The sequence below is a fragment of the Phyllobates terribilis genome, unplaced genomic scaffold (genome assembly GCF_046119375.1).
Source record: "Phyllobates terribilis strain yellow unplaced genomic scaffold, ASM4611937v1 Scaffold_11__3_contigs__length_659146591, whole genome shotgun sequence".
Lineage (NCBI taxonomy): Eukaryota > Metazoa > Chordata > Amphibia > Anura > Dendrobatidae > Phyllobates > Phyllobates terribilis.
The window spans coordinates 617,126,070-617,270,248 of record NW_027362771.1 but is presented as its reverse complement, the minus strand read 5'-3'; the positions used below and the strand labels follow the sequence as shown (position 1 = coordinate 617,270,248).

The window sequence follows — 144,179 nt, the reverse complement described above, 5'->3', positions numbered from 1 at the left end:
CGTAACCTGGTGGCGGCTCTGAGGCGAGGTGAGATCACACACGTACCATGCCTGGCTCATGTGCTTAACCTCGTGGTTCAGCGGTTTCTTAAATCGTACCCCGAGTTGCCAGATCTGCTCGTGAAAGTACGCCGCCTGTCAGCTCATTTTCGCAAGTCGGCTACAGCTTCCGCCGCCCTTGCTGTGTTGCAGCAGCGTTTGCAGCTTCCGGCACACCGACTGGTGTGTGATGTCCCCACACGTTGGAACTCTACCCTCCACATGTTGCAAAGGATTTGTGAGCAGAAGAGAGCAGTTGTGGAGTAGCAGCTGCAACAAGGCCGTCGATATTCAGGTCAGACTCCACACATAAGACCTCAGGAGTGGACCTGGATGTCTGACATATGTACCATCCTGACAAACTTTGAGGAGGCCGCCAAGATGGTGAGTGGCGATGACGCCATCATTAGTGTCAGCATCCCACTTGTCTGTCTATTGCAACACTCTCTGCAGAGAATTAAAGAGGAGGCATTGCAGCCAGAGTATGATGAGATGGATCAAGAAGCCGTAGCGGGCGATTACACACAGCCCAGCCTCATCTCATCCCAACGTGCATTGGGGGACAATGAGGGATAGGAGGAGAAGGAGGAAGAACAGGAGCTGCTATCATGCGTTGTAGACGGTAGTACCTGTACAAGTGTCATACCTTCGGTTCAGCGTGGGTGGCCTGAGGACAGGGGGGAGGAGGAAGAGGAGGAGGAGAGCATGGTCAGTCGTCATCTTGGTGAGGACACGGAAATCTTGCCCGTTACCAGTCTGGCACGCATGGCTGACTTTATGTTACGCTGCCTTAACCGTGACCCTCGCGTTGTCAAAATGTTGGGTGACAGTCATTACTGGTTGGTGACACTTGTAGACCCCCGCTACAAGGAGAACTTTCACTCGCTTATTCCTGAGGTGGAGAGGTCTACAAAAATGGGGCAATACCAGAAGGCCCTTGCTGCAGAACTCTTAAAAAAATTCCCATCTGAACACGCTAGCGGCAGAGGTCACAGTTCGTTGCCCAACCAAGGCGTACAGGCGAGAGAGATGCAACTCCAATCCAGCAGAGGCAGGTGAACACTGTCAACGTTCTGGGACAGTTTTCTGACACCCGCCCAGTTTACAGGCCCTGAGGCGCGGGGTACTCTCACAAGGAGTGGAAAGTTTCAAAAGATGGTGAGGGAGTATCTTGCCGATCGTACCAGCGTCCTCCGTGATTCCTCTGTGCCTATTAATTATTGGGTATCCAAGCTGGACACTTGGAATGAACTCGCTCTGTACGCCTTGGAGGTCCTGGCCTGCCCTGCCGCTAGCGTGTTATCGGAGCATGTTTTTAGTGCCGCTGGGGGAATTATAACTGATAAGCGCACTCGCCTGTCAACTGACAATGCTGACAAGCTGACCCTTATCAAAATGAACAAGGGCTGGATTGGGCCAGACTTCTCATCACCACCAAATGACAGCAGAGTAACATAAAGTCAAATCCACTGTGTTATTTCGTGAGGTGTATTCACATGCACCGCTTCACACCCACACATGGGTATACGCTTCCTCGTTTCCGCTGTTTAATCTTCTTCTCCTTATCCTCAGCCTCCACCACCACTATACCACCAGGGTGCCAGCATTGCAAGTTGCTCCGTCCTAATTTTTGGCAGCTTTTGCTGGGAAAGCATAAGCAAATACCATGGGACACCCACTCCCCAATAATGAGACTTATGTTTGTAATATGCTGTACTGCATGGCTCTTGTAAGGGGCATTGCAAGTTGCTCCGTCCTAATTTTTGGCAGCTTTTGCTGGGAAAGCATAAGCAAATACTATGGGAGACCAACTCCCCAATAATGGGACTTATGTTTGTAATATGCTGTACTGCATGGCTCTTGTAAGGGGCATTGCAAGTTGCTCCGTCCTAATTTTCGGCAGCTTTTGCTGGGAAAGCATAAGCAAATACTATGGGAGACCCACTCCCCAATAATGGGACTTATGTTTGTAATATGCTGTACTGCATGGCTCTTGTAAGGGGCATTGCAAGTTGCTCCGTCCTAATTTTTGGCAGCTTTTGCTGAGAAAGCATAAGCAAATACTATGGGAGACCCACTCCCCAATAATGGGACTTATGTTTGTAATATGCTGTACTGCATGGCTCTTGTAAGGGGCATTGCAAGTTGCTCCATCCTAATTTTTGGCAGCTTTTGCTGGGAAAGCATAAGCAAATACTATGGGACACCCACTCCCCAATAATGGGACTTATGTTTGTAATATGCTGTACTGCATGTGACGCGCCCCCTGGGCCGTGTGTACACGTATGTGGGATACCCGGTGCCGGGTCTCTGGGGTCTGTAGTCTCCGTGGCGGTGACCCGGTCCCGTGGCTCAGGCTGGTCAAACCAGTGGCAATCATTCTTAGGTTTTGAGGTTAATTGTCCGACTGCGCCACCCGTGGATTGCGGTCAGGGAGTACCACCGCTGCGAGGCAGACCGCTGAGGCTGGTGTTGTGTGCGCAGCATAAAATGGGATAACTCCCCTCGGGAGGAGTATAGCCTCAGGGCAGTGAGTGTGGATGATGGGGGTGATGGTGTACGAGCGCAGCAGGAATGACTCAGAGTCTTTGCAGTGCAGTTCAGGGTCTTTACTGATGATTATAAGGTAGACCCTCCCGGGAGTACTGGCTAGCATAAGAGGCCTGGTCAGTCTGTAAGCAAGCAGGAGTTCCCCTGGCCAGGTGGAGTTGTAGGCCTCCCCGTCTGTCTGCACTCTTCCTGGCTACCTTGCTGTAAGCGGGTAGAATTAGCCCACGTCCCTGAGTGTACCGTGTAGTGCTCACCCATATGGCTGGTGACTTGGGGCCTTCTGTTAGCCTCCGCTCCACGACGGCGGGGCTGGTCCCTTGCTTGTGACTGAGCCTCCGGGCTTCTATGGCCAGAGGACCTGAAATCCCCTGCCAGCTGGTTTTTGCTGCTGGATATATAAGTCCTCACAGCTTCGGACTCCTGTGTCCGGTTCCTATTGTCTTCTACCAGGGCGAGCTCTGCTCAGCTTCCAGCCCCTGGTCTTTAGCTCCTAGCTCCTACAGAGCTCCTTGCTGTTACTTTCCCTTGCTCTCACTCTGACTCTGACTGTTCTCTGTTCTCTGACTCACTCAACCCCACCCCAGATCCAGTTTATAAGGGCAGAATTCTCCCCTCCCAGGACTGGGGCAGGAGGATGTTGCATGTTTAAGGGATCCTGACCAGGAAACCTCCCACTTGCTCTCCGACGTAATCTCTATTACTGTGGTGACCAGACCCCTGGGGTGGCACACATGGCTCTTGTAAGGGGCATTGCAGTACCTCATAATTTTTGGAAAGCATTCCATTCACTGCTTAGGCCAACAGTGCACAGGAGACCCAGTTGCTATAAATGGAAAAAAAGGTTTAGTTAACGCCCTCTGACCTCCAAGTCATTTCCAAGGGGCATTGGAGTGCCTCGAAATTTTTGGTAGGCATTGCACTCACTGTATGCCCTATAACTGTGTAGCCGAACCGCTCCTTTTGTTACAGAAACATATCCTACAAGACATATCTGGTTGACTGGCCTGATATTGATGTGAATGGTCCCTGTTCCTCCTGCTCTTTCTCCTTTGCCACTACCTCATCCATCATTTATTACCTGAAGCTTTGTTTTAACGGGAGTCATAGAACTTGGATAGTAGCAGGAAAACATCCAGCAATCCTCGGAGGAGGGAGGATATGCGCCAAAACGCTGACCTCCTCAGGCCTAGCCGCTACTACATACATGCGCTTGCATTACAACAAAACAAAGCAGATGCTAACTTCTATCATCCTCATCATGCTCCTCACCTTGGCACTCTCAACTCCCCTGATGGAGAAGCCAGGGCCCACCGGAGGAGTCTGATAGTCCAGTGGGCTCGGCCAATGCTGCCCTAAAGCAGGCCAGGCTAAGAAAAGTGTGGGAAAGGTTACCGGTACAAATAGGGGTGGCTGGGGACCGAGTATGGACACCCGGCCACCCCCTGGAGGCTGGGGAGCAAGCGGGGACACCCGGCCACCAGGCGGCTGGGGACTGAGTATGGATACCAGGCCGCCGACACAGCCATGGCGTGGTGGCCAGATTCCGCCTCCACATGCCTAAAAGGCCCAATTTAAAGTGCAAGCAAGCAAGCAGTATGGTATTGCAGCCTGGGGGTGGGTGGGTGGCAGGCTGCATACTTGCGCTTGCATTGCAAAGAATGGGAGAGGTACAATTGAACACTGCCCTGAGACAAGGACTTGAATGGGGATAGTTGCAAGTCTGCAACGACAGGTGCAAGGTGGGAGGCATCTTCGCATGTACCATGAACAGGGGTTTGGCATGCACACACTACAGCGGAATAGGCTCTCCTTCCCACTAAATGCACTGGGGAGGGCACAGGTAATGTTTTGGTATACGCGCTTAATCTTATGTATAAGGCACACCAGGACAAATAGGGGCGGCTGGGGACTGAGTATGGATACCTCGCTGCCGAAGCAGCCATGAGGTAGTGGCCAGCTTCGGCCTCCTCTAAACTAAAAGGCCCCATTTCAAGTGCAAGCTAGCAGTATGAATTGCAGTCTGGGGGTGAGTGGGTGGCAGGCTGCTCACTTACACTTGCATTAAAAGAAAACATAGCAGATGCTAACTTCTGTCATCATCATCATGCTCCTCACCTTGGCACTCTCAACTCCACCGATGGAGAAGTCAGGGCCCACCGGAGGAGTCTGGTTCTCTGGTGGGCTCGTCCAATGCTGCCTAAAGCAGGCCGGGCTAAGAAAAGTGTGTGGGGGGATGTTCCAAGGAGAAATGGGGGCGGCTGGGGACCGTTTATGGACACCCGACTGCCCCCAGGCGGCTGGGGACCGTGTGGACACTCGGCCGCGGGGCGGCTGGGGACTGAGTATGGACACCCGGCCGCCGGGCGGCTGGGGATTGAGTATGGATTCCAGGCCGCCAACACAGCCATGACGTGGTGGCCAGATTCCGCCTCCACATGCCTAAAAGGCCCAATTTCAAGTTCAAGCAAGCAAGCAGTATGGTATTGCAGCCTGGGCGTGGGTGGGTGGCAGGCTGCATACTTGCACTTGTATTGCAAGGAATGGGGGAGGTACAATTGAACTTTGCCCTGGGACTAGAACTTGCATGGGGATAGTTGCAAGTCTGCATCTTCTGATGCGGCAAGGATCACTTATGATGGGCACGCTTTTAGACCTGGGAGTCAGAGATGCTTCCAGGGGTCTTCCCCATGCTGTTCCCATGTCTTTTCAGCACTTTATGCATGTGTCACACAGCACATGGCCAGATAAGGTTGTAAAATGTTAAAATGACATTTCCCGGTGAATGCATTTGTCTTAGTTGAAAGCAATACAAAAGTGCAAAAACGCATGAAAAATGCTACTTGTAAACATAGCCGAAGGTGTGGAGGAGTATCTTTGTTTTTGGTCATTTATTTTAACTTATACACAAGTCTTTTCCCTGGAAAGGATGTTCCTTAACATATTTCACAGGAAAAAAGTTTCACTTTCGTTTTATTGTGAGCCTGTAAAAGTGGCTTAATACCTCTGACCACGTTGTTGACAGCAGTGATCTGGGGGTCAGAAATGCTTCCTGAGGCGATCCCCATGCTGTCCCCATGTCATTTGAGCACTGTCACTATCGTTTTGGGCACTTGTTAGGCTTTTAAAAGACTGCCGGAGGTGCCACCGCAAAAATGCTCTGGTCTCCCATAGACTAACATTGGGCTCGTTGCTCGGGTCGAGCACCCGAGTATCACGGCGAGCTCGGCCCGAGCTTCGAGCACCCGAGCATTTTAGTGCTCGCTCAACACTAGTACCAACCTTTTATGTGGCCCTGTATTAAACACCTTCAAAAAGTCCATATTGACAACATCCACAGCATTACCCTGCTCCAATCTGGAATTTATCTCCTCGTAGAAACTGATAAGATTAGTCTGATAGGACCGATCTACCATCTACTCATGTTGATGCTGGGTCATGTGGTTATTCTTATTGAGATACTCCAGGATAGCGTCTCTTAGAAGACCTTCAAGGATTTTACCCACAGTAGAGGTTACACTTAATGGCCTATAATTTTAAGGCTCAAATTTTGTCCCCTTTTTGAATATTGGCGCTACATTTGCTATACACCTGTCGTATGGTAGAGACCCTGTTATTACAGAATCTGTGTATATTAGAAATAATGCTCTGCCTATCCCGGTATTAATTCCTGCAGTACTCGGGGCTGTCTACCATCCGGGCCCTGGGATTTGTCTACTTTAGTAATTTTGAGGTGGCGCCGTACGTCTTCTGGGTTAAGCAGATGACGTAGAGAATTTCTGCTGTCCCTGATCATGTCGTCTGTCATGGGATATTTTTGTGTAAATACTGTAGAGGTTAAAGTGTTTAGTAGATTGGCCTTTCCCTCATCCTCCAACACCTGTTCCCCGTGATTATTTTTGAGGTGTTCAACACTATTTTTGGACTATTTTAATTTTCTTGGTAATGAGTCTCTTGTCTCAATTTTTGCTGCCTTGATTAATTTTTTACACAATTTACTTTTTTCTCTATAATTATTTAATGCCTCGTCACTGCCCTTTTGTATTATTTCTTTGTTTCCTCCCTCTTGTATATTTCCTTGTCTCCGCCCTCTTATATTATTTCTTCATCTCCCCCCTCTTGTATTATTTCATCTTCTCTTTCTTGTATTAATTCCTTGTCTCCTCCCTCTTGTATTATTTCCTTTTCTCTTCATTCTTGCGTTATTTCCTCATCATTTCTCTTGAGTGATCAGCCTTGTTTTTTTACTCAAAACATAGCATTTAAGCTATTAGAGGACATTTCATCAGTTGGAGCATAGTAAACTGGCCACACCATGGAATAGTGGCTGCAGAGCTGAATAAAAGGTAGTTTTTATTTTTTCATTTCTACCTTCCCATTGTGGAGACATTAGCTTGTAAAGTTTAGGTTCTAAGTTATGATAAGGCCAAGAGAGATTTATCACTAGGAGCCGTGTGCTTCATCCCCTGTATGAGATTGTCCAATCATAAACAGACAGAAATATACAGGGGAAAAAATAACACACCTTTGATACAGAATAGAACAGGTATTCTCCTGTGGGAGACATGTAATGACAAACAATCTGTTCTCCTCTCTGATCTCACTGCAGAGTGATTACAAGTTGGGGGGTGGGAGAGAGATGAAAGTGATTACAAACACATTTCAGCTTTCATCTCACATCAGTCAGTGTGCACAATGAGAGGAGAGCAACTATTGTAGTGTTGTTTGTAATGAGTCAAAGCTCTGCTTTATGGCCCCTCTCCCCACAGTGACTTCTGTGAAATAGAAGCTGTATAAGTATTAAAGGGAATGTGTCACCCCCTGGGCGATATAAGGCCTCTACTATGGGCATACAGGGTATAGAAAAGTAAATCTATACATACCTCTATGGCCCATAGCAGAGGTCTGATTGCAGAGAAAAGCACTTTAATCAATTCTTTTTTCCATAGGCTTGGCGTCCAGGGGACGCCAAGCAATCCCCGCCTATCTGCTTATTATTCCCCTAAATCCCCGCCTCTCTGCTTAATTATCATATCCCCCTTCCCCTGTGACTTGCCCTGTGACGTGCACTGTGCTCCCTGACTTCCGGGCATGTGCACAGCGCAGCTAACATAAAGCGCTTTGCTTCATCCCGGCCCCGTCTCTCTGTGCACTGCGCCGCAAGTTTCTATTACGCAGGCGCCAGGGGGGTCACTGTCACTTTCCGGCGCTTTCGCAATAGAAATCTGCGGCGCAGTGCACGGAGAGACGGGGTCGGGATGAAGCAAAGCGCACTCTATGTGAGCTCTATGTGAGCGCCGCTTTGCGCATGCCCGGAAGTCAGGGAGCACAGTGCACATCAAAGGGAGGGGGGAATATGATAATTAAGCAGAGAGGCTGGGATTTAAGGGAATAATAAGCAGATAGGCAGGGATTGCTTGGCGTCCCCCGTCAAGCCTGTGGAAAAAAGAATTGATTAAAGTGTTTTTCTCTGCAATCAGACCTCTGCTATGGGCCATACAGGTATGTATATATTTACTGTATGGCCATAGTAGAGGTCTGATATCGCCCAGGGGGGTGACAGAATCCCTTTAATAACCACACTCCTCTACACTCTTCTCCCAGCACTTTGTAATCACACAGAGATCTGCAGGAAGATCAGTAAAGAGAGCAGACTGACTGTCATTACATGTCTCACTCAGGAGAAAGCCTGTTCTAAGCTATTATGTGGGCATGTTATTTTTTCTCCTGTATGTTGCTGTCTGCTTATGTCACGGGTGTGTCGCCACGAAGATCGTCACGATTACACAGCCTGACTTCTCGCAGCTGACTTTTTGGTGCTTTGTGTTTTTCGGCAGTGAGGGAGTTAATTCTCTCTCTCTCTGTGCTAGACGAGGTCCAGCCTCGCCCAGCTGCAATCAATGCTGCTGTAGTGAGACTCCTTCAAATGCCTGCTGGTCTGTTAGGGAAGTGTCGGTGAAAGCATTTCATGCAGACTAACAGAGCGGATCGTGGTATTTGGAGTTTCAGAGATAAGTGTATTCGGAGAGTTTTTTCCCTTCCTCGCTTTATCATTTATCTCCTTTCCCGTTGGTGTTCCCTCTGTTGTAGTTGTGTAGTTTTTGTATGCAAGGTGGTTTTGGTTTTTCCCTTGTACTGTCTCGTTCGTCTAAGTACTGTGTGTGGGCATATTATTACTTGTCCCCTTTTGTTGTGATCGGGGTCCTTCTCAGGACTAGATTACTTAGGTGCAGGGATCCTCAGGAGGTAGGGGTTACGCTGGCGGCCTGGACCTCTGTACCTTTAACAGTACCTCCAGGTTGAGGGATTAGTCAGGGCCCCAGCTTAGGGTCAACTTAGGCCCCCTACCTCCAGTATACAGAGACAGCGTGACATTTTCATCGACCACTTAGTTTTTCTCCAGCTACCATGGATCCAGTAGCCGGTCTAGCTCGGCAGTTGCAGAGTTTGTCCATGGAGCTGGCGGACGTTAGGTCCAAGGTTTTGTATCCTCAGGAGCAAGCCGGACCAGAACCTAGAGTAGCTCTCCCTGACAGGTTCACTGGGGGGCGGGACAAGTTTTTTGTTTTCCGGGAGGCATGCAAGTTGTACTTTCGGCTGCGGCCTCGGTCTTCGGGGAGTGAAGAACAAAGGGTGGGAATTGTCATCTCGCTCCTACAAGGGGACCCACAATCTTGGGCGTTCTCTCTTCCCCCGGGCTCCCCGGCTCTCCAGTCAGTGGATAGGTTTTTCGCTGCTCTGGGACTCGTATATGATGACCCAGATCGGATCTCCCTTGCTGAGTCTAAGTTACGTAGGATTCAGCAGGGAGATCGTCCGGCGGAGGAATTCTGTTCGGAGTTCCGTAGGTGGGCCACGGACACCCAGTGGAATGACCCGGCTCTTAGGAGCCAGTTTTGTCAAGGTTTATCCGACAAATTACAGGATGTGTTGGCACAGTATGACTCTCCCGCGTTACTGGAAGCCGCTATGGCCCTTGCTATTCGCGTTGACAGACGGCTTCGGGAGAGGTGCGGGATAACTCTACCCCCTGTGATGACTCCACCTCCTACAAGGTCCCCTCATATGGTGGTTCCCCTGGTCAGTCCAGAGGAGCCTATGCAATTAGGAGGGACATCATTTCGGGGGAGGGGACCGGTGGTGCGCCATAAGACAGAAAGGTGTTTCTTCTGCGGGAGAAAGGGACATTTTATTGGGGGGTGTCCATCCCGTCCCTTGCAGAGTGAAGAGTCGTCGGAAAACTGTTGATCCCAGGTTGTGTGGTGGACGGCAATCTGGGAGTAGGTATTTCGTCCCTAGGTTCGTCTCAGTTTCTCGTACCGGCGGAGGTGGTGGTGGGTACGAGAACTGAGAGGATATCTATTCTTCTGGATAGTGGGGCCGGGGCTAATCTGGTTGATGCTCGGTTTGCCCGGGTTCAAGGTATGCGATTGAGTGAGTTGGCTAAACCCATCCCCATATTCTCGATCGATGCCAGGCCTCTCGGTCAGGGAAGTTTTTTGCAAGCTGTGCATGACGTAAAACTTCAAGTGGGGGCGATACATAAAGAACTGTTGTCTTGCTACGTGTTGGAGGGTCTTCCCACTCCTATAGTGTTGGGCCTTCCTTGGTTAACTAAGCATAACCCGGTTATTAATTGGCAAACCAGAGAGATAAGCCAATGGAGTAAATTCTGTAATAAAAACTGCATGAACACGGTCATCGGTGCGGTTACTCCTTGGGTCTTACCTCCATTTCTGGCGGACTTTGAGGATGTATTCTCGGAGAAAGGGTGTCAGGAACTACCTCCTCATCGCGAGTATGACTGTTCTGTAAAACTGCTCCCTGAGGCCAAGTTACCTAAAGCTAGGTTGTATAACCTTTCTGGTCCTGAGAGGCAGGCCATGAAGGATTATATTTCAGAAAGTCTGGCTAAGGGGCATATTAGACCTTCATCTTCACCGGTGGCTGCGGGGTTCTTCTTTGTTAAGAAGAAAGATGGAGGCCTACGCCCTTGCCTGGATTTCCGTGAACTTAATCGGATTACGGTCCGAGATCCGTATCCGCACCCACTTATTCCCGATCTCTTTAATCAGATCGTGGGCGCCAAATGGTTCTCTAAGTTGGATCTCAGGGGGGCGTACAATCTGATTAGGATGAAGGAGGGGGATGAGTGGAAGACGGCGTTTAACACTCCGGAGGGGCATTATGAGAACCTTGTCATGCCATTCGGTCTGACTAATGCCCCGGCGGTGTTCCAACACTTTGTTATTGACATTTTTCGCCGCCTGGTGGGACAGTTTGTTGTCATATATCTGGATGATATCTTAATTTACTCGCCGGATCTGGTGTCTCATCAGGAGCACGTTAGGCAGGTGTTACAGATCTTGCGGGATAATAAACTGTATGCCAAATGGGAAAAGTGTGTGTTCGCCGTACAGGAACTCCAGTTTTTAGGCTTCCTGGTTTCAGCGTCCGGTTTTCGTATGGACCCTGGGAAAGTGCGGGCAGTTCTTGAGTGGGATCGGCCAGAGAATCTTAAGGCACTACAACGTTTCCTGGGGTTTGCTAATTATTACCGGAAGTTCATTCGTAATTTCTCGTCCATGGTTAAGCCTCTCACAGACATGACTAAAAAGGGGACGGATTTTTCTAGGTGGTCTGACAAGGCTTGTCAAGCATTCTCCTCCTTGAAAAAATGTTTTGCCTCGGCACCCATACTCATTCAACCTGATGCGTCACAGCCATTCATTGTAGAGGTAGACGCTTCCGAGGTAGGGGTGGGAGCAGTATTGTCACAAGGTTCGTCCCCTGGTAAGTGGCATCCGTGCGCCTTTTTCTCTAAAAAATTGTCGTCCGCTGAGAGGAATTACGATGTCGGCAATAGGGAACTCTTGGCCATTAAGTTAGCTTTTGAGGAGTGGCGCCATTTTTTGGAGGGGGCAGTCCATCCGGTCACCGTTATCACCGATCACAAGAACCTGCTATATCTGGAGTCCGCGAAACGTCTGAATCCCAGACAAGCTAGGTGGTCATTGTTTTTCACCAGGTTTAATTTTGTCGTTACATATCGTCCTGGGTCAAAAAATGTAAAGGCGGATGCCTTATCTCGTAGTTTCCCTGGGGCCGGGAATACGGACGACCCGATTCCTATCCTTCAGGAGGGGGTGGTGGTTTCGGCAGTATGCTCTGAGCTGGAGGAGGAGGTATTGGAGGCTCAGGGGGACGCCCCTGTTGGACCTCCGGGGAGACTGTTTGTTCCAGATCAGTTGCGACAAAAGGTGATCGAGGCACACCATAACTCAGTTTTTGCAGGACACCCGGGGAGTAAAGCAACTGTGGATCTCCTCTCGCGTCGGTTTTGGTGGCCTAACTTACATAAGGAGGTGGTAACTTTTGTCGCGTCCTGTGGGGTTTGTGCGCGCTCTAAGACCACACATACCCGTCCGTCTGGGGCCCTCTTACCTTTGAAGATCCCGGAGCGTCCTTGGACTCATCTGTCTATGGACTTTATTACGGACCTCCCTCCGTCTTCGGGTAAAACGGTCATACTTGTTGTAGTGGACAGGTTCAGCAAGATGGCACATTTTATCGCTCTTCCTGCTCTCCCTAATGCTAAAACTCTTGCGCAGGTGTTCATTGGGGAGATTGTGAGGCTTCACGGGGTACCCTCCGAGGTGGTGTCTGATCGGGGGTCTCAGTTTGTGTCCAAGTTCTGGAAGGCGTTTTGTGCACGGCGGGGGATGCATTTGTCGTTCTCATCGGCTTTTCATCCTCAGACCAATGGTCAGACGGAACGAATGAACCAGAGCTTGGAGACATATGTCCGGTGTTTTGTGTCAGAGAACCAGGAGGACTGGGCTTCTTTCTTACCTCTGACAGAGTTTGCTCTTAATAATAGGCGGAGCGAGTCCACTGGTAAGTCCCCGTTTTTTGGGGCATATGGTTTTCACCCCCAGTTTTGTACTTTCAGTAGGGGGGGCTCTTCGGGGGTTCCTGAGGAGGAACGATTTTCCTCATCACTCGCTTCAGTATGGAGAGGGGTGCTGAAGAATCTGAATACTATGGGGAACCGATACAAACGTATGGCTGATAGGAGGAGAGTGTCTGGTCCGGACCTAAGTGTGAACGATCGGGTATGGTTGTCTACCAGGAATATAAAACTTAAGGTTCCCTCCTGGAAACTGGGTCCCAGGTTCATCGGGCCGTACAGAATCAGTTCTATAATTAATCCGGTGGCATTCCATCTTGACCTCCCCCCTACGTTTAAAATTCACAACGTGTTCCACAGATCGTTGCTTAAGAGGTATGTGGCGCCGGTGGTACCGTCACCTTTACCTCCCCCTCCAGTGGTGGTCAATGGTAACTTGGAGTTCCAGGTATCAAGGGTCATCGATTCACGCTTTAATCGCCGGTCCCTTCAGTACCTGGTTCATTGGAAAGGGTATGGTCCTGAGGAGAGGATGTGGGTTCCTGCGTCGGATATTAACGCAGACCGATTAGTTCGGGCCTTCCACACGACTCACCCGGATAAACCTGGCCCTGAGGGTCCGGAGGCCCCTCGTAGAAGGGGGGGTACTGTCACGGGTGTGTCGCCACGAAGATCGTCACGATTACACAGCCTGACTTCTCGCAGCTGACTTTTTGGTGCTTTGTGTTTTTCGGCAGTGAGGGAGTTAATTCTCTCTCTCTCTGTGCTAGACGAGGTCCAGCCTCGCCCAGCTGCAATCAATGCTGCTGTAGTGAGACTCCTTCAAATGCCTGCTGGTCTGTTAGGGAAATGTCGGTGAAAGCATTTCATGCAGACTAACAGAGCGGATCGTGGTATTTGGAGTTTCAGAGATAAGTGTATTCGGAGAGTTTTTTCCCTTCCTCGCTTTATCATTTATCTCCTTTCCCGTTGGTGTTCCCTCTGTTGTAGTTGTGTAGTTTTTGTATGCAAGGTGGTTTTGGTTTTTCCCTTGTACTGTCTCGTTCGTCTAAGTACTGTGTGTGGGCATATTATTACTTGTCCCCTTTTGTTGTGATCGGGGTCCTTCTCAGGACTAGATTACTTAGGTGCAGGGATCCTCAGGAGGTAGGGGTTACGCTGGCGGCCTGGACCTCTGTACCTTTAACAGTACCTCCAGGTTGAGGGATTAGTCAGGGCCCCAGCTTAGGGTCAACTTAGGCCCCCTACCTCCAGTATACAGAGACAGCGTGACAGCTTATGATTGGTTAATGTCATACAGAGGAAGAAGTACACACCCTCAGAGAATAATCTCTGTAAATGCCCCCTTGGACTTATCATAAGTTATAACCTAAACTTTACAAACTAATATCTCCACAATGGAGGGGAGAAGTTAAAAAATAAAATAAATATTTTTTTACTAAGCTGTGCAACCACTATCCCATGATGTGACCAGTTTAACTGGTGCAAAGTCCTCTTCAAAATATACCAAAGCTTCTACATTCTACAGGGAAGAGCCAATTCCCAAGACATTGCTATGGAATCCGAATACCTACACCATGGATTGCATTCACCTAAATGTATCAAAAATGTCATATAAGACTGATTGGATGTTAATTGGGTTGGTTCCAACATTTGCATGATGTCAATGAGTGCTGCCACAGGGCGATCGCTATATATGATGCAAATGGTGACATAACGGCTAAAGATAATTTGTAGCTTTGGTGTTAACCAAAGAGTTTCCCGTAATGTTTTTTTTGGGCCAATGAGAAACCGTCTAAATCAAACTTTACAATATTTACAAAGCGAGAATGTGATCTGGTCGATTACACGGCACCAAGTCTCTCTGAGCAGAAGTCACTCGTCTTCCTTATTTTCTGTTCTTATGTTGTGAAATATATTCAACATAGACTAAAAATGCCTCAAGACAAGAGAAGTGATTATCAGGTCATAGTGAAAGTAGGTGTCAACAATTATGTCTTAATTACCTGAAGGTCATAATGAGCCAAAGGCGAAGATTCATTGCATAGTCTGTAGCTGTATCTCCGATTAGATCTGTGCTTACCTGGCTTTTGGGAGACAGAAGTGAAAAAAAAAACACCCAGGAGCAGAAGTTTGTGCTCCAAAGCTGTCCTTCATGCGGTAAAGCTATTTCTCCCCACTGCCCCAATAAATCTGTTCTCAATAAGTAATGGTGAGAAAACCTCAGCCATGCTCCACCGGCAGCAGCTTATCTTCTTAAAATAAAAGGATCCAGCCATATCCTTATCTCCCCCAATATCATCTTTTGGGGACAGTCAGTAGGCAATAACAATAATAAAAGCTATCAAGCCTAAAACTATTGCAGGTTGTGTTGCTGTTATACCTTAGAGGTCCTTGAATCATTCATAACCAAAAGGACAAGAAAAGACTTGGCTTTCCCTTGTCTTTATTCTTTGTGAAGTTGATGGCATACAGTTACTTTCAGAGGAGGATTTTTTTACTCTAAGACCCATATAGGCAAATAATTGGGGAACAAATGTTCCTTGGAATGCTCGATCCCAACTATCGGCCCATCTAAATTCTTACCTGTCCATGTATCCCTGGCTCTGCTTCCTTCATCATGATCCATTGCTCTCTGTTGTGCTCCACGTCAGGTTGTGTAGGTTTCCTGGCATGGCTCATCCCCCTAATCCTATTTAAGGCCCACTAAACAAACACCTGTGTCTTAGGATTTAGACTCCAGAGTCCTATGTTTGGTGTGCTCCACCTTCTCAGATTTTTGTGCTTTAACTTCCATTCATCTCTACTGTATTCCGCTCCATCTGTCCTACTGCTTCTGTGGTTGATGTCTGTCCAAGTCTTCACGGTTCCACTTGTCCTTGAAGACGCTGGACTAACATCTGGGGTCTGTGAACTCATGGGGATCAGAGGCTTAGTGGATCTACCTCACCAGGTGACCCTTACGTAAATAGGCTGGTAATCACCCAAATGAGCACAACATTGGTTCATCAGGTGCGATGAGTGTTAAGCTGCTTAAAACGTGCTCATCATCCTGCATAAATAGGGGCTGTGTCCCTGATAATGATGATATTCTATGTGCACATGGTATTAAAGTCCATTCTGTGTACATAGGATTGAGGTCAGCCATGTCTGAACAAGTCATTAAATGACCACCCAAGACTTAACTATAGCCGATCGGTGGTCATTCAACGGCACATATCTGCCATGTAACTCACCATTACTACCCATTCCTGTTTCAGATTATGGATGACTCAAGAAATCACAGAATGTATATGAATTGTTAGTAGCCCCTTTAAGTTCTGTACTTAGGGGTTTGCTTGTAGTTTTGCCTTTGGGTATGTTTGTTTTCTCACTAGGGCACTCCGCACGAGCAGAACAATCTGTGCTGACACCATTATGTGATAACGTCCATGTCTTTAAATTTTTTTCATAGTGTATAGACAATCAAGCATGCGAACAATTCCAAGACTCTACCGATGTCTGACATTTGGAGTATATTTATGAGCAGGTTCTCCTCCTGCTGCGCCGTGTGCATGCCTCTGTCATGAGCGAGCGTCTACCCATCTTTCCATCTAAAAAAGATTGTCTTTCAGAACAGAGGCGCAGCAGTATTCAGGACATCGATGGAGGGTCCATCTCCGGGCCACCAAGTTAGAAAGCAGATTTTGATGGAGAAAGCTGAAACCAGAAGCTACAGGGAAAATACAATAACCATGCAATAAATGTACGGTTGAGTGCGCCACAACGGGACCCTCTTGTATGATGCCAACATGGTCTAAAAGGGCAGGAAGACAAGGGTGGCCATCATGTGAGAGCCCCTTGATATAATGAGGTCAGTGACCATCACCAGCACATTAAGTCTTGATTTTGCTAAATTCTTATATCGGTTCAATAATGGGCGCCATTACAATGGGGCCGTAACCAGGTAGTTTTGGGCTCCTGAGTAGCAAATCTGTGTAGTTATGCAGTAGTACATCTCCCACTACCAGCATTGCTGCATAACTAGATGTATCATCCATTGGAGAATCCACCCTATGTCACATCCTGTGTGGGAGATTTCATTGTATCTGGTGATGAGCAAATCTTTGGAAATTCAAATTCTCCAAATTTGCTGAATTTTGCCGGGAAATTCGACTTACAGAGAATTGATTCGCTGTTAATCAAAAATCCTCAAATTGACCTAAAAAGATGATTGGAACACTCTGAGGTCTCCTAGGACTGTAATGAAACCCGTTCAAGCTCTTAAGGCAAACACAGCCTTAATGTAATGTCAAAGTGACCGCAATATACTGTACATGGCTATGGGTTAACAGATGGTAACTGCTGTGATGTTACACACACTTCTGTACAATGTTTTATGTTTTCTCTCCCTCATTCTATTACTAAGCTGTGAGCTGAGACGTTCTCTCATTATGTAGATTCACTCTCAAATGGCTGCTTTATTCCCTGCCTTGGCTTTTATACAGGCTCTTATAGTCTCTCCTGATTGCCTGTGCTATACGATGTGATGCGATAGCTGCCAGGCATTATGGGGAAGTCATGCCCAAGGTCATGTGATCGTTCTCTAGCTGATGAAGTTTTCTACAACGTGGATAAAGCTGGCGGGAAGCACATTGTTCAAATTCACCAGCTTCAGCAAAGTCCTAAAAATTCAGCATAAATTCAATTTGCATCAAATTGATTTACTCAACTATGCATAAGGGAACCTGTCACCTTGGAAAATGCTATTTATCTGCAGATATAGGGTTTGCCTACAGGTAATAATCATTACAATGCTACCCGGCCACCTTAGTGAAAGTGTGGCTTCCTTCCAGGAGCCACTGGCTTTCAGTTATGGGGACACGCACAGAGCAACTGCAGACATTGCTCATTATACTGTGAGCGGCGACAGTAAGCACACCCAAGCACTTTGAGTAACAGCCAGCTCTGTGGCACATCGGTGTGCCGCGAGCTGTCAGTGAAAGTGCAGGGGCGTGCTCTGTGCACCGCCTCCATGACTGAAAGCAGGCGGCACCAGGGAGGAAATAATTTCATATTCTGCCAGTAGCCACACTTTCAGCAAGTTGGCCCAACAGCGTTGTATATGTTTATAAGCTCAGGAATGCAAAATATATTTGTGGCTAAAAAAAGGACAGCACTTGGACCGATGTAATTCAATAGAGATTACCTTTTTTTTCATTGACCGAATCTGCCCTTGAAAAAAATTGCAGCGTGCACAATTCTTGTCCTTATTTTGGATGAGAAATCTACGGGTGGGCAAAAAAAAATCAGATAGTCTATATAGCATCCGATTTTTACATATACATAGGAAACTGTATGTGGTCTTATAAATTCTAATGATGCTGATGTATAGAAAAACAATGGATGGAATACGGATGAAAATTTGTCCTTTTTTTACGCTTATGTTTTATACGCTTGTGTGAACTCAGCTTTTCCTTATGTTTTAATTGGTTTACCTTTTTATTCTATTTGTCGCTGCTTAAAGAGGACCTAAGGTAGGCCAACCCTAGGAGGAAATGGATTAGAAAGGTCCTTATTTCTTTAATAACTTCACACCGTTGCTGCTAATTTTCCAGGAGCTCTTTTATTCTTGAAGCCCCTGGTCCCTCTTCTGTTTTCCATCCTCAGTATCTTCCTGGAACCTATATTTAGAATTCATGATTACTTGGGTGGAGATCGCGCCACTTAAGATGTAAATGAGGCACTTCTGATGGTGGAGAGCACTTTTTCGGTTCAGCTTTGTTTGCCTTACGTAAACTTTCTACAAAATGTCCAAGTCCTGAGTCAATAATATTATCACCCAAGTTAAGTATTGGTCACACATCTAGAAGACATTACTAACAATGACACAAGCGATGGTAACTCGTGATGTATGGGGACCCGTCACACGCACTCGCTCAGAATGTTTATGTCGGGAATTCAAACTTAAAAAGTAAAAAATTTGCTCTGAAATAATTCTTAAGTTTTAGCTGTAGGATAATGTACGACGCTTACATCTATGACCAACTGATATCAATAAATCTATACGAGTATATATATGAGCAGATGAAAGATGCTGACTGCTCTAAGACAACCCTGATTGCACTAAGGCAAAGTACTGTGCAGAAGTTTTATGCAGGACTGTAAAAAATGCTGCAGAGTAAGAAGCTTTTGCAAATTAATAGTTTGTTTTTATCAATTAACATAATGCAAAGTTACTGAGCAAAACTACTCTAAATCCCATCAGTATTTGGTGTGACTGCTGGAGGAGAGCTGATCTGGTAAAATTTGATTTTGCCTGTTCACGCAGATTTTCCTGGGAAATTTGATTTGCAGAGAAGTTACAGTTCGTAAATGTAATGTCCTTTATTAGACTCTGTGGTCTCTCCAGACTGCAGGGTATAATAACTGTAATATGAAAAACAAATCCTTATACTCGCCTCACCGCTCACCTCTCTGGCCTCTTCGGTCCTCACTGTCACCTCTCCGGCCTCTCTGGTCCTCATTGCCACCTCTCCGGTCCTCACTGTCACCTCTCCGGCCTCTCCAGTCCTCACTGTCACCTCTCTGGCCTCTTCGGTCCTCACTGTCACCTCTCCGGCCTCTCTGGTCCTCATTGACACCTCTCCGGTCCTCACTGTCAACTCTCCGGCCTCTCCGGTCCTCACTGTCACCTCTCCGGCCCTCACTGTCACCTCTCCGGCCTCTCTGGTCCTCAATGCCACCTCCGGCCTCTCCTGTTCTCACTGTCACATCTCCGACCTCTCCGGTCCTTACTGCCACCTTTTCGGTCCTCACAGCCACCTCTCCGGCCTCTCCGGTCTTCACTGTCACCTCTCCGGCCTCTCTGGTCCTTACTGCGACCTCTCCGGCCTCTCCAATTCTTAATGTCACCTCTCTTTCCTCTCTGGTCCTCACTGTCACCTCTCCGGCCTCTCTGGTCCTCACTGTCACCTCTCCAGCCTCTCCAGTCCTCATTGCCACCTCTCCAGCCTCTCTGGTCCTCACTGCCACCTCTCCAGCCTCTCCGGTCCTCATTGTCACCCCTCCGGTCTTCACTGTCAGCTTTCCAGTCTCTCCGGTCCTCACTGCCACCTCTCCAGCCTCTCCGGTCCTCACTGTCACCCCTCCGGTCCTCACTGTCAGCTTTCCAGTCTCTCCGGTCCTCACTGTCACCTCTCCAGCCTCTCCGGTCCTCACTGTCACCCCTCCGGTCCTCACTGTCAGCTTTCCAGTCTCTCCGGTCCTCACTGTCACCTCTGCAAATGTATCTAGAAGAAGTACTAATATTCATTTTTATAATTATAATAATTTTTATTTATATATCGCCAATATATTCCACAGCACTTTATAATTAAGCGGGGACATGTACAGACAATAACTTCAATACAAGGTGAGACAGTTTAAACAGTTACATCAGGAGTGAGGTCCCTGCTCACAAGTTTACATCTACAAGGAAATAGGGGGGGTGTGCGATCACCAGATACTGATGATGGAGGAGACGGTCGGTCACCAGATACTGATGATGGAGGCGATGTGTGGTCACCAAGTACTGATGATGAATGAAGGTGATGTGCAGTCACCAGATACTGATGATGGAGGTGACGGGCGGTCACTAGATACTGATGATGGAGGTGATGGGCGGTCACTAGATACTGATGATGGAGGCGACGGGCGGTCACTAGATACTGATGATGGAGGCGACGGGCGGTCACCAGATACTGATGATGGAGGCGATGTGTGGTCACCAAGTACTGATGATGAATGAAGGTGATGGGCAGTCACCAGATACTGATGATGGAGGTGACGGGCGGTCACTAGATACTGATGATGGAGGTGACGGGCGGTCACTAGATACTGATGATGGAGGTGACGGGCGGTCACTAGATACTGATGATGGAGGCGGCGGGCGGTCACCAGATACTGATGATGAATGAAGGTGATGGGCAGTCACCAGATACTGATGATGGAGGAGACGGGCGGTCACCAGATACTGATGATGGAGGTGACGTGCGGTCACCAGATACTGATGATGAATGAAGGTGATGGGCAGTCACCAGATACTGATGATGGAGGCGACGGGCGGTCACCAGATACTGATGATGGAGGTGACGGGCGGTCACCAGATACTGATGATGAAGTTGACGGGCGGTCACTTGATACTGATGATGGAGGTGACGGGCGGTCACCAGATACTGATGATGAATGAAGGTGATTGGAAGTCACCAGATACTGATGATGGAGGTGACGGTCAGTCACTAGATGCTGATGATGGAGGTGAAGGGCGGTGACCAGATACTAATGATGGAGACGATGGGTGATCACCAAATACTGATGATGGAGATGACAGGCAGTCACCAGATACTGATGGGATTTACATTTCTCTTTTGTAGAATAGGTGATATATATCTATAATATAACCGGGGATGCGTGTCTCTGTCTGAAGCCTTTATGGACTGTGCAAGCGCGACACACCTGCACAGTCTGGCTCCAGACAAAAGAACGCATGGAGCCGTTACAGGTAAGAGGAGTGTATGGAGCCGGACATTACGGTATGCGGTATGGACACGTGCGTACTCCGGCACCACACTCCTCCCCCGGACTCCGGCAGAAGAGGACACAGCAGTGCTGGAGCACAGGGAAGAAAGGTGAGTATAAGTGTTTACTTTTTGTATGTGTGTGCAGCGTGTAAGGTATTAGGGGTGCCATACATACCAGGATTGGGGGGTGAGGGGTACCATACATACCAGGATTGAGGGGTACCATACATAGCAGGATTGGGAGATGAGGGGACCATGCATACCAGGATTCGGGGGTGAGGGGACCATGCATACCAGGATTGGGGGATGAGGGGTACCATGCATACCAGGATTGGGGGATGAGGGTTGCCATGCATACCAGGATAGGGGGGTGAGGGGTGCCATGCATACCAGCATTGGGGATGAGGGGTGCCATGCATACCAGGATTGGGGGTGAGGGGTGCCATGCATACCAGCATTGGGGATGAGGGGTGCCATGCATTCCAGGATTGGGGGTGGTGAGGGGTGCCATGCATTCCAGGATTGGGGGCGAAGGGTGCCATGCATACCAGGATTGGGGGTGAAGGGTGCCATGCATATCAGGATTGGGGGAGAGGGGTGCCATGCATTCCAGGATTGGGGGTGAGGGGTGCCATGCATACCAGAATTGGGGGTGAGGGGTGCCATGCATACCAGGATTGGGGGTGAAGGGTGCCATGCATAACAGAATGGGGATGAGGGGGTCCATGCATACCAGAATTGGGGGTGAGGGGTGCCATGCATACCAGGATGGGGATGAGGGGTGCCATGCATACCAGGATAGGGATGAGGAGTGCCATGCATACCAGGATAGGGGATGAGGCGTGCCATGCATACCAAGATAGGATGGTGGGGACAGGATGGGGGCAGCACAAATACCAGGATGGGGGCAGCACATACCAGCATGGGAGACCATATACCAATAAAAATGCTCGCCACCCGGGCGTAGAACGGGCTCAATAGCTAGTATATATATATATGTAGCTGAGTGGATGCTGTATTATTATTAACCTAAATGTATAATAAATGTGCAGTATCTCCCTCTTGTGGAAGCTGCAGACAGCCAGAATTTTTTCATGTAACGCTTATTTGGCTTGTTTGGAGCATACAATTAATAAAACGGAGCTCTATGAGGATGTATGAAATACATCAACGTTGGATCACTTTTGATTCGATATCAAAACAGAAAAAATCCTTTAAATGTTGCTCTGCATGATTGCCTAGGGGAGCTGAGGTTTGGATCTCTTAAATTGATGGTACTGAAAGGATTCCCTCTGCCAGGATGAAGTACAGTATGTCAGTCCTCCGGCTTATATATTATGTCAGAATCTTGACAGGATCAGTTTGAGTTCCTACCATAGTGGCGATCTCCGTACAGTGCTCTATAAGCAATGACAAAAACTAGATAAAAGGAAGAAAGAATTTCTCTAAACTATTATTTACATAGATATGTTATAGAGGACTTATCAACTGCTGAAAAAAACGGAGATAAAAAACCTTATAAAAATCCCCCAGCTCTCCTGGTTCTGTTGCTCTATTCCATTTTGTGCTGCGTCGCTCAACTACAGAGATATTCACATTTGTTGCTTTTGGAGCTCAGCATAAGAAATCTCTACTTTCAGACCAATGGGGTGTTTCTTCAGAATCCATCTCGGCACAGATACATCCTCCTGTTGCAGGAGTCTCCACCTGGCTATAGGGAGGCCCGGACAGACTCTGCAGGAATTTAAATACACTGTGTCCTGCACAGTTTGGCTTCCCTGGCCTATCCTCTGCCAGCAGGGGATATATTAGGCAGCTCCTCCCTCCACACCTTACCTGGGCTTAGGTCCTAGTTGTAGTTTGTCATTAGTTCCCTGTCAAGGTGCTTTATTGTTCAGTCTCTCCTGTTACCAACCCAGCTTATTCACTTGTTTTGTCTGACCTCTCTGCTCCTGACCCTGGCTTCTTATTCTGAACCTGTGCTGCTCACCCTGACCTCGGACTTCCTGACCACGTTTCTGTCTTAGTTCTTAATGCCTTGTATTTTGCATTTGACCCGTTAGGTGCTGCAGGTCCATGGACTGCCCAGTAGTGGCATTTGGTGACTACCGTAACGGCCCAAGGCTATCCTCACTATCAGTGCCTCTAGTGAAGACCAGGTAGTCACCTAATTACGCCCCTCCAGGGTAAATCCAGCCAGTGGCGCAGTGGGTTCACAATCCACCACCGTCACAACGTCACAATTAGCAGCATCTGGGAGGAAGGAGTGAAAATGCATGCCTCCAGAGAAGACTCTGTAGAAATGTCCAGTTGGTCTTCAAGCGGTGATTTCACATACTGCGCTCGAAGATCAACAAATGTGAAGATATCTGAAATGGAATGACGCAGCTAAAAACGGAAAAGAATGGCAGAATCAGGGGAAGGCAAGGATTTTTTTAAAAGGTATGTGACATGCAGAAGTAGTGCTGTTGCAGAGTGTGACATGCAGAAGTAGTTATGTTGCTCTAAAAGCATTCAGCAACTATTAGAAGTAACATAAGCACATGAGACAGGAAGTGTTGTGCTCCAGAAGCATCCAGCAACTAGAGGGGTTAACCCTGTCACAGGAGAAGGGGACTGCTTTAGCAGAGCCCCTGGGGGATTGTGGGGAAGTTGTTTACTGTCTGGCTGGAGCCAAAGAGAAAGGTGGTGTGTGTGTTCTGTATCTCTGTAGCGCTGGCGTCCCTGCCCTCTGCTAGGCAGGGACGCTGCTCCCCTCACCGCTCTGCTGTCAGCGCGCGCTCCGTCCCGGCGTCCTCTCCCCGCTCTGCTGTCAGCGCGCGCTCCGTCCCGGCGTCCTCCTCCTGCTCTGCTCTCAGCGCGCGCTCCTTCCTGGCCCCTGTGCTTAGGGCGCGCGCGCGCTTCCCTCCTCTTAAAGGGGCCGCGCGCGCCGCCCTAAAGAGTCCCCGGCCAATGGCCGGAGGACTTCATCATATATAAGGCACCTCCTCCAAAATGGAGGTGCCCGAGCAATGTTGTTTGCACCTGTGTCTCACCTGTGCTTCAGCCCTCAGGTCCCGTTGCCAGTTACCTGCCAGTTTCCTGCTAGTTACCTGCCAGTTACCTGCCTGATTCCTGCCTGAATACTTGTTACCTGTCTGCCAGTCTGAGGTCCGACGGTCTGCCTTACTACTCCTGTCAGTCTGTCTAAAGGACCAGCCTGCCCGCTCACCTGGGAGCGCATATCAGCTACCTGCCTGCTTGCCTGAGGTCCGACGGTCTGCCTTACTACTCCGGTCAGTCTGTCTATGGACCAGCTTGCCCGCTCACCTGGGAGCGCTTCTCCGTTATCTGCCTGCTTGCCAGCCCGGAGGCTCCGTTGTCACGTGCTGTGACCACCAGCTATCTCAGAGACTCTTGCCCGCTCACCTGGGAGCGCATCTCCGTTACCTGCCTGCTTGCCAGCCCGGAGGTCCCGTTGTCACGTGCGGTGACCACCAGCTATTCCAGAGACTCTTGCCCGCTCACCTGGGAGCGCTTCTCCGTTACCTACCTGCCTGCCAGCCCGGAGGTTCCGCCGTCACGTGCCGTGACCACCTGCTATTCCAGAGACTCTCGCTTGCTCACCTGGGAGCACACATCTACCATCTGCCTGCTAGCCTACCCGGAGGCTCTGCCATCACAGGTCGTACCTACCCCTAACCCAGAGACTGCCCTGATCACTTGCCGTAACTCCCTGTCCGTTCACCCAGAGACTGCCACCCGCTCCCTTACAAGGGCCGCCCCCTTGTATAGTAGCTCAGAGGTTCCGCCTCCCGGACCCGTTACAGTTTGCTCGGGCCACAGAACCCGGTGGCACCCAAGCTCCCTCGCTCTCGGACCTCTGTCTTGAACTGTCCCGTCAGAAGTCCCAACAGGAGGCCATCCTGGGTCATCTGCGGAATGTTAATACTCGCCTGAACACCCTGTCTGATCCTGCAACTACGGCCAGTACCATGGTATCCTTTTCCGGACCCCGGCTCTCTGCACCTCCTCGCTTCGGAGGCGACTCCGTCCTGGCTCGGGGCTTCATAAATCAATGCACCCTGCATTTTGAACTATTGTCCCACCAGTTTAACTCCGACCGAGCCAAAATTGCATTCATCATGTCCCATCTCACCGGGGAGGCTCTGGCCTGGCTAAATCCTCTATGGGAGAGAGGAGACCCCCTGGTGTCCGACTTGCCTGCCTTTCTCACGGCTTTCCGGAAAGCCTTCGACGAACCCGGACGGAGGACCTCATCCGCATCATCTCTGCTACGCCTCCGTCAGGGAAGCCTCACCGTGGGTCAATATGCCATACGGTTCCGTACCCTTGCCTCGGAGCTGGCCTGGGATAACGAAGCTCTGGTATCCGTCTTCTGGGAGGGTCTGTCCGGCCGTATTAAAGATGAACTTGCTGGTCAGGACATTCCTACCACTCTCGATGACCTAATAACTCTTGCCACCCGGATTGACCTACGGTTCCAGGAACGTGCCAAAGAGGTCACCCGTGAAAAGGGGCTTCCACGTCTGGTTCCTACTTTTCTGAAACCCGTCACTCCTTCCGTTTCTCCCCAGGTACACTCTCCTGAGCCTATGCAGGTCGACCAGACCAAGATGGTCAAATCCCGTCAGGACTTTCGCCGTGCCGAGGGGAGCTGCTTCTACTGTGGCAGTAAGGAGCATCGGATCCGTGCCTGCCCGGAGAGGTCGGGAGAACGCCTGTGTCTAGGTTCGCTCAGAGGACTTGATCTAGACAAAAATAAATCCTCTCCATCCCTGCTGCTGTCTGTCTCAATCATCTGCGGGGAGAATCGTTATTCCGAACTAGCCCAACTTGACTCTGGAGCAGCCGGAAATCTTATTTCACTGTCCCTGGTGGAGAAATACCGCATCCCCACCAAACCTCTGGCTGTACCCTTGTCTGTTGTTGCCGTGGATGGGGGCCTCTTATCTCGCCCCATCCAATTCATCACCGAATCCATTACTCTGCAAGTGGGTATGCTGCATTCAGAGAGTATCTCCCTTCACGTTCTGCCTGGACTCTCTCACGCCCTCTTGCTAGGTCTGCCTTGGCTCCAGAGACATGCACCCGTGCTTGACTGGCAAACCGGAGAAGTCCTTCGCTGGGGACAAGACTGTCATAAAACCTGTCTGGTTCCCGTCCATTCCGTCCGTCCCTCTCCTATCCCAGCTAATCTACCTGGACTTTCGATTCCTTATTGGTCTTGTGTTGATGTCTTTGATATGGAGGAGGCAGAGACATTACCACCTCATAGACCATGTGACTGCCCCATCGATCCCGCCAGAGTAATGCAGGTGGCCCCCGTGAGTCTAAATTGTCTCCCTCCTGGTAAGACGTTCGTATCGGTACCTGATCGGGAGAGGATCCTACACTGGGGTCATTCGTCTAAACTAGCTGGCCACGCCGGTCAGAAAAAGACCCTCCAGCTTATTACCCGGCACTACTGGTGGCCTAACCTGCACAAGGATGTTATGGACTTTGTTTCTGCCTGTGTGTCCTGCGCCCGCAACAAGGTTCCGAGACACCTGTCGGCCGGTCGCCTTCTTCCTCTGCCAGCACCTGCTGCCCCCTGGCAGCATATAGCGATGGACTTCGTAACTGATCTGCCCGTCTCTGCCGGTTGTACGGTCATTTGGGTGGTCGCTGACCGCTTTTCCAAGATGGCTCACTTCATTCCCCTGCCAGGTCTTCCGTCTGCACCCGAGCTGGCTAGAGTCTTTATCCGCCACATCTTCCGTCTTCATGGCCTGCCCCGTCACATCGTGTCGGATCGAGGAGTACAGTTCACTTCTCGTTTCTGGAGAGCCACTTGTAAATTGCTAGACGTTACTCTGGACTTCTCCTCCGCTTACCACCCACAGTCTAATGGTCAAGTGGAGCGGATCAATCAGAACCTGACCAGTTACCTCCGGCACTTCGTTAATGCTCACCATTCTGACTGGGTGGATCTCCTGCCATGGGCCGAATTCTCGTACAACAATCACAAGAGCGAGTCTGCCTCCATATGGGAGAGTACCCGGTCCGCACTCCTTCTGTCATCCGAGCGTATGAAAAGGCACGCTGACAAAGGACGTCTGGATCCTCCTCAATTCCGTCCTGGGGATAAAGTCTGGCTCTCGTCCAAATATGTCCGGCTCAAGATCCCTTCCTATAAGTTGGGGCCTCGGTTCATCGGCCCACTGGAGGTTATCAGTCAGATCAACCCGGTGGCCTATAAATTGAAACTCCCGGCCAACTTACGGATCCCTAACTCCTTCCATGTATCTCTCCTCAAACCTGTGGTACTTAACTCTTTTTCTAAGTCTACAGGTACGCCTCTTGCTCCGGTTTCTGCTGAGGACGAGTTTGAGGTAGAGAACATTCTTGCCACCAAAAGGGTAAGAGGAAAGACCTTTTTCTTGGTAGATTGGAGGGGGTTTGGTCCTGAGGAGAGAACGTGGGAGCCCCGGGAGAATATCCATGCCCCTCTCATCCTAGCTAAATTTCTGTCTGGCCTAAAAAAGGGGGGGCCTAAAGGGGGGGGTACTGTAGCGCTGGCGTCCCTGCCCTCTGCTAGGCAGGGACGCTGCTCCCCTCACCGCTCTGCTGTCAGCGCGCGCTCCGTCCCGGCGTCCTCTCCCCGCTCTGCTGTCAGCGCGCGCTCCGTCCCGGCGTCCTCCTCCTGCTCTGCTCTCAGCGCGCGCTCCTTCCCGGCCCCTGTGCTTAGGGCGCGCGCGCGCGCTTCCTCTTAAAGGGGCCGCGCGCGCCGCCCTAAAGAGTGCCTGGCCAATGGCCGGAGGACTTCATCATATATAAGGCACCTCCTCCAAAATGGAGGTGCCCGAGCAATGTTGTTTGCACCTGTGTCTCACCTGTGCTTCAGCCCTCAGGTCCCGTTGCCAGTTACCTGCCAGTTTCCTGCTAGTTACCTGCCAGTTACCTGCCTGATTCCTGCCTGAATACTTGTTACCTGTCTGCCAGTCTGAGGTCCGACGGTCTGCCTTACTACTCCTGTCAGTCTGTCTAAAGGACCAGCCTGCCCGCTCACCTGGGAGCGCATATCAGCTACCTGCCTGCTTGCCTGAGGTCCGACGGTCTGCCTTACTACTCCGGTCAGTCTGTCTATGGACCAGCTTGCCCGCTCACCTGGGAGCGCTTCTCCGTTATCTGCCTGCTTGCCAGCCCGGAGGCTCCGTTGTCACGTGCTGTGACCACCAGCTATCTCAGAGACTCTTGCCCGCTCACCTGGGAGCGCATCTCCGTTACCTGCCTGCTTGCCAGCCCGGAGGTCCCGTTGTCACGTGCGGTGACCACCAGCTATTCCAGAGACTCTTGCCCGCTCACCTGGGAGCGCTTCTCCGTTACCTACCTGCCTGCCAGCCCGGAGGTTCCGCCGTCACGTGCCGTGACCACCTGCTATTCCAGAGACTCTCGCTTGCTCGCCTGGGAGCACACATCTACCATCTGCCTGCTAGCCTACCCGGAGGCTCTGCCATCACAGGTCGTACCTACCCCTTACCCAGAGACTGCCCTGATCACTTGCCGTAACTCCCTGTCCGTTCACCCAGAGACTGCCACCCGCTCCCTTACAAGGGCCGCCCCCTTGTATAGTAGCTCAGAGGTTCCGCCTCCCGGACCCGTTACAATCTCACAGTGAAGCTAAGCACAGGTCAAGTAGAGTTCCTGAACTAGCAGTGCAGAGTATTGTCAAGCAGAAAGATAAGGACTGTAAGAAATGGTGTCACAGGGATCATCTCCCTCAGCAACCCCCCCCCCTCCATCTCACTGTGCTGTAAAGAATGCTGTGTTCATTAATGTGCCTTTTCATTAGAACTGTGCTGTCCTGTACTACTGGGAAGACTGTGAACTGCTGTGCTGCTAAGGAAACTGTACTGTTTGTCACTGGAGCCTGTTGCTCATAAGACTTAACTTGCACTGGCTGTGCGGCTTCTTATTAAATGCTACTGTTCTACCGTTTATGAGGACTCTTGTCAAGTGTGTCTGGTCAGCAAGTGAAACAACCTACGTGTCTGTGCCTGAGGGTCAATACCCCTGTGTGCCTGAGAGAAGCTGCAGCACATGGTCTATGGTCACCCTGAGTAACGGTTCCCCCAGGATTCCAAAGAATTCATGTAACCTGTCTCGCCCCTATCTGAACCTAGCGGCGTGCGGGTAACAGATGCTCCAACTCAATTGTAACAAAGCTTTCCTTCTTCCCTAGGTCACGCCCAACTCTTTTGGCAGAAAAGGTTTCCTTACATACTCACAGCCTACTGCAGGTACCATGACTGTTCCTAACCAATCGATATGTGCTCTCTATCAATCAAAGACTCCCCCAATGTTGTATGGATCAGAAACAGCCATCACACAAGAAGAACCATCCAGGCCCACAGACAATAAACAATTCTTTAGAGAAAGCACAGTGCCTCCACCTTGTAGCCCTCACATTCGGAACTTGCAACATGGAAGATAACTCACAGATCAACAGAAATCCAGTCTTACCGGAGAGCTGCTCACTTTATTGCTGGCCTTCCTCTGAAAGAATGAACTATAAGATCGGGAGAATACCAGTTGAAGGCACTTTAGATGTAGTTTTGTTTTACAGGTGAGTTTTGTGCTTATTTTTCCTTGCTTTATTTGAAGGTTTTCCTGTTTCCTGGTGATTTTCTTCTTAAAATCAAAATTCAAATTATGATGCAATAAAATTAATATTATTCATAGAAAACTCAAAAAAAAAAATTGCCATTGAAGCCTCTCAGATACTTTTGGTTGATTTGAAGAATCCTCCAGTGCCACCACATTTCTTCAATATCGTATTGCAATACCATGCAGTTCAGCCGCCAGTGTGCACAGGTGATGATGGCGGCACATCAAAGTAGCTATTAAATTGTGTTACGATGTTAAATAAATATCTCCATTTTCCGCCAGTTTGTCCCGTGAGACTCTGACCCAGGTCATGGAATCGGTTAAGGGTTTGTTTTACTTTCACAGGATTGTTTGCACATATGATGCCAGGATTTGGCAGAGCCGCATGTGCTCACCCTTTGTGAATTATGTCTTAATTAACTCGTAAAGCAAATTTTTTTTTTCATCTAAGTATGGAAGAAATTCAAGGAGTAAAAAGTGGAAAGGATTACTAATAATAAAGAATTTAGAGCCAAAAAAAGCATCCTCCGATATGGCAGAGGTGCAATTGGCATGTCCTCCATTATTGTGGAAGGGCAATTGATTGAGTCAAAAATACGATGGCTGAGCGTACAATGGAGCCGAAGGATTTCTGAATGACCTGTAACTAGTTTATTAATGAACAAGCTGCGGATTCAGGAGTTCTAGCTCCAATTTTTGGATTTCCGACTGGTGGTTTCTTAGGAAGGGTTCAGTTTCTTTTCTTTCTCTCGGTTCCATTCCTGGTTTCAAAATTTGATCCAACATTTGGTTTCCTAATTCAAATTCTGAGAATTGGTTTTTATCCCAGAGATATTTTTTCCAGGGTTCCTTGCACTTAAGTCATTATCATAAACTATTAATATCATTCCAGATTTAGCTATGTTGTCCCTAAATTTTTGGCAACTCTTTACTGAGATTGTCATCACTCACATAGGTCCCTGTCCTAATTGGAGGTCCACATCTGATTTTATTTTTATTCTATAGAGATTGGCCATTACTTTTTCATTGATGGCCAATCATTAGGATAGGAAATCAATATCTGATTGGTGGGGATGTGACACCCGACACCCTGGTCGGTCAGCTGCTACCGGCATTGGAGGTGGCCATAAGTTCTTTGATGCTGCCTGAACACAGCAGCTCCATCAAAACTATAGTGGCCACATCTGGATACTGTAAATCCACCCCTTATTTGACCATGGGCACTTTAAAAATGATGGAGATGCTGTCTTCTGGCAGCATCCAAGAATTTCCGGTCACCGCTGGTAGTAGCTGATTGTCAGGAGAGTCAAGTGCTGCACCCCCCACTGATCAGATATTGATGGCCTACCTTAAAGATAGCCATCAACAAAAAAAAGTAGTGGCCAATCCCTTTAAGTAAAAACTGGTATAGTCAGAGGGAACTAGCTGTTCCAAAGGGAGAATATGCAAACTACAAATTCATGGTTGGATTGAAAACAGGACTCCAGGGCTATAAAGGAAAATTAGTGCTATCGACTGATGCCTTGGTCTACAGAAGCTGTGCCAGGCTCGTGATGACATTGTCTTCCTCCATTGTTCCAGCTAGCTCTGTTCTTTGGTGCAGACTATTTTTATCATCAACATTCTCCGAGACATTGATTTGATCAATGTTGACTGGAGACTAGTTACCATGACTCATAATTTCGCGCTCTCCAAGTCTTGGCCGGTTTGTGACCAGACGCAATGCTTCCTTCCACCTGCGACAACAGCTGCTCTAGAATTAAGCTACAAATCTCTTGACATTGTGAAAGAGACAAATATTTCTTAAACTTCTATTCATAGCTTAAATTACCAGCTGTTCCTGGAACAATAGGTAAGAAGATTAATGTTGACATCTATAAGTACCGAAGGTCCCATTGTCTAACCCATTATTTGGATTTTGTAAAATTGCTTTAAGAATACAGCTAAGAAAAAAAGTTGGTCCTACCAGTGTTGGCTGAACATTTTTTTTTATAATAAGATGATTAGGCAGCTTTGGCACAATACACTACAATACAATCTCCTTGTCCATAAATTAATCTCAAACTGTGGTATCATGAACCACGACTAAAGAAGAAAAAAAATCCCGACAGCCAAGTCCAGGCCAACCAAGGTCAATCGAGGCGATGGGTTGTGCTACCAAGACGAATTGAGGGAAAAATCAAGATTTTGGGGCAGAAACATAGAATAAAAAGGATTAGGACCAAACCCAGGATTATTATGGACTTCACTGTGTACCCCTAAAGATCCCCATACACATTAGACTAAAATTGGCAGAACCCGCCAATAACGACAGCTTTGGACAAAGTCTAATACGTATGGGAGCCTTGGACAATATATTTTTGGGAGAGATATCGATTCAGCATGTCCAATTTTGGACTGCCAATTCATTGGCTCTCCTGGAGATAAACCACCACCAGACATGTTTCTCTCATAATACAGGAGTGCTCGGCTGAACGGGAGACCCAGGCGTGATAACTGCAGGCCGAGCGTCATTCAGCCAACAGCCATCTTATGATTATGGTGGGCTTAAGTCTCATTGATTCCACTCAACTAACTAAGCCTACAGTTTAAACCTTACAGCCACACAGATGTGTCCTCTCCTTCCTTAGAACGGCCATACATATTAGATGGCTATCTACCAAATGGTACTTCAGCAGATCATGTGGCTAACAGCCAACTAAACCATCTCTACCACAGTAGCACTCGCGCCTATGTTCTCTATGATTGATATGTCGGCCGCCAGCTTATCACCGGAAGAACAATGCGATTGGCTCAGCCTGCTACGCTCACCACAATTGTCCAATTTGCTAATTTTGACTGTAAGGAAATTCCAACAATTTAGGTCCAAAATACAAAACCATAAACAAAGTCCAACAAATCCAGGACAGTAACCAGGTCCACCCTCTCATTAACCAATGATGACTTGGGTCGATGTTTAAGTACCTTGATCATGTGTCCGACAAACACTTTGTCATCATTGACCTCTTCAGAGCACACGTTTGGGTTGATTTATGGACTATAAGATAAACAAATGGTAAATATCATCCATGTAATGGGCCATTAAATGGAAGAAATCTTTAAGAGACCCGAATACGCCCTGGGCTTTTCTTTACGTTGTTTTTGAACCATACTAGAAGGTTATCTTTTCTGCATATTCCTGGTCAATAATTGAGTGCTCCCTAGAAGTGTTCAGATATATGATCACACTAAAGACATCCCACACCTTGCCTCATCAGCCCTGCATACATAGATAAACTTCTGAGTAATCTGATTATTCCTCCTAGGACTTTGCACTATGATGGTATAGCAGGCATTGTTTTGTCTTAGGTTGTATTGATTTTTATCTCAGGTTCTTTTCATTTTATGTTGGACTTTTTTTTATTGACGGAGTTAGGGTGCTAGAGTGTCCGTACACACTGGATAGCTTTCAGATGACTCAAGTGAGCGTGCAAAAGTAGAGGAGATTGAGCTGTTGCCGCACTCCTTTGGAGGAGTTGGCACACTCATACATTAGATGGTTGGATTTCCTCACCAAAATTGTTGGGTTCAGGCAACAATCATCAAATGTGTACTGGCAAAAGTGATCCATCTCTCACATCTGATTCACGAACCTAAAAAAGAATATCCTGAAGTAGTTTGATGGTGGATGGAGAGCATATCCTAAGACGTGTAGTCAATAAGGTCCTAGATTTCTGGACCCCTCCATAGATTTTCACGTTCAGCCAAGCATGTAGTCTTAGTATGAAGAGGGCCGTAATCCGCTGCCGAACAATCTGACAACGGCTCATGTCCTCTAGAATGAATTGGATGGGCACGGGAAGATGAAGGAGGCCCCAATGCACATTAGATGATCACCTGGTCAAAGGTGATCCCAGAGGTCAGACTAGCACCGATCATAAAGTGAAGCCATATCCTTTTCTAGATACTGTTCTGTGTTGTGACAATGACTTTGACCCAGATATTCACCTTTGTCTGATTATGGTTTTTTATTATGTCTTGCGTCATCTAGCACTTTGCACCTCCTGGTTTTCTCCTGGTTTTGACCATTTGATTATCTTCTGTCTGAGTCTTGCCTACTACCCTGTCTTCAGGCATATTTATCTGCTTTCCTGATGTCGGCTTCTGGTTTTGTCTGAATTCTACATCTGCTCTATATATGTCTACAGGGTAACTACCACCAGTGAATGCCAACCCCAGAGACAGCAACCTTGAGTTTTATACCAAAAAAAGACCATACCCTAATTGATAGCTCTAAGGCTAAGTGCATAGTGATTCCTCTGACTCAGCACCTTAGTTTTGCCAATGACAAAAAATAATAACCCAAGAAACTTCTTTTCTGTTGAGAACCGTGACAACCAAAACAGCTCATCTTGGCCGTACAAGTTGGCATTTTTTTCTAATCTATGATCCACTCCGAAAGTTTTGAAAATCTTTACTTTCTTGCCTTCTGACATGGAAGAGGGCCAAGACTTTTTTGAACACGATGAGTAAAATGTTGACTGATTTGTGAAATTCTTCATCATCAATAACGTCTAGTTCTCTTACCATCCTACGAAGGGTTGTTGACCATCTCTTACCTCTGACTTTTCTGCTTGAGTTTCATCCTACCGGTCTCCCTAACATAGGGGTTAATGTAAGGATATTCTAAAATTGCTTATTCTCCATTATGTATTCTTTACAAAGGAGAACATTTGTATTTTTTTTTCCAGCAATCATTTACCAAATCATGTGCTGCATGACTGTGACTAGCATTGCAACTGGAACTCAACCCAAAAAAGATGTTGAGTCTTTCTTTTTTTATTGCAATTACCAAGCTTCAGTCTGGGGCTCCTTCTGAATCTCTTTGGCTCCTAAGGACCACATCAGTTTTGTAGCTTTTGCCTTTCCACATTCTGAAGGTCTTAACTAGAGATGAGCGAATACATTCTCTGGAGCCTGGTCAAGTGGCAAGGTCATCACTCTGCGGCTGCTGGATGGAAGCCCTGTAAATAGCCTTTTACCTGGCCACATCCCCAGCTACTCTTTTGACTAGCCGGCCTGGCACAATGTTAGATGTGCTTTAGGCCACAACAATACCACATTATGCCAGGATGGCTAATTAAAAGAGGAGTATGGGATGCTGACAGGTAGGAGGTGAATCACAGGGCTCCCATCCAGCTGCCATGGAGTACTGACTTGGCCATTGGACCAGGGTCTCTCGAATCGATTTGCTCATCTCTAGTCCAAACTATCCGTTTTTGTATAGAAATCACCTATATAATGAAGATAAGAATATACTGAAACCTCATAGATCAGGGACTTATCCACCAGGTAATAGAAGCTTGTGTCTCCTCATAGATCAGGGACTTCCCAACCAGGTCATAGAGGCTTGTGTCTCCTCATAGATCAGGGACAAGTCCACCCGAACATAGAGGCTTCTGTCTCCTCATAGATCAGGAACTTATCCACCAGTACATAGAGGCTTGCGTCTCTTCATAGATCATGGACTTATCCACCAGGACATAGTGGCTTGTGTCTCCTCATAGATCAGCGACTTGTCCACCCGGAAATAGAGGCTTGTGACTCCTCATAGATCAGGGACTTATCCACCAGGACATAGTGGCTTGTGTCTCCTCATAGATCAGGGACTTATCCACCAGGTCATAAAGGCTTGTGTCTCCTCATAGATCAGGGACTTATCCACCAGGTCATAGAAGCTTGTGGCTCCTCATAGATCAGGGACTTATCCACCAGGTCATAGAAGCTTGTGGTGTTATGATCTGCTACAGAAACTAAGGAAAGAGAGGAGATCTGTCCCTACAATAGAACTATACTAGATCCCTACGATGTAACGGGGAACCTGATCCTGCGATCAGACCCGCTAAAGTCCTAGGCTAGTCTGAACGAAGACCTATAGATGTGAGGGAGGGATCCCTACAAGAACTAGGGACTGGGATAAGTTGGACACCTCCTAGCAGAAATCGTAGCAGTCAAAGACAAACACACAACAAAAAGCATAGAGGTCAGAAGACCTAGAAAAACTAAAAGAGAACGGCAACAGAGCACCAAGCTAGCTCAACAGTAGTAAATACAATGAAGTCCAGCAATGCCAGGAGGGCGGAGCCGGATTAAATAGGCAAAACTGGTCATGTGACCAGCAAACTAAAAAAAAACTAACAGGAGAGTTGTAACATGTGGCTCCTCATAGATCAGGGACTTGTCCCCCCGGATATAGAGGCTTGTGTCTCCTCGTAGATCAGTAACTTATCCACCAGGTCATAGAGGCTTGTGACTCCTCATAGATCAGGAACTTATCCACCAGGACACAGAGGCTTGTGTCTCCTCGTAGATCAGTAACTTACCCACCAGGTCATTGAGGCTTCTGTCTCCTCATAAATCAGAGACTTATCCACCAGGTCATAGAGGCTTGTGTCTCCTCGTAGATCAGTAACTTACCCACCAGGTCATTGAGGCTTCTGTCTCCTCATAAATCAGAGACTTATCCACCAGGTCATAGAGGCTTGTGTCTCCTCGTAGATCAGTGACTTATCCACCAGGTCAAAAAGGCTTGTGACGCCTAATAGCAGGGCCTCAATCAGGGCATTAATTCCCTTACTGGCGTATGAGGCCCGGTGAGCACTGGGCCCCAGCAAACTGAACTTATGTCCTCGGACGCAGGTTCACTTTAAATCTATTGCCGTGTGGGAGTCTTCCCTCATGGCAATAGTTAACAGCTGCAAGCCAATCACAGGCTGGAAGCTGACATCGACGCGCGGCCGGCGTATGACGTCACTGCTGGCCTGTGACTGGCTGGCATCCTCGCCTCAGATGATTAAGGAGAGTCACTGCTGAAGCGGCGGCATTTTTTTTTACTTTTTTGTGAAGCGGAGACATGAGTGCAGAATGGTGAGAGGAGACATGAGGGCAGAATGATGAGAGGAGAGATGGGGGCAGAATGGTGAGAGGAAACATGGGGCAGAATGGGGAGGAGACTTGGGGCAGAATGATGAGAAGAGACGTGGAGCAGAATGATGAGAGGAGACATGGGGGGCAGAATGGTGATAGGAGACATGAGGGCAGAATGGGGAGGAGACATGAGGGCAGAATGGTGAGGAGACATGCGGCAGAATGATGAGAGGAGACATGGGGGGCAGAATGGGGAGGAGACATGGGGGCAGAATGGTGAGAGGAGACATGGGGGCAGAATGGTGATAGGAGACATGAGGGCAGAATGGTGAGAGGAGACATGAGGGCAGAATGGTGAGAGGAGACATGGGGGGCAGAATGGGGAGGAGACATGGGGGCAATATGGTGAGAGGAGACATGGGGGCAGAATGGTGAGGAGACATGGGGCAGAATGATGAGAAGAAACATGGGGGCAGAATGATGAGAGATGACACAGGTCAGAATGGTGAGGAGACATGGGGGCAGAATGGTGAGAGGAAACATGGGGGCAGAATGATGAGAGATGACACAGGTCAGAATGGTGAGGAGACATGGGGGCAGAACGATGAGAGGAAACATGGGGCAGAATGATGAGAGGAGACATGGGGGCAGAATGATGAGAGGAAACATGGGGCAGAATGATGAGAGGAGACATGGGGCAGAATGATGAGAAGAGACGTGGGGCAGAATGATGAGAGGAGACATGGGGCAGAATGATGAGAAGAGACGTGGGGCAGAATGATGAGAGGAAACATGGGGCAGAATGATGAGAGGAGACATGGGGCAGAATGATGAGAAGAGACGTGGGGCAGAATGATGAGAGGAGACGTGGGGCAGAACGATGAGAGGAGACATGGGGCAGAATGATGAGAGGAGAGATGGGGGCAGAATGATGAGAGGAGACGTGGGGCAGAATGGTGAGGAGACATGGGGGCAGAATGATGAGAGGAGACATGGGGACAGAATGATGAGAAGAGACGTGGGGCAGAATGATGAGAGGAGACATGGGGCAGAATGATGAGAAGAAGCGTGGGGCAGAATGATGAGAGGAGACGTGGGGCAGAACGATGAGATGAGACATGGGGCAGAACGATGAGAGGAGATGTGTCACTCCAGGCCTTGATGCCACAAATAGTTAAGGCTGTGTCTGAGAGCAGGAGGGAGGTTCTATGGTCAGGGACCATTAGCATGCAGCACCTCCTGTCCCAGGCCAGTAGGGGAGCAGGCTGCCCCTATAAAAGCTGGAACTGAGGGCAGGGTTAGAGAGACCAGGACCCACTTCTGAAGCATCCAGAAGGGCTCCCAGAGGAGAGGGACAGGTCAGCCGCAGCTGAGGAGTCCAGGAGGCGAAGGAGGAACAGCAAGCCAGGGACAGAGGCGAGGAGAGCCGGTCCTGGCTGAGAGAGAACTGCTTAACCGGACACTGGAGTCCGAGGCTGTCAGGGTTGCAAGTCCTGCAGCAGATCATCTACCTGCAAGGGATTTTAGGTCCCTTGGCCAAAGAAGCCTGGAGGTTCCGCCACACAGAGGGACTGGTACAGAACAGAGTAGCTACAGGTACCTAAGGCCCGAGTCGCAAGCCATACAGGCGTAGTACACGGCCAGCTCAGGGACGTGGGCTATTACACCACGAAGAGGGGGATAGTCAGAAAAGAGCATAGAGAGAGAACGGTAGGCCTACACACTCACCCTGACCAGTGGGGCTCGCCCGAATGCTCTCAGACACCCAGGCCCATTCCTACCCGGTACTCCTGGTGGGTCTGTGATAAGATCTGCAGTAAAAGACCCTGGACTGCATTATTGGACTCTGCGTGATTTCTGCTGCGCCTGCACCATCAACCCCAGCATCCTATTACACTGCCCTGAGGCTACACTCTTCCCGTGGGGAGTTATCTTATCCCTGTGCTACACATCTACATCAGCCTCAGCGGTCTGCCCTGCAGCGGCGGTCATCCCTGACCGCAATCCACAGGTGGCGTAGTCGGACTTTCAAAACCTATAAATACACTGCCACAACATTTGGTCTGACCACCCTGAGCCACGGGATCGGGTCGCCACTACTACTCCCAGCATTGCCCTGAAGCCCGGTTCCGAGTGCCCCAGGGGGCGAGTCAGAGACATGGGGCAGAATGATGAGAGGAGACATGGGGGCAGAATGGTGAGGAAACATGGGGCTGAATGATGAGAGGAGACATGGGGGCAGAATGGTGAGGAGACATGGGGCAGAATGATGAGAGGAGACATGGGGGCAGAATGGTGAGGAAACATGGGGGCAGAATGGTGAGGAGACATGGGGGCAGAATGGTGAGGAGACATGGGGCAGAATGGTGAGGAGACATGGGGGCAGAATGGTGAGGAGACATGGGGCAGAATGATGAGAGGAGACATGGGGGCAGAATGGTGAGGAAACATGGGGGCAGAATGGTGAGGAGACATGGGGGCAGAATGGTGAGGAGACATGGGGCAGAATGGTGAGGAGACATGGGGGCAGAATGGTGAGGAGACATGGGGGCAGAATGGTGAGGAGACATGGGGGCAGAATGGTGAGGAAACATGGGGCAGAATGGTGAAGAAACATGGGGCAGAATGGTGAGGAGACATGGCGCAGAATGGTGAGGAGACATGGGGCAGAATGGTGAGGAGACATGGGGGCAGAATGGTGAGGAGACATTGGGGAAGAATGGTGAGGAGACATGGGGGCAGAATGGTGAGGAGACATTGGGGAAGAATGGTGAGGAGACATGGGGGCAGAATGGTGAGGAAACATGGGGGCAGAATGGTGAGGAGACATGGGGCAGAATGGTGAGGAAACATGGGGCAGAATGGTGAGGAGACATGGGGCAGAATGGTGAGGAGACATGGGGGCAGAATGGTGAGGAGACATGGGGCAGAATGGTGAGGAGACATGGGGGCAGAATGGTGAGGAGACATGGGGCAGAATGGTGAGGAGACATGGGGGCAGAATGGTGAGGAGACATGGGGGCAGAATGGTGAGGAGACATGGGGGCAGAATGGTGAGGAAACATGGGGCAGAATGGTGAAGAAACATGGGGCAGAATGGTGAGGAGACATGGCGCAGAATGGTGAGGAGACATGGGGCAGAATGGTGAGGAGACATGGGGGCAGAATGGTGAGGAGACATGGGGGCAGAATGGTGAGGAGACATTGGGGAATAATGGTGAGGAGACATGGGGGCAGAATGGTGAGGAGACATTGGGGAAGAATGGTGAGGAGACATGGGGGCAGAATGGTGAGGAAACATGGGGGCAGAATGGTGAGGAGACATGGGGCAGAATGGTGAGGAAACATGGGGCAGAATGGTGAGGAGACATGGGGCAGAATGGTGAGGAGACATTGGGGAAGAATGGTGAAGAGACATGGGGGCAGAATGGTGAGGAGACATGGGGGCAGAATGGAGAGGAGACATGGGGCAGAATGGTGAGGAAACATGGGGCAGAATGGTGAGGAGACATGGGGGCAGAATGGTGAGGAGACATGGGGGCAGAATGGTGAGGAGACATGGGGGCAGAATGGTGAGGAGACATGGGGCAGAATGGTGAGGAGACATGGGGCAGAATGGTGAGGAAACATGGGGCAGAATGGTGAGGAGACATGGGGGCAGAATGGTGAGGAGACATGGCGGCAGTATAGTGTAGAAGTTGGGGAAAAATTGGGAAATGTGCTCTTGAAACTGCTCTGAATAACTGTGTGTTATTTTCTGCAGAGACGAGTCCTGGCTGGAAGAAGTGATGGCGGTCCGCACTGGATGAAGAAGAAAAGTGAAGATGAAGGACTTCAACTAGAGATGTCACCGGGGAGTCGGTGCGTTACCTGTACACTGACACTATACACTAAGAAACAATTACAGAGGACGAGCAGATGATATATATTTGAACTTATATATCGTCTTAATGGTAGGAATCACCTACATAATGAAAATGTATATCTGCTGGCTGAATTGGATAGACCAATCGGAAACAAACAACACCCAATAGATAAATCCGAAAAGGAGAGACCTTTATTATAACAAATAGGGTACATGGTGGCAGAGAAAAGAGCACGCACACATGATAATGCAATATTAAAGATAAAAATGAAAGATAAAAATTATTATATACATAAAGTGCAGAGAGGACACCAGAGATCGATAACAGCAGCTAAGCTATAGTTATAGATGCAATATAAATGCCAATAATACATCCAAGCCAATGCAATGGCAAAAATATCAATCCCAGATTGCAAAAGAGTGTCAGATTAAGGCCAGGTATAGAAAAGATGGTGACCGTAAGTATATGCACATATCCATAGGCCAATTACAATTAATCCAAGATTTGAAAATCAATTATTATCTATAATTTTTATTTTAATATTGCATTATCATGTGTGCGTGCTCTCTCACCATGTACCCTATTTGTTATAATAAAGGTCTTTTTATTGAACACATTTGACCTCCTTTTCAGATTTATCTATTGGGTGTTGACACTATACACTGTATACTATACACAGAGCTCCTGTGTATAATGTCACTAGTGATCCCTGTATTACCAGTACACTATATACAGCTCTTCTGTGTATAATGTCACTGGTGATCACTGTATTACCTGTACACTATATACAGAGCTCCTGTGTATGTCACTGGTGATCCCGGTATTACCTGTACACTATATACAAAGCTCCTGTGTATAATGTCACTGGTGATCCCTGTATTACCTGTACACTGACACTATATACAGAGCTCCTGTGTATAATGTCACTGGTGATCACTATATTACCTGTACACACACACTGACACTATATACAGAGCTCCTGTGTATAATGTCACTGGTGATCCCTGTATTACCTGTACACTATACACTATATACAGAGCTCCTGTGTATAAGGTCACTGGTGATCCCTGTATTACCTGTACACTGACACTATATACAGAGCTCCTGTGTATAATGTCACTGGTGATCCCTGTATTACCTGTACACTGACACTATATACAGAGCTCCTGTGTATAATGTCACTGGTGATCCCTGTATTACCTGTACACTGACACTATGTACAGAGCTCCTGTGTATAGTGTCACTGATGATCACTGTATTACTTGTAAACTGACACAATATACAGAGCTCCTGTGTATAATGTCACTGATGATCCCTGTACACTTACACTATACACTGTATACTATGTACAGAGCTCCTGTGTATAGTGGCACTTATGGTAATATTAGTATTGTGCTTTTTTTTTATTAATGATCAGTATTGTAGTACTCAGTCACTACGTGATGGTAACACGTGGTCCAACCATGATGTGGCAGTATTTGTTCCTTGTATGTGGTATTATTTGGTCACTAAGTGGTGGTAATATGTGGTCTAGTCATGGTGTGGCGTTAATTGTTCCTTGTATGTGATATTATTCGGTCACTATGTGGTGGTAATATGTGGTCTTGTCATTGTGTGGTGGTGTTTGTACCTTGTATGTGGTATTATTGGTCATTTTTAAAAAATGTATGTGACACATTCCCTTAAAGAAAAATATATCAAAAAAGAGTATTGGGTATTTGAAGAAATGTTTAATAGGTTAGAGTAGAGTAAGGCCCGGCCAGAAGAGTCTACCACCACGTGGTGGCGGTTTAAAAAATCTTTTGGCTAAATCAAAAGCTGCTGGCTTGGCGGAGTCTCAAGCGGGCCCAAAAATTTTGCCCATATGGGGCCCTGAAATTCCTGGTGGCAGCCCTGCCTAATAGTTCAGGGACTTATCCACCAGGTCATAGAGGCTTGTGTCTCCTCATAGATCAGGGACTTATCCAACAGGACATTGAGGCTTGTGTCTCCTCATAGATCAGGGGCTTGTTCACCCGGATATTGAGGCTTATGTCTCCTCATAGATCAGGGGCTTGTCCACCCAGACATAGAGGCTTGTGTCTCCTCATAGATCAGGGGCTTGTCCACCCAGACATAGTGGCTTGTGTCTCCTCATAGATCAGGGGCTTGTCCACCCGGATATTGAGGCTTGTGTCTCCTCATAGATCAGGGGCTTGTCCACCCGGACATAGAGGCTTGTGTCTCCTCATAGATCAGAGACTTATCCACCAGGTCATAGAAGCTTGTGTCTCTTTATAGATCAGGGACTTATCCACCAGGACACAGAGGTTTGTGTCTCCTCGTAGATCAGGAAAATATAGTGTCATCATTGTCCGGCACTAATAGAGGTTCAGTGTCTAGGGGCGTACACCACATTTGTGCAACCTTTTGCAGCCACATATGGGCCCAATCTTATCCTGACTCCCCAACTCTTCATGGTCATGGAACCAGACCCTTGTAGCATCCCTGAACTTGCTGGACCACAAGGATTGCAGATAGTCATAGACCCAGCGCTCTTGGGGACCATGTAATTTTCCATTTACTACATGGATCTGACTTGAGTATGTGGTCGATCCTTATAACCTCACCCACGGTGGAAGACTGTAAATGCAATAACATTTATTACAGATGATTGACAGATTAATTTCCTCACTGAACTTTTGACATTTTTTTCTTGACTGTTGATACTCAGTAGCAATACATTATCCATCCGAGCATTCACATGCTCAGGTGAAACTGTACTATCTCTCAAATACTATTAATAGAAGTAGACCCGGCTGTATATGCAGTAAAGCTATAGACTTTGGACGCCCGGAGATCCGAGGCTGCACATTCAATATTTGCAGAACAGCCTGGATGTTCAGTTCTACCCCAGAGGGTGAAGCAGTCCTAATTTTCTGATGCAAAGTCATCACAGATTACAGTAGTGAATGTGGTAAAATCTGTTCTTTAGGTAGAGTTCCGAAGGAGAACCATCCGTCTGGCTGAGTCCACCCTCTAACAAGAGGGTCATGTGCTCAGAAGCCCACTGTTCCTGGTCAGTCATGCCCATACTCAACCCAACACCCAATGTAATTGGTTTCCTCAATGTGACCTCCATGGTTGAACACAGGCATCTTCAAGATGGTCCCGTTATCCACTTAGAAGAGCTAAGATGGGTTACATGACATCGCTTCCTGCATCTACAAGGTGTAAGGAGTATGATCAGCTCCTCTCTTTGGGTCGGCACTGTCGGTTATCTCAATATCACCGCATCTAGGATCCAGTCTTTTTTTGCTAGTGACCTGGTTTAGATAAAATCTCAACTACTGGATCAGTCCACCTAACAGCAAAATTGAATGTATCTTGACACTAAGCTAGACTTGACCATTCCAATAGTAGGTAGCACAGATGAGCGGATTTGGCAAAATTTTAATTCACCGGCTCACACGGAAATTCCATTTGCGTAGAAGTTACTCTCCGCAAATTGAATGTAATAAACATATGTAAAAAATTTTGAAAAACACTTTTACTCACCTCACCGCTCACCTCTCTGGCCCCTCCGCTCTTCACCATCACTCATCCGGTCCTCGCCCCATCTTCTAACCACTACCGTGAGCGAGGGGTCCTCGGGCCTCTGACGTTAGGCTGGGACTTCTCGCTCTGATAAGCTCATGGACATTTCTGCACTATAAACTTGTGAGCGCATGCGTGGAATAATCCTGGACCTCATCAGATCCAGAAGTCCCAGAGATTCAACAACGAGGACCAGACGAGGGACAATGGGGAGCGGAGGGTTTATAGAGATGAGTATAAATAGTTTTTTTTTATTTTTTTCACCTTTTGGTTGCCCTTTACACTGACGGAAGCAAATTATGAAATATCCGCATTTTGGCGAATACGAGTAGAGTTCAATCCGAGAAAATCCGGTCCGATTACTCCAATCAGTTTTTTTTGGACAAAAAGTTTCTCCACCTTCTCCGGTTCCGTCAGTCCGTGAAAATCGTACCATAGACTTGCATTGCTGATTTTGATCAAATTTGGACACGTCTCCGATTTTTTTTATGCAGACCGCTCGGTCCGAGGAGAAAATCGGACGTGTGAACGGCCCCATGGAATGTCATATATACAAGTGCAATCGGCGAAAACCTCGGCCAGAACTCGTAGGAGAATATCAGTCATGTGCACGAGCCCTTGATGGGCTAAGGTAGTAATAATGGAGGAGGGTGTCAGGTAGCGATGGGGACAGAATTGCTAAATGAAGGTGTATTGGTACAGAGACGCCGGAGGGAAGAGGAAGCACGAGGAATGTGCAGAAGTGTGAGACATTCTATCAGCCGTGTGCTGCAGAGGTACAATATATCAGTGCCCTGCAGAGTGGAGGATCAGCCATAGGTGTGGTGTAACAGAATGCGAGGAGGAGCTGCGGGGTTACACACCTCACATAGCTGATCTCTGAGTGTAGCATAGCTAGGAACATCAGAACATCTCTGCTGGCTCCTCACCACAGCAGATCTCCACTGGCTCCGCACCACAGCAGATCATTTGGGGAGTCCATGAATTTGGGGCTTTGAGGGAGAGAAGAACAAGGGGGCGAAGCAAAAAAAGGAGCGAAAGGGCAAAAAAGGGTCAGTGTTCCCGAAGTGAGAGGAAGAGGTCAGAGGAGCAGAGAACAGATCGATAGTGGTCAGAGCCAAGAGCAGAAGTGGTCATCATCTGGAAGCTTGGACAGTGGAGCCCACGAAGCGACACCACCAGTAAAACAATCCCTCGCCATCTCCTTCTCTATCACCACCCATCGCGATGTCCGCCGTCGTGGAGACAGTGGGATTCTTCTTCGGGGTATCAGGCTCGCTCATGTTGGGGATCACTCTCTTCAATGCCAACTGGCGGGTGTCGACGGTGGACGGGAACGTCATCACCACGTCCACCTTGTTCGAGAACCTGTGGATGAGCTGCGCCACCGACTCCACCGGAGTGTACAACTGTCGTGACTTCCCCTCCTTGCTGGCGCTCTCTGGTGAGTTGTTGTGGGGTGTGGGGGGTCAGGGCGCAGGGGGTTGGCTGGGGTGTAGGAGACGATTATTGATGGAGCGTTTCATGGACACTAGTGGTTCAGGAGGTCGGGAGGCGATGTACACGGTGGGATTGGGGACGAGGCTGGGGTCCGGGGGTGATGGATGGTAATAGTTATCCAGGCACAAGAACGACGACTTCTTGGGTTCCAAGTTAAAGGGTCTTAAAAGGCTAATGATGAGATGAAGGAGGACGAGGAGGGGAAGAAGGACGAGAAGGACAAAAATGAGGTGGAGAAGAGGAGAAGCATCAACAGAGGGAGAAACAGGACATTAGGGAAAAACTTCAGGAGAAATTAAACCATAGGGGAGATCATGAAGGGGCCGTATGGAGGGGTCCGGGGAGGAGGTGATGGAGGTCACACACAGGGGGGACTCGAATGATGGGATGCGGAGAACTGAGATCAAGAAATCAAGAGGGAAAGTAATGAGGCACCAGGTGGACTGGAGACCGACTATACTGTAACAGTAGTGTAAGGAGACAGTCAGCAAGTAGGATACATCTGTATACTGTAAGAGTAGTGTAAGGAGGCAATCAGCAGGTAGGTTACCTCTGTATACTATAAGACTAGTTTATGGAGATAGTCAGCAGATATTTTACCTCTGTATACTGTATATACTGTATGTACAGTGTAATGAGACAGTCAGCAGGTAGGCTACCTCTGTATACTGTATGTATAGCGTAAGGAGACAGTCAGCAAATAGGTTACTATACAGATACTGTATGTACAATGTAAGGAGACAGTCAGCAGGTAGGTTACTATAGGGATACTGTATGTACAGTGTAAGGGGACAGGCAGCAAGTAGGTTACCTCCGCATACTGTATGTACAGTGCAATGAGACAGTCAGCAGGTAGATCACTTCCGTATACTGTAAATACAGTGTAAGGAGACAGTCAGCAGGTAGGTCACCTCTGTGTACTGTATGTATAGTGTAAGGAGACAGTCAGCAGGTAGATCACCTCCGTATACTGTAAATGCAGAGTAAGGAGACAGCAGGTAGGTCACCTCTATACTGTATGTACAGTGTAATGAGACAGTCAGCAGGTAGGTCACCTCTGTGTACTGTATGTATAGTGTAAGGAGACAGTCAGCAGGTAGATCACCTCTTTATACTGTAAATACAGTGTAAGGAGACAGCAGGTATGTCACCTCTATACTGTATGTACAGTGTAAGGAGACAGTCAGCAGGTAGGTCACCTCTGTGTACTGTATGTATAGTGTAAGGAGACAGTCAGCAGGTAGATCACCTCTATATACTGTAAATACAGTGTAAGGAGACAGTCAGCAGGTAGGTCACCTCTGTGTACTGTATGTATAGTGTAAGGAGACAGTCAGCAGGTAGATCACCTCTATATACTGTAAATACAGTGTAAGGAGACAGCAGGTACGTCACCTGTATACTATATGTATAGTGTAAGGAGACAGTCAGCAGGTAGGTCACCTCTGTGTACTGTATGTATAGTGTAAGGAGACAGTCAGCAGGTAGATCACCTCTATATACTGTAAATACAGTGTAAGGAGAAGCAGGTACGTCACCTGTATACTATATGTATAGTGTAAGGAGACAGTCAGCAGGTAGGTCACCTCTGTGTACTGTATGTATAGTGTAAGGAGACAGTCAGCAGATAGATCACCTCTGTATACTGTAAATACATTGTAAGGAGACAGGAGGTACGTCACCTGTATACTATATGTATAGTGTAAGGAAACAGTCAGCAGGTAGGTCACCTCTGTGTACTGTATGTATAGTGTAAGGAGACAGTCAGCAGGTAGATCACCTCTATATACTGTAAATACATTGTAAGGAGACAGGAGGTACGTCACCTGTATACTATATGTATAGTGTAAGGAGACAGTCAGCAGGTAGATCACCTCTGTATACTGTAAATACATTGTAAGGAGACAGGAGGTACGTCACCTCTATACTATATGTATAGTGTAAGGAGACAGTCAGCAGGTAGGTCACCTCTATACTGTATGTATAGTGTAAGGAGACAGTCAGCAGGTAGGTCACCTCTGTGTACTGTATGTATAGTGTAAGGAGACAGTCAGCAGGTAGATCACCTCCGTATACTGTAAATACAGTGTAAGGAGACAGCAGGTACGTCACCTCTATACTATATGTATAGTGTAAGGAGACAGTCAGCAGGTAGATCACCTCTGTGTACTGTATGTATAGTGTAAGGAGACAGTCAGCAGGTAGATCACCTCCGTATACTGTAAATACAGTGTAAGGAGACAGCAGGTACGTCACCTCTATACTATATGTATAGTGTAAGGAAACAGTCAGCAGGTAGATCACCTCCGTATACTGTAAATACAGTGTAAGGAGACAGCAGGTACGTCACCTCTATACTATATGTATAGTGTAAGGAGACAGTCAGCAGGTAGATCACCTCTGTATACTGTAAATACAGTGTAAGGAGACAGCAGGTAGGTCACCTCTGTGTACTGTATGCATAGTGTATGGAGACAGTCAGCAGGTAGATCACCTCTGTATACTGTATGTATAGTGTATGGAGACAGTCAGCAGGTAGATCACCTCTGTATACTGTATGTACAGTGTAAGGAGACAGTCAGCAGGTAGGTCACCTCTGTATACTGTATGTATAGTGTATGGAGACAGTCAGCAGGTAGATCACCTCTCCATAGTACACTGTGTGCCTGTGACTTGCTGGTGGCCTCCTGACACTGATCTGCACATGATGGAGCCGTTTCCTTTCTTCTTTGTGTAACAGTCGCTTTGATCGGACTCCTGGATAGTAGAGTGTAGAGTGCAGGGCGCACACTGTCCGTTGTCATTGACGTTCCGCCGTAGTATTATTATTATTATTATTATTGGTCTGGGGAGCTGATTCTTGATTACTGTAGGGGGGGTGGTTATGATACTTTGTAAACTTTTTGTAAACTTTTCTGCACCATTGGTCACTTCTGCATCGTTACATTACTGCTCCCAGATCTCTGCTCTCTGTCAGCGACTAATAAGGTTCCTGCAGGAGAAGGAAACCTGCACGGCACTGATCATTAGTGTCCAGCCTAGACAAAGCTCTGTGAGCGAAACATCTGCAGAACTAATCTCTCTCCCATCCTGATAGCTTCATGTATCAGCCAGGTATCCCATGAGCAAACCTCCGCAGGATGGATATGAAGAAAGAGACTGACCCAGTAACTAGGCACTTGCACTTTTTGTTTTTGCACTTTTCCTCCCCTTATTTCTACAGCCATAACTTTTTAATTTTTCCGTTCCCTGTGATCATTAGCGATTAACAGCATTGCGGTGGTAAACAGCAGTGATCAGACCTACCTCAGGTTACTGCTGTTAGAGGCAAGTGCAGGCTGTATAACACTGCCAGCAACCACCATGCCTGGAGCGGGACCTTCTCCCAAACCCGCTTCAAAGACGCACACCTGGCAGATGTTGGGAAGGGGTTAAAGCAGACCTTTCACCCGTTTTAGCAGACAGCCCTGCTCTCAGCTCTGATCTCTGCAGATACTGTCTAATATAGAGCAGAGCTGAGTGTGATAACAAACACCTCCAGCAGCTTTCATCTCACAGCAGTCAGTGTGGAGGAAGAAGAGAAGAGCTGAGCTATGCCTCATTAAAACACATTTGCAGCTGCAGCTCTCCTCTCACGGCACTGTTAGCTCAGCTTTATTAACCCTTCTGCTCACATTGACTTCTGGGAAATGAAAGCTGTAGGTGTTTATAGTCACACTCAGCTCTGCTCTATACTACACAGTAAGTGCAGAGATCACAGAGGAGAACAGGGTTGTGTGTCACATGGGCGTGTTCTTTTTTTACCCTACTGTTTATGATTGGTCGGCGTCATCAGGAGAAAAAGGGCTCGTCCCTAGTGATAAATCTCTGGTAAAAGCCCCTTGGGCTTATAAATTATAACATAAACTTTACAAGCAAATTTCTCTGCAACAGAAAATGAAAATAATAAAAAAAACAAATAGGTTTTACTCAGTTCTGTAGCCACTATCCCATGATGTGTCCAATTTAAGTTACTCAAACTGGTGGAAGGTCCTCCTTTTCTCCTTAAAGGTGTTTTTTGTCTTTTTTACCCCAACAGGAAATGCTGTGCTAAAAGAGGGGGGTCCTCTACTCAGGATGCTCTTCTTCTGGAAAGTGGAGAGCAGTTGCAAAAATTGTCTCCTGACCTGATTTACAAAGACTACACTACACTATGAATGGTTACTTTGCAATACTTGCCCTGTGGTGGTGCGGTGCTGCAGGAAGTGTGAACACTTACTACCTGGTTTCCTTTCAGATTAAAGTTGATGAGGCGCTTTGTGACCAACATTTTGTCCAGGGACCTTTCTAACCGGTAAGACTGGTCCACACTTGACCTCCATTCTAGGATTTGAATGAACTCCTTCCATAGACATGCATTTCCTTTTTTTTCCACCGAGCTGGGGACTAGGAAACTGGGTGATATGGAGGATGTTTGGCTGACGTGGAGAATGGCCATGGTCACTATACATTTGTGCTTTTTTTTTGTGGAGATTGCCTCCCATAGAAGAATCATGTCTCGTTGTTTGTGGTTTGCATTGATCAACGTTACTTCTGTGTGTTAGACCTCGGCACGTCTTCTCGTTATCTCGCCTGGGTTCCTTTTGTCTATTTCCTCCGCTTGTCTTATGATCTCATTGAACTTTGACCGATAAGACTACAGCTTCACTTCTCAATATTCCACCTTGCGTTTGAAACCTTGTTTTTGATGTTCGATATCTCCTGGGTATCAGACGGACATCATTTTCCTCTTTAAATTGGATCGGGTGGTCCATAGTTACCAAACTGGGACCATCACCAATCCTGAGAACGCTTCTCTACTCATAGTCTATGGATGGAGTGCTGTCCGGAGAGATGAACCTGCAAGACCATTTCCCCATCCAAAGGGAGAACTTCAGAGCTCATTCTCGTGATCAGTGGGGGTTCCAGTGTTGGGACCACCAAGTTATCATCTCTTTAAAAATAGAGATTCATCTCCCAATATAACCTTCACCAATCATATATGAAAGCAGACTAACTCTTATGTACCATTATGCAGCACGGGGCTGAGATTTTTTTGCCAGTGGAAAACTCCACTGAGGTCTTGTCTTGGCCCCGGGGCTGGATTTGTGGTCAGAGAGTACATCACTTGTCGTAGAAGAATTCCACTTCTGCCAGTTATAATTAATTACCAAGAGACAATCAGATGCTCCGGCTGCTGGGTTCAGATAAATCAGACTGCGATGTGTTTAATTCTCTCCAAGTAGCATTACCTGGAAGCACCACTATGACGTAAGGTCATCCAGCAAACACCAATCAGCCGAGAAAGACTGGATTTACCTCGGTGCCCACACTACACCATGTAACTGTGCCTTATTACATGAGTTGGTAAAAACAGTTTTTATATCGATATAGTATCTCTGCAATGACGGTTGTCACCTACATTTACAAGTCCCCCCATCCTAAATAGTATATGGACTGTTGAGTTGAGGGCCAATCGTGAAGTGAAGGAATCAAATCAAGAATTCATTGGACATGTTAATACTTAGTGTTGGCTTGGAAGAAACTTCTGTAATATGACACAACCTCAAATTCTCCATCTCCGTTCCCTTAGCACCATGAAAAGCATTGAATACTGGCCATGAATTAGAGGATGGGTGAGATTGACCTTTATTTGATATATTGATTGAGAATCTGTAGACACAATATGAATACATGATGCATTAACAGAGTGTTGGCTCTCTCTCCAGAAAGTCCTGTCTTTTATTTTAGGTCTTCAATCTTCTCAGTGTTCTGCTAAAAGTTCCCGAGCTGTCATCGTTCATCTTTTTTGGCCAATTCCCTGACGCCTATGAATTTTCCAAGTGTCGTGCCCCCGGGGGCCTTACTGTTTGGGGACAGTATATATACATCACGGTGGCTGGCCCAGGGCGGACAGTGCACAAAAGGGGTAGCGATTACTAATAAAGTTCAGAGAAATTCGTGACGCCACCTGTGGTGTTTGATGAAGGTCACCAGCGCTGCAGCAGTCCTCTGAGGCAGGTGACAAGGTAGCTAAAGATGGTACAGCTCCCCACAGGTGGAGCGGGCCTCAGGGCAGTGTAGATAGATAGATGGTGGAAGGTGCGCTGGGCGTTGTTGTGCAGGTAGGGAACGCAGCAGGAGTAACGGACAGAGACAGGGGTTTTTGCTTCGTTACCTTTACTGGTGCAGCTGGTAGATACGGTCCAGGGTACTCTAGGTGAAGGGCGCACTTTTGGACTTCTCCCCAGTGAGCGGGTATAAGGCCTCCTGATCTGTGTCTGCCTCTGTGTAAGCTCCTGGCCAGCCTGCAACTGTGCCTAGCTTATGTGTCTTGCTTTTTCTACTCCACCTGTTGCTCTGAAGTAGGACCTCCGGTTGGTAACCACTTTCCCTGGACGTCGGGGCCTTTGTGGTTTCTGGTCCTGTATGTGTCTAGCTTCAGGTTTGCCAGGGACTTGTAGTCCTCCTGGGATTCCGGTTATCCCTACTGGGTGTAAAGGGTCCCTGTAGGCTCGGACCCGGTGTCCGGTATATATACTGGGGTGAGCCTGGTATGCTTCTCTGCCCCCTTTATCACTCCTTTCTTCCACTCGCCTTCGGCCACGCTCAGGGCCCTCACTAGGCTTCAGTACTGCTGGAGGCCTAGCTTGCCTCACACAGCAGCCTGCGTGCTCCTCTCACTCTGAGCACTAACTTAACTGACTAGAAAAAGCTGCCTGGCTCTCCAAACGCGACATAGTGTCCGCTAGCAAATTGAATGGAAAATCGGGTCAAATTGTTAGCGGGCGCCATGTTGCTTTTGGAGAGCTACTGCGTGCACAAACATTGGAGCTCCCCCACAAGTGACCCCATTTTGGAAACTAGACCCCCCAAGGCACCTATCTAGATGCATATTGAGCACTTGGAACCCCCAGGTGCTTCACAAATTGATTCGTAAAAATGAAAAAGTGAAAAAAAAAACACTTTTTCATATTTATGAATCAATTTGTGAAACACCTGGGGGTTCCAAGTGCTCACTATGCATCTAGATAGGTGCAATGGGGGTCTAGTTTCCAAAATGGGGTCACTTGTGGGGGAGCTCCAATGTTTGGGCACACAGGGACTCTCCAAATGCAACATGATATCCGCTAACAAATTGTCGGCTCAAATTGTTAGCGGACATCATGTTGCGTTTGGAGAGCCCCTGTGTGCTCAAACATTGGAGCTCCCCCACAAGTGACCCCATTTTGGAAACTAGACCCCCCAAGGCACCTATCTAGATGCATAGTGAGCACTTGGAACCCCCAGGTGTTTCACAAATTGATTCATAAATATGAAAAAGTGTTTTTTTTTTCACTTTTTCATTTTTACGAATCAATTTGTGAAGCACCTGGGGGTTCCAAGTGCTCACTATGCATCTAGATAGGTGCCTTGGGGTGTCTAGTTTCCAAAATGGGGTCACTTGTGGGGGGAGCTCCAATGTTTGGGCACACAGGGGCTCTCCAAACACAACATGGCGTCCGCTAATTATTCAAGCAAATTTTACAATCAAAAATTCAAATGGCGCCCCTTCCCTTCCGAGCCCTGCCGTGCACCCAAACAGTGTTTTTTCCCCAAATATTGGGTATCTGCATGCCCAGGGGAAATTGCACAACAAATTTTGGGGTCCATTTTTTCCTGTTACCCCTGTGAAAATAAAGAAAATTGGGTCTAAAGTAACATTTTTGTGAAAAAAGTTAAATGTTCATTTTTTTCTTCCACATTCAAAAAATTCCTGTGAAGCACCTGAAGGGTTAATAAAGTTCTTGAATGTGGTTTTGAGCACCTTGAGGGGTGCAGTTTTTAAAATGGTGTCACTTTTGGGTATTTTCTGTCATAAAGACCTCTCAAAGTGACTTCAAATGTGAAGTGGTCCCTAAAAAAATGGTTTTGTAAATTTTGTTGGAAAAATGAGAAATCGCTGGTCAACTTTTAACCCTTATAGCTCCCTAACAAAAAAAAATGTTGGTTCCAAAATTGTGCTGATGTAAAGTAGACATGTGGAAAATGTTATTTATTAACTCTTTTGTGTGACATATCTCTCTGATTTAAGGGCATAAAAATTCAAAGTTTGAAAATTGCAAAATTTTCAAAATTTTCGCCAAATTTCCATTTTTTTCACAAATAAACGCAAGTGATATCGAAGAAATTTTACCACAATCATGAAGTACAATATGTCACGAAAAAACAGTCTCAGAATCAAGGGGATCCGTTGAAGCGTTCCAGAGTAATTACCTCATAAAGTGACAGTGGTCAGAATTGTAAAAATTGGCCTGGTCATTAACGTGCAAACCACCCTCGGGGCTTAAGGGGTTAAAGAAACTTCTTCTTTTATCACCACTGATGCTTTCTTCTTCCATAGAACATTTTATCCTATTTAGACTTTTAGCCTTTGACACCTCAAGATCTTCCTTCTTCTACTATCGGTGGCCACCACAGACGAAAATGTGACATTACCGTCATTCAGATGAAATGCATGGATGTCTCATGATCTCCAGAAAAAAGAGTCACTTACAAAGATTCTCTGGAGAAAAGTCTTGTGCATGAGAGCTCCCTCTGTAATGTGCATATGCCCTAAGAGGACATATGGGCAGGGAATAATTTCCAGAGTTAGTCTCCTGAAAGGAACCAAAGAGTTCATAAAGTCCTACTTAACCTTACAGACTAACCAGCAATGGTGGTTTGGAAGCCCCACATATTGAGATCTAAAGGTTCTTCCAGATTGGTTGGGTGAAAAATAAAAATCTAGAACCTAGGGAAGGCAAATAGAAAATCTGCTGGATTATTCCTTCCCAACACCAAAGACAGTGTGTCTTCAGAGCGTCGCCCCAGACATTGGATCCTTAGAGGGTCCTCCGCTTGCAGAGATTGAATGCCCATGACCAGATTTTGAATAAGGGGCATAGCAAGACCTTCTTAAACAAAAAGATGTTATTTTTATTTTTTGGGGGGTAAAAGTTGTTGAAGTTGGAGAAGTCCTTTAAATTAGGACACCTTTGCTATGTCTTTAACTCTACAGCTGGCCATCGGCATAGTATTTCTATTCGTAAAGTAGAATCAATTATTTTTTGGGAATCTCCAACTAGGGTTGGGATCTTCTTCAATGGAGAAGGCCAAACAGTCCTTATCTGCCCCCCTTAAGGGTTTGACATTGTCAGCCTCTGAAGGAGCTGCCTCATCAAGATAATCAGCTGTAGCGATCAACTGATCATGGGTGGGTCTATAAGATAAACCCACCTGAGCAAGAAATGCTCCTACTAACTGAGCTCCTGTTCTGATTATCATAGGGATAGTCTGTAAAGTCCACATTCCCTATGCTAGGGCTCAGTGATGTGGTCGTCCTCTCGATATAAAGCAAATACGGCATGTTTGTGGTTTTTGTGTTACCTTAGGTCATAGAGTTAACTTTGACCCACCTTTCTGTTTTCAGCTCTGGAGCACACGGTCAGTGCGACAAACGTTCTTTATGATAACAAGGCAGAAGTGACAGGGGGGTGCAGACATGGAGTAAGAACAGAAAGCCAACGGCACATAAATATTGTGGTGAACTCATCCACAATGGACTCTGTGATCTGTTGTGTGGATAGAGGATGGTGTGACCGAGACGTAGAGAACTGACCGAGACGTAGACCATAAAGTAACATCTCACTAACATGGTGTAACAGACTGCGGAGGTAATGTGACTGGACCCCAGGAGGGTCCCATTTAAACATCAGTATCTTTAGAGGGTCCCGGCTGCACCGCAGAACCTAGAGAAAGTCCCATCATAACCAACCAAGAAAGAGTCCAAACCAAAACTTAAGTATCTATAAAGTGTCTGATCCAGAACTTAGTACATAAAGAGAGTCCAAAAGAGGCAAATATGGATGTCACTGTTATTATGGGGGCACTGTGGATGTCATTGCTATTATGGGGACATTGTGGATGTCACTGTTATTATGGGAGCACTGTGGATGTCACTATTATTATGGGGGGTTGTGAATATCACTGTTATTATGGGGGCATTGTGGATATCACTGTTATTATGGGGGCACTGTGGAAGCCGCTATAGGTGAGACATTTTAGTGCTATATACTCAGTATCGCTATGTGACAGGTATACATTCAGCTTATATACAATAAGGCAGGGGTGGGAACCTCCAGCTTGCGGGCATTTTATGGCTAGTGATGTAATTTCTTCAGGCCCCCAGGCAGATTCCTTGAGACCGCAGTGCTAGGGCCTCCTATTTTCACCCCTGACCATGAGTATAATGACTCAGCATTCGCTGCAGCACACGCAAAATATGGTTATGTCCTGGCACTGGCCAGTGACAACTTCAGAACATTCTTTGTGGGCGAAGTTAGCAAGCTCTGTGCTCCCATCCCAATGGTGAAAGAAGCATTCTTGGTGTGATTCCTATGTGATGTATATACAGTAGTCTCAGTGTCTCCTATGTAGTGTATATACAGCAGTCTCATTGTCTCCTATGTGATGTATAAACAGCAGTCTCAGTGTTTCCTTTGTGATGTATATTCATCAGTCTCAGTGTCTCCTATGTGATATACACAGCAGTCTCAGTATCTCCTATGTGATGTATATACAGTAATGTCAGTGTCTCCTATGTAGTGTATATACAAAAGTCTCATTGTCTCCTATGTGATGTATAAACAGCAGTCTCAGTGTCTCCTAAGTAATGTATTCAGCAGTCTCTGTGTCTCATATGTGACATATACAGCAGTCTCTGTGTCTTCTATGTGATGTATATACAGCAGCCTCAGTGTCTCCTATGTAATGTATAAACAGCAGTCTCAGTATCTCCTATGTGATGTATATACAGCAGTCTCGATGTCTCCTATGAGATGTATAAACAGCAGTCTCCATGTCTCCTATGTGAAATATATACAGAAGACTCAGTGTCTCCTATGTGATGAATATACAGCAGTCTCAGTGTCTCTTATATGATTTATATACAGCAATCTCAGTGTCTCTTATGTGATGTATTTATAGCAGTCTCAATGTCTCCTATGTAATGAATATACAGTAGTCTCAATGTCTCCTATGTGATGTATGTACGGCAGTCTCAGTGCTTCCTATGTGATATTCAGTCATGCCAAAAGTGTTTGCATCCTTCAAATTGTTCCAGAAAATGAAGCATTTCTCCCAGAAAATTATTGCAATTACACATGTTTTGTTATACACATGTGTATTTCCTTTGTGTTTACTGATACAACACAAAAAAACAGATAAAGAAAGGCAAGTTGGACATAATTTCACATTAAACCCCAAAAATGGGTCAGGCAAAATTGTTGGCAACCTCAACTTAATATTTGGTTGCACACCTTGTGGAATAAATAGCTGCAATCAATCGCTTCCTATAACCATCAACAAGCTTCTTATACTTCTCACCTGGAATTCTGGACCACACTTTTCTTACAAGCTGCTCCAGGTCTCTCATATTTGAAGGAGTCTTCTCCCAACAGCAATTGTAAGATCTCTCCACAGGTGTTCAATGGGATTTAGATCCGGACTCATTGCTGCCACTTCAAAACTTTCCAGCGCTTTTTTTCCATCCATTTCTGGGTGGTTCTTGAAGTATGTTTGGGGTCATTGTCCTGCTGGAAAACTCATGGCCTAGGATGCAAAGCCAGCTTTCATACATGGTCACTACACTGCAACCTAAAATCCTTTGGTAATCTTCGGATTTCATGATGCATTGCACACAGTCAAGGCACCCAGTGCCAGAGGCAGAAAAACAACCCAAAAACATCTGTGAATCCACCATATTTGACTGTAGGTACTGTGTTCTTTTCTTTCTAGACCTCATTCTGTTTTCAGTAAACAGTAGAATGATGTGCTTTACCAAAAGGCTCTATCTTGGTTTCATCTGTCCATAAGATGCGATCCCAGATGGATTTTGGCTTACTCACATACATTTTGGCAAACTGCAGTCTAGCTTTTTTATGTCTCTGTGACAGCAGTCTGAGTATTCTATATGTATTGTATATACAGCAGTCTCGTTAACTCCTATGTGATGTATATGCAGCAGTCTATTTCCTATGTGATGTATATACAGCAGTCTTGTTATCTCCTAGGTGATGTATATACAGCAGTCTCAGTATCTCATATGTGATGTGTCAGGAATATCACAAATATCACAGACCGGGAAGGTCACGCAGAACCACCCGATGTGATCTCTAGAGCGACCAGTTTTCTTCTGCCCACTATCGTCAAGACAATTACATGATGGGCTGATGATTAACGGAGGAGGCTGCAGGCTGTGTGCACTAACTGGCTGGTTTTTGGAAAACTAACAGTGAACATATGGTATATACACCTCTGGATTCCAACACATGGAATATGTATATAATCCGTACGGTCACGGCTAGCTCCGCGATAGCCCCAAACTACTCACTGCCACCACTAGTTTTTTTTTCTTTATACAAAATGCAGGCTGACTAGACACCTGGTAGCATAAGCCTTTGAGGTGTGGTTACAGACCAAAAGGAACAGAGCAATTACATTTTATATTTAATCCAAAGGGGGGAAGTGTTTATGAAAAATCTATAAAAGATTTTACAAAAAGGTCACAAAAATACAGCATATTCAGTTACATAAAAGAAAAGGGTGTAATGCAGCGGCTTGCGGCATTACTGTAATGGTCCAGGGTGTGTTTTGGCCAACCATGTACCTCCCCCAGGTGACTAGTCACATGACTGTGACATCGCACAGGTCCTGTGCACACAGAAGGTCTGATCACATGACTGTGACATCAGCACAGGTCCTGTGTGTGCACTAGAGGATATATAAACCCTGGTAGATTTGAGACAGGGTGTGAAAGGCGTGAGGCCTGTTCCCTGTGTGGGAAACCGTTAGAGTGTAAGGCCTAGTGAAGCCTGGTGAAGCCTGAAAGGCAGAGGCTGGATCCTTATGTGTAAGCGATACCAGTAGCCTTGGAGGGCCTGAGGCTTGGAAGGCAAGAGTCCTGGAAGGCAGAGGCTGGATGTTAGGTGAGAAAACATACCAGTAGCCTTTGAAGGAACGAGGGCTGGAGACCCCCATATAGGAAGCCTTAAAGCCACAGTGGTGGCAGAACAAATCTGACTGAAGCAGCTAAAACCCGGCAAAGGTAAAACATTGCATTATATGGATGTTGATATAAGTGACTTTGCTGAATGCTGTAACTGGAGCCAAGTGGGCCTGTCTGCCACTTGAAAGGCTCCTGGACATTATATGTGTATGTCGGCGAGCCACTGAGTTGGACTCGGTGATAAGCTGTAGTGAAGTATAATAAACTGCTGGATTGTGAAATACTGGAAAATGTGGCTGGTGTGCTTTAATTGACCCGGTGCAGCGAGTATCCCCCAGCATGATGACTAGCGCTGCCTTACATGTGGTTGGAGAATGCGGGCAACTGCAGCCCGGTTGCTAGGGGCAACTGCAGCCCGGGTGCTAGGGGCAACTGCAGCCTGGTTGCTAGGGGTAATGGCACAGGATGACGAGTGTGGATACAAGCATCTTGCTGTGGCTCGGCTGGGTCATGAAGATTAAAGCATCTTGCTGTAACTCGGCGGGGTTACGAAAATTGTCTTCGCACTCAAACCTAGTTTGCTGTGGCTCGGCGGGGTCATGAAAATTAAAGCATCTGGCTGTAACTTGGCGGGCTTACGAAAATTAAAGCATCTGGTTGTAACTCGGCGGGGTTACGAAAATTGTCCTCGCACTCAAACCTGGTTTGCTGTGGCTCGGCGGGGCTGCGAAAATTTTCCGGGGAGAGCGGTGTGAAGTGTCTAGTGTGAACAGTGTACCGCGATGGCTGTGAACGGAGCAGCAAATGAAACTGAAGCTATTGAGCGATTAAAGTGCCGGTTAAAACTGCAGCAGGTATTTGAGAAACGTCTACAGGACATGGTGCAGGAACGGCAGGAGCTGTTGGCACCGTATAGAATGGCGGCAGTGGACCATTCTGTGAACTCTCCGGGGGCCCCAGTATTGTCCCAGAGTGCCCGGGGACTATTGCTGATTTTTTTTGTAAAAATCCCCCTACAGGTGTGGGTGTCCAAAAGTGGGCGGAGTCTAAAAAGGGGGTGGATTTTCAAAGCAGCATGGAGTATAGAAAACCAAAATTTGTTACTGGTTGTGGGTTGGTACCACCTAAAAATGACAATTTGACCGTTGATAACGGGGTAGCTCCTGTAGAAGGGGTTGACGTCAAGGTGGGAGGTGATTTGTTGGTCCACGACACCATGGGGAGTGACACAGACCCCACAACTGACGGTGACACTATGAAAGTAGAAAGACAGTTCAGTCAGGAGGGGCTAGACGAGGGGAGAGAGTCCCCCTCTCGTCATCGACGGCGCAAGGGCCACAAAAAGGTTGCTCCTGTAGTCTTTGCTGCAAGTGAAAATAAAGAAAATGTAGTACTGTGTGCCTTTGTTTCAAGTGTGGATCCTCCTTTAGAGGCAGAAGAGGAGGTGACGTTGCCAGTAGCAACCTCCGGTACAGTACTGAGACAGAAGGATCAGGATCTGACAGCCCTGAAAGAGGAGGTGGCCAGTCATGACCAAGAGCTGGAGCCTATCAGGCAGCAGTGTCAGAGTGACGTGCAGCAACTATGGGAAAACCTGGAGAACGTGTCCTCAGACCAGCGGTGCCTGGAGTCTGAACGGCAGAAACTATACCAGGTTGTGAGGAACTTACAGAGAGACCTGGAGGGAAGCAACGAGGAAATTAACCAATGGAAGGAAATGTTCCAGGAAATTAAGGTGGACCGCCGCAAAACCAACGAGGAGGTTTTGCAGTTGAAGCTTGAGAAGGAGGCGCTGCAGGATGAAGTTTCTGGGCGTGAACAAAACCTAGAACAACTGCGCGAACAGTTCAACAGGGAGCTGTGGGAATCCAAGAAGGAAAATGGTGATCTCCGCAGAAAGACCCTAGGTCTGGAAGCTCAGGTGAAGGAGCTGCAGACGTTCTGTGATATCTCCAGAGGGCAGAGATGTGCCTTAAGGGAAGAATCAGCAAGATGGAAGCTGAGTGGAAAAAGATGGAGGAGTCTATCGGAGAAGCCACAGACCAGGGCCAGGATTTGGCCACTGGAGATGGGAAGTATGAAACAAATACCTACTCAAATAATGCGAGGTTGGATGATTCGGTGGATGTAGGAGCCGAGATCAAGAGCTCAAGGAGTCGCTACAAGCCCATTTGAAGCAAGAGAAGCTTGAGAGACTGGCTGTTGAGAGCCGAGTGGGCGCATTGGAGACAGAGAGGTCTGAGAGAACTCTACTGTTAAAGGAGCAGTTGAAGCAGGAAGAGCTTCAGATATGGGCTGCTGAGAGGCGAGCAGCTGAGCTAGAGGAAGAAGTTTTCGAGCTCAAAGGTCGCCTAGCAAAGTATCACTCAGTGAATGAGGCCTCCTTGGAGAAGGAAAAGGGCAAACAAGTTGCACTCACTCCCTTATACCATGAGAAGGTGGATCTGAAGAGAGCTAAGAGAGTGTTACCAGAAGATAAATATGAAATGGAAGTGGTCAAGACGAAAATTTGTGAATTTGTAGCTGTGAGTCAGCTCAGGGGAAGCATACAGGGTGAAGAAGCTGAAAGTCAGTTGCTCCTGAAACCGGAGCTAGATGATCTTTTGGAGACCACTGGTGAGACAGAAACCTCTCGGTACAAGTGCCTCATAGATGTACCCGAGGATTTGAGAGAAGAATGCACCAGTGAGTCCGTGCATGAAGAGTTTAAGAAGGCCGTGGGAGCCTGTAAGGTGTACTCGACCCCAGAAGCTAAACAGCTGGTGGTCCTTTCCACGACCGCGAAGTCACAGTGAAGAGGGTGGCGATCCTAAGTGACATGCACTGGCGATGTATTCGCACGAAGCGGTTTCTCCGGTTGAAGACGGAACAAGCCGTTAGACAACTGGAGCTTATGAGAAAAGCTCACAGTCTGCGGGAAGAGGTCATCCGGGTGCCTCATGTTCTGGTGAGAAAGCTCATTGGGAGAAATGGCCGAGCCATGCAGATGATGGTAAAGAAGTCTGGTGTGATGAGAGTAAGCAGTCCACGTGATCGACAGGACTGGATACCAGATGAAGACGGCATGGTGTCATTCTCCGCTGTAGGAACGGAAGAAAGTCTTGCATATATACGCATGCTGATGGAGTACCGAGTGACCTACCTGCGAGAGGTAGAGCAGTTGAATCTCGCTAGACTGCGAGTGGAAAGACAGAATCGCCTGAGCGGCAGAAGGTGGCAGCCGTCTAGAAATTGTGAGACCAGACAGAGAAAGGGCCCCCTAAATAACAGAACAGCTACAGCTGAAGTTAGGGACCTTTCAAGATGTCCTGAGAGTAGTGGGTGTGGGTTTAGAGGTAGTGAGACCTCCAGTAACTCAGGTTTGAGTGGCCCATACAAACGACTCAATAGAGGACGGGACAGTACGGAGTCGAACCGGACCTTAGATACCAGGGCATGAGTCACACTGCTGTATTGACCGCTGAGAGCGGGGGAGGTCTGACAAGGTTACGACTGACCGCTGGGAGCGGGGGAGGTCCGATAAGGTTATGACCCGGAAATGTGACTTGACAAAGTCAGTGACAATGACAGATGGTAGGTCCCTAAGGAATGGGCTAATGTCGATGACTAATGTTCCAGGGGCTGGGCAGCGCAATTGTCAAGTACATGGTCTCGGTGTGAGCTGTGGGTTATAAGGTGATTGTGTATATTATGTGTTCAACCTCTCAAGTTTGAACAGAGGGGGGGATATGTAATGAAGCGGCTTGCGGCATTACTTTAATGGTCCAGGGTGTGTTTTGGCCGACCATGTACCTCCCCCAGGTGACTGGTCACATGACTGTGACATCGCACAGGTCCTGTGCACACAGAAGGTCTGATCACATGTCTGTGACATCAGCACAGGTCCTGTGTGTGCACCAGAGGATATATAAACCCTGGTAGATTTGAGACAGGATGTGAAAGGCATGAGGCCTGTTCCCTGTGTGGGACACCGTTAGAGTGTGAGGCCTAGTGAGGCCTAGTGAAGCCTGGTGAAGCCTGAAAGGCGGAGGCTGGATCCTTATGTGTAAGCGATACCAGTAGCCTTGGAGGGCCAGAGGCTTGGAAGGCAAGAGTCTTGGAAGGCAGAGGCTGGATGTTAGGTGAGAAAACATACCAGTAGCCTTTGAAGGAACGAGGGCTGAAGACCCCCATCTGGGAAGCCGTAAAGCCACAGTGGTGGCAGAACAAATCTGAATGAAGCAGCTAAAACCCGGCAAAGGTAAAACACTGCATTATATGGACGTTGATATAAGTGACTTTGCTGAAGGCAGTAACTGGAGCCAAGTGGGCCTGTCTGCCACTTGAAAGGCTCCTGGACATTATATGTGTGTGTCGGCGAGCCACTGAGTTGGACTCGGTTATAAGCAGTAGTGAAGTGTAATAAACTGCTGGATTGTGAAATACTGGAAAACGTGGCTGGTGTGCTTTAATTGACCCGGTGCAGCGAGTGTCCGCCAGCATGATGACTAGCGCTGCCTTACAAGGGATAAAACAAAAGAAACTTACTACACCGATCACAGATATGATTTGGCTTAGCGAAGGAGAGAGCTTCGTTTGAAGAACGTCTAGCGGACGGGAATCATGCATACACCAAGATGTATCTCTCTACAGGAACCCAGATCATAATTCGGCTTGCTCTTTTAGCAGCCCCTGAGGTCTCCCTTGGGCATAATACTACTCAGACAACATAGGGTGATGGTAAAACAGCGTGGCAATACTATATTGAACCACCAAACAGACAATAACCTATAGAGCAGTCCCAGCAAATACCCAAGATGATGCAAATTACAGAGTCTCACCCTTCCGCTGACTCGCCGGGATTAGAGCAGCTGTGACTCAGAGGGCTTCCAGGCTTGACTACTCCCACCAGTGGCAGCCCACTTTTGGTGGGCACCCACAGAGAGGAGATAACAACAAGCTTAGGAAGCTGACAGTCCATTGAGGTACGTGGCCAGGAGACCCGAGGTTCCCAACCTGGCTTCTCCGAACATATCCATGGAACCAGGTGACCGGATGGTCCCAACCTGGCTTTCTCCGAGCGTATCCATGGGTTTCAGGTGACTGGAGGATCCCACCTGGCAACTTCAAACAACATATTCATGGGACCAGGTGACCGCATTGTTCCAACCTGATTTCCTCAATGTATCCATGAGTTTTGTGATAGTCAATGGAGCAAATCTGTATTCCTCCAGCCAGGGCAGTGGTCCCCAACTTATGCGATAACTCCTCACAGGATGATTGCAGAAGTACAAGATTGGTGCCATATTTTCCATCGGGATTTTATATTTACTTAAATAGTAACCATGGCATAGCTCTTGTCAATTATCTGTTCACTGTGGGTTTGTGGCTCATCGGCAGGGGTAACAGTTGTGAAAACTGATGCGCTTTCTTCCCCTGTTAGCCCTGGTGCTGAAAATGTATGTGTCATCAATATTGGATTTATACAAATTTCGATATTCAGTATTTCCTTACAGTCTTTGGTGTTGTGTTGCAGCCAATGGCACAGGGAACATTTCACGGGTAGAGGGAAGAATGGATTCAATAAAATTTCAACAAATTCTTGATGCAAACATAACACCATCTGTAAAAAAGCTGAGGTTGAAAAGAGGATGGCTTCTACAAATGGATAATGATCTTAAACAAACCTCAAAAGGCGCAAGCTGGAGGCTTTACAATGGTCCTCACAGCCCCCTGATATATACAGACTGCTGTATATACATCATATAGGAGATACTAAAACTGCTGTATATACATCACATAAGAGATACTGAGACTGCTGTACAGTGGCATGTAAAAGTTTCGGCACCCTTAGTCAAAATTACTGGTTTTGTGAAGAGTTAAACAATTTGAAGGTGAAATGATCTCTGAAATGCCTAGAGTTAACGATGACACATTTCCTTTGTATTTTAGGCAAAAAAATATATACCGTGTTTTTTGGACTATAAGACGTACTTTTTTCCTCCAAAATTTTGGAGGAAAGTCGGGGGTGCGTCTTATAGTCCTGATGTACGGTACCTTATAGTCAGGCAGTGGATGGTGGTGGGAGTGGGGGGTTGCAGTGAAGGTGTGAGTCACAGGAGGCAGGAGCCGCCTGCTGCAGCTAACACTGTGCCCGCTGCTAAAGAAAATAAATATTCACTGTTCATTTTTCTTAATAGCGCACACAGTGTTAGCCGCAACCGCCAGCTTCCAGCGGGATCACCTGTGCTCGCTATTAAAGAGAATGAATATTCACTGCTCCATCACCCATAGGAGTGGAGAGCAGTGAATATTCAATGTCTTTAATAGCGGGCACACGTGATCGCCCAGCCGCTGCAGGCTAGCACTGTGCGTGCTATTAGGGAAAATGAATATTCACTGCTCTACACGCCCATGCTTCACGTCTTATAGTCCGAAAAATACAGTATATATTTTCATCTTTTACATTTAAAAATTACAAAAAGGAAAATGGGCTGATGCAAAAGTTTTGTCACCCCGCATGGTTGGTACTTAGTAGCACCCCCTTTTGAAAGTATCACCGCTTGTAAACACTTTTTGTAGTCAGACAAGAGTCTTTCAATTCTTGTTTGAGGCATTTTCATCCTTTCTTTGGGAAATTCTTCCCGTTCTGTGAGATTCCTGGGTCGTTTTGCATGCACTGATATTTTGCGGTTTAGCCACAGATTTTCAATGATGTTCAGATCAGGAGACTGTGAGGGCCATTGTAAAATCTCCAACTTGCGCCTTTTGAGGTCGTCTATTGTGGATTTTCACTTGTGTTTAGGATCATTATCCATTTGTAGAAGCCATCCTCTTTTTAACTTCAGCTTTTTTACAGATGGTGTTATGTTTGCATCAAGAATTTGTTGAAATTTAATTGAATCCATTTTTCCCTCTACCCGTGAAATGTTCCCTGTGCCACATATTGCAACACAACCCCAAACCATAATTGATCCTCCCCCATGCTTCTATTTTAACCTCATCGGTCGACAGGACTTGTTTCCAAAATGCATCAAGCTTGTTTAGATGTTCTTTTGCATACTTTGGATGCTGAATTTTATGGTGAGAATGCAGGTGAGGTTTTCTTCTGATGACTCTTCCATGAAGGCCATATTTGTGCAGGTGTCTCTGAACAGTAGAACAATGGACCACAACTCCAGAGTCTGCTAAATCTCTCTGAAGGTCTTTTGCAGTCAAGTGGGGGATCTGATTTGCCTCTGTAGCAATCCTACCAGCAGTGCTCACTGAAATTTTGCTTGGTCTTCCAGACCTTATCTTGGCCTCCACTGTTCCTGGTAACTGCCATTTCTTAATTACATTTCAAACTGAGGGAAGGGAAACTTGAAAATGCTTTGGTATCTTCTTGTAGCCTCCTCCTGCTTTGTGGGCCTCCACCATTTTTATTTTCAGAGTGCTAGGCAGCTGCTTAGAGGAACCCATGGCTGCTGCTCTTTTCTCAAGTTTAGAGGAGGCTGGGTTTTAATAAATCTGGTGAATTTTTATCACTTAACGATGATAGTGAACGAGCTATAGCCCTAACAGGCTAATTAATTTTAAAATGGAAAAAAAAATGACAATATATGTATTTTTTGACTAAAATGCAAAGAAAATATGTCATCTTAAACTTTATGCCTTTTAGAGATCATTTCATCTTCAATTTGCCTAACTGTTCGCAATAACAGTAATTTTGACTAGGGGTGCCCAAACTTTTACATGTCACTGTATGTAATGTATATACAATAATCTCAGTGTCTCTTATGTGATGTACAGTACAGACCAAAAGTTTGGACACACCTTCTCATTTAAAGATTTTTCTGTATTTTCATGCAAAAGGTGGCTACTGTGAAGACCCTAGAATATAAGACATATTTTCAGTTGTTTCACACTTTTTTGTTAAGTATATAATTCCACATGTGTTAATTCATAGTTTTGATGCCTTCAGTGTGAATGTACAATTTTCATAGTCATGAAAATACAGAAAAATCTTTAAATGAGAAGGTGTGTCCAAACTTTTGGTCTGTACTGTATATACAGCAGTCTCTGTGTCTCCTATGTGATGTATACACAGCAGTCTCGGTGTCTCCTATGTGATGTATATTCAGCAGTCTCGGTGTCTCCTGTGTGATGTATATACAGCAGTCTCGGTGTCTCCTATGTGATGTATATTCAGCAGTCTCGGTGTCTCCTGTGTGATGTATATACAGCAGTCTCTGTGTCTCCTATGTGATGTATATACTGCAAATCTCCCACTGCTTGAGTTCTATAAATGTGACATGAGTAGTGATGAATTTCCTACTTTGAGGAGACCTGCAGTGTAATATACATCAATATTCAGAACATCTTAATGCAGAGATCAGTGCTTTACAAAATGTATAATCACAAAGAGTCGCCTGTGCTCCAGACCGACGCAGATCAGTTATGAGCATCATCATCCTCACTACCACCTTACATCACACATCTCACCAAACAGAAGCAGCTCCACCAGTCACATTAGGGAGGGGGTACTAATTAAATATTTGACCAAATATAGCAGGGTAATTTTTAAGCTGATAATTTTGTATGGCCGCAAACAAGGTTATAAATCTATAAATGGATCCCACCCCTGCTATAAGGTGTCGGCTGCACTCTCCGCTTCAAGCTTTATCTCACAGCTGCTGTGTTCAGGGAAAGGACCTTGACATTGGAAATGTGCGGACCTCAGCATACTCCCATCCCCCTACCATAAATCTCTCCATCACACACTGAAAGTTACAACAGCCATAAAATAATTGTCTTTATTGACTGCTATAAGATCATTATGTGTTGTCGTATTCCAGCAGGAAGCCTAGACACTATTCACACTGCGGGGACGGTGCTGGATCCATCGGACCCTTCCATATGCCCGGTAATCACCCTGTAAGTGGATCTACCCACCAGAACGGGTCCACAGGTCTGGACACAGCACAGTTGCTCTCGTGTGTAGACAGGCAGTGATGATCGGCTGAGGTTTCGCTCGCCCGGGGTAATCTCATCAGCACACATTGTAAATTTTAATAGGGAAAATATTACTTTTTTGTACCCGCCGCTCTCCTCCTTTAATTACGACAACGTGACGTAAAAATGTCACCTAGGGCTGCGTGTTTATGACGAGTGTACAAATCCTGCACCTTTATAGGGTAATTGCGTGTGTCTGACTATGAGCGCGAAACGCGTTACCGGCTGTTACAGGACTTTATAGATTTATACAAGCTGAAATAACGGAACATGGACAAAAGTGCGGTCAAGACGGATGTGAAGACTTAGAAAACCATGGCAGCTTTCAATGACACAAACAGCTCCACTCTTGTCTACAGTTTGCGCCTGGGATTGCAGTTCAGCTCCTGTAATGTAAATGGGGCTAAGCTGCAATACCACACACGACCTGTACACAAGGGTGGTGATGTTTTTAGAAGCAAGCAGTCACGTTTTCCTACACCTTTAAAGCCATGCTCCACTACAGCTACTGCACACACATAGCTGGATCTGTGATACGTATGCATTTAGAGTACAAAGTTCTTACAGTTCTTGGTCTGTTCTGCACGAGGACTGATGCTCTGGTTGCCCGGCAGGCATCTGACTTCCTTTTTGGGTGACTACTGTTTCAATACATATTACTTAATTAATCACAGATAATCAAATGTATAATTACTGGGGGCGTCCACTGGAACCTCCTGCAATCATAAAAATGGAGGGTTCCAAAGTTTCCTGCATGAATAGAGCGATTGTGAGCATGTGCGACCATTGCTCCATTGTAGGAGTGTTGGTTGCACAAGTTCACTACTGCTACACTCACTACTGCTACACATACACACTACTGCTGAACATGCTCTCTGCTGATGCATCTGATGCATTTGGACAGTACTGCTGCCATGCTCACTACTGCTGCACATGCTCACTACTGCTGCACATGCTCTCTACTGATACACTTGCTCAGTACTGCTGCACATGCTCACTACTGCTGCACATGCGCACTACTGCTGAACATGCCTACTACTGATGCACTTGCTCAGTACGGCTGCACTTGCTCAGTACGGCTGCACATGCTCACTACTGCTGCACATGCTTACTACTGCTGCACATGCTTACTACTGCTGCACATGCTCTCTACTGCTGCACATGCTCTCTACTGCTGCACATACTTTTTAATGCTGCACATACTCTCTATTGATGCACTTGCTCAGTACTGCTGCACATAGTCACTACTGCTGCACATGCTTACTACTGCTGCACATGCTCTCCACTGATGCACTTGCTCAGTACTGCTGCACATGCTCTCTACTGATACACTTGCTCAGTACTGCTGCACATGCTAACTACTGCTGCACATGCTCTCTACTGATACACTTGCTCAGTACTGTTGTACATGTTCACTAGTGCTGCACATGCTCTCTACTGATACACTTGCTCAGTAGTGCTGCACATGCTAACTACTGCTGCACATGCTCTCTACTGATACACTTGCTCAGTACTGCTGTACATGTTCACTAGTGCTGCACATGCTTACTACTGCTTCACATGCGCACTACTGCTGAATCATATCATGATTAAGGTGTTAAACTGAAACTAGTTGGTCTGTTTCTCCTATGTCTGTTGGATCCCATTTGGTGACCTGCTACTACAGTTTTTAATGTGATCAATAAAATTCACTTTTTGATATTTATGGCTACCGCTGGAGGATTTTCTTGTTTTTCTGCCATTTGTCTCTACGTCCGAGACTGGGTGAACACTTGTTCACACAGGTGAAGACTGCTAATCAACACTTGGTAAGCTGACTATTCCTTTACACCATATCCCCCTCTGTTTTCTCTACTGCTGTCATGCTCTGTAATGCAGCACATGCTCACTGCTGCTCAACATGCTCACTGCTGCTGCACATGCTCAGTACTACTGCACAATCTGCCTAATGCTGCACATGCTGTATACTGATTCACATACTCAGTACTGCTGCACATACTCTCTAATGCTGCATATACTCACTACTGATGCACTTGCTCAGTACTGCTGCCATGCTCTTTAATGCTGCACATACTCTCTATTGATGCACTTGATCAGTACTGCTGCACATGCTCACTACTGCTGCATATGCTCTCTACTGATACACTTGCTCAGTACTGATGCACATGCTCACTGCTACTGAACATGCTCAGCACTGCTGCAACTGCTCAGTACTGTTCCACATGCTCTCTAATGCTGCACATGGTGTATACTGATGCACATACTCAGTACTGCTGCACATACTCTCTAATGCTGCATATGCTCACTACTGATGCACTTGCTTAGTACTGTTGCATATGCTCATTACTGCGGGAAAAGCTCACTACTGACACAGTTGCTAGGTACTGCTGCACATGCTTACTACTGCTGAACATGCTCACTACTGCTGAACATGCTCTCTACTGATGCACTTGCTCAGTACTGCTGCACATGTACACTACTGCTGCACATGCTCACTGCTGCTGAACATGCTAATGCACATTCTCAGTACTGCTGCACATGCTCTCTAATGCTGCAGATGCTCACTACCAGGGCAGCCATCATGGCATTACTGCCCTTACTGGCATATGGGGCCCGATGAGCAGAGGGGGCCCGGTCAGGCCCCCGTTCTTCTGCTCACTGAGCCCCAGCGGCAGGATTCTGTCGGTTCAGTGAACGTGCGTCCTCGGACGAAGGTCCACTTTAAATCTATTGCCGTGCGGGAAGCATCCCGCACGGCAATCGTTAACAGCCGCCGGCCAATCACAGGCCGGTGGCTGACATCTGCACCCAAGTGGCTGGCATATGATGTCACTGCCATGCGCCAGTGATCATGCTTCCGGGGATGGGAAAACCCGGCGCTGGAGCCCTGCAAGGTAAGAAGAAAGTTCTTTTTTTTCCTTTTTTTTTTTAACGCCTCACCATGGGGGCAGGATGAGGGACAATAAGGGCAGAATGGAGAGACATGGGGTGGGGGTGAATGGGAAACCTGGAGGCAGAATGGGAGACATTGGGGGCAGAATGGAGACATGAGAGCAGAATGGAGTCACATTGGGGGCAGAATAGAAACATGGAGGCAGAATGGACATGAGGGCAGAATGGAGATATGGGGGCAGAATGGAAACATGGGGCAGGATGGAGACATGGGGGCAGAATGGAGTCACATTGGGGGCAGAATTGAGAGACATGGGGTGCAGAATGGAGACATGGAGGGCAGAATGGAGATATAGAGGGCAAAATGGAGACATTGAGGACAGAATAGAAAAATGGAGGCAGAATGGAGAGAGACATTGTGGGCAGAATGTAGAGACATTATGGCAGAAAGGAGACAGGGGCAGAATGGAAAGACATTGGGGGTAGAATGGAGACAGAATGGAGACATGGGGGGCAGAATGGAGAAATGGGGGCAGAGTGGAGACATGGGAGGCAGAATAGAGACAATGGAGGCAGAATAGAAACATGGAGGCAGAATGGAGACAGGGGTGCAGAATGGAGAGACATTGGGGGCAGAATAGAGACATTGGGGGCAGAATGGAGACATGGGGCAGAATGGAGACATGCGGGACAGAATGGAGACATGGGGCAGAATGGAGACATGGGGGCAGAATGGAGACATGGGGGGCAGAATGGAGACATGAGGGGCAGAATGGAGACATGGGAGGCAGAATGGAGACATGAGGGGCAGAATGGAGACATGGGAGGCAGAATGGAGACATGTCAGAATGGAGACATTGGGGGCAGAATAGAAACATGGAGGCAGAATGGAGAGACATTGGGGGCAGAATGGAAAGACATTGAGAGCAGAATGGAGACAAGGGGGCAGAATGGAGACATTGGGGCATAATAGAAATATGGAGGCAGAATGGAGACAGGGGGACAGAATGGAGAGACATTGGGGGCAGCATGGAAACAGAATGGAGACATGGGGCAGAATGGAGTCAAGTGGCAGAATGGAGACATGGGGCAGAATAGAAACATGGAGGCAGAATGGAGACAGGGGGGCATAATGGAGAGACTTTGTTGGCAGAATAGAAACAGAATGGAAACATGGGGGCATAATGGAGACATGGGGGGCAGAATGGAGACATGGGGGTAGAATAGAAATATGGAAGCGGAATGGAGACAGGGGCAGAATGGAGACATTGGGGGCAGAATAGTAATATGGAGGCAGAATGGAGAGACATTGGGGCAGAATGGAGACAGAATGGAGACATGGGGGGCAGAATGGAGACATGGGGGCAGAATGGAGACATTGAGGGCAGAATGGAGACATTGGGGGCAGAATGGAGACATTGAGGGCAGAATGGAGACATTGGGGACAGAATGGAGACATTGAGGGCAGAATGGAGACATCGGGGGCAGAATGGAGACGTGGGAAGAATGGAGAGACATTGGGGGCAGAATGGAGAGACATTGGGGGTAGAATGGAGAGACAGTGGGGGCAGAATAGAGACATGGGGCAGGATGGAGACATTGGGGGCAGGATGGAGACATGGGGGCAGGATGTAGGACATTATTACTGTAGGGGCTAATTAAAGGATATTACTGCTGTGATTTATTTTATTTTTGAGGATACTGTTTTCAGTGAGGGGGGGTCTTGTTACTGTGCACGGCGGCACTATGTCACTTTTTTTCTCCATCTGGTGTAATGTAGAAGTTGGGGAATGTGCTCTGGAAGCTGCTCTAGATAACTGTTATTTTATGCAGAGACGAGTCCTGGCGAGAAGAAGTGATGGCGGTAAGCGATGGATGAATAGGAAAAGCGAAGATGAAGAACTTCAACGAGAGGCGTCACCGGTGAATCAGTGTGTTATCTGTACGCTAACACTATACACTGTATACTATACACAGGGCTCCTGTGTATAATGGCACTTATGGCAATATTAGTATTCTGTTTTTTATTAAACAGCAGTATTTGTCTCTTGTATGTGGTATTATTCGGTCACTATGTGGTGGTAATATGTGATCTTGTCATGGTGTTGCGGTATTTGTCCCTTGTATGTGGTATTATTTGGTCACTATGTGGTGGTAATATGTTGTCCGGCCATGGTGTGGCAGTGTTTGTCCCTCGAATGTGATATTATTCGGTCACTATGTGGTGGTAATATGTGATCTGGTCACGGTGTGAAGGTATTTGTCCTTTGTATGTGATATTATTGCTCTTTTTAAAAAAATGTGTGTGACACATTCCCTTAAATAAAAATATACCTAAAAAGAGTATTATAAGAAATGTTTAATAGGTTAGAGTAGAGTAGGGCCTGGCCAGAAGAGTCTACCTTGTCATGGTGGCACCTTAAAAAATCTTTTGGCCAAAACAAAAGCTGATGGCTATGTGTGTGATATGGTGTTCAATGGGAACTGTTAATGTGTGATTGGTGAAGATGTGGTGCAGAAAGTAAAGTTTTTCCAAGAGTAGGCAGTGGGGCTATGGAAGATTCGAGGCATGGAGGCGGAGCTGGTGTGGCGCCTGGGCGGAGTGTCAAGGGGGCAAGAATATTTTGTCAGTATGGGGCCCCGCAATTCCTGGTGGCAGCCCTGCTCACTGCTGATGCACTTGCTTAGTACTGATGCACATGCTCTCCAATGCTGCACATGTTCTTTACTGATGCATTTGCTCAGTACTGCTGCACATGCTCACTACTGACACACTTGTTTACTACCGCTGCACATGCTCACTACTGCTGCACATGCTCACTACTGACACACTTGTTTACTACTGCTGCACATGCTCACTACTGCTACACTTGCTTTCTCTGCTGGAGTCCCATTGATAAAATCTGTTTTCTTATGTATCTAGTAGACTTTTATGGTCCCCAACAATCCTAAGCGTTGGGATGTTTAGTTATTTGGTGGTAACCATCCAGGCACTGATCATTCCGAATGTGGAATGGGCACCCCCACTTTGTGGGTTTATAGGAGTCCTATCTTTTAGACTCTCCCCAATGACACTTGTCTTGCAAAAATATCTAATAGACTTCTATGGTCTTGATTGATCTTGGGATAGGGTGCCTCATTCTCAAAAGTCATTGGGAATCTCATCCGTTGATATCCCACAAATCATAATCACATATCTGATCCTGAAAAATGGGAATCTTAAATATTTATTAAACCTCTATCATCCCCAATGATCCTGAGTATTAGAATCTTAGTGGAAAACTCCTTTATCTTTACTCATAGTGATCACGCTTGTTCACTAGTAATGTAGAATGGACACCCCCATTCTCAGAGTCATTGGGAATCTCATCTATTGGTCTCCTAATAATCTTGATCACATATCTACTAAACTTCTATGGTCCATAATGATCCTGAAAAATGGAATGTTTAGTGACAAACTCCTTTATCTTTACACAATAGTGACCATGCATGTGCTGATTCTTCTCCAACAGGAATGTGGAATAGACCCCCACTCTAAGAGTCTTCTGGGAACTTAAGACATCCATCAATCACACTTGTATTCCATACATGTCTACTCGTCTTATGTGGTCTCTATTGTTCATTAAAGTGAAGGTAATGAGTGCCACAGTGTATTGTCTTTAGTCAATAGTGACCATGCTCTGATATTTCTTCACCAATAAAGTGGGCCAAGTGCCCCCATTCTCAGGATCATTGGGAATACCACCTGTTGGACATCTGGGTTCATTCATATCTTCTAGATCTCTGTAGCCTACAAGGATCCTAACAATGGAGGCTCTAAGTGGTGTACTCTATTATCTTAATTGTATGGTGACTAAGCTTCTCCTACAGCAATGTAGAATGGGCACTCCTCATTCTCATTGGAAATCCCATCTATCGAACCCCCACCTATCATACTTATTTTCCATACATATCTACTAAACTACTATGGTCCCCACTGATCCTGTGAATAATGGGGTTTACTAGTGCACTCCATTATTTTTATAGGGTGTTGACCATGCATGGACTGAATCAGCCAGGAATGTAGAACAGACACCCTAATCTCAAGATCATTGGCAGCCCCATCTATCGGACTCCCATCAACCAAACTTTTGTTTTCCATACATATCTACTAGACCTTTATCGATTCTAGTAGCACGCTACGTTATCTGCATAGATGACTGTCTCCTTGCAAGACGCTTCTTAACAAAAAATGTGGAACAGACACTGAACTATTGGAATCAATGGGAATCCATCTGTTGGAGTCCACCAATCACACTTGTTGACATGCCATAAATATATAATGAGAACCTCCATTTGAGCTCTTTGACTAATATTGTGAATATGCAGCCCTGTGACTACATCCTGAGCCTAGTATGAGAGGTTCTATGGAGACCTGTGAGTGATACATGCATGTTTTATCCACTGGCCATTTATTCTGCCACTTCTGACCTCAGCTAGTCCTACTATGCGGCCACGTGGCTCAGTGGTTAGCACTTTTGCCTTGCAGCCCTTGAAATCCAACCGAGGGCAAAATCTGTGTTGAGCAGGTAAGTTCTGCCCACGTTTGCGTGGGTTTTCTCTGGGTTCTCCAGTTTCCTCCACACTCTGCACCTATTGAGGTCCCTATTGATTGAAATAAAAGAGGAAAAGCGGTGCAGAGACAAAAAAGGCAAGGATCTTGTCTCTATGGAAAGGTACATGCACATGACAGCCCACATGGACCTCTCCAGTAAACGCTGCTAACTCCTCCTCTTACGATTTCCAGTATTTCCATTTTTAGGGTGGGCCCAGGAGGAAATCTAGTAATAATTCTGCTTTAATGATATTGCTTCTTATTAATGACAGCATCGTAATATTTGCTGTTCATTATTAGCCACTTATTACTCTGTCCACACTAATTGCTTCATGAAGATAAGGTTAATAATGATCATGATATTGGCAGACAACTACTCTCGCTGAAAAAACATTTTTCCAGAAGGAGAGCAGGCCAGTGTTAGGTTTGTGTAATGTGGCCATTTGGCAGAAGAATGGAAATATTAATGTCTATGCTGTAATCTAATGCCTGTGATCTTCTGCTGAGGCTTAAAAACTAGGTCAACACCGCGCTCCATCCAACGCCAAGAGCTTCTCATGTGACATTCATATTTACTAAGCTTTATGGGATTGTCCTATGTGCAGCAATAAAAAAGTGCCCTCGTTACGCTATCTCCTCCATAAGTCTCTATTATTGGACCTGCCATGACTCCACAACCATGAAGATTGTATAGGGGGGCTTGGAAGAGTGGGGAGCATACATAGAGATAGAATATGGGTGCCTAGACTTAGATACAGCAAATTATTATTGTTGTTTATGGATACATTCAGTATCTATGTACAACATTGATTATCAGGAGTTAGGTACAGTGATGCAGAGAGTGACTATAATGAGGTGCTTGGGGTTTCCATCATGGGCCTCAACATTTTACCAGATAAACCAGGGCATGATGCTCGTTGTGTTCTGTGGATATCTCAAGATCTTCAAAAGTTCTTCACTTTTTTTACCAGCTCTGTTCCAATGTTGAACCAATGGTCCTATCCTGAAGTGAATTTGGTTGGTCTTTGCTGTCTATAATAGCGTATTTTTGTAGCCACAGTTTGCACATGAAGCTAATTGTCAGAGGCCGTGATCCAATTCACTTCCCTGGCATTGTGTTGTCCCATGCAGAGCTGTGGCCTCCCGTCACCAGGTCAATGTCATGGATGTACATTGCCTGTGATATCTGCACAAGTTTGCAGATTTGCCGCATTTGGTTATTCTTGCCTGACTATCCATCTGCCAATTCTGTCCTGACCTCTTGTCTTCTGCTACCTTTTTTGGTACTTGATGGTTTCTACCAATTACCAATCAAGAAGTTGACCATGTCTCTAACCCAGTGAGCTGCCTGCTTCTTGTCCATCTATTAGGGAGTATCATGGAGACTATGATCTGGGTATTCAACTCTCCTCTTCTTCCTTGTTGGGCTAAGAGTGAGGAACAGGAGGATACAGTAGACTCTGCACCTGAGTTAGCCAGTGACAACCTAATAATGGTCTCTAGGAATGGTCTCCTCTTGATTCTCACCCTTCATAAGTTGGAGACCGACATTCAGGAGTGCTCTTGGACAATGCTTTTTTAGAGTTTGTTGCACTATGACTCTAGTTCCGTGGCTGGGTAGATAGTCTGATAGCCCTTCTGGGAAAATCGTAGCCAGCTCTGTTGATAAGAGGCAGGCTAAATATTAGAAATTAACATTTCAGAGAACAGAACTATCTGCCATGAAATAACCTTGAAGATACAATGTGAAGTCTCAGCAAAACACAATGTGTTACATAATTCATCGAAAGACATCTGCAATGGGAAAAATGTCTTCAAAAACAACTTCCAGTGTCAATGACTAGTCTATCGGGGAAAGCGTCCAATCTCCAGTCTACTAGTTATGGGTAGGAGAGGTATCATTACATAACTGTATGTCCACCCCACGGGTAGAGTCAGGGGTGAAGCTATAGACTGTGCATGGTACGCAGTCAGACGTGGGCTCTCTCCTACCATGTAGGAGGTCACCAGAATAATTAATGACACATAACAGCTAGTTGAGCCTCAGGGCAGAGTAACAGTAGCCATTACTACAGTGTTAGAGACCTCTGAATTGCTCGCGGGACTTGTGCACGCCAAAATAAAACTCAATTTCCACTGCACAGACAACGATACTTTACCGGTTCAATATTCTGTATGTATAAGGTTAATAAGAGCAGAATTAAGAAATGATGAAGATGTGAACAAAGCCTTAGCTTGTAGATACGGAAGAATAGACTGTCGGGATGGGCAGAAGACATATGCGGACTTTGTAGGCCAAGAAGACAAATATAAACATAAAATCTTAATTACCCTCCATAATCTGGTCTCTATAAAGACCAGAATTGATTAAGTGATTATCAAAACATGAGTGAATTAGCCGAGCTACCAGACATTTGTGAAATATTTTTATAGCTCACCGGAGATTACATCCATTTCTGGAAAGTAAACATGTCAGTGCCCATTAATATTGGCTCATGTCCCAGGACGCCCAAACCTCCAAAACAATCAAAATCTCCCAAGCATCAAAGTGTAGCCAAAACTAGAAAGAAATCTTGCACTGCGGATGTTGTCCAGTGTTAGACCGGAGTTACTTGGTTTCACCAGAGGAGATGATTCTGAGGGTCAATACATCTATACAGAATCTGTGCTCACCCCCTATTAATCACGGCACAATCTGTGCACTATTATTCTACACACAGAATAAATTAATAATAAGGTCTAATAGGCTATTTGTGCCACAGGTTCACTGCAACAGAGAGGGGCCAGAAGACCGCAGTGTCTGATTTCAGGGGTTAATCTGTTCAGTTGAGAGCTTCAGGAGCTTTCCTGCTTTGATCTCAGCTGTTCAGTGTTGGTCACTCTCCTATATTATATATACCCACCTCTGGCAATCAGGGATTGCCATTGTTAGTTTCATACTACCTGGAGTTAGAGGTGTTTTTAGAGGATGCGTTTGGAGTGTTGATCTAAAGACTTGCTTGGTGATTTGTCTGTGTGCATATCCTGTTATTTGTGAGTGCATATTTGTATGATTGGTATTTCATTTATCCCTGTACGTCTTCCCTTGTTAGTCTGTTTTGTGTATTCTTATACAGAACTACTCCCCACTTCCCTGGGTGGGGGAGGGGACATATAAGGGCTGATTCAGGAGCTCAGCAAGGCACTTGGTCCAAGCGTCTTTACCATTAGAAGTAATCTGGGGAGCAGTGATAGCTAGGATGCCCCTAGCTTTAGGGATAGGGATGGAGCACCTAGCCTCGGGATATCCTGCAACAGTGCTGTGACAATTTGTGTCCCATAAGACACAGACCCTAACGTCACTCCCCATAAATTTTACTATAAATGTGGTTGTCTTCTGCTAGATCTTTGATGCTTTGATGGCCTTTATTGAGCTCAAGTGTTGGCCCCCTGGAGGATCCTATGCTCCTCAGAGTCGAACCGTGCCCAGTCTTGTAATCCAACTATCATAATGGTCAACTACAATACACATAGTAAAGCGTGGGAGTAAATAAAAAGAAGCGAGAAGAGTAAAGTTTCTACATTCTACGAAATTTCTTCTTTGCATGGTGGAAATCCATCCATTTCGCTTACTGAAAGTTGTCGAGCTTAAAAATTGGGTAATTGGAAACTGCTCCCAGGCATATAAAATGGGCTTCCTTTCTCAATTCTGCAGGTAACTTGGCCCAAGGTAGACTCTCGCCAAGGATGTATGTACCATATGGAAAGACTATGCTGCTGCTTTGGCTGCCAGAAGAAATGGAAGACTTCCCGCCCCAGAGAAACTTTATTATAGGAAAACATAGGAGTAGAGGATGGCAAACTTCATGCCCTTCTCTAAATTTTGGCAAAACTGGGCACCCTTATTAAGTGCCCATTTGAATTTGCCTTTTAAAGCTTCCTTTCTTCTCTTCCTAGCTTTACCCAGTAGAACAAAGATAACACTTGAACAGTAAGACAGGAACTATGTATTAACTACATTGTCGAAATTGAGTAAGTCACTAGGCTCCAATACAAAATCTATCATGGAGACCCCACCTATTATGTGTCATTTTTTAATACTGGTGTCTTCTAAGATAGTATAGAGATGCCCAGTTGAGCTGAGCAAAAAAATTACCAGAGGCACGTCAGTAGTCCGTGAACAATGGATCACAGCCAAGCAAACTTCATCCTACCTGATGGCATCTCCGGTGCCTTTTCTGATTTGTAGCCTCGGAAAGATGTCATGTATGCTTCACACCACAATGATGACGATTCACCGAGTCTACTAATCAGTATAGATTCTGGGAATATCGTCAGGTGAGAGGAAGTTCACAGGGCTATGGTCCAGCAGCCACAGAATAATGACATAACCGTTGCCCAAAGCCCTGCAAACCTCCTCCTACCAAACGGCATTCTATCCACCATGTTATGCGTGCTTCCACTAATATAATGAAACTGCACCTACTAATCGGAAGATCCTGACAGGCAGAAGGAGAATTGTAGGGTTTTGGTCCAGTGGCCACAGTCTACTGGAATCCCCATTGGACCAGAGACCAACAAATCTTTTTGGTTAAAGGGAATTAAAGGGAACCTCTCACCAGGTTTTTCCACTGTAATAAAGTAAGGCCACCACCTTTAATGCCTATTTTACAGCAGTCTAGCAATCTATATATAAGTTCCAACCCACTCTTCATTTCCAGAAAAATACCTTCTAAAATCCACCATCAGTCTGATGGGCGTCGCTGGTCTTGCTCAGCACCTCCTCTATCCCCTCAGTCACCATCCCTCTGCCGTACTTCATATGGATGACATGTCCTACGTCATCTAGACAGTGTCCACCATCTCGCTCCTGTGCAGGCATACTTCTCCCTACCCTGCTGATGTCAGAGCAAAGTACTGTAATGCGCATGCGCCGGGAGAGAACAAAGAACGCCGATAACCCGGAAGTTATCAGCAGGGCAAAGCAAAGTACTCCTGCTCAAGAGAGAAATTGAGGTGCGCTGTGTGAATCATGTAGGACGCGTCATCCACATGAAGTAGGACAGGAGGAGAACGATTGCGGGGATAGAGGAGTCGCCGAGCAAGACCAGAGACGCCCATCTGACCGGACCATGATGTATGGGGGGATTATAAAAGGTATTATTTTTGGATATGCAGAGGAGGTTGGGGACTTACTGTATACTCAGATTGCTGTAAAAGAGGAGTTAAAGGTGGTCGCTGTAGTTTATATTGGAAAACCTGGTGACAGGTTTCCTTTAATTCTAGAGCCAGGGTGTGACCGCTATCTCTGTTCCCTCATGGATACGCCTCCATAGACACAGCGATGTCACCTGAGTGAGGTGCTCAAGCAATTGGACTGCTGCCTCACGGTGTTAAATGTCCATGTTGGTCCATTGGTTCCTGTTGACTGTGAGGTGGGTGAGTTGGCCCTCCAGGACTGACTCCTAAAATTGGTTATCCAAGTTTTCACCACCTCAGAGACGAATGGCTTGGTACCACTGAGCAATATCTGTCAGTAGGCCATTATTATAATTCTGTTGGGTTTTCAATGCCAATACCAATTGTAAATGTAAATGTATGACAGTGTCTGAAGGACTGGAAGGGATTAGCGTCCTTAACATATATATAAACAAAAGATTACCAGCGATCATTGGTCCTGAACGTGTCTCAGGGCAATAATCCAGCACATTCCAGTGTAAGCCACAAAAAGATTATCACATTAATGCATGTCAATCCACTCAAGTGGGTATTTGTTAACGGAGTGGTAGGAAAGAGTATCTTACTTGGTAACGACACTGCCTGCAACAATGGAGAAAGCTTCTCCGCGCAACTTCGGGTGAGTCACAGAATCTGTAAGAGCCTGAGGCAGCAAATTACCTAGTGAGAAAGGACTGAATGTGCCTCGTAGAAGCCTGCTTTCAGCATTCAGTATTCACTATTATGCTTATGATTGCTGTAATTACGTACTTCGTTGCCACTGTGTGCCAAGGCTTCTGTGGCCAATGATTTGACTTTACAATAATGGGTTATACGATATTCAGGTAATTGTTGTGCCCGACCTGTTGGTCAATTGACATTGGCATTTCAAGACTTTAGATTGAGTCAACAAAGACAAATGTCACCAAGATCTGATTTACTAAAGAGCTTTTATTCCATTTCTCAACAGAGAAATGAATCCTCTAGGCCACAATCGTGTTGGCATTAGCTAGACTGAGTTATCGGGTCTAAGGAATCTCCATGTTCTTCTCCCTTGACCTCCATAAAGAAGTTTAGACTTTCTAGGTTGGACTCCTGTGTCACAGTCTACAAAATAGTTAACAAATGATGAAGAATTGCTGGGGGAATTGTAGTGTAGCCAATAAATCAAGACTTGTCACTAGTGGTCATCAGGATGTGAAAGAAGAAGATGGAGATGCTGTAAGTGGACATGCCAGATCCAGGAGTATGATAACAGGTACCAGGTGACAAATCGAAGGAGTTAGACAAAAGCAGAATATGGTAATGAAGCCAAGGACATGGTCAGAGTCAGGAGTAGCTCTCTGGAACAAGAGTCACACCAACGAAGTACCTTCACCTGCAGATGACATGGTAAGGTCAGTGTTGCCCAACCAGTACCAAAGCATGCCAATTGTGATGGTCTCCAAATGAACCGTGGTCTGGGACTATTGAGCTGAGGCTACCAGCAGAAAGCATTGCTGGATCATGGAGCCGTAAATCATGGCTGGAACCAACAGCAGCTGTAGATGTGGCTAGTAGTAGAAATTCAACCTATGATCAGAAGAGATGAGTAACAGCTTTTTGGAAAAGTAGTTCCGATAAACCAAAGACTCAACCAAGGCAATGGAACCAATGGATAGAAGAGCCCCAGTTGGCTTCAAAACACAATCCAGTGGTCAATAAGAACCAGATGTGAAGTTCACGTTAACCTTCTCTCATATATGGATCAGATAAGGACAGTGAAGAAAGACCAGGCTTAGTGTCATATCTACAGTATAAGGTATACAGAGGTTGGAGTCACCTTCTCCTATCAACGCGCAGCACCGGACTATGCTCCGGAGATCTCATGACAAAATCAATTTAGACTCCAGATCCGATGCTTAAATAAATTTATACCCAAAACCTGACCTAAAATTAATTTAGAAACCATGACCAGACTTCTGATTAAATGCAGACTAGTGGTGGTCACCTTGTCCAGGCAGAGGATATGGCCAGTGAAATCTTCTTCACATCTGCCCACCACATGGGTTAGATGATGACCTAATAATCCCCACTGAAAAAAAAGGGTTTAGCGTACCTCGATAAATAATGAAGAGACTAGTAGGCATCACATACACGACTGTCGTCGATACACGATAATCATTCTATATTAATTGGCACCGGGATGCCAACTTGGCTATCGTGTCCAGCTCACCCATGACACTAGGAAATCCAAAGGGAACCTGAAAGTTGGAGAAGCTCCACTTAAAGCTAAAGTAATTTTTGTGGAATCTGGCACAGGCCCAATGGTGATGAAACAATCACCTTGAGATCCTGAAGTTAGGGCCCAGCTGACAGTATCCTAAATCTGACCACCATCAAGACACTGTAAGGAAGGCACCAGCAGTGGTTACTTTACAGAAAGAAATGGATCTCATCATCATCTCAAGGGCCTATTTATTTTCTGCAAATTATCTACTGCTGGGTCTCTGTTCCTCTTACTAAGTGACGGGTGGTGGTCAACCAGCATCTTTTGTAGCTGACTGGTCTATGGCTGATAGGAAAAAGTCCTGACGATTAGGCTCAATTTTACAAAATATCTAATGCCTCATAGTAAAGAAAGAAGTTCACATCTCAACACTTTCAAATCAGAGTCTGTCTGTGGAAACCGTAGGACAGGTCATCAATATCTAAGTAATGGACAACCCCTTTAAGTCTTCTAGGCAACTTTATATGCACTATTGAGGCAGCATATGTTTCTACTAGAGGGCTCTTTGAAAAAGAAGGGTCCTGGTTGGCCCCATCCCTTTGGAGTCTGTGCAGTTTTACATTGAAGTCTTTCTATTGCTCGCTTTTTCTCCTCGGGTAGTTATTGCTCCATGAGTTTGATAAATGGTTCCCGTCTTATCATCTATATATTGACCCATTATTGTCTTGTAGAGAACATTTATGGCTTGATAGTTAATAAAAAATGACAGACTCAAATATTCCACTGCCATAAAAAGAAATATAAGTGATGATATCGGCCAGGTGTCAGCTATTAGGGGAACCTCTGACCTGAGACGGTGTGACATAACGTTGAGTAACTTTTGATCACAATATGGATTATGCTCCACACACAACCAAAGCTGTGAGAAGAGTAAGACATGATCAATGCGAGATATGTCCCTTATATAGAGCATATATACAGTTGTTGGACAAAAGTAAGTGCCCCCTTCACATTCTCCCTCCAGGAGCTTTTCTGACCTCCCATCCTACCTCCATAGACATTAATATGGAGTTGCCCCTCTGCAGATATAAAGGCTCTCGCTCTTCTGGGAAGGATTTCTACGAGATGTTGGAAATTTTTGCCCATTCATCCAGAAGAGCAATTCTGGGGTCAGTCCCTGATGTTGGGGGGAGGCCGGGCTCATAATCTCCATTATAGGATGGGGCTGAGGTCCGGGCTCTGTGCGGCCGCCCATGTTCTCCTCCCTCCTTGTCTGTATGGAGCTTGTGCACCGGGTACAGTCATGGGGGACAGATAAGGGACTCGTCACCAAACTGTTCCCACAAACCTGAAGCTACAATTGTCCACAATGTCTTGTGCTGAAGATGAAGATCTCCCATCACTGGAGCTGAGAGTCCGCAGCCGCCCCCTGATAAGAGCCCATAGCGTTATCCTCCTCCACCATCTGTACAGGGAGCACAATGCAGCCAGGGAGTAACGTCCTCCTGGAATCATCAAACCCAGACTCCTCCATCAGACGCAGATAGAGAAGTGCGATCCGTCATGTCTCCTCCAGAGTCCAGTGGAGGCGGCTTTACACCACTCCATCCAGCGAGCAGCATTGTGCTTGGTGATGTAGGGTTGTATGCAGCTGCATGGCGGAGGCGCAGTGTTTGTGCTGATACCAGAGGAGGTCTGGACTCTGCAGTTATGGGGTCAGCAGAGCGGTGGTGACTTTTCTGCCTCTGGTCCTCTGCATTCGGCCCCCCGCTCTGTAATAGTACGGGGTCTCCACTTAGTGGCTGACTTGCTGCGGATCCTTCCACATCTCAATAATATCACTCACAGGTGATGGGGTAAGATTGAGGAGGAAAATATGTCATGGACAGACTTGTTACCCCAATGGCTGCTATTACAGGACACTGCTATTACAGTGAGCATGGAGCCGAAAGTTAAACACTGGGGGCAATGAGAAAGGATGTTATACATTGAGGGAAAGGGGCCAGATGTAATACACTGGGGACGAGGGGGCGGATGTAATACACTGGGGACGAGGGGGCGGATGTAATACACTGGGGACGAGGGGGCGGATGTAATACACTGGGGACGAGGGGGCGGATGTAATACACAGGGGACGAGGGGGCGGAAGTTGTACACCAGAGTCAGAGACCAGATGTTATACCCAGGTGGCGAGGGTGCGGATGTTATACCCAGGTGGCGAGGGGCCGGATGTCATACACCGGGAGAGAGGGGCCGGATTTTTTTCCCCTGGGGCGAGAGGCCAGATGTTATATACTGGGGGAGATGGTGCAGATGTTATACACCGGGGCGAGGGTGCAGATGTTATACCCAGATGGCGAGGGGCCAGATGTTATACACTGGGGGCGAGGGGCCGGATGTTATACCCAGGTGGCGAGGGGCCGGATGTCATACACCAGGAGAGAGGGGCCGGATTTTTTTCCCCTGGGGCGAGAGGCCAGATGTTATATACTGGGGGAGATGGTGCAGATGTTATACACCGGGGGCGAGGGGCTGGATGCTATACACAGGTGGCGGGGGACCGGATGTTATACACTGGGGACGAGGGCCCGGACGTTATACACTGGGGACGACGGTGCGTATATTATACATCGGGTGCGAGGGGCCGGATGTTTTCCCTCTGGAGCGAGGGGCCGAATGTTATACACTGGTGGCGAGGGGCTGGATGTTATATACTGGGGACAAGGGGCCGGATGTCATACACCGGGGGACGAAGGGCCGTATGTTATGCACTAGGGGGCGAGAGGCCGGATGTAATACACGGGGGCGAGGGGCCGGATGTTATACACAGGTGGCGAGGGGCCGGATGTCATACACCGGGGGCGAGAGGCCGGATTTTTTTCCCCTGGGGCGAGGGGCCAGATGTTATATACTGGGGGCGATGGTGCAGATATTATACACTGGGGGCGAGGGGCCGGATGTTATATACTGGGGGCGATGGTGCAGATATTATACACTGGGGGCGAGGGGCCCGATGTTACACACAGGTGTCGAGGGGCGAGATGTTATACACAGGTGGCGAGGGACTGGATGTTATACACTGGGGGCGAGGGGCCAGATATTATACACTGGGGGACGAGGGGCCGGATGTTATACACTGAGGCAAGGGGCCGGATGTTATACACAGGTGACGAGGGGCCGGATATTATACACCAGGGGATGAGGGGCCAGATGTTATGCACTGGGGGGCGAGGGGCCAAATATTATACACTGGGGGTGAGGGACTGGACGTTATACACTGGGGGCGAGGGGCCGGATGTTATATACTGGGGGCGATGGTGCAGATATTATACACTGGGGGCGAGGGGCCCGATGTTACACACAGGTGTCGAGGGGCGAGATGTTATACACAGGTGGCGAGGGACTGGATGTTATACACTGGGGGCGAGGGGCCGGATATTATACACTGGGGGACGAGGGGCCGGATGTTATACACCGAGGCAAGGGGCCGGATGTTATACACAGGTGGCGAGGGGCCGGATATTATACACCAGGGGATGAGGGGCCAGATGTTATGCACTGGGGGGCGAGGGGCCAAATGTTATACACTGGGGGCGAGGGACTGGACGTTATACACTGGGGGCGAGGGGCCGGATGTAATACACTGGGGGACGAGGGGCCAGATGTTATACACCGAGGCAAGGGGCCAGATGTTATACACCGAGGCAAGGGGTCAGATGTTATACACAGGTGGCGAGGGGCCGGATATTATACACCAGGGGATGAGGGGCCAGATGTTATGCACTGGGGGGCGAGGGGCCAAATGTTATACACTGGGGGCGAGGGGTTGGATGTTATACACAGGTGGCGAGGGGCTCGATGTTATACACCGGGGGCGAGGGGCCGGATGTGACGCGCCCCCTGAGCCGTGGGGTACCTGGAGCCGGGCCTTTTTGTAGATGCTGGGGGTTGTAGTCACCGTGGCGGTGACCCGCTCTGTGACCCAGGGCGGTCAAACCAAGGGCGTATTTTATGTGTACGAATGTTAATGTCCGACTACGCCACCTGTGGATTGCGGTTATTGTTAACCGCCGCTGCGGGGCAGTCCGCTGAAGCTGGTTGTATGTGCAGCTAGGTGATGTGACTCCCCACAGGAGGAGCGTAGCTTCAGGGCAGCGTGTATGGATGATGGTGGTGATGGTACAAGGTGTCGCGGTGCAAGAATGATCACAGAGTCCAAATGATGCAGTCCCAGATCCTTTACTCACGGTTTAAGCAGTTCCAGTTACAGGGCCAGTGTAAGAGCCCACGGTGTCCTGTGCCTACGCAGTAAGGGGCTCGGTCGACCCTCAGGTATCTCTGGAGCATTTAGCAGGACCCCCTTCTGTGTGTCCTCTCTGGGCTCTCTCCTTGTATCCCACACCTAGCGGCACCTCTGTCCAGTGTCCTCGGGCCTTAGCGGGCGACGTGTGTTCCGTCCCCTGGCCCTATGTGGCTACTTTCCTAGTGGCTGGTGTGGACGGCCTGCCGTACTTAAAGTGCTGCAGCCTCTGGTTCCCAGTTGAGTCCTGTAGTCTCTGCTGGCTGGGGGACCCGGTTCCCCTTCTTTGGCGTGACCCCCCTACCTCCTGGTAGCAGCGGGCATACAGGTGGCTGCTGCACGGTCCGTACCCCTGGGGTCCCTTCTCTCCTCGTCCTGGAGCCTCTCCTGCTCCCCTTTCTTCTCTTCTCTCCTTCCAGGCTCAGGCCTCCTGGCTGGGCCTGCCTGTGGAGCAGAGCTCATACAGAGCCTCTGCTCCCTGTCTCCTCCTCACTACTCCTCTGACTGTCTGCTCTCTAAGATGGCTTCCCTCTTTATATGCTTCTACTCAGTGCGCCCAGGATCTACGTCCTCCACCCATCCACTACTTAGTTCCCCCTCTCTAAGTGGTTCCTCCCCACTCCAGCCAGGGATCAGGGACACTTGTGCTCTCCCTTAGGAGCATTCTCGCCCTGTCCCCCGGAAAGGTGGTGTAGTGAATGTGGTGCTGGGGTCCTGAGCCATACTCCTTCCTTACCTGAGAGTGAGGTACCACACCTCTGGATGAGATGCAATACCTCTGTGGTGACCGAACCTTCAGGGGCGCCACAGATGTTATGCACAGGTGGCGAGGGGCCGGATGTTATACACCGGGGACGAGGGTGCGAATGTTATACATCGGGGGCGAGGGGCGGGATGTTTTCCCCTTGGGGCGAGGGGCCAGATGTTATAAACCGGGGGGCGATGGTGCAGATGTTATACACTGGTGGCGAGAGTGCTGATGTTATACATTGGAGGCGAGGGGCCGGATGTTTTTCCTCTGGGGTGAGGGGCCACATGTTATATACCGGGGGCAATGGTGCAGATGTTATACACTTGGGTCGAGGGGCCGGATGTTATATACTGGGGGGCGAGGGGCCGGATGTTATACACCGGGGGTGAGGGACTGGATGTTATACACAGGTGGTGAGGGACCGGATGTTATACACTGGGGCGAGGGGCTGGATGTTATACGCTGGGGGTGAGGGGCCAGATGTTATACACTGGGGGACGAAGGGCCAGATGTTATACACGGAGGTGAGGGGCTGGATGTTATACACAGGTGGCGAGGGGCCGGATGTTATACACTGGGGGATGAGGGACCAGATGTTATGCACTGGGGGGGGCGAGGGGCCAAATGTTATACACAGGTGGTGAGGGGCCGCATGATATACACCGGGGGCGAGGGGCCAGATGTTATGCACAGGTGACGAGGGGCCAGATGTTATACACAGGGAACGAGGGGCCGGACGATATACACAGGTGGCGAGGGGCCGGATGTTATACTCTGGGGGCGAGGGGCCAGATGTTATGCACAGGAGGCAAGGGGCCGGATGTTATACACAGGGGGATGAGGGGCCGGATGTTATACACAGGTGGCGAGGGGCGGGATGTTATACACTTGGGACGAGGGGCCGGATGTTATACACAGGTGGCGAGGGGCGGGATGTTATACACTTGGGACGAGGGGCTGGGCTGGATGTTATACACAGGTGGTGAGGGGCGGGATGTTATACACTTGGGACGAGGGGCCGGATGTTATACACAGGTGGCGAGGGGCAGGATGTTATACACTTGGGACGAGGGGCTGGATGTTATACACAGGTGGCGAGGGGCGGGATGTTATACACTTGGGACGAGGGGCCAGATGTTATACACAGGTGGCGAGGGGCCAGATGTTATACACAGGTGGCGAGGGGCGGGATGTTATACACTGGGGGCGAGGGGCCGGATGTTATACACTGGGAGCGAGGGGCCAGATGTTATACACCGAGGGACGAGGGGCCAGATGTCATACATCGGGGGCGAGGGGCCAGATGCTATACACAGGTGGTGAGGGGCCAGATGTCATACATCGGGGGAGAGGGGCCAGATGCTATACACAGGTGGTGAGGGGCCGGATGTTATACACATGTGGCGAGGTGCCGGATGTTATACACAGGGGGCAATGGGCCAGATGTTATACACAGATGGCAAGGGGTCAGATGTTATACACTCGTGGCAAGGGGCCGGTTGTTATACACTGGGGGCGAGGGGCCGGTTGTTATACACTGGGGGCGAGGGGCCAGATGTTATACACTTTTGGCGAGGGGCTGGATGTTATACACTGGGGGCGAGGGGCCGGATGTTATACATCAAGGGCGAGGGGCCAGATAAAGAAAACTTGACCAGCCATGTGAACTAACTATAATAATATACAAGTTCTCTGTGACACGTGAACGATCGACATGAATCGTTTCCGGGAGGTAAATCCTAATACAGAGCATTGGCAGCAATGTTATATAAAGGGGAGAAGGAGGGAGGGAGATAGGTTTCCAGCTCATTACATCTGAAGTTTCCAGGGCTGTAAGTGGAGAAGTTTTCAATGAGGCCATTAATCATAATAATTGCAGCTTAATCCTTTTTTTAAAGCACATCACGTCCCGTGTGAGCAGCACCTGTGCCAACACGGCGCTATGATAGCTTGTACCAGGCGTTGCACCGGCATAATACCATTATACCTAACGGCTATGGAGACTGACGAGACCGCTACTATGCCGGGTACATCGCTCTGAAGCTATCAACTAGTTATTTACTACGTGGAATTGTCTGTTTTACACATTTATATCAATATGTCCTGAAACTTGGGCGTTCTCATTCTTGGCTATTACTTACCTGTTTGGGGTCCAGTCATCCAGTCATATTACTACATTGGGGGTTTATTGGCAACATTTAGTGCCACTCTTGAGTTTGATAAGGTTTTTGGCAAAATGTGTTTGTGGTTTAGGCACTGGCCACATTACTGGGATCCTTTTATCTACTGGCTCTGACTTCAGCTGATTCGTTGCAAGATTCCTGATGGCAACATTACAGACATCCCAATGGACCTTTTCTGAAGCTCATTCCACCATTTATTCACATTAAACCTCATTTTCCCATTCCTTGTAACAGGGTGGTGTGGTCTTCTAGATGGCTCATGGCTCAAACCTTCCCAGTATGGGAGCCGGACCTGACCTGAAGTCAATCCTCTCCAAAGGTCTCTTGACTGGCAGCCACCATCTCCACCATCTCCAAAGTAATTGGAGAATTTCTCTTAATAGTTCACACTTGTAGAAGGTCATGTTTCCAGACAAGCTTCCTGAATCAGATCCAGTATGGACAATAACAACTCTTTCCTTCTGCCCCATTGCATATCTTTTAATTATTGTCTGTGCCATGACTTGTTCTGGCCAGGTCTTTGGCAAGAATGCTTGTTGTACTAGCAGAAGTTCCTCCTTATTGCACACTCTTGGCAAATGTTATGTTTACAGCCAGTGGGTCGAGTCCAGACAACAAGGACACTTTCATTCTGCCTATTACATGTCTGTCAACTGCGCCACAACTTGAACAGTTGTGAATGCTACTTAGCAGTTTTTTCAGACACCGTGACTCCAACCCTCTCAGAATGGCAAACTTCAAGACCGACCTGAGCTGAGGTCAATTTTTTTCCATGGGTTTCTTGGCTGGGAGCCACCAAATTGATAGCCTTCTTGGCATGGAACCACGCTTTCTATGACTTCCATTGTAGCTGCAGGAGTTTAGGACACTCTTGTACCATTGTAAAATACCAATAATCAGGCAAAAACTACAACTTGCATAAGTTTAGAAATGACGTGTAGTGAATGTTAATATTAGACTCTTTCAACGTCATTACATGTAATAGGTTTTACAAAAACAGGAACCAATGGTCACAGCCAGTAATTAGATCAAGAGACGAAGTGTCAGTGTGGGAAAAGTTCTCACTATGATAATGAATTAATGACGCAAAGATAAAAGGGAAAGTGCAAACATGCAAAATGCTATTACGCAACCAGACTGCTGACATTACATAAAGATTGTACTGAACTCATCCATAATGTACTCTGTAATCTGTCAAGTAGTTAGTTTATATCATGGGCATAAATAGTCATCTAACGATACAAATATCCTGCTGCTGGAGTGCTTAGATGGTCGATGTAGAGGTAGTGTGATAGGACCTGTGGAGTGTCCCATCCAGAGATCAGCACTTGTGCTGTGTCCCATCCAGACCTCAACACCTATGGAGTGTCCCATCCAGACCTCAATACCTATAAAGTGTCCCATCCAGAGATCAGCACTTGTGCTGTGTCCCATCCAGACCTCAACACCTATGGAGTGTCCCATCCAGACCTCAATACCTATAAAGTGTCCCATCCAGAAGTACGTACTTGGGAAGTGTCCCATCCAAGCCTCAACACCTATGGAGTGTCCCATCCAGACTTCAATACCTATAAAGTGTCCCATCCAGACGTACGTACTTGGGAAGTGTCCCATCCAAACCTCCACAACTATGGAGTGTCCCATCCAGACCTCAATACCTATAAAGTGTCTCATCCAGATGTATGTACTTGGGAAGTGTCCCATCCAAGCCTCAACACCTATGGAGTGTCCCATTCAGACCTCAATACCTATAAAGTGTCCGATCCAGACGTACATACTTGGGAAGTGTCCCATCCAAACCTCAACACCTATGGAGTGTCCCATCCAGACCTCAATACCTATAAAGTGTCCCATCCAGACGTACGTACTTGGGAAGTGTCCCATCCAAACCTCAACACCTATGGAGTGTCCCATCCAGACCTCAATACCTATAAAGTGTCCCATCCAGACGTACGTACTTGGGAAGTGTCCCATCCAGACCTCAACACCTATGGAGTGTCCCATCCAGACCTCAATACCTATAAATTGTCCCATCCAGACGTACGTACTTGGGAAGTGTCCCATCCAGACCTCAACACCTATGGAGTGTCCCATCCTGACCTCAATACCTATAAAGTGTCCCATCCAGATGTACATACTTGGGAAGTGTCCCATCCAGACCTCAACACCTATGGAGTGTCCCATCCAGACCTCAATACCTATAAAGTGTCCCATCCAGACGTAAGTAGTTGGGAAGTGTCCCATCCAAACCTCAACACCTATGGCGTGTCCCATCCAGACTTAGGTACCTAAAGAGAGTCCCATCCATTCTTCAGCAGAGTCAACCCGTATGGAGTGTCCCATACAGACCTCAGTACCTAGTGAGTGTCCCTACCAGACATTATTACTTATAGAGAGTCATATCAAGACTTCAGCACCTAAGGAGTGTCAACAATACCTATGGAACATACCATACAGACCTCATAAGCACCTATGGGGTGTTTCAGCGAGACCACAGTACCTATGCAGTGTCCCATCCACAGAAAAGTACCTACAGAGTGTCCCAGCCAGACCACAGTGTCTATGGAATGTCTCATTCATATGTCATACATTGGCATACTTAGATGGCATACATTGGCCCACCATAATGATTTGTGGATAGGTGATACATTGTTATTGTGGGGCCAACCTCATGAATTATTTATGGTGATTGTCATGGAATTGCCTTTGATTCTGGAAGATAAATGGGTCTTGTGACATTGTCCAGTAGCTCATGGTTAATAGCCTCTCTTGTTTCTTGGTTTATAAGCCTAGGAATAATTCCTATAAGTTAACCCCATGAACATATAGGTGCATAAAACAAATTGGGTTTTACATAAGGAAATGCTCAGTTTATCCATGGGTCCACAGTCAATAATTAGGTCAAGAGACAACATGTCAACGTGGCATGTGTACAATATGGATGCTGCAGAATACAGATTGCGATGCTCATATGTTTATCTCATGTTCCCCTATTGATAAAATCTAGAGTTTCAATAGAATCTGCTTCTCTGGAGGGTTGACAAACCCTGGTGTAGACAACACTGAGTTACTTAGTTCTACATAATGTTATGTTGAAATCTTGTATTTTCTTCCCACTAGACTCACCACATAACTGGGGGATCTACATAACGTTCTTCTGAGGTCCACCAACCTTACACATTTCTGAAGTACAATAGATCACCATGATATGACACATAAGGGATCTTGTATGGACAAATTCTGTTTGTCTTCACAGGGTACTTGCAGGCTTCCAGGGCTCTGATGATCTCCGCCCTGGTGCTTGGTCTTTTCGCATGCCTGTTGGGGATGCTCGGGCTTCAGTGCACTAAAGTTGCAGAAGGAAACATAGCACTGAAGGGAAAACTTGCAACAGCATCCGGAGCGCTCTCGATATTTGGAGGTGAGATAAGATAGGCTGGCATGTATTCAATTTAAACTTTAGATTCAGAATAAAAGGTTCAAGAATGAGGAAAATGATGACTAAGAAAAGAAAATTTTTTGATGTGTTTTGGATACATGAGAGACAACATCGGTGAAGTCTTGGACCACCACTGAGTTCCAGGTTTTAATGTCTCTTTAAAGAAAAAAAACTTTAAAGTTGACTGGACATCTTTTAAGGCTACGTTCTCATCTTGGAAGCTTTTCACAGTTTATTTTTGTCTGATACAGTGTCTGATTCTATGATGGAAACCTGATGGACCTCATTACAGTTGATGGGGTTTGTTGGGTGTCAATGACTTCCATCAAGTGAGGAATCCAGCACTGCAGTTACTTTTGATGTCCTTTTCCTATAACAAGCAGTGACAGAACTCTTGATATCAACCTTATATCTTGGAAAAGAAAGGTGGTCACGCATCTAGATCTATTGTGATAGTCTAACAAATAACGATAGCACATCAGAAAATCAGCAAAGTTTAGGCCACCCCGCATAGCATCTTTCCATCCGTAAAGATTCCCATATAATACAATATTTCTATCTTTTATTAATTTCTTCCTTCAGGTATCTGCGCTGGGATTTCTGTCTCATGGTATGCCTTCAACATCACCCAAGACTTCTTCAACCCCTTGTATCCTGGAACCAAGTACGCACAGATTACCAATTAGACTTCTTCACCTTCACCGTTACTATCCCCACTCCACCAAATGGTTTAGGTCTTCATGGAGTACTTTTACGTGTTTTCCAGAGAAATGGCCAACCTGCCATTGTTCTGGGTAGTCTGAAATGTGACTGCCAGGATAAATCCAAACCTTGTCACTGGCAGGAACTTCTTGACATGTCTCCAATAGTTAGTTGGAAAGTTTGCCCATAAGTTGGACAACACACAAGACGATTCACTAACCATTGGCTTATGCTCTCCTTTTTTTGGGATGTGAATTCATTGGTGCTCTATTGAACTCGCTATCATCCTTAAAATGTTTGCTCTTTTCCTACAGATATGAGATCGGTCCAGCTCTTTACCTCGGCTGGTCGGGTGCCCTTCTGGATGTTGTCGGAGGAGGATTGATGTGTTGTTCATACAAACAAGTAGCCAAAGCTAATCAGTAAGTACCTGGATAGTCCCTAATTTACAGTGGGATCCCCAAATCATAAAAGTGAATATCAGCAACCCCAAACTTTGCCATATATATGTCAAGGTGGAGTATTAGCATAGTATTTTATAACTGTTCTAATGTGTTATGTTCCAACAGGAAATACACTTATAACTACCGCCAAGGGAATACCCAATCTTCGGCTAAGGCTGCCCCTCAAGCTGCCCTTCCCCGATATGAATCCAGTAACAGTATCTCCAAATATGGCAAGAACGCATATGTATAGGTCGAGAGACTAAGGACTGTACAAGGCACACAGAATAATCCCCCAAAAACGTGAAGTCCGTTTCCCACCCACGTCAAGCTCTACTGTCTTCGGCTACGGTCCGTTTGCATTTTCAGTTGTCAAACATTTAAGCATCGCTGCTCTTTCATGAAACTTCTGAGATGGACAGGTTGATCTGTTGGTGCAAAAAAAAGTTTTCTTGAGGCCTACAACATCTCATTTAACGATGGCCAAATCAAGGAGAAAAACGTTAAAAAACGTCCTTCCTCAAAGCTGCTTAACTCCCAATAAGAATAGCAAAGCCCCAATCGAAAATCTGCAAATTATTTTTTTTTACTATTTTTGAAAATTTTGTAAGATTTAGAAAATATCCTCAGCTGTCTGTGATTTGCGATTTATTCTTATTTTTTTTTCTATTGAACAATCCACGGCTAAAGGACCTACAATATCACCTTGAATATTGAACATTGGATTAGCCATTTATATTTGATTTGAGGGAGAGTTACGAAAGACGCCTACGAGGTTTGAGAATGGATGCTCGGGAACGTCAACCACTGGATCGTGGCCCTGGGTCTATGCTCAGGAACGAGGTTGAAATTGGTAAAATAGGGTGAATGACACTGTAACTTTCATGGACAGAACCAGGACAATCATGAAGACTTTTTAAAGTTATATCCCATTAAGAATTTTACAACCGTCCATTTGGTTCACTTGTCTTCCAAGACAATTGTCTTCTCATGTTTTTTGTTGGTTCTTTTTCTTAGTTTTATATTTTGATAAAGTCAATGGTCATCAATGGTTAATACGGTTCCAAGCTGTATGTTTTTCACGCAATTGGTCTTCGTAATGATTAAAAATGTCATGTTTTGCACAGGTTATGTTGGGTTTTGGGTCACCGTCCTTGATAAATGATGTCTGTAATGTCCATATCTTTATTGTGTTATATCAAATCAATCTTCCAATGAGCGACCACTTATCTTCTTCCACCTCTGGTGACCATCCCAGACCATCTGAGCACCACCTGCTAACTCCAACATCCCACTTATATTGAATAGAAGTTGTATTTGTCATTTACATCACATTATCCACATTTATTTCGAACCCCTCTAGCTACTCAGCGGTTTCGAGAAAATTGGACCATCAAATGAGGAGAATCATCATAAGGAAGATGTACTACTTTGGGCGAAGAGTTCTGCTCCATTTATCCAAACTACAGGACATATAAACCTATAAATGTAAACACTGTGACTTGTCAATGCTGATTTCAAGCGTGATTTTCCTTAATGTTCCTTTGTGATGATTTTGACGACTCCAAAGAGGTGTCGGTAAAGTCATTAACGCATTTCTACACTTCAATATGCTCACAAGTAAGTGGGAAATAAAGACCTAAATGGATTGCCCCAGTATTTTTGGAGACGATAAATACAGAGATACCCTTTCTGAGTTATGACCACATCAAAGTTCAGCTCATCTTTGATGTGGTCATAAATCAGCACAGAGGAGTCCAAAAAAAGGCAGATAAAGAAATTAGGTACTACCTATCAGATCGAGATAACTGACGGACTGTCAGTTAATTCATCAAGACACCGTACAATATAGAGGCTATAAAAGTAAAAAAAAAAATGCAAAAACGTTCATGACACCCAAATGCAAAAATTTAGGATAGGTTAAGATAATAGTTACAATGAAAAGCCTGCAAATTCTGAAAGATTTTTCAAAGTCATTGCCATTAAAATCAGTAATTAGAGGAATCCATTAGATATCTCTTGGAGATTGGTTGTTGTTTTAATATATATTTTTTTATCTTCGCTGCCACTAGTGGTCAATAAGCAGTACTGCAAATGTAAAAATAGTCCTCCAAAAGAATTCATGGTGTTATATCAGGTTGGAATAATAATATGCGACAAACACATTTTCAATTGTATGTTTGCCACCTCTAGAGATGTCCTTTATCCATTTTGAGGGTCATCCTAGCATTAGGTTTATACCAATGAATTTCGATTGCAAGTCAGGTCAGAAGATAAAGTTTCAGGATAACAGTCTATATTTTGTGGTATTATAGCAGATATATTCCTCTATTGGGAAATAGTTATATTCTTGTCCTCTAGGGGGCAGCATTGTAGTAGTCATATTGTCCACTAAGGGGCAGTAAGGACCAAGTTGCAGTATTATAGTGCCTATATTCTTGTCCACTAGGGGCAGTATTATAGTAGTTATATCCCCAAATATTCCAGATTTAAAAGAACAAAATTTGACACTCCAGTAAAAATCACCTTTACATACGATGTTATTATTAATAGATTATTGGGCCATTCATAATATAGAGGGTGGAGCTTTGATATTTATGGGCGGAGTTAGGGCATTCAGGGGTACAGCTTCAATATTGCATTTTTGTGAAAAAGGGAACTTTATGCCAGTAGTTTTATATTACTGTCCAGACTCAGACTTTTTTTTGACTTGTAATAAATCTATGAAATAAATGTGTACATTTCTGACTAATTGAATGTAATTTGTAATAAAATATTTTATATATATATATATATATATATATATATGAGAAAGGTGTGATGTCACTTATCTCTTCTTCTCTGTGTCCACTGTTATCGGTGGTTTTTATCTCTGATCACTGAGCTACACAGCTCAGTAATTCTGTGTAATGTCGTCCATTCTGCTGCTTTTAAATACGACACTGGCGGGACCATACAATATCCCATCGCTGTCGCCACTTTGTCAGGATTGTCAGGGATTCGCGCACACACGATCCCAATTACTCCCTACGAAGCTATCGGCAAGCGAGTAGTGAGTGTATGGCGTACACACCTCCGGATTCCATCGCATGGAATATGTGTATATGCCGCCGTATGATCACTGCCCGCTTCACGATAGTCCAATTAATATTATTCGCTGCCACCACCGATCAGTTTTAAAATATATTACAGGCCTGATCGGACGCCTGCTTTCTGGTAGCGTATGGCTTCGGGGAAGGAACGATTACAGAGCAAAAGAAACATGACTATTCAGTTTTATATTTAATCCTAAAGGGAGGCAGTGTTTATGAAAAAATATATAAAAGGTTTTACAAAGGGGGACAATACAGTACAGGATATGCAGTTACACAAGATAAAAGGGATTAACCACTTCGCGCCAGAGCCTGTTTTTGCCGTCGTGACCAGGCCAATTTTTACAATTCTGACCACTGTCACTTTATGAGGTAATTACTCTGGAGCTTCAACGGATCCCCCTGATTCTGAGACTGTTTTTTCATGACATATTGTACTTCATGATAGTGGTAAAAATTTCTTCGATATCACTTGCGTTTATTTGTGAAAAAATCGGAAATTTGGCGAAAATTTTGAAAATTTTGCAATTTTCAAACTTTGAATTTTCATGCCCTTAAATCAGAGAGATATGTCACACAAAATAGTTAATAAATAACATTTCCCACATGTCTACTTTACATCAGGACAATTTTGGAACCAAAATATTATTTTGTTAGGAAGCTATAAGGGTTAAAAGTTGACCAGCGATTTCTCATTTTTCCAACAAAATTTACAAAACATTTTTTTAGGGACCACATCACATTTGAAGTGACTTTGAGGGGCCTATATGATAGAAAATACCCAAAAGTGACACCATTCTAAAAACTGCACCCCTCAAGGTGCTCAAAACCACATTCAAGAAGTTTATTAACCCTTCAAGTGCTTCATGGGAATTTTTGGAATGTGGAAGAAAACAATGAACATTTAACTTTTTTTGACAAAAATGTTACTTTACACCCAATTTTTTTATTTTCACAGGGGTAACAGGAAAAAATGGAATACACAATTTGTAGTGCAATTTCTCATTAGCGCGTTGATACCCCATATGTGAGGGAAAACCACTGTTTGGGCGCACTGCAGGGTTCGGAAGGGAAGGAGCGCCATTAGACTTTTTGAATGTAAAATTTTCTTGAATAATTAGCGGACGCCATGTCACATTTGGGGAGCCCCTAATGTGCCTAAACAGTGGAAACCCCCCACAAGTGCCACCATTTTGGAAACTAGACCCCTTAGGGAACTTATCTAGATGTGTGATGAGCACCTTGAACCCCCAGGTGCTTCACAGAAGTTTATAATATTGAGCCATAAAAATAAAATTTTCACATTTTTCCCACAAAAAATGTTTTTCATCCCCTAATTTTGCATTATCATAAGGGTAACAGGATAAATTGCACCATGAAATTTGTTGTGCAATTTCTCCTGAGTACGCCGATACCCCATATGTGGGGGAAAACCACTGCTTTGGTGTACGGCAGAGTTCAGAAGAGAAAGGAGCGCTATGTTGGCTGGGATAGGCAGCAGACACCATGTCACATTTGAAGAGTCGCTGACATGCCAAAACAGCAGAAACCCCCACAAGTGACCCCATTTTGTAAACTACACCTCTCAAGGAATTCATCTAGGGAAGTAGTGAGTATTTTTTAATTTTTAAATTTATACCATTGGGCAGTGAAGAAAACATAATTATATTTTTACCACAAAAAAATGTTTTACCCTCAGATTTTACATTCTCACACAGGGCAATGGGTAAAAATGGTGCCGAAATGTGTCACACAATTTCTTCTAAAAGTGGCAATACCTCATATGTGACTGTGTGGCGCCCCTGAGGGTTCGGCCGCCACAGGAATGCTGCACTTCTTTAATGGAGTGTGGTGTCCCTCCTCTGAGGTAAGGCCGGTGTGATGGTAGTTTTGCATCCAACACCACATCTCCACCAGAGGGAGCTAGTATGCACTAGGTGCTGCTCCCCTGTTTACAGGGAGACTGGGGAACACAAAGTGGTAGGAACCAGTTAGTGGGTGTGGGTGGAGGAACAGTTAGTTAGTGACACTTCTAATTTCATATTTAATAGAATGCCATCTTGAATCTTGGTCCTTCAGTCCTTTGATCTTGGTTCTGCTCTGGTCCTGTGTGGACCTGTCCAGCCCTTCAGACCTGTGTGGTCTCGGACAGTCTGTCTGTCAAGTGGTCGTACTGTGCTGTCATCTACTATGTGTAAAGTGACTTCCCTCCGGGAGCGCAGATCCTGTGTGGGCCTGCACCGGCAAGGGACACAGCCCTCGTACCCCGATCCATGGGACGAGAGGGAGGTTGCAGACAAGGAATGTCTCAACCCGACCAAGGACCAGGAACAAGAAGGCCTGGGAGCTTTAGAGTGTGGCTCCCTAGCAAATGGGTCCCGGGGAGGATGCAGACGGAGCGGAGCACGCCACCTGTCCTCGCCTACCTGATATATTCAGAGGGTTTCCGGCTGCAAGAGGGGTACCGGCCCCCGACACCCGACCTCGTACTCTACGTCCAGGACGGGAAAGCCCGGTTAGGCCCTGAGGATCCCGCCGGGCTTGGGATGGAGAGGAATTGCCACCCGAGCCGTACACCTGAGAGGAGCTTAGAGGGAGACCTGGCCTATCTACACACGCACAGACGGGAAAGGGTAAAGTCTGTAGTGCAGGAACACTCTGGTGTAGGGATGCTACCTCACACTGGACTTCCTCGGAGGTAGTCGGACCCCCGTTCCTGGTGGCCGCAGGACTCCGTGAGGAGCAGGGAGAAGCCTTGCGCTGCTTATGAGAACTGTGAGTAAAGCCTTGGAAATTCACCCCTATGGCCTCCGGACTGTTCATTACGCGCCATACCGCGCGACTTGGTGCCCTCGCTCCCGCACTACTACCCCCCTTCCTCCTGCCTTGCCTGCCCTGAGGCCGCGCTCTGCCTGTGGGGAGCAGCGAGAACTTTAGCCGCCATTACACTGGGCCTCAGCGGACTGTAGCGGCGCTGGTGGCGCATCACCAGACACCACAGGTGGCGCAGTCGACAATTACCACTCAACCTGGATAGCCCTAACATCATTTTTAATGTGACGGCCCTGGGCATGGAACGGGTCAAGGTCACGACTGCATCCCCCCCATCTCAACATCTGACCCGGCTCCGAGTACCCCATCTTCCCAGGGCAGGGCTTGAGAGGCGTCACAAAATTTTCTGAATTTCTTTTGGGGGGCAAATGTCATTTCGCTTTTCCAGAGCCTTTCTGCTACCAGTAACTTGGAAGCCCCTTATATTTTTAACAGATGACGGACCTGAGTGGGGACTAGCTTTTTTTGAGGACTGAGTTGAAGCTTTTATTGGGAACATTTTACGTAACATTTATCCGGCGCTCTAGGCTGAGCACTTACATCGGGGTTTCCATCTAAATTTCCAAGTGATGTAATTCAGATGAAACCCCTGCGGGATCCATTCACTGTAATGAGGCGGCAGAGTTACTCTGGACTCCGTCTGGCCTCTGTTTAGCGGTGTCCTTTTTTCAGAAGTGCACAAAACTGTGGCCAACCACACTTTTATGCACGACTAAAACAAATGACACCGTGGGCCAGACGGCGTCCACAGTGGCCTATATCTGCCTCATTACAGTGAATCTTCCGTCATGGGTTCCGTCTGAATCACGTATTTCAGAGATTTACACGGAAACTCTGGTGTAAGTGCTCACGTCTGGTGAGCAAAGAGCGTTGGCAAATTAGGTTGTCCCTGCTATTGTACGGAGTGTGATAGAATTCCTTTGAAGCTCAAATGAGCCATTTCCTCTTTAGACCGGTGCTTATTTATCACAGGACTCTGCTACTACAAGCTACATTCATATGTTAATTAGAATGGACACTTGGTGGCTCCTGTTATTTGTATAGAAGCCACTTCTCTAAAGCATCAGCTCTTGCTTCTTTGACAAATACTATAGGGGAGGGTGGAAGAGTGGTTTGGAGGAAAGAGAGAGATTCTTAATATTTTCTGTTACATCTCAACATAGAGCTGTATTACAGCTATACAGTATATTGCTGCATTATAATGCCCAACATGTTGCTGCTTTCTACTAATTGATCTCACTCCAGTACTGGATTCACAGTACACTACTCAGCAGTACTATATAAATTCCTTGATGATGATGCTTTTTAGAAAGTGTTTTCTTTTCTAGCCCTGGAGCTGTATTCACAGTTACAGAGCACAGTGCTACTGTATAACAGCCCTCCATTCTGCTACTTTCTAGCTTTTTATCTTACTCCGGAGATGGATTCACAGCTACTCTACTTAATACTACTGTATAATTTCCTCCATGCTGCTGCTTCTTTGTAAGTGTTTTATCTCACCCTGGAGCTGTAGTCATAGCTACACAGCACAGTCCTGCTGTATAATACTCTCTGTTTTGCTCCTTTCTAGCATCTTATCTCACTGTTTACTTGGATTCATAAATACACTGCTAAGTATAGCTGAATAATGTCATCCATGTTGTTGCTTTCTAGTGTTTTATCTGACATTAGTACTGTATTTACAGTTACATTGCTTATTACTGCTTTATAATGTCCTCCATGTAGCTTCTTTCTAGTGTTTTATGTCACTCCAGAAATGGATTCACAGTAACACTGCTCAGTATTGCTTTATAATATCCTCCATGCTGCTGCTTTGTGTTTTACCTCATTCAATGGCTCGTTTTGTGGCTATCCAGCTCAGTACTAGTGTATAATGACCTCCATACAGCTGCTGCTTTCTACTTAGTGTTCTGTCTCACTACAGAGCTGGACTCACAGTCACAATGCTTAGTACTGTTGTTTATTATCTTTCATGTTGTTACGCTCGTGCCCAGACTGACTGGTGTGAGCGTGATTAGTGATCCCACTGTACCATGAACCGAGGAGTGCCTGGAGGGGCGTAACTAAGTATCAGCCCGATCCGACCAAGGTCGCACGGCAGCTCAGTCGACTCCATGAACCAGGGAGGAACCGAGCAGAGGGACCAGGTGCTACTCCAGGTCAGACCCCGGTCACAGCTGTTGACCCACACCGGGGAATGCAGGAACAGGCAGGTTAGCAGGTATGCAGACAGGTGGGTACTGGCCGGCACGGCTGGTATGACAGCAGGTGGGTACTGGCAGGCACGGCTGGTATGCAGACAGGCGGGTGCTGACAGGCACGGCTGGAATGCAGACAGGCAGATACTGGCAGGTATGAACGCAGGCTGGATAGGGACCAGTACAGACTGGGATACAGGAACAGAGCCGCAGGTGCGGTGGACTAGCAGAGCAAAACCGCAGGAGTGGTGAACAAGCGGAGCAAAGTGGAACCACCGGAGCGGTGAACAAGCAGAGCAGAACAGAACCGCAGGTGCGGTAAACAAGCGGATCAGAGCGGAACCACCGGAGCGGTCAACAAGCAGAGCAGAACAGAGCAGAAGGTGAAGGCAGACAGGACAGGGCTCTGTTCACATGGAACAGACTGGAAAATACAGGAAGATGGTTAGAACACAGGAGGTAGATACGGAGGCAGGGAAAGGGGACAAGCAGAACCAGATACACACAAGGTAATTACAATGAAGTAGCGAGTGGACACAAAACTCACAAACAGAAGTACAGAGACAACGAGTTGGAGTTAGGTGCAGATTCAGACACTGCAGGAAAAGGGAAGGTACGGACATAGAGACAAACAGGTAACGGGCTAGAACACTGTTCAGACAGGAACTGAACCGGAAACAAGATACAGGAACGAGCCTGGGAACTAAGCCCCCAGGGTGGCGGAAACAGACTAGAGTCAGGACAGGACCTGGCACCTCAGTTGCAAAAGACAAACTGAGTGAAAGTGTTGCTCAGGCACCTCCTACTGGGTGGAGGGGGTTTAAGTATCCAATGACTCACAGCAATAGGCTGGGGATGCATTAGGACTGCGCACACTGTAGCTTTAAGAATCAGAAAGCAACAGCGCCGACGCCCTAAGCCAGCAGACAAGAGACATACAAACAGCAGGTACTGGAGCAAAAGTGTGCAGCCTGGCCTGAAAGGTAAGATTGCGGTCTTGTATGGTGGGAGATGGTAAGCCATGCAAGCACGCCGCCAGGGATGTTACAGTACCCCCCCTTTACACCCCCTCTTCTTCAAGCCAGCAAGGATTTCCTGCAGAGAATTTGAAGGCCGATCCTTCTCTTCAAGAAGATTACCTCTTCTGTCCACTAGAGGGAATGAAACTGGTCTCACCATCTTGGTGACTAGGATTCTTCCTCCCATCGAGCCATCCTCAGCAACAGAGGAAGGGGGTGAAGTACCAGCAACAGGAAACAGGAAAGTCTCTCTCCACTTGTTAACATTGGGTAGTACCCTAAAGGATTCACGGGACAACTGGAGATCCTCAACCAGGTTGGAGGGGTGCAGAGACTCGGGGTTAACCACCGCTTTGACATACACTTTGCCAAGCTTACTGGATGAAGTGGGCGAAGTACCAGGTACAGGGTGCAGAAAAGTCTCTCTCCATCTGTTATCAGGTAGCACCCCGGGGGATTCTGGAGACAACTGGAAGTCCTCCGCCTGGTTGGAGGGATGTGGAGACTTGGGGGTAACCACCGCCTTGACGTACACTTTGCCAAGCTTACTGGATGAAGTGGGCGGAGTACCAGGTACAGGGTGCAGATAATTCTCTCTCCATTTGTTATCAGATAGCACCCTGGAGGATTCAGGAGGCAACTGGAGGTCCTCTGCCTGGTTGGAGGGGTGCAGAGACTTGGAGGTAGCCACCGCCTTGATGGACTTATTGCCAGATTTGTTAGAGATGGAGGATCCTTGCTTAGGGACCAACTTCAGTCTGGTTTCTGAGATGACATGTCTGCGAGGCGGGGCAGTGCCTAAAGCCAGATCATTGGTACAATCGTCGAGACTGTGTGGGGACAATGCCTCTGCTTCCCTTCCTTCGGAGACTTCAGCGCACAGCGAGTTAGCAACTAGCCGATCTGGTGAAGAAGAAGAAGAAACTGCTGCCAATCCTGAAGATATGGGGACTGGACACCCCTTGCACCTCAGCAGTCCCCCAGGAAACACCATGCAGGATCTCCAGACCTGAGCGGGCACTAGATCTCTCGACTCTGGATGACCTGTGGGTAAACCAGACAGCACCTGGAATGTGAACTTCTTCATGTGTAATGCTCCAATCTGGACCTTAATTTGTACAGACATATTTTGACTATTTCTGAGTAGGGCTCGTCCTTCCGCTGTCAATGCCCAAACCGGCTTCTGGAGTTGTCGGACGGGAATCAGACACCGACTCTTCAAGGCTTTAAGCCTGAAACTTCCGGTTAATCCGAGGCCTTCACTTGCCACGGAGACAGTCATGGTCATCTGTGGAGAGGAAACACTAACGCCAAGGGCAGCCTCTCCTACAGGCTTAATGTCTTGGGATTCTCCAACCTTTGCTGGACAAAGACCAACAGGGGATCCCAAACAACAGCAGCGGGACCGCAATCCGATTTTGTGACTGAGTTCTGGCCTCTGCTTTGTCTGACGAACATGGTCATCCTTCATGGATTCTGTGTAGACAGCTGCCTCTACAGGCCGGGGAACAGAAGGTCTTTGGGAGGACAGAACCTGGCGTGACGGTTTACCTCTACGCCTTGCACATCTGGACTGCCTCTTGAGGTTGGGAGGAGAAGTATTCTGTAGAGAATTGTCATCCTGTGTGGATTCTGTGTGGGCAGCAGTCTCTTCAGGCTGGAGAACTGGTGAGTTACCTACACACATCACCCATCGGGGCTGCTCCAGGATATTGGGAAGGGAAGCTTTAGCAGGAGCTTCAGGATTAGGGTCATCGAAGACCATTATAAAGGCCAGCAGGAAGGCCTGCAGGTCAGAGACGATAGGATCCCATGCTTCCCATAGGGGGGTGATCCATTTCAAGGCATCACCCGCTAGGTAGGACATCATGAATGCTACTTTAACCCGATCGGTAGGAAAATAGTGAGAATAGAATTTGAAATGAAGCATGCATTGCTCCACAAATGCACGGCTTCGTTTTGGATCTCCATAGTACCGTGGTGGATCCGCAGGAACGAGTGCTGATTAGTGTTGAGCGATACCTTCCGATATCAGGAAATATCGTATCGGATTGGATCGGGCCGATACCCAAAAAGTATCGGATATCGCCGATTCCGATACCGGAAACCAATGCAAGTTAATGGGACACAAATATCGGAATGAAAATAAACCCTTTCTTTCCTTGTAGGTTAATTCTACATGAAGGAAAACAACTAACAATAATGTAGAATGTATTGGGGGAGGTGATTGCCCAAATCGATGGGAACAGTGCTCACAGTGAAACATGAAAAGCCGGCAATTCAGGAGCGGCATACACCGGTACCCGACAATTTACAACAGAAAGAATAGAGCTTCACACATAGATTAGATAGATAGAAACATGTCAGTCACATATATAAGAAGTAAATTGACAGTGTTGCTTACTGTACTTGTCATTTAGTGTAAAGGATTTATTTTAAAAAATATTAGTGTTTTCATGCACCGTCTCTTTAAAAAAGCCGGCCGGCAATTCAGCAGAGGTACCCGACAATTTATAACAGAAAGAATAGAGAATCATACATAGATTAGATAGATAGAAACATGTCAGTCACATATATATGAAGTACAGTGACAGTGTTGATTACTGTACTTGTCATTTAGTGTTAAAATAAAGAATTTATTAAAAAAAAAATTGGCGTGGGGTTCCCCATAATTTTGGTCTCTAGCGGAGGTTAAGCAGACGGCTGGGGCAGATGTCTGAAGCCTGGGAAGGGGGTAATACCCACGGAGCTTCCCAGGCTACTAATATCAGCCCCCAGCTGAATACCTAGCCTTTACTAGCTATTAAAATGGGAGACCCCCCCAAAAAAATGACGTGGGGTCCCCCCTATTTTAATAGCTAGCAAAGGCTAGGCAGACAGCTGGGGGCTGATATTAATAGCCCAGGAAGGGTACCATGAATATTGGCCCCCTCCCAGGCTAGAAACACCAGCCGTCAGCCGCCCCAGAAATGGCGCATCCATAGGATGCGCCAATTCTGGCACTTAGCCTCGCTCTTCCACGCTGCCCTGGTGCGGTGGCAGGGGGTAATAGTGGTGGGGTTCATGTCAGCGCCAGCTGCCATGAAGCCCAGGTTAGTAATGATGGGCGTCTATAAGACACCCCCATTAATAACCTACAAAGTGTTAAAAAGAAAAAATACACAGTACACCCAGAAAAAAAATTATTTATTTGAAATAAAACACACCATTTTATTTAATTCTTAGTTTACTAAAAAAAAAATAGTTACCTGTCCACGTTCCTGCGCTGATCTCCCATGCACAGCTGTCACATCTGGAGATGGTGACAGCTGTCATGGCTGCTGTAAGCTCACACTGCCGGGAACATGTCCGCTCCCGGCAGCGGGAGCCACTGACTGAGGTCACCGGAGTGCATTCAGTCAGCGCTGCTCCGGAGACCTCCTTTACGGCACTGCTGTACCGTGGGAATTTCTCACGGTACAGCAGGGCCATAAAGGAGCTGACCGGAGCAGCGCTGCCTGAACTCCGGTGAACCCGCTTATGCAATGACGGGGCTGCTTTACGGCCCCGTCATTCTAGCGGCGGCGGCGGTTCAGAGCGGTCACATTCTTTGTGGCTGCTCTAAACTGGAGATCATCATGGGACACTCGTGGACTACTACGGAGGGGTAAGGATAAGGTTGTGGTTTATTATTTTATATTTTATTACAGGAGATCGATGGCTTCGGGGAATTAGGTGTCTAGGTGAGTATAGGTGTAGTTTTTTATTTTTTACTTTATTTTAGGTGGCGATCGGCGGGGACAGGTAATGTATAAACTAATTTATTTTAGGTAACCACTGGCCACCAATGACATGTATTTAAAATTTATTGGGGACACAGTAGGGCAATTTATATAGCAGGATCAGGCTGATGGGAACTACTGCTCCCATCGAGCTGATCCTGCTGGCACGAGTGGACGGGGGACAGACATAGGCCGATGGGAGTAGTAGTGTCACATCGGCCTATGTCTGCCTGCACGCACACACCCGCAGACATCGCACAGACACCGCGCACACCCGCACACACCCGCAGACATCGCACAGACACCCGCACACACCAATAATGACGGGCTGATGGTCTGCGAGGTGTGGCTGACCTGTGCGGCCGTGGGAAAGTTCTTCTGAGGGCACCGCGTCGACTTCAAATGAACAGCTGATCGGCATCACCTGATACCTCAGCTGTTCATTTGAAATAACCGGCCGGAAAGCGCAGCGCAAAACGGGAAAGCCGGCTGTGAAGTCTTTTCATTGCCGGCTTCCCCGCCCGGGTCCTTCGCTCCCCGCTCCTTGGTGCTGTGCTCCCCGCCCGGTGCTAACTTACGATCGGGATGGGAGGTGGCGAGGGGAGCGGAGGATTGGGGTGGGAGGCTGCGGGGAAGCGAGTATGGGGCTGAGTGATTGTTTAAAAGCCGGCGGGCGGTAAAAAGCCGCCGGCTTTTAAACAATCAGGAGAATTCTCCCACGCTGGGATGGCATTCTGATGACAGGCTGGATCTCAGCTGAGCGCTGCCATCCAGCTTGTCATCCTTCAGAGACACTGCAGAGCGCAGGCATTATGGGAACTTCCGATTCCGGTATCCGATATTCTAAAAGTATCGGAACTCCGTATCGGAATTCCGATACCGCGAATATCGGCCGATACCCGATATTACAGTATCGGAATGCTCAACACTAGTGCTGATAGATCCATTTTGGCTGGTGCGTAAATCGCCTGGGCATCAGCTTGCGAAAATTTTTTCCTTGGTGCACGTATTCGCCTGACAAGAGTTCAAATGTCTCTGAGAGCGAAGGGCCGTGGGGCTCAACGGGAACCATGGCCTGAGCAAACAGTTACGCTCGCGCCCGGACTGACTGGCGTGAGCGTGATTAGTGATCCCACTGTACCATGAACCGAGGAGTGCCTGGAGGGGCGTAACTAAGTATCAACTCGATCCGACCAAGGTCGCACGGAGGCTCAGTCGACTCCGTGAACCAGGGAGGAACCGAGCAGAGTGACCAGGTGCTATTCCAGGTCAGATCCCGGTCACAGCTATTGACCCACACCGGGGAATGCAGGAACAGGCAGGTTAGCAGGTATTCTACACCAAACCAGGGTCTAAAAAACCCAAAACGACCAGAGTTATTAGAAAATTTATGACATCTTTATTGGAAAACATATTTTTTTTAAAAAAAAATTTCAGTAACATGGTGCTACAACACCAGGACAACAACCTTGACAGTTGTAATATGAGCAGAGTATAGATAGAAAACATATAATAATAGTTAATCAATCCTTCACAAAGTGTCCAGTGGATCTTATCAATACATGTCATTCCCAGTGGAAGTCTATTATCTCAATGGCCATGTAAGCAAGAGATAAGGATATATACTTACTCCAGCTCAATGTTAGGTATGTGTCCTGGCGCCCCTACGCGCATTTCACCCTCACTTTTTTGGGGGGCGTGTACCCTAAGTGGTTGTGTGTCATGATATAGTGTACCACCACCAATCCGAATACTCGCCACCCACCTGTCGCTCGTGCACTCCTAAATCTGCTTGCATCTATGACGGCGCATGCGCTGTCACAAGTCACATCCTGCGGGACGCTTCCACTCTCCGACGGTGGAATGCAAGTGTAACGGGTCCGGGAGGCGGAACCTCTGAGCTACTATACAAGGGGGCGGCCCTTGTAAGGGAGCGGGTGGCAGTCTCTGGGTGAACGGACAGGGAGTTACGGCAAGTGATCAGGGCAGTCTCTGGGTAAGGGGTAGGTACGACCTGTGATGGCAGAGCCTCCGGGTAGGCTAGCAGGCAGATGGTAGATGTGTGCTCCCAGGTGAGCAAGCGAGAGTCTCTGGAATAGCAGGTGGTCACGGCACGTGACGGCGGAACCTCTGGGCTGGCAGGCAGGTAGGTAACGGAGAAGCGCTCCCAGGTGAGCGGGCAAGAGTCTCTGGAATAGCTGGTGGTCACCGCACGTGACAACGGGACCTCCGGGCTGGCAAGCAGGCAGGTAACGGAGTTGCGCTCCCAGGTGAGCGGGCAAGAGTCTCTGAGATAGCTGGTGGTCACAGCACGTGACAACGGAGCCTCCGGGCTGGCAAGCAGGCAGATAACGGAGAAGCGCTCCCAGGTGAGCGGGCAAGCTGGTCCATAGACAGACTGACCGGAGTAGTAAGGCAGACCGTCGGACCTCAGGCAAGCAGGCAGGTAGCTGATATGCGCTCCCAGGTGAGCGGGCAGGCTGGTCCTTTAGACAGACTGACAGGAGTAGTAAGGCAGACCGTCGGACCTCAGGCTGGCAGACAGGTAACAAGTATTCAGGCAGGAATCAGGCAGGTAACTAGCAGGAAACTGGCAGGAAACTGGCAGGTAACTGGCAGGTAACTGGCAACGGGACCTGAGGGCTGAAGCACAGGTGAGACACAGGTGCAAACAACATTGCTCGGGCACCTCCATTTTGGAGGAGGTGCCTTATATATGATGAAGTCCTCCGGCCATTGGCCGGGGACTCCTTAGGACGGCGCGCGCGGCCCCTTTAAGAGGAGGGGAGCGCGCGCGCGCGCGCCCTAAGCACAGGGGCCGGGAAGGAGCGCGCGCTGAGAGCAGAGCGGGAGGAGGACGCCGGGAAGGAGCGCGCGCTGACAGCAGAGCGGGAAGAGGACGCCGGGCACGGAGCAGAGCGGTGAGGGGAGCAGCGTCCCTGCCTAGCAGAGGGCAGGGACGCCAGCGCTACAGTACCCCCCCCTTTAGGCCCCCACTTTTTTAGGCCAGACAGAAATTTAGCTAGGATGAGAGGGGCATGGATGTTCTCCCGGGGCTCCCACGTTCTCTCCTCAGGACCAAACCCCTTCCAATCTACCAGAAAAAAGGTCTTTCCTCTTACCCTTTTGGTGGCAAGAATGTTCTCTACCTCAAACTCGTCCTCAGCAGAAACCGGAGCAGGAGGCGTACCTGTAGACTTGGAAAAAGAGTTAAGCACCACAGGTTTGAGGAGAGACACATGGAAGGAGTTAGGGATCCGTAAGTTGGCCGGGAGTTTCAATTTATAGGCCACCGGGTTGATCTGACTGATGACCTCCAGTGGGCCGATGAACCGAGGCCCTAACTTATAGGAAGGGATCTTGAGCCGGACATATTTGGACGAGAGCCAGACTTTATCCCCAGGGCGGAATTGAGGAGGGTCCAGACGTTTTTTGTCAGCGTGTCTTTTCATACGCTCGGATGACAGAAGGAGTGCGGACCGGGTACTCTCCCATATGGAGGAAAATTTGTTAACAAGAGATTCCGCAGCCGGATTGTCCGCCGAGGTGGAGACGGGAAACGGGATCCGAGGATGCTGACCGTAGACTACAAAAAACGGGGATTTGGAGGAAGACTCGCTCTCGTGATTGTTGTACGAGAATTCGGCCCATGGCAGGAGATCCACCCAGTCAGAATGGTGGGCATTAACGAAGTGCCGAAGGTAACTGGTCAGGTTCTGATTGATCCGCTCCACTTGACCATTAGACTGTGGGTGGTAAGCGGAGGAGAAGTCCAGGGTGACGTCCAGCAATTTACAAGTGGCTCTCCAGAAACGGGAAGTGAACTGTACCCCACGATCCGACACGATGTGACGGGGCAGGCCATGAAGACGGAAGATGTGGCGGATAAAGTCTTTAGCCAGCTCGGGTGCAGACGGAAGACCAGGCAGTGGAATGAAGTGAGCCATCTTGGAGAAGCGGTCAGCGACCACCCAAATGACCGTACAACCGGCAGAGACGGGTAGATCAGTAATGAAGTCCATCGCTATATGCTGCCAGGGGGCAGCAGGTACTGGCAGAGGTAGGAGGCGGCCGGCCGGCAGGTGTCTCGGAACTTTGTTGCGGGCGCAGGACACACAGGCAGAAACAAAGTCTATTACATCCTTGTGCAGGTTAGGCCACCAGTAGTGCCGGGTAATAAGCTGGAGGGTCTTTTTCTGACCGGCGTGGCCAGCTAGTTTAGAAGAATGACCCCAGTGTAGGATCTTCTCCCGATCAGGTACTGGTACGAACGTCTTACCAGGAGGAAGACGATTTAGACTCACGGGAGCCACCTGCATTACTCTGGCGGGATCGATGATATGTTTCGGATCCTCCTCGAGATCAGACACCAGAAAGGACCGAGACAAGGCGTCCGCCTTGACGTTTTTGTCAGCCGGGCGAAAATGAAGGACAAAATCAAAACGAGCAAAAAACAAGGACCACCGGGCTTGGCGCGGGTTAAGTCTCTGGGCATGCTGGAGGTAAGCCAAGTTCTTGTGGTCAGTGTAAATTATTACCGGGTGAAGAGCCCCCTCGAGCAGGTAACGCCACTCCTCCAATGCCAGTTTGATGGCCAATAACTCTCGGTCTCCTATGGAATAGTTGCGCTCAGAGGAGGAGAAGAGTTTAGAGAAGAAGCCACAAGTTACCATCCTCCCGGAAGATGATTTTTGAGTAAGTACCGCTCCGGCTCCAGAGGAGGAGGCGTCAACTTCCAGGAAGAACTGTTTGTTGCCATCTGGGCGATGCAGCACCGGGGCGGAAGAGAAGGCCTGTTTAAGGGAAAGAAAGGCCTCCTCTGCTTCGGGTGGCCACTCTTTGGGATTAGTACCTTTACGGGTGAGCGCAGAAATTGGGGCCGTCCGGGAAGAGAAGTGTGGTATGAAGAGGCGGTAGTAGTTGGCGAAGCCCAGGAATCGCTGAATGGCCTTCAACCCCTCCGGTCGGGGCCATTTCTCGATGGCAGACAGTTTCTCAGGATCCATTTGTAGGCCGGTCTGAGAGATAATGTAGCCCAGAAACGGAAGCGAGGTCTGCTCAAAGAGGCACTTCTCAAATTTAGCGTAGAGATGGTTCTGCCTTAGCCTGAGCAGGACCTGACGAACGTCCCTCCGGTGAGTCTGGAGATCCGGAGAGAAGACCAAGATGTCGTCCAGGTACACCACTACGCAGGAGTAGAGAAGGTCCCGGAAGATGTCATTGACCAACTCTTGAAAGACGGCAGGAGCGTTACAGAGACCAAAGGGCATTACCAGGTATTCATAGTGGCCGTCCCGGGTGTTGAATGCCGTCTTCCATTCATCCCCCTGACGAATACGAACCAGGTTGTACGCCCCACGAAGGTCCAGTTTGGTGAAGATCCTAGCCCCCCTCAGGCGATCAAATAATTCTGGAATGAGCGGAAGGGGGTACTTATTCTTCACCGTGATCAGGTTTAGGCCTCTATAGTCTATACAGGGACGGAGAGAGCCGTCCTTCTTTTTGCCGAAAAAGAAGCCTGCTCCCGCCGGGGAGGTAGATTTCCGGATGAATCCTCTGGCCAGATTCTCCTCAATATATTCGGACATTGACCGGGTCTCAGCAGCGGATAAAGGATAGATACGCCCACGGGGAGGAGTAGTACCGGGTAGCAGATCGATGGGACAGTCGTATGGTCTATGTGGTGGTAATGTCTCTGCCTCCTTTTTATTAAAGACATCTGCATAAGACCAATAAGGAATCGGAAGTCCAGGTAGATTAGCTGGGGTAGGAGAGGGACGGACGGGATGGACGGGAACCAGGCAGGTTTTATGACAGTCTTGTCCCCAGCGAAGGACCTCTCCGGTTTGCCAGTCTAGCACGGGTGCATGTCTCTGGAGCCAGGGCAGACCTAGCAAGAGGGCGTGAGAGAGTCCAGGCAGAACATGAAAGGAGATACTCTCAGAATGCAGCATTCCCACCTGCAGGGTAATGGATTCGGTGATGAGTTGAATGGGGCGAGGTAAGAGGCCCCCATCCACGGCAGCGACAGACAAGGGTACAGCCAGAGGTTTGGTGGGGATGCGGTATTTCTCAACCAGGGACTGTGAAATAAGGTTCCCGGCTGCTCCAGAGTCAAGTTGGGCTAGTTCGAAATAACGGTTCTCCCCGTAGATGATCGAAACTGACAACAGCAGGGATGGAGAGGATTTATTCTTGTCTAGGTGGACCTCTCTGAGCGAACCTAGACACAGGCGTTTCCCGACCTCTCCGGGCAGGCACGGATCCGGTGCTCCTTACTGCCACAGTAGAAGCAGCTCCCCTCGGCACGGCGTGAGTCCTGACGGGTTTTGACCATCTTGGTCTGGTCGACCTGCATAGGCTCAGGAGAGTGTACCTGGGGAGAGATGGAGGGAATGACGGGTTTCTGGAAAGTAGGAGCTAAACGTGGAATCCTTCTCTCACGGGTGACCTCTTTGGCACGCTCCTGGAACCGTAGGTCAATCCGGGTGGCAAGGGTTATTAGATCATCGAGAGAGGTAGGAATGTCCCGACCAGCAAGTTCATCTTTAATACGACCGGACAGACCCTCCCAGAAGACGGATACCAGAGCGTCGTTATCCCAGGCCAGCTCCGAGGCAAGGGTGCGGAACCGTATGGCATATTGGCCCACGGTGAGACCCTCCTGACGGAGGCGTAGCAGAGAGGATGCGGATGAGGTCTTCCGTCCGGGTTCGTCGAAGACTTTCCGGAAAGCCGAGAGAAAAGCAGGCAAGTTGGACACCAGGGGGTCTCCTCTCTCCCATAGAGGATTTAGCCAGGCCAGGGCCTCCCCGGTGAGATGGGACATGATAAAGGCAATTTTGGCCCGGTCGGAATTAAACTGATGGGACAAAAGTTCAAAGTGCAGGGTGCACTGATTTATGAAGCCCCGAGCCTGGACGGGGTCGCCTCCGAAGCGAGGAGGTGCAGAAAGCCGGGGTCCGGGGTAGGATACCATAGTATTAGTGGGCAGCGGAGCTGCCGGATTGCAAGATATGGCACTGGCGGAGGTTGTTGGTGGATCAGACAGAGTGTTCAGGCGAGTATTAACATTCCGCAGGTGACCCAGGATGGCCTCCTGTTGGGACCTCTGACGGGACAGTTCAAGACAGAGGTCCGAGAGCGAGGGAGCTTGGGTGCCACCGGGTTCCATGGCCCGAGCAAACTGTAACGGGTCCGGGAGGCGGAACCTCTGAGCTACTATACAAGGGGGCGGCCCTTGTAAGGGAGCGGGTGGCAGTCTCTGGGTGAACGGACAGGGAGTTACGGCAAGTGATCAGGGCAGTCTCTGGGTAAGGGGTAGGTACGACCTGTGATGGCAGAGCCTCCGGGTAGGCTAGCAGGCAGATGGTAGATGTGTGCTCCCAGGTGAGCAAGCGAGAGTCTCTGGAATAGCAGGTGGTCACGGCACGTGACGGCGGAACCTCCGGGCTGGCAGGCAGGTAGGTAACGGAGAAGCGCTCCCAGGTGAGCGGGCAAGAGTCTCTGGAATAGCTGGTGGTCACCGCACGTGACAACGGGACCTCCGGGCTGGCAAGCAGGCAGGTAACGGAGTTGCGCTCCCAGGTGAGCGGGCAAGAGTCTCTGAGATAGCTGGTGGTCACAGCACGTGACAACGGAGCCTCCGGGCTGGCAAGCAGGCAGATAACGGAGAAGCGCTCCCAGGTGAGCGGGCAAGCTGGTCCATAGACAGACTGACCGGAGTAGTAAGGCAGACCGTCGGACCTCAGGCAAGCAGGCAGGTAGCTGATATGCGCTCCCAGGTGAGCGGGCAGGCTGGTCCTTTAGACAGACTGACAGGAGTAGTAAGGCAGACCGTCGGACCTCAGGCTGGCAGACAGGTAACAAGTATTCAGGCAGGAATCAGGCAGGTAACTAGCAGGAAACTGGCAGGAAACTGGCAGGTAACTGGCAGGTAACTGGCAACGGGACCTGAGGGCTGAAGCACAGGTGAGACACAGGTGCAAACAACATTGCTCGGGCACCTCCATTTTGGAGGAGGTGCCTTATATATGATGAAGTCCTCCGGCCATTGGCCGGGGACTCCTTAGGACGGCGCGCGCGGCCCCTTTAAGAGGAGGGGAGCGCGCGCGCGCGCGCCCTAAGCACAGGGGCCGGGAAGGAGCGCGCGCTGAGAGCAGAGCGGGAGGAGGACGCCGGGAAGGAGCGCGCGCTGACAGCAGAGCGGGAAGAGGACGCCGGGCACGGAGCAGAGCGGTGAGGGGAGCAGCGTCCCTGCCTAGCAGAGGGCAGGGACGCCAGCGCTACAGCAAGCGAGCGCGCACTGTGTCAGAGAGGGGAAGGTCTGACGGGATGGCGGCACGCATGCGCTCTAGATACCGCAGAGAGGTGGGCCGATTACTTGGATCGCTAAAATGTAAATAGAAGCAGAGCATGTATCTGTTGATATGGGGGGAAAACAGTATTACTTGTGTGTGTATTTTAAGATGGGAATATCATAATTAAAATGGAGGGGATAGTGGAGAAACACGCGGGAGGGAGGGGGAAGACAAGGAAAAATAATTTTATCAATCCCCATAATAATAATGCAGGGGTGTGAATTCAACCCCAAACATTTTGCATAACCCCAATAATATTGCACATATATTTGTATTTCATCACGCTTATTTGCTCTTTTTTCCCCAAATTCAACCATTAACTAAATTACCATCTTTGTTATCACATACATCATATTGATAAATTCAGAGGATCACAATGAACACATATTTCATAGAGACACAGTGGACACAGTGGACACATATTTCTGTCCTTTCATTATAATAAAATAAGAGTTCCTCCAAATGGAATCACCACGTAACAACCGAGCCCCTCCCCATATCCCAAACAATGCATCATTCCAGCCATCCAGAATCCATCGGGTAGGGATATTCGGATCATTGTCAGTTAGATCTGTTGCGGCAGTAAAGATCCACCAAAATCATCCATATGTGGTACCCAAATAAATCTAAAACTCAAACAAGACAAAAAATTAAAATCACAACTAGACAAACACCATTAAAAACCACCCTATTTATGTTAAAAGAGAGTGTAGAACAAGCATATAAATTACAAAAAAGAACCAAACCCAAAGTTTTCATTTAACCCTAGAGGACTTACGGTTTTGAGTCTATAGATCCAACGGCTTTCAACCTGCGATACTGTTCTAAATAAGTCTCCTCCTCTTGAACCCAGCAGCACCTGATCGATCCCTCTAATTATCAAATGTCGGGCATCACTGTCATGAAACCTCTTAAAGTGTCTAGGTAATGTTTTGAGATCACTTTCATTTTCTATTTCTTTTGATTTTTCAATATCCCTGATGTGTTCCCGTACCCGCACCTTCAATTCTCTGGTGGTCATACCTACATACAATTTTGCACACGGGCACTCAGCTAAATATACTACCCCTTTAGAGGCACAAGTTAGAAAACTATTGATCATAAACTCTCTGGTTCCGTCCGAGTTAGTACATTTCTTAGCTTTAACTAGATTTTGACAAGCTTTGCAATGTCCGCAAGGGAAGAAGCCTTTAATGTGGTTCCTGAAGGAATCCACTTTCCAGTCATTATCCTGGGAGTAGTGACTCCTAACAAGTAAATCCTTCACATTTTTTGACCTTTTAGCTGTAATTAATGGTTTTTCAGACATTATACGTCCTAGGATGGGATCTGCTTGTATAATACCCCAATGCTTTTGAATGATATTGGTGAAGTTCTTCCAATGACCATTGAAGGGGGTAATAAGATGTGCCTGACCAGCTGGTTCCCTATAATCTTTTGGCTTATTGTCATAGAAAAGTTTATTCCTAGGAATGCTCTTTGCCCTGTTGTATCCTCGTCTGATTGTTCTGTGGCCAAATCCTCTCTCTCGAAATCTCATTTATAAATCCTGTGCCTGATGTTCGAATTGTTCTTCCGTGGAACAAATTCTTTTAGCACGAAGGTATTGGCTAATCGGTATGCTTTGTATGGTGGATGGCAGATGTGAGGAGCTGGCATGTAGAATGGAATTTGTCTCAGTGGGTTTACGGAAAATATCTGTGGTGATCAATCCATCTAAAGTCACCTGCAGATCAATATCAAGAAAATTTACATGCCGACCACTGGAATGGGTCAGTTTAATATTGACATCATTGAAGTTTAAGTTCATCATGAACTGTGCCAGCTCCTCACCTGTGCCATCCCACACAAAAAGGACATCATCTATATATCTCATCCAGTTGTGGGCTTTGTCAGAGCCCACAACTGGAGCATATTGTAGTACCTCCCTCTCCCAGGCTCCCATGAAGAGATTTGCATATGAGGGGGCACAAGCCGCCCCCATTGCAGTCCCTTGCCTCTGAATGAAGATCTCATCGTTGAATGTGAAGCAGTTGTGTTTTAACACAAACTCAAGCAGTTCCATGATTACTCCAATGAGGGAAGTGTCCAAGTTACTATTGATTAGATACCATCTTACTGCACTCAATCCATCAGCATGTTTTATTGATGTGTAGAGTGCTTCCACGTCAGCTACTACCAAGACCATTCCACTCTCCAATTGGATCTGGTCTAGTCTTTTTAGTGCTGCAGTGGTATCTTGAATGTAAGATGGCAAACTGGCTACAATGGGCTTCAAGAACCAGTCAATCATCAGACATACTATTTCACAGAGGCCCCCATTCCTGGACACAATAGGGCATCCGGGGGGATCCGTCAGATGTTTGTGGAGTTTGGGGATTAGGTACAATGTCGGGAGTTTAGGCTTTAATCCCACAATTTTATCCAAAAAGCTTTTTGGAATAGTGTTGCTTTCAAATGCCCTATATAATACATCGACCAGGTTAGCAGGTATGCAGACAGGTGGGTACTGGCAGGCACAGCTGGTATGACAGCAGGTGGGTACTTAGCAGGCACGGCTGGTATGAAGGCAGGTGGGTACTGGCAGGCACGGCTGGTATGTAGACAGGCGGGTGCTGACAGGCACGGTTGGAATGCAGACAGGCAGATACTGGCAGGTATGAACGCAGGCTGGATAGGGACCAGTACAGATTGGGATACAGGAACAGAGCCGCAGGTGCGGTGGACTAGCAGAGCAAAACCACAGGAGCGGTGAACAAGCAGAGTGGAGCAAAACCGCAGGTGCGGTGAACAAACAGAGCAGAGCAAAATAGCAGGAGCGGTGAACAAGCGGAGCAGAGCGAAACCACAGGTGCGGTAAACAAGCGGAGCAGAGCGGAACCGCCGAAGCGGTGAACAGGCAGAGCAGAACAGAACTGCCGGTGCGGTAAACAAGCGGAGCAGAGCGGAACCGCAGGAGCGGTGAACAAGCGGAGCAGAACAGCAGGTGCGGTAAACAAGCGGAGCAGAGCAGAACCGCCGGAGCGGTGAACAGGCAGAGCAGAACAGAACCGCCGGTGCGGTAAACAAGCGGAGCAGAGCGGAACCGCAGGAGCGGTGAACAAGCGGAGCAGAACAGCAGGTGCGGTAAACAAGCGGAGCAGAGCAGAACCGCCGGAGCGGTGAACAAGCAGAGCAGAACAGAACCGCAGGAGCGATAAACAAGCGGAGCAGAGCGGAACCGCAGGAGCGGTGAACAAGCGGAGCAGAACAGCAGGTGCGGTAAACAAGCGGAGCAGAGCGGAACCGCAGGAGCGGTGAACAAGCGGAGCAGAACAGCAGGTGCGGTAAACAAGCGGAGCAGAGCAGAAGCGCCAGAGCGGTGAACAAGCAGAGCAGAACAGAACCGCAGGTGCGATAAACAAGCGGAGCAAAGCGGAACTGCTGGAGCGGTGAACAAGCAGAGCAGAACAGAGCAGAAGGTGAAGGCAGACAGGACAGGGCTCTGTTCACATGGAACAGACTGGAAAATACAGGAAGATGGTTAGAACACAGGAGGCAGATACGGAGGCAGGGAAAGGGGACAAGCAGAACCAGATACACACAAGGTACTTACAATAAAGTAGCGAGTGAACACAAAACTCACAAACAGAAGTACAGAGACAACGAGCTGGAGTTAGGTGCAGGTTCAGACACTAAATACAATTGAACCGAACTGTATGGAGGGATACCATATTATATACACAGGGTACTCCTACTGGAATGCATAGCCTATAGAAATATATGGAGTATGACCCCCAAAAAGGAAGTATAGAACAATATTAAATAATATTAAAAAGACAAATTTTATTTAGTATAAATATTAAAATCAATATACTTTTAACAAATTAGTAGGTCACCGGGGATGGAAAACACAAATTCAATGCGACAATTCTGTATAGAAGTGCACATGAGATCATCTGATAACATTAAAGTAAGGGTTGCACTCTGATATTTTTTATGAGAATGGCTGGAACAGTTACTGAATCTGTATACCTATAGATTCCATGCCATCTCTTGGGTTCTTCTGACTATATATACTGCCATTTGGTTAGACTATTTATGTATGTTCCTTTCATGTGGCTAGTTACACTTATATCAGAGTGCAACCCCTACTTTAATGTTATCAGATGATCTCATGTGCACTTCTATACAGAATTGTCGCATTGAATTTGTATTTTCTATCCCCGGTGACCTACTAATTTGTTAAGAGTATATTGATTTTAATATTTATACTGAATAAAATTTGTCTTTTTAATATTATTTAATATTGTTCTATACTTCCTTTTTGGGGGTCATACTCCATATATTTCTATAGGCTATGCAGGTTCAGACACTGCAGGAAAAGGGAAGGTACGGACATAGAAACAAACAGGTAACGGGCTAGGACACTGTTCAGCCAGGAACTGAACCAGGAACAAGATACAGGAACGAGCCTGGGAACTCAGCCCCCAGGGTGGCGGAAGCAGACTAGAAGTCAGAGATACAGGTAGCGGCCCTGGGTACTCGGCCCCCAGGGTGGCGGAAACAGACTGGAAGTCACAGGTACAGGAAAAGGCCCTGGGTACTCAGCCCCCAGTGTGGCGGACAGACTAGAGTCAGGACAGGACCTGGCACCTCAGTTGCAAAAGACAAACTGAGTGAAAGTGTTGCTCAGGCACTTCCTACTGGGTGGAGGGGGTTTAAGTATTCAGTGACTCACAGCAATATGCTGGGGATGCATTAGGACTGCCCACACTGTAGCTTTAAGAATCAGAAAGCAACAGCGCCGACACCCTAAGCCAGCAGACAAGAGAATTACAAACAGCAGGTACTGGAGCAAAAGTGTGCAGCCTGGCCTGAAAGGTAAGATTGCGGTCTTGCATGGTGGGAGATGGTAAGCCATGAAAATGTTTTTCACAGGTACCACAGGACCCAGGGTGCATGGACGGACATCTCCACAAGAGACCCTCACTACATACAAACACCTCCACCCTTCCACCTCATACCACCAGAGGGAGCCCGTTAGGGATATATATATGGAGGGTGGAGCCAGGCAGTGAGTCAGAAGAGAGAGTCTGTCAGACAGAGTCAGAGAGTCTGAGAGCGTGCTGACGCTGAGAGCAGCGAAGACGCAGCACGTCTGCTGCAGTATTGAGGGCGCCGAGTGTGGCCGGAGGCAAGGAGGAGAGGAGAGAGGAGTTGAGGGGGCAGAGGGGCATCATAAGCTCACCCCGAATATACAAACCGGACACTGGGTCCGCACCTACAGGGTCCTTTATACCCAGTAGGGATCACCGGCATACCAGGAGGACTACAAGTCCCTGGCCGACCTGAAGCTAAACCCTTAACAGGATCAGGAACCACGAAGGCCCCAGCGTTACCAGGGATAGTGGTTGCCAGCAGAAGGTCCTACTACCAAGCGACAGGTGAAGGAAGAGCACGACACATAAGCTAGGCCCAGTTGCAGGCTGGCCAGGAGCATACAAAGAGGCAGACTCGGACCAGGAGGCCTTATACCCGCTCACTGGGGAGAAGTCCTGAAGTGCACCCACCCTACTGAGTACCCTGGACCGTACCTGACATCCGCACCAGTAAAGGTATTGAAGCGAATCCCCTGTCTCTGTCAGTTACTCCTGCTGCGCCATTCCGCCTGCACTACAGGTCCCAGCATCACCACCCACTATCAACTGCCTCAGAGGTCTGCAGCAGCGCTGGTACAAATTACCAGAAACCACAGGTGGCGTCATGATTGAACTATAAACCCCCTATAAACTTTCCCCCCTTTTAGTTGACCGCCCTGGGCCACGGACCGGGCCAGCCACTGTGACATATCCCTTTCCCCCAGCATCTATCGGCCCGGGCACCGAGTACCCCACTGGCCTGGTTTGGGCGCGTCAACTCCTGGAGTCACAAACAGGATTTTGCGCCCATTGCCACCTGGTACTGTGTGCCGTATTTGAACTGTGTTTTTACTGTGGTGAACATCGCCGCCATTACAGCGTCGCCTTGCGGGAAGAAGAGGGGCATAACCGCGGGAATCGGAGAGGCGCGACTGCTAGAAGTGCGCGAAGCTCAAGCCCTGCCTCGCGCTCTGGCGCAGCACCTGGAAGCTTCAGGTCCTGGAAGGAGACCGTCGTCTGCGGAGCTGCGGCCTACCCGATTAAAGAAACAGGAGGTAGGCTACAGTTCACTAGGGGGGTGCAACCATGGCCGACGACCAGCGAGACGCCGGAGCACCGGATAATGCTCCTGATGCTCAACTTGCGCCCGGCGCTGCTCAGGCCGGAGCGGCCGCCCCACCAGCAGGGGTCGTGACTCCTTTAATACCCATGGTCCTGCCGTATATCCCTGGAGCAAAATGGCTTCCACAGTATGATGGCAAACCAGACACCCTGTCTGGATTCAAAAGAAAGATATGCGGTGTACTGGATATGTACTCAATGACTGATAAACAGAGAGCCGCTGTTGTGCTGGTACAAGTGACTGGTGCCGCAGAGCGGGAAGTTGAAACCTGGCCAGCCGCAGACCAGGAATCAGTATCCATTATCTTTAAGAGACTGCAAACTGTCTTTGAAAACCGCACTGAGACAGATCTCCGGATGAGGTTCTACCACTGTACACAGAAACCTGAGGACAGTATTCGGGACTATGCCTGGTGCTTACAGGAAGCCCTGCGGGCCCTGAAACAGGTTAGTCCAGCCAGCATACAAGATGAGAATAAAATGCTGACAGAACAGTTCATCCGGGGGTTGAGGTCCCAGGAGGAGAGCAGAACTGTACGATGGTGGGCCCTAGATCATCCAAATGCCCCCTTTGACACACTGAAAGACATGGCTATTAAGGGTCTGCAGCCCCTGGAACCATCAGACACTGCTATCCAGCATTACCAGGGAGGGGCCACCCCAGTGCCCGCAGCACCCACTGCTCCTTCATTAACGGCTGAAACAAAGATGCAAACAGTGCCCCCTAGTGAGCTGGACAGCCTGCGCTCTGAAGTGCGTCAGCTAAGTAAAACCCTGGCCACTGTCCTGAGCACCCTGCAGCTACAGGCGGAGCCCGAGCCGGAAGGAAGGATCCTACTCACCGACAGTCCTGAGGATGTCCCCTGGATGAGGAGAAGAAGGAGGACGACACCACCCCGTAGGAGGATGACACCACCCCGTAGGAGGACAACGCCACCCTGTGGGAGGACCAACGACCAACGTCGCCCTCCGGGAGACTTCATCTGCTACCGCTGCCACAAGGCAGGCCACACCGCGCGGAACTGTCTTTAAACGGGCAAACCACCGGTTCGTAGGAGGAAGGCCTTTCCTGTCCATCGTGCTGGACGGCATAGCAACACCTGCGTTACTGGACACCGGCTCACAGGTAACCATCATACCTGATGTCCTTTACAAAAGGTACTGGTCCATAGATGAACTCCACCCGCCAGCCCCGAACCTCTCTGTGTATGCCTCTAACGACCTTCCTCTTAACCTAGTAGGGGTTAAGGACGTGACAGTGAAGGTGGGGAGAGTGGAACTAAAGGACCAAGGACTAATTGTCATAGAATCTATCCCTGGTGATACAGACTTGTATATGATACTTGGTACAAATATTGTTGGTAACTGTTTGGGAGAAGTGTTGCTTTTGCTCCAACAGATTGCTGACACTGCCAAACCAGGGCAGAGGAAGGTGCTCCAGAGAGAGATTCGAGCCCTCCTGTACCAGCAACAGGTAAAACTAATAGGTGGTGAGATTGGTAATGTACGGGTGACAGACCCGATACCCATTGTGATTCCCCTAATGAGTGAAATGCTGATTTGGTGTAGGGCAGCAATAGGTCTCAAGGGACAGAACTACCAGGCGGTAGTGGAGCCCATTAGCTCGGAGCACAGACCTACACTCTTAACTGCTAGAGGGGTAATTGACGTACGCAATGGGAGGTTACCCGTACGACTCCTAAATTGTGGGGAGGAGGAAGTCAAATTGCCACGATATGCCACTGTTGCCAGATTGTATACTGTGAATAATGATGCCATACACACAGTGGAATCCTTGACCCCACCAGATGCAGTGGAGGACAATGACTCCGAAGCGCAGCTGGAGGAATGGTGTCAACAGCTCCATGTTGGGATTGACGCCACTCCTGTCCATCAAAAACACGGTGTTTACAGAGTTGTTCAGGAATATGAACAAGTGTTTAGTAAACACCCACTTGACTTTGGAAGGGTTAAAGGGGTACAACACCACATACCCACCGGTAACCATCCACCCATTAAGGAGCGTTACCGACCCATACCACCAGCACATTATCAGAAAGCCAAGGAAATGTTGCGTGACATGAAAAAGGCAGGGGTAGTAAGGGAAAGCTGTAGCCCCTGGGCAGCTCCCCTGGTCCTGGTCAGGAAAAAGGACGGTAGCCTGAGGATGTGTGTAGATTATAGACAGATTAATCGCATAACACATAAAGATGTATACCCTTTGCCCTGTATAGAGGAATCCCTGGCTGCACTAAAATCTGCCAATTACTTCTCTACACTGGATCTCACTAGTGGGTACTGGCAAGTCTCTGTTGCTGAGGAAGACAGGGAGAAGACGGCCTTCACCACCCCGATGGGACTGTGCAAGTTCAACAGTATGCCATTTGGACTCTGCAATGCACCCGGAACGTTCCAGAGGCTGATGGAGTGTTGCTTGGGACACCGGAACTTTGAGACAGTGCTGCTGTACCTGGATGACGTTATTGTGTACTCGAGGACGTATGAGGACCATCTGAAGCACCTGGCAGAGGTATTTGAAGCATTGTCCCGGTATGGGATGAAACTAAAGCCTTCTAAATGCCACTTGCTCAAGCAGAAGGTTCAGTGCCTGGGGCACGTAGTCAGCTCGGAGGGAGTAGCACCAGACCCGGAGAAGGTCACTGCCATCCAGAAGTGGCCTGAACCGAGAAGCATCAAAGAAGTACGCCAATTTCTGGGACTGGTCGGGTACTACAGGAGGTTCATAAAGGACTATACCAGAAAGGTAGCACCCCTACAAGACCTCCTGGTAGGACAGTCCAAAAGACGAAAGAGTCCCCCATTCCAGTGGGGCAAAGAACAGGCTGAATCCTTTGCGGTAATGAAGAAATCCTAGCTTACCCTGACTACAGCCAGCCTTTCCTGCTGTACACCGACGCCAGCAACGAGGGACTGGGAGCTGTGTTGTCCCAGAAGCAAAATGGAAGAGAGAAGGTAATTGCGTATGCCAGCAGGAAGCTACGCCCTACCGAGAGGAACCCGGAGAACTACAGTTCCTTCAAGCTGGAGTCCCTGGCCTTGGTCTGGGCTATCACTGAAAGATTCAAGCATTACCTAGCCTCAACTAAGTTTACAGCTTTTACTGACAACAATCCCTTGACACACCTGGAGACAGCCAGGTTGGGAGCCATGGAACAGCTTTGGGTGGCCAGACTGTCAAATTATCAGTTTAAGTACCGGGCAGGTCACAAGAACACCAATGCTGATGCCCTGTCAAGGATGCCCCACCAGTCAGACACCGAGGATGCAGTGGATGATTTAGAGGAAGTTGAATTACCTGCTTTCCACCGAAGCGGAGTGGTCCACGAGCAACACGCCACCAGAAGACGTCAGGGAAGGACGCTGAATCCTCTACCCCACCACAGTTGGAAGGAGACCCAGGACAGTGACCCGGTTGTCAGCCTTATCAAAAGACTGATCACCCAGGAAGGTTCTCACCTGGAGAAGGATGCTCCTCCACAAGTCAAGCAACTGTGGAATGAAAGAAGCCGGCTGTTCATCTACAGAGAGAAGCTGTGCAGAAGATATGTCAACCCCAAGACCCATGAAATGGTGTGGCAGATTGTTGTACCCAGGACGGATATCCAGATGGTGTTGGAAGCTTACCACGATCAAGCAGGTCACTTTGGCAGGAAGAAGTTGGAAACCCTGCTGAAGGACCGGTTCTACTGGGTTGGAATGCGGAGTTCCATAAAGAGGTGGTGCCGGAATTGTGGGCCCTGTAGCCTCAGAAGAAAAGACTATGGCAGCCAGAAAGCACCCTTGCAATCCATCAAAACAACCCAGCCCCTGGAGATTGTCGCTCTGGATCACGTCAAGCTGTCACCCAGCAGGTCAGGCTATTCCTATACACTGACCATGGTTGATCATTATTCCCGGTTCCTGGAATGACAAATAGAAGTCAGGAAGTTGAGAGACAATTTCTGATATTTATCTGGGACACTTATACTGGGGGAATAAGGAGCCTGAATATATATTTTAAGCATAGGCGTAGCGAAGGGTTCAGCTTGGGGGGGGAGGCATCTGACTGGACCCCTAACCAGTAACCTTGATTACAAATATGGTGGTGCACCCTAATTGTGGGTATAGGGGAACCTCAGCAGATGACCGCACTGTTACTGAAAATTAATCTCTACACAAAGACCAACACTGATATTACCGCCATATGGTGACCATATAGTGGTAGATACCAGACCTGCAGAACATGTAAGTGAATACAGCACAGTTATAGATGGTGATTTACAGCTGACCTTCTTTGTAATGGAGTCTTTCATTTTTCATGTCTTTTCCATCTGGCCCAGACCAACATGACAACTTCTCCAGCCAGGACTCTGCAGAAATTACAGCACAGACACATCTGACTTCTCACACATCCAGCCCTGTCCCTATCTATTCCCAACCTGCACAAACTTCTCATCCTGCAGATACCCCAATACTGAGCCACTTCTGCTGTATGTACCCCTATTACTGCACCTAATGTGTGGCACAAAATCAGGGTTCCTCTTACTGCTTCACTGTGCCCCTTACATAGTAATAATTCCCCCTTTTTGCCCTCTAGATGGTAAAATTGCCCCATAGAAAATATTAATGAACTGTGCAAATACCCTAGAAAACAGTGTCCACATTTTGACCCATTGATATTATATTGTTATATTGTGCCCCTATAGCAACAATGCTTAAGTGCCCACTTAACATTTAATGACGTCCACTGAGTCCCCCAGTGAACAGCTAAGTATGATGGGCCCACAGCGCCTCTATATACAGTATGATGGACCCACAGCTCCACTATATACAGTATGATGGGCTCACAGTTCTCCTATACACAGTATGGTGGGCCTAAAGATCTCTTATACACAGTATGGTGGGCCCACAGATCCCTTATACACAGTATGATGGGCCCACAGATCCCTTATACACAGTATGATGGGCCAACACATCCCTTATGCACAGTATGATGTGCCCACAGCTCCACTAAATACAATATGATGTCCTCACAGCTCCTTTTTGCAGAATATAACGTACTCACAGCTCCACTATATACAGTATGATGACCCACAACTCCCTTATACACAGTATGACGGGCCCACAGCTCCCCTATACACAGTATGATGGGCCCACAGCTCCCTTATACAGTACACAGTATGATGGGCCCACAGCTCCCTTATACACAGTATGATGGGCCCACAGCTCCCCTATACACAGTATGGTGGGACCACAGCTCCCCTACACACAGCATGATGTATCCACAGATCCTCTATGCACAATATGATGGGCCCTCAGCTCCTCTATGAACAGTATTATGGGCCCAGAGCTTCCCTATACACAGTATGATGTCTCCACAGATCTACTATATACATTATGATGTCCCCATAGCGCCACTATATACAGTATGATCAGCCCACAGCTCCCCTATACACAGTATGATGGGCACACAGATCCCCTTTACACTGTATGACACCCCCACAGCTCACCACCTGTATACATAGTATGATTTCCCCACTGCTCCCCCCAAAACACAGTATAATGACCCCCACAGTAGCCCTTACACTGTATATTGGCACCTAAAGTAGTCTCCACACTTTATGGCCCAAGCACAATAATCCTCAGACTATATAATGTCGCCCGCATTAGCTCCCACACTGTATAATAGCCCCCGAACTGTATAATGGACCCCACATTAGCCCCCAAATTGTATAATGGCCACTGTATTAGCCCTCAAACTGCATAATGGCCAGTGCATAAGCCCCCAAACTGTTTACTGGCCCCTGCATTAGCCCCCAAACTATATAATGGCCCCCATATTAGCCCCTAAACTGTATAATGGCCCCCGCATTAGCCCCAAAATTGTATAATAGCCACTGTATTAGCCCCCAAACTGTTCACTGGACGCCGCATTAGCCCCTAGACTTTATAATGGCCCCCATGAAGAAACAGCACCAGGGGGGACCCGCAGAATCCCGCTGTCGTCGCTTCTTCCGGTGGATCCACACCCCACCACCCGCCTGACGTCACATTACGCCAGACGGAGCACGTGATACAGATCTACACTTTGCACCAATGTGACGTTCCACACCCCCATTGAGGACGCGTAAGGTTAGATTGGTACAGTTCTACACCGTCACCTCCTGTCCACACGGATACAGAGAGGCACCAGGGAGTGAGAAAAGGTGTTCCACACAGACATTGACGTGGCCCCCTCACTCACTCACACCCCTGACAGGCTGAGAGGCTCTTTCACTACTCCAGAGAAGCAGAGCCTTGTTGGCCTGGATAGAACTGCCACCAGTTCGTATTTGATATAACAGACTTATATCGGGCTAGAAACCAGCCCGGTAGCGTGTTCGTTGGACCGAACAACAGACGTAAGGTTCGGGGTTGAGATAAAAGAACAGTCCAAGATTAAATTATATATTTAATCGCCTTAAGGGCTCACTAAACAATCTACTATACACACAAGGGTTATACATATACAGTGGTCAGAGTTACAAATACAAAAGAATGGTACATCAAGCATAACAGATCTTAAAGTCAGTTAAAAGTAGATGGAAAGCATGACTCGGGGGATGGGCGGCCACATGGGGAAGGTTGTGAGCCCTGCTTGGTTGCTGGACTTCTCTCACACATCTTGATGTCCCGAGCTTCCCTAGGAAAAGACAGGTGGGAGGAGACCTGCAGGAGTTTTTAGACTCTCTGGGCTACTCCCCTACGGCCCCCGGCTCAGGCCCAAGTCTCCACCCCTGCTCCCTTTTAGCTAGGAGACTCCAAAAGCTAAAATGGGCTATACCTTCTTATTGGATGGTTCCAGGGAACCGTTTCTGGTGTCAGTGGACCCAGCCGGGCCCCTGTTATGCGTGGAGACCAAACACAGTGGCCCTCTGGGCTTCTGAAAGGCTGTGCTGCATATCTCCCTATCCATGCTAGCTGGGCGGTGAAGAGAGGGCTGACGAGATTCTCCCTTCCTTCAGTTTCCAAAAATCTATCTTGTGTATCATTCGGATATATCGTTTTCCCATAATTCGCTGTTTATTAAGCTCCTCACACAAAGGAAGAACATGGTCGGGGGATGGGCCGTCCTGTGCCACTCACAGCTGCTGTGAAGGATCTCACTCCTGCTTGTCAGCCCCCCTCTCCTCTGCTTGAGCTGCAGTGGTGTTGGTTTTGCATATGAAGAGCTCTGTAAACCCCCCTTCCAGCAGTGCACAGTGAATGACATGGGATTACCTTGCATTTTCTTCACACCTCCCCCCTTTAGAGGGCACTAGGGGGCAGCAACACTTGGTGCTCCCCCGTGCGCCCATCCGCAACCTCCCTTGTCGGGATAAGCCATCGGCATTGCCATGCTTGCGGCTCTTTCTGTGACAAATGGCGAAGTGGTACTGCTGGAGCGCGAGGCTCCAGCGCAGTAACTTCCCATTCGTTCCGGAAACAGTGTATAACCAGCTGAGGGGATTGTGGTCTGTTTCCAAGGTGAATTGGCATTCGTAGAAGTATGGCTGCAGATGCTGCAGGGCCCACACAATTGCCAGTCATTCCTTCTCCATCGTGGAATAGGCCACCTCCCTCGGCAGGAGCTTCCAGCTCAGGTACAAAACGGGGTGTTCATGGCCCATAGGGTCGACCTGGCTGAGCACCGCACCGAGGCCAAAGTTACTGGCGTCGGTCTGCACTACAAACGGCCATGTGAAGTCGGCTGCCTGTAGCACAGGGGAGCTAGAAAGGGTGGTCTTCAGCACCCGGAAGGCCGTCTCACAGTCATTTGTTCAATCGACTGCGGAGGGCAGCTTCTTCTTGGTAAGGTCAGTCAGGGGCTTCGCCAGGCTACTATAAGGGACAAACCTCCTATAGTATCCGGCGGTGCCCAGGAAGGACATCCCCTGTTTCTTGGTCCTGGGGGTGGGCCAGGATGCGATGGCATCCACCTTCCCGGGCTCTGGCTTCAGAGCTCCCCCACCTACCCGATGTCCCAGATAGTGGACCTCACTCATACCCAGCTGGCACTTTTCTGGCTTAATGGTCAAGCCTGCCCATTGGACCCGCCCGAGCAGCTGCTCCAGATGATCTAGGTGATCCTCCCAGGTAGGACTGAAGATGGCAATGTCATCCAGGTACGCGGCCGCGTACCCTTCGAGTCCCTTGAGCAGCATGTTGACCTTCCGCTGAAAAGTGGCAGGGGCATTCTTCATGCCGAAGGGCATCACCGTGGACTCGTACAGTCCGAATGGGGTGATAAAAGCAGAGTGTTCCCGTGCCTCGGGGGTCAGGGGAATCTGCCAATATCCCCCTGCTCAGATCCATGATGGTCAGGTACTTTGCCCCAGCCAGCTGATCGAGCAGGTCATTGATGCGCGGCATTGGGTACGCATCGGTGACCGTGACAGCATTGAGACCCCTGTAGTCCACACAGAACCTGGTTGTCCGGTACTTCTTTGGGACAAGGACTACGGGTGAGGCCCAAGCACTGCTGGAGGGTTGGATGACCCCCAGCTTCAGCATCTCGTTAATCTTCTGGCGCATGTCCAGGGAGACCCGATATACTGAACGCCGGGTTGGGGGGAGATGCCCGGTGTCAACGTGATAGACAGTCGACTCTGTCCTTCCGGGCTTGTTGCTGAACAAATCCCGGAAGGGGTGCAGGGTTGCCCACAATTGGGACCGTTGGTCCGACAACAGCTGGTGGCAAACCTCCATGTCCTTGATGGTCCCACCCGCCCTGGCCTGGGCAAGCATGTCCGGGAGGGTCTCCGCCTCTCCTTCCTCTGGCAGGTTGCACACGCAAAGGGCACAGGCTTTCCGTTCATGATGTGCCTTCATTATGTTCTCGTGGAAGGTCTTCCACCTTCCCCGGGTGTGGTCCAGGCTAACCAGGTAGGTCACGGCATTGAGCTGCTGGTGCACGAGGTACAGGCCTTCCCAGGCCGCCTGAAGCTTATCCTGGGGTACAGGGACCAGTACCCACACCTTTTGACCAACCTGATAGGTCCTCTCACAAGCATTCTGGTCATACCATTACTTCTGGTCGGCCTGGACTCGCGTCATATTGTCATGCACCAGCTGCGCCAAGGCCTGCATTCTGTCACGGAAGCGCACGACATATTTGATGACCGACACTCCAGGGGTGGCTAAGTCCCCTTCCCAGACTGCCTTCACCAGAGCCAGAGGGTGCCGCGCACGCCGGCCGTACAGGAGCTCAAAGGGGGAGAACCCCATTGAGGCCTGTGGAATCTCCCAGAAGGCAAAAAGATGGTGTGGGAGGTACCGCTCCCAGTCGCGCCCGTGGGAGTCACCCAACATCTTAAGCATCTGCTTCAGGATGTCATTGAACCTTTCGCACAGGCCATTGGTCTGTGGGTGGTATGGGCTGGTCACCAGATGTTGCACCTGTATTTGCTTACACAGGGACTCCATCAGCTGTGACATGAACTGGGTCCCCCGGTCGGTGAGCATTTCCTTGGGGAAACCCACTCGGGAGAAAATCTCCAGTAAGGCGGTGGCCACCTTGTCGGCCCGAATGGACGACAAGGCTACCGCTTGTGGGTACCGGGTGGCATAGTCTACTACCGTCAGTATGAAGCGTTTCCCGGAGCTGCTGGGAGTGGCCATCAGAACAACCAAATCCACAGCTACTCTCCTGAAAGACTCTTCAATGATGGGCAGAGTTACCAGTGGGGCTTTGGGATGCCGTCTGCCTTCTCCACCCTCTGACAGGTGTCACACGACAAGCAGTAGGCAGCCACCTCAGCCCCCGTCCTTGGCCAGTAGAAATGCTGGTGACTCGCCCCCTGGGCCGTGGGGCACTCGGATCCGGGCAATTAGGGAAACGGTGGGAGTAGTAGTGGCAACCCGGTTCCGTGGCTCAGGGTGGTCAGGCCAGTGGTAGTCCGTTATGTGCTATTGATAATGTCCGACTACGCCACCCGTGGATTTGCGGTCATTAGGTACCGCCGCTGCAAGGCAGACCGCTGGGGCTGATGAGGTGTGCAGCTGAGATGGTGTGACTCCCCACGGGAAGAGTGCAGCCCCAGGGCAGTGTAGTGGATGGTGGGAGTGATGGTGGTGAGAGTCCCAGTACCGGTAGTGCTGGAGGCACGAAGGAGCACACAGACAATAGGTTGCAGTCCAGGGTCTTTACTGAAACAGGTAAACTGACCCATAAACAGTCCCAGCTAGGAGGGGACCTGGATGTCTGAGAGCAACGGAGAAATTGGCCCTGGTCAGGGTGAGGGTGTAGGCCTACCGTGCTTTCTGCGCTCCTTCTGGCTATCTCCTCGTTATAGGGTAACAGCCCACGTTTCCAAGCTTTCCGTGTATTCTCGCCTGTATGGCCTGCGACGTGGGTTCCTTTCTGCTCCCAGCCTTGTACGGCTTTACTGGTCCCTTCGGTTGTGGCAGGGCCTCCAGGCTTCTTATTCCAGGGAATATACAGTCCCTTGCGGACTGGTTCTCTGCTGGAGGATGTAGAATCCTCCCAGCCTCAGACACCAAAGTCTGGTAAAGTCAGTCTCTTATCTGCCAAGACAGGCTTGCTTCGCCTCTTGTCTCTGGCTTGTGGCTCTCCTCCTGCCACACTTCCTCTTAGGTGCAGTGCAGCTGTCTGTCCCTGCTCTGCTCTGGGACAAGTCTCAGTGCTGAGACAGGCCATCAAGTTCTCTCTAACCCTGCCCCCAGCACCAGCTTTTATAGGGGCAGCCTGCTCCCCCTACTGGCCTGAGACAGGAGGCATTGCATGCTAATGTTCCCCTGACCAGAGAACCTCCCCCTTGCTCTCAGACACAGCTTTAATACATTTTGTGGCATCCAGGCCAGGGTGACACACTGGGCTAACCTGGCCTTGGTCTTATGGACCCCTAGATTTCCGGCCATCGGAATCTCATGCGCCATCCGCAACAACTCTGCCCGGAATAGATAGGATACCACTAACTGTCAGTCCCTGGGCCACTCCTCCGGGGAACCTCGCCGGACCGTTACCCGGTACAGCCGTCCTTGGTCCCAGACCATCCGCTCGAGGTCTGAGTCCGAGGGAGGCTGTGCCGCCTGCTCCTTAAGAGCTTTCAGACTGTCGTCAGTCTCTTACACCGCCTGAAACGCCTGACTGGACGTGGCCAGAATAGACGAAACTGCCACGTCTTCTGTCAGTTTCCCGGGACCTGTCTCTTGGCCTCTGTCTGACCCTGCAGCCACTTGGTCGGAAGGGGAGAAGCCATCGGACTCCCAGGGGGCCCCTGGAGCCCGGTTGCCCCACTGCGCGTCACAGCGGCCACGGCCGCTGTGTCCGCAGATAGCGCCCGCTTCTTCTCTGCTTCTGACCAAGCCTCCAGTCTAAACGGACTACTCTGACCCTCTGACATCCCGGTTGTGGGGGAACCCTGCCATGCGCCTTTACCTGGGAGCCCTACCTCTCCTGGGACTGCCCCACCCTCCATGGCGTGCTCCTCTTCCGCAGCTGTTTCGTCCTGTGGCACCCTAACATGGTAACATAGTTTTTAAGGTTGAAAGAAGACTAAATCCATCTAGTTCAACCCATAGCCTAACATGTTGATCCAGAGGAAAACAAAAAAAAAAACATGTGGCAAACACTAAGCTCCACATTGGGGAAAAAAATTCCTTCCTGACTTCACATTCGGCAATCAGACTAGTTCCCTTGATCAATGCCCTATCAAGGAATCTAGTATATATAACCAGTAATATTATACTTTTCAAGAAAGGCATCCAGGCCCTTCTTAAAGTTTAGTAGTGAATCTCTCATTATAACATCATGCGGCAGAGAGTTCCATAGTCTCACTGCTCTTACAGTAAAGAATCCGCGTCTGTGATTATGATTAAACCTTCTTTCCCTCACAGGACGAACTGTTCCAGCCAGCCAGCTGGCCACACTCTAAGGCTTTATCACAGCCAACTTGATCAATCTCCTCCCCCCCTAGGGGAGAGGGACACGGTACATCACCCACCCCCAAATCTCCATCAGGCATTTTTATAACATTGGAATCAATAGGGGTGGACGTGATGTTGTCTGGAGAGTCAGGTCTTGGGGGTTCTTTAGCCACATAGTGGGACACTAGCCGCCCCAAGTCCCTCCCAAGTAAAACACTTGCGGGAATGTTTGGAGTTGCCCCCACACCCCTCACTCCCCTCCCGGCGCCCCAGTCCAAATACACCTTGGCAACAGGCAGCGCCGGCTCAACGCCTCCAATCCCGGAGACGGCAAGAGTTTTTCCAGGTGTCAGATCCAGGGACGACACCAGTTCAGGCCGCACCAGACTCATCTCGGCGCCGGTGTCTCGATGTCCCACGGCCCTGGCCTGGCCTATGGTGACAGTTTACAGGTTGTCAAGGGACCTCCCACCACCCCCACCTACACACAAAACAATGGCCGGTCTCTGGGACGAGGACGGGCCCTTCTGGCGCTGGGGATACATGGCTTTGAAGTGGCCCAGTTGTCGGCAAAGGTGACACAGTCGGGATTCCCCTACCGACGTGAAGAGGGAAGCATGGGTAGGTGCCCCCTTGTGCTTGGGGGCAGGGACAGCAGGCACCGCGTTCTACTTACTCCCTCTCCAGCCGGCCTCTGGAGCTCTGTTGTTGGAATAATCATCGGCAAGTGACGCTGTTGCACAGGCCCCCTGCAGCTTCCGGTCATGGAGGTACTGTTGGAGATCTTTCGGGCAGTTCCACAGAAACTGCACAGTCGTGATGAGCTCCTTCAGCTGCTGGATGGTGGTGAGTTCCAGTCCTGCGGTTTATTGATCAATGGCTCTCAATAGGGCCCACATATGATCGACCCAGCTGTCTGCAGGACCCCACTGCAGACTCCGGAGCTTCTTCCGGTACGTCTCAGGGGTCAGGTTGTACTGCCGGACCAGAGCCTGCTTGATGTCCTCAAAGCTCTGGGTGGTCTCACTGGGCAGGCACCCAAAGATTTCCAGGACCTTACCCCTAAGGCGAGGGGTTAAAAACTGGACCCACTGGTCCTCAGGCAGATAGTACTGATTGCAGTTTTTTTCAAATGCCAGCAAGAAAGTGTCCAAGTCCCCTCCTTTGCCCAGCAGGGGGAAGTCCTCCTCCCGTAGCTTTGGGAAGCAGAGCTTAGGGGACTCGGGACTGCCTGGGACCGGCCGCTGGAGCTGGAGCTGAAGCATATTTTCCTGGTGCTTGTACTCTCGCTGACCTTCTCCTGTGACTGCTGCCTCGAGACATCCCTGGTGCTTGCGCACCTCGCGACGTTCCTCCATGAGGGTCTCTAAGATGGCCCTGTCCCCAGCCTGGAGACTCGCAAGGGCAACTTGCCTGAGGGGGTCAGAGTCTGCCTGGCTGGGGGGGTGGGCAGGTGGTGGGCGGTCCTCCCCTCCTTCTGGAGCGTCATGGACTTCCACCTCCCCCCTACCATCTGGAGCATTGGACATCTTATTGGTTCTGCTCCTGGTGCCACTGGCCATCCTTGCACCCTACAGTCACTGACACCGAACTGCAACCTGATGCACTCACACACATTACAGTAATTGCACTCTGACTGTCTAGTGCTGAGCTGATCTTAGGACCCCAGCAGCAAAAGCTACTACTGGCAGTTCTTAGTGTCTGTGAGCATGCGTTAAACACTCACACACAGTATTATCTTGATCCCACACCGCTTGCCACCAATGCGAAGAAATGGCACCAAGGGGCCCCCACAGAATCCCGCTGTCACCGCTTCTTCCGGTGGATCCACACCCCACCACCTGCCTGATGTCACACTACGCCAGACGGAGCACGTGATACAGATCTACACTTTGCACAAACGTGACGTTCCACACCCCCCTTGAGGACGCGTAAGGTCAGATTGGTGCAGTTCTACACCGTCACCTCCTGTCCACACGGATACAGAGAGGCACCAGGGAGTGATAAAAGGTGGTCCACACAGACATTGACATAGCCCCCACACTCACTCACACCCCTGACAGGCTGAGAGGCTCTTTCACTACTCCAGTGAAGCAGAGCCTTGTCAGCCTGGATAGAGCTGCCACCATTTCCTATTTGATATAACAGACTTATATTGGGCTAGAAACCAGCCCGGTAGCGTGTTCATTGGACCGAACAACAGACGTAAGGTTCGGGGTTGAGATAAAAGAACAGCCCAAGATTAAATTATATATTTAATCGCCATAAGGGCGCACTAAACAATCTACTATATACACAAGGGTTATTACATATACAGTGGTCAGAGTTACAAATACAAAAGCATGGTACATCAAGAATAACAGATCATAAAGTCAGTTACCAGTAGATGGAAAGCATGGCTCATGGGATGGGCGGCCACATGGGGAAGGTTGTGGGCACTGCTTGGTTGCTGGACTTCTCCCACATGTCTTGATGTCACGAGCTTCCCTAGGAAAAGACAGGTGGGAGGAGACCTGCAGGAGTTTTTAGACTCTCTTGGCTATTCCCTTACTGCCCCCAGCTCAGGCCCAAGTCTCCACTCATGCTCCCTTTTAGCTAGGAGACTCCAAAGCTAACATGGGCTATACCTCCTTACTGGAAGGTCTCATGGAACCGGTTCTGGTGTCAACGGACCCAGCCGAGCCCCTGCTACATGTGGAGACCAAACACAGTGGCCTTCTGGGCTTCTGAAAGGCTGTGCTGCACATCTCCATATCCATGCTAGCTGAGCGGTGGAGAAAGAGCTGATGGGATTCTCCCTTCCTTCCAGTTTCCAAAAATCTATCTTGTGTATCACTCAGATATATCGTTTTCCCATAATTCGCTGTTTATTAAGCTCCTCACACAAAGGAAGCACATGGTCGGGGGATGGGCCGTCCTGTGCCACTCACAGCTGCTGTGAAGGATCTCACTCCTGCTTGTCAGCCCCCCTCCCCTCTGCTTGAGCTGCAGTGGTGTCGGATTTGCATACAAAGAGCTCTGTAAACCCCCCCTGCCAGCAGTGCACAGTGAATGACATGGGATTACCTTGCATTTTCTTCACACAACAGCATTAGCTCCCACACTGTTTAATAGCCCCCAAACTGTATAATGGACCCCACATTAGCCCCCAAACTGGATAATGGCTTCAACATTATCCCCAAACTGGATAATGGCCCCCGCATTAGCCCCCAAACTGTATAATGACCCCCGCATTAGCCCCCAAATTGTATAATGGCCACTGTATTAGCCCCCAAACTGTATAATGGCCACTGCATAAGCCCCCAAACTGTTTAATGGCCCCCGCATTAGCCCCCAAACTATATAATAGCCCCCATATTAGCCCCCAAACTGTATAATGTACTCCACACTTTACAAGGGCCCCACACTGTATGAGGATCCCCTATTGTTTATGATGTCCCCACAAGTTCTAGTTAAAATAAAAAACATCATATACTCACCTAATCCAGGATCCTGACGAGTCCTCCGGCAAGGCCCAGACGGACCAACGTGATGTCATCGTGCCAGCACTCACAGCGGACGTTAAGAGTCCCCGCACTATGTGATGATGTCACCGTGTAGACTGCGGGATTAATAAAACATGTGGTCTACAGAACGGATGGTGGTAGAGCAGGGAGATCCGTGTCTCCTGCAGAGCTTAATTGTATTGGTGCGCTGCTCACGCCAATACAGTTGAAGTTAGTGTAGCCCAGGGATGGCCACACCGAGCACGGGGCCCGGGGTGACAGGACCGAGCGCGGGGCCCGGGGTGGCCACACCGAGCACGGGGCCCGGGGTGACAGGATCGACCGCGGGACCCGGGGTGACCACACCGAGCACGGGCCCCGGGGTGACAAGACCGACCGCGGGACCCGGGGTGGCCACACCGAGCACGGGGCCCGGGGTGACCACACCGAGCACGGGGCCCGGGGTGACAGGATCGACCGCGGGACCCGGAGTGGCCGCACCGAGCGCGGGGCCCGGGGTGGCCGCATCGAGCGCGGGGCCCGGGGTGACAGGACCGAGCGCGGGGCCCGGGGTGACCACATCGTGCGCGGGGCCCGGGGTGGCCGCACCGAGCGCGGGGCCCAGGGTGACCGCATCCTTTGCCCCCCTGGCAGCTATGCTATTGATTGTAAGGATTCACTCACTCTGGCAATGGCTGAAGTTGGCACAGGCATGAATTCTCTTGATGCGTTTTTGCAGTTTCATTTTTTGCTTCTCTTCTTCCCAGAGCCATAATTTTTTTATTTTTCTATCAATATGACCATATGGGGCTTGATTTTTTGCGGGATGAGTTGTACTTTTGAACGACACCATTAGTTTTACCATATCGTGTACTGGAAAACGGGAAAAAAATTCCAAGTAAGGTGAAATTGCAAAAAAAAGTGCAATTCCACTTGTTTGTTTATTTTTTTTTATACCATGTTCACTAAATCCTAAAACTGACCCTGTTATTATGATTCTCCAGATCATTACGAGTTCGTAGACACCAAACATGTAGAGGTTCTTTTTTATATAAATAGTGAAAAAAAATCCTAAATTTGTTTAAAAAAAAAAATGTCGCCATTTTCCGAGACCTGTAGCGTCTCCATTTTTCTGGAGCCGGGTGAGGGCTTATTTTTTGCGCGCCGAGCTGATGTTTTTATTGATACCATTTTGGTGCAGATCCGATATTTTGATCGCCTGTTATGGCATTTTATTGCAATGTTGCAGTGACCAAAAAAATGTAATTCTTTCGTTTTGATTTTTTTCTCGTTACACCGTTTACCGATCGGATTAATTCTTTTTACATATTGATAGATCGAGCGATTCTGAATGCATCGATACCAAATATGTGTATGTGTGATTTTTTTTGATTGTCTTATTTTGAATGGAGCGAAAGGGGGGTGATTTGAACTTTTATAATTTTTTTTTTTTTTTTTTTTATATTTTTAAAAACATTTTTTTTTACTTTTCACTGGCTTCGATAGTCTCCATGGGAGACTAGAAGCTGCGATCGTCTGATTGCCTCTTTTACACATTGCAGGGCTTCAGCCCTGCTGTGTCTAGCAAAAATGCTCATCTACCTATGAGTGCCAACCGCTGGGCGGAGCTCACAGCATCCCGGCAATGACAACTGCAGGGGTCTCCTGCAGACCCCGGGTTGTCATGCCAATCCATCGGCGACCCACGGTGATGTGATTAGATCAGCTGTCATGTGCCTGAAAAGATGCAGGCTCAGCGCCAGAGCCTGCATCAAAGGGGGAGATACACCATGTAAGGTGCATGTTGTGAAGGGGTTAACGTCCTACGGTTTTCCTAACTCCTGTCAAGGAGACCAGTACCAAGAAGTCCTCCATCTCTCACTCACAGACCTAGTCAGCCTCTAGCCACAGGCCAAATACCAGAGGTGTTTCCATCTCTGCTCCCAGACCATAAATAGGCTGAACAGATGCCAACTGACATACCCTCCTCCTCGGCCCAAAGCCGAGGTCTTGGCATCTTCTGCCAACATACAATGCACCCTTGACAAGGCATCCGTATTGCCTTGCTGCGTCCCGGCCTATGTTCCACATGGAAGCTAAATTTCTGTAAGGCCAAAAACCATCAAGTTACCTCGGCATTGTTCTCTTTCCCCTCCCACTTCCATCTCAATGGGGCATGGTCGAATACCAACCTAAATTTAGTACCTTTGGGCTTCTAGTACCGATGTAATCGCCAAGCATTCTTTCTCAACGATTAAGTATTTCTCTCACAGAGGAACCGCTTCCGGCTAAGGTCTAAGACAAGGTGCTCCTCCCTGTGCCAAGACTGCACCCAGCCCGACATCCAATGCATCCATCGGGACAACGAACGACTTGAAAAAGTCCGGCGCTATCAAAACCGGCTGTCTACAGAGGGCTAACTCCATTTCCTCAAATGCAGCCTCAGCTTCAGGAGACAACTTTTCCATAGCCGAAAGTGACAGCACAGCTTTTAATCTTAATTATCCATACGTCTAAGTTCAGTAGGCCAGGAGAAATACATTATTATCTTTATGTTGACTTTTGAATTTATGTGTTTTTCTTTGGTTGGTCAAGAAGGACAGACTATTATTTGTATAAGCCGGAATGTTGACACTTGAGTTGATATTTACTGCAACTTATTGTCTGTTATCTCTGGAGGACAGGGACTGAGGGTCATGGAACCATGATGCTTGCTAATATACTGATTACATATTGAACCAGGCCAGCTATTTTGTTGATCTGCAGAGCCATGGAAGACAAACTATGCAAATTGATTAAATGCTCAAACAATGAGACATGAGCCCCTGTCGCTTTTTCCCCTGCCCTGTGAATGATGAGAAAGACCTTTACAAAATCACAGCCAGGAGAGTAACTCTTCAGAACAGCAGCTAGGACATATGGCTCCAGACAGAAGAACACAGATTTGGATTCTACAGGATGCCAGCTTAAGGGACCATAGCCCTGGCTGGAGGAATACAGATCTGCTCCATTGACTATCACAGAACCCATGGATACATTTTGGGTAGCCAGGTTGGGACCCAAGGGTCTACTGGAATCCATGGATGCACTAAGAGAAAGCCAGGTTGGGACCCACCGGTCACCTGGTTCCATGGATATGTTCGGAGAAGCCAGGTTGGGATCTTCGGGTCTCCTGGCCACGTACCTCAATGGATTGTCAGCTTCCTAAGTACCTCCTCTTTGTGGGTGCCCTCAAAAAGTGGGGGCCACTGGTTGAGGTAGTTGGCCCTGGAAGCCCCGAAATTTCAGCTGCTCTATTCTCGGTGGGACAGCGGAAGAGTGAGACTGTGTAATTTTGCACCACCTTGGGTGGTTGCTGGGACTGTTCTATGTGTTTATTGTCCGCTTTGTGGTTCAATAAAGTATTGCCACGCTGTTTTACCCTCACCCTGTGTTGTCTGAGTAGTATTATGCCCACAGAAGACCCCTGTGTCTCCACACCGACATTTAGGATGTCATTCAGAGGGGCTGCCATCAGGGAGAAGTTAGGGACAAATCTCCCGTAGTAGCCCACGATGCCCAGGAATGTCCTGACCTGCTTCTTCGAGAGGGGTTGAGGCCAATTCAGGTTGGCGCCTATCAGTGACTTACACAGTAGGAGCGCCACCTTCGCACTCTTATACAGTAGTAAGTTTTGCTGGGGATCAGACCACTGGGAACCCCCGGTGATCCCGAGAACTGGGCTCATCAGTAATGGAAGGGAAGTGCGCATGCTCAGCTATATCCGTCCGTCCCATAGACTATGAATGGAGAGGAGGCCAAGCAAGCACCCCAGAGCACTGTCCTAGGGATTGCAGGGGCCCAGCAGTCAGATTCCCAGCAGTTACCAAGTTTTGCCCTATTAAATGAATAATATATACCTTGTTTTTTGGGAAAATAAAACTTTACAAAGTTCAGTGCTGTTACTAATGTCAGACATCCCTGACTCAATGACCTGGGAAGCGATTGCAGGGGGTCTTCTGAAGACTCCCATCACTAACATCTTTGTACTTCTGTGCAGCTGTTACACATCTTTCTCATCTATCTGGACCAGGCTCCGCTCCCTTCCCCTATGGCTGCTGCCCTTCATTGTGCTCCACTTCATTGTCTCAAAAGTAGCCTGGCGTTCTTCAGTGACATCATCTCCCATGACCTTTAAAGGCCCTCTTAGACATACCCCTGAGACCGATTAATGGGACTGTAATGTGGTCCGTTGTCGTTAAACGTTTGCCACCATCCAGTTTCTTCTGATGCTACCATCTTTTCAGACTGCTGTGATTTCTACTATTTGCATCTAGCTTAACAAACCCTGCTGGTTAACTCATTGTTTGCTATAAGCATCAACAACTGTTATTACCGTTTTTCACATTACATTGCAATTTGCTATGGATTCTATAACATGAAGCTGCTGCTCCTGTGACCTGCTGGTTAATCCATTGTTTGCTGTAAGCATTATGAACCGTTATTAGACACTGTTCACACTACATTGCAATTTGTTATGTATTTCATAACGTGAATCTACTGCTCCACAAGGCCAGCTGGTAACCATCATTTGCTATAAGCATCAATAACAGCTATTAGCGTCTGTTCACATTACGTTGCAATCTGCTGTCCATGTGTTACTCCAAAATGTCAACCCATCGTTTGCTGTAAGCATCACAAAATGTTATTAGAGACAGTTTACATTACATTGCAATCTGTTGTGGATTCTATAACTTGCATCTGCTGCTTCTGTGACCTGTTGGTCAACCCATCGTTTGCTGTAAGCATCACAAAATGTTACTAGAGACAGTTTACATTACGCTACAATCTGCTGTGGATTCTGTACTTACATCTGAACCCTACTTCAGACATGACACTTTCCTCTTCATTTGCCCCCCTGGCTCAAGTGTGTCCTGTTTCGCTTGTTTGTCTGCCGTCTAGCATAGCCCGTTGTCCAAATCCTTGGTGTTACGCCAGCCTTCAGCTGCCAATCTGACCCACGGCGCCATGAATCCACCTCACCCTGTGAGCCCTACCAGAAGCCCATCATTACTGTAGTATTGCAGTATATAGCACGTAAAAAATAAATAAATAAAGAGAAAAAAATAAGTTTTCAAAAACACTAAATGATAGAAAAAAATTAAATTAAAAATTGTCGATCGATAAAAACAAAGAATATAATTTTAAAAAAAAAATTTAAAAAAAAGTATATTTGTTATCGGTGAATGCCAAAACGAGCGCTTCTCAGTGGGGCCTCCAGAAAAAAAATGAAAAAAAACTGACATTTTTTTTTCACCATTAAAGTTTAAAAAATAAATTAACACGTTTGATACGGCTGTAATCGCATTAAACCTGAATAATCCCATCTCCAGGTCATTTTTATATTAAAATCAACATCATAAAAACAAAATCCCAAAAACAAAATGTGTTTTGTTTTCACCATTTCCCCATTTTTTTCTTGTTTTTCAGTATATTATAAGGTAAAGTGAAGGACAAATAATGTTTTGCACTACCTTCATCATCCTCCAGGCGGCGCTGTGTCATCATACAGCTGCACAATTAATACATTATATTGTACAGCTGCATTACCTGCACTGTCCATCAAAAGGCGCTGTGTCATCCATACATGTGTAATACCAACATTGTCCACCAGGCGGCGCTGTATCATCATACAGCTGCACAATTAATACATTATATTGTACAGCTGTATTACTTGCATTGTCCACCAAGGGGCACTGTGTCATCCATACACATGTAATACCGGCATTGTCCATCAGGCGGCGCTGTGTCTACCATACATTTGTCATACCGCTATTTCCACCAACAGGCGCTGTGTCATCATACAGTTGCGCAATCAATACATTATATTCTACAGCTGTATTACCTGACCTGTCCACAAGGCGGCGCTGTGTCCTCCATAAACGTGTAATACCGCATTGTGCACAAAGGAGGCGCTGTGTCATCATATAGTTGCACAATCAATACATTACAATCTACAGCTGTATTACCTGCACAGTCCACATACTTGTAATGCCGCCATTGTCCACCAGGCGGCGCAGAGCCATCATGCTGCTAACTATTTAAACCTATACATATATTATTTCCACTCCAGGTGGCGCAGCGTCATTACACAGACGAAGTCACGTGATGCTATGGACAGTTTAATTGTCAGAGGCGACCAATCAAACCAACAGTTTGAAAAAGTGGGCGACGAGAGTAATTTACATAAAATAATCGTGACCAATGAGAATCCAGCAGGTGGCAAAGATACTAAGCCATGCGAAGCGTCAACATCCAATAAGAACGAGGAAAGGTGGAGTCCTAAATTCCGATCCACCAATCACAGGGCGCTGCTAATCATCACCAAGGATACACGAGAAGTGAAAGTGGGAAAAAAGAAAAGAAGGTGTGGCAATGACGTCATGCTGTTTTAAGCTTTTAGCCAATTAGCGTCCCCCACGCTATCTCAGGCTGGCCGCTGATTGGCCAGGGCTGACGCTCCCGGATGCGGCTCCTGGAGTGGTTGTCAGATGCGGGTGTGTGACAGCCGGAAGCGGAAGTGCTGCAGTGTCTGTGTGCAGGGGATGTGCCGCGCTGAGGGCTGACAGGCTGAGCTGCAGGTAGAGTGCGCAGCCGGTGACTGCTCGGGTCTCCTCCGGAGCGGCGCTCCGCAGCCCGGGTCCTGCAGCCGGTGACTTGTGTGTCCCCGCAGGTGCAGCAGAGCGCGGCCATGGAGAGAGCGCGGCGCGGTGTGAGCGGGGTCCTGTCCTCCCTGTCCCTCCTCTGCGTCTTCCTGGACCTGCAGCTGGACGGTGAGTTCTGTGCTGACCCCCGACCCCATGACAACTCTTCCTGAGCTGTCACAGGACCGCGTGTGACAATGATTTCCAGGTCCCTACTACACGGCTGAGGTACCTGAAGAGTTGTCATAGGGACCTGAGATACACGGATGCCCCCCGGGGTCAGACATGATGCATGATGGCAGCGCCCCCCCCCCTGGCTGTAGCGGTGGTGCCCCCCCCT

General features: G+C 48.0%; 2 protein-coding genes across 2 annotated transcripts in view; both read left to right on the top strand.

Moving 5' to 3' along the window:
• The first annotated feature begins 44,732 nt into the window (after window positions 1–44,732).
• CLDN15 (claudin 15) lies at window positions 44,733–96,973 on the top strand. The gene is made up of 5 exons (XM_073654524.1): window positions 44,733–45,477; window positions 92,933–93,097; window positions 93,698–93,779; window positions 94,132–94,239; window positions 94,387–96,973. Exons 1-5 carry the CDS (start codon window positions 45,261–45,263, stop codon window positions 94,511–94,513), a joined length of 699 nt encoding a protein of 232 aa, XP_073510625.1. The 5' UTR covers window positions 44,733–45,260; the 3' UTR covers window positions 94,514–96,973.
• A 46,654-nt stretch (window positions 96,974–143,627) lies between these two features.
• Window positions 143,628–144,179, top strand: part of LOC141167138 (dnaJ homolog subfamily C member 3-like) — a 10,639-nt gene continuing 10,087 nt past the window's right edge. The window contains exons 1-2 of the mRNA XM_073654523.1: window positions 143,628–143,776; window positions 143,869–143,968. Of these exons, the coding sequence (XP_073510624.1) occupies window positions 143,887–143,968 (82 nt within the window). The 5' untranslated portion in view covers window positions 143,628–143,776; window positions 143,869–143,886. The remainder of the gene's footprint in view (window positions 143,777–143,868; window positions 143,969–144,179) is intronic.

Bases quoted from the DNA above. Each gene is read 5' to 3' on its own strand.
- CLDN15 (XM_073654524.1), top strand. From the start codon at position 45,261: ATGTCCGCCGTCGTGGAGACAGTGGGATTCTTCTTCGGGGTATCAGGC. The intron at 45,478-92,932 runs GTGAGTTGTTGT...TTGTCTTCACAG, and splicing joins CTCCTTGCTGGCGCTCTCTG to GGTACTTGCAGGCTTCCAGG. The intron at 94,240-94,386 runs GTAAGTACCTGG...ATGTTCCAACAG, and splicing joins CAAGTAGCCAAAGCTAATCA to GAAATACACTTATAACTACC.